General features: G+C 40.2%; 1 protein-coding gene and 1 pseudogene across 3 annotated transcripts; one reads left to right on the top strand and one right to left on the bottom strand.

Annotated features, from left to right (window-relative positions):
- The first annotated feature begins 46,474 nt into the window (after positions 1–46,474).
- LDAH (lipid droplet associated hydrolase) lies at positions 46,475–139,011 on the top strand. 3 transcript variants are annotated; one of them, XM_065928629.1, is made up of 7 exons: positions 46,475–46,545; positions 50,326–50,481; positions 61,734–61,877; positions 78,891–79,060; positions 112,649–112,883; positions 121,797–121,879; positions 135,327–139,010. In XM_065928629.1, exons 2-7 carry the CDS (start codon positions 50,328–50,330, stop codon positions 135,516–135,518), a joined length of 978 nt encoding a protein of 325 aa, XP_065784701.1. In that variant the 5' UTR covers positions 46,475–46,545; positions 50,326–50,327; the 3' UTR covers positions 135,519–139,010. The 3 variants fall into 3 exon arrangements, with proteins under 3 accessions (XP_065784701.1, XP_065784702.1, XP_065784703.1); XM_065928630.1 differs by lacking the exon at positions 135,327–139,010 and adding an exon at positions 125,813–129,277; XM_065928631.1 differs by lacking the exons at positions 46,475–46,545; positions 50,326–50,481 and adding an exon at positions 52,263–52,281 and having other exon boundaries at positions 135,327–139,011.
- Positions 65,272–66,388, bottom strand: LOC136162740 (L-lactate dehydrogenase B chain pseudogene; annotated as a pseudogene).
- Positions 139,012–144,179: the final 5,168 nt, after the last annotated feature.

Here is a 144,179-nt window from a genome sequence, read left to right as displayed (position 1 = left end):
TCTTCACTGATATTAAACAATGTTTAGGTTATTGTTTTAGCACACTGTTCCTTGATGTGTAACTCTGGACTTGTAAATTGTATGCTTCATCATAGTATAAGGGAATCCTGGTTTGTCTCTCAAGTGCGTGTGGTAAATGATTGAGATATGGCATATTACCCTTCCTTAGCAGCATCACTTTCATTTAAACTCCATAGTCAGAACTATCTCAGTGGCACAGTGTTGAAGTATGGGTTTTGGTTAAATGTGCAAAAAGTATGAGATAAGCTCTTCATTCAATAGGCTTATAAGGATGGAGGTGAAGTGTTCTAAAATACAGATGTTAGAATGAGGGTTTTTTTTTTTTTACTATTCTTCGTATTTCCTATCAGGGAAAATGATTTTCCCAGTGGATTACGCTCTTAAATGGTCATGGACATTAGAAGGGAAAGACGTTTACTTTATATTCAATTTTGCATAACAAATCTAAACAAAATAAAGTCAATATATGTGAGATGTGCAAACACTACATATATCCAAAATACTGTATTATATACATAAAGGGCTTTGTGTATATAAATTATAATACACTTCTATATAAAATATTATGAAAATCATGTAGTAACTGTGGCAGGGTCAGTAACGATCACCACGAGGTCCATTTGCTCTCCTTCTAGCCTACTTCTGCCCAATGGACTCTGGTCAAAAATGATCTTGTCACTTTCAGACCCAATCGTAGAAGAGCAGATGTGATTCTCTATGCTTCTCTCTTCTTTTGCACTGATGAACGAGGAATATTCCAAACGATGTAGCAACAAGATGGTGACGGAGTGTCCATCAGCTGGATCCCAGAAGCAGAGTCCTCTCCCACCTCCTCCTTTTACTGACTCACAGTGGACAGGTAACACAAGGGGTAAACCTTTGCCATGTTAAGGCATTGCAACGCTGCAGTTAATTTGCTGTCATGTTAAAACCTACCCTATCCTGGCTACTTTGCTTGCTTAGTCACTCAGTCATGTTCAGTTCTTTGCAACCCTTTGGACTGTAGCCCACAAGGCTTCTCTGTCCATGGGATTTTTCAAGCAACACTACTGGAGTGGGTTGCCATTTCCTTTTCCGGGAGATTATCGCAACCCAGGGATGGAACTTGCATCTCCTGTGTCTCCTGCATTGCAGGTGGCTTCTTTTCTTGCTGAGTCACCAAGGAAGCCCTGGCTAAGTCCAAGATTATTCTTCATAATTCTCTAAGCCAAGCCTCAACTATAGCTTTAAACTCAGAGTAAAGGGCAGCAGGCTTTATGCAATGATTGCCTTCTATTATCCTTTTCTCAAATTGATGGTAAAATGCAGATTATAGCCCAATTTTACTAAAAGTATTGACATATTTTCCCCTTAAATCTGGACCGATTTGTTCAAACTACAAAACACTTTAATCTGGATGAGGTTTAAATGCTTTTAAACCTTCAAAGTTCCTCTTCTAGCTAGACTAACTTTCAATCAAAGGGACTTTCCATAATAACTAATATGGACAGTCTCAAATCTTACGTTCTTGAACTAGAAGGCAGGGACCTTGGAGTTGTTCCACTTGTCTTATAGAAGGTACTCACCAGATATTTTTGTGACATTAAGATAATTGAGCTAGTATTTATGATGTAAAAAGAAACAGAAATAAAAACAGAGCAGCTCTCTACCAGCTTCAGGGTTTATGTGAGACAAAATGAAGTGATGAAGGAGACATTTCTCACAGTTCATCCAACTTAGCTGGAGCCAAGTGATATAGGAGGAGGCAAATATGCTTCAGTGGTTTGAGTTTGAGGCTATGAGGTGAAAATAATATACTGTTTGCTGACTTCTTCACTTCACAGGGGTTTTATGAGAAATAAATAGTTAAAACACTTCGAAGATGACAAATGCTCAAGTGCTAAGCATTATTATCTGAAACTATTATTACATCAATTCTTCGTGTAATCAAGTATTATTATTGGAAGCTCTGCAAGAAAATCTAACCTTTGGAGATTTTCAGCTCTATTTGCAGAACAAAGAGGCCTGGGTATCATTCATCCTAAGTACTTTAGACATGTGAATCAAGAGTATTTAGACAGTGAGTGAGCATTTCTTGTTTGCCCATATTTCAACTAATAAGAACTTTGTATTTATTGGCATGACCCAAAAAGCAATATGGTACTTTGGGAAGGAAAAAACCCCACAAGATTTAGATTCTAGAATAAAGTGAAACTAAAATGGAACCCACCCAAATATTATTAGCTGAGATTAAACTCCTCCTGGCTATTTGAATAAACTGCTCTTTAAGTAATTAAAACTGTAGCCTATGGTCTTTAGTAAATTCTGATAAATTCTGGTTTCAAGTATTTTTTAGCTGGCTTCTTTCCAAAGAGTACACCTGTGTGTTACTTGAACAATGTCTTACTGAAAGATGAAATTAACTAATTTTGTTTGATTTGGATCTTGGTTAAAATTCTGAAGTTAGATATTTATATGCAGAGCCACATAAAGAATACTAGCTTCAATTATTCCACCAGGAACTATAATAAGATTTCCATTTAGCTAATAGAACATTAGAATATGCTGAGCTAATGAAAATGATTCATCTCTGTTTTTCTATCAAATACAAGAGTTGGAGGAGTGGCAAAGAACTATTATTTTAACTACAGAACTTCTAATACACTATCTTTCTTCTCTCCTGTGCTACATCCTCTTCCTAAATTTATTCACTTTTGTTTCTGAACTTTGAAAGGAACTTTATTTATTTTAATTCATGAAAACCCAATAAAACATTGTTTTGACTTTAAATAACGGGTCTTTAATGTCTTTGATCCCCCTTGTCCATGTAAAATAAAAGTCTAATGATTCCTATTAAATGGGGGGAATAAAGTTTATTCCAATAACTATTTTCATTTTATGAGTGCAATTTAAGTTTTCACTTTTGTCCATTAATTATATGAGATGTCACAAATGTTGGAAAATGAGATTTGTTTATGTTTCTGATTTTTATCTCAATTACAGTTTTTGTTTTGTACAGGATTAACGTGGAACTGAGTAAGGATGCCACCAAACATCCCTCCACCGCCTTAAGAGTGCAGGTGTGTGCAGTAAGAATCTGGCAGCATTCATAGTTGCACTACAGTTTCTGAGTAATCATACTTTCCAGTGATGCTGGGCCAGAATGGCCTCAGAATGGACTCCAAAAGCTTCCATCTTGCTGTCAGAAAATGCAAACTCGATAGGCGGCTCAAGGGATGTCTTACGTATGCTCTTAACTCTGTTTCAGCCTTTCCTTAGAACATCAGTGTCTCTACTTCAAGAATTTCACTGCTCCAACCTTCTGTGTCATCCTCTTCACACAGATTCAAAAACAGCAAAAGGCTACAATTGTCATAAAGGAAAATTCTGCCATTGGCCCTACTAAGGAAATTCAGTTGACCAGGAATGCAAAGGATCTCATCTAGAAGTGGCATGACCATGGCATGAGCTGCAGGGAAAGTACTGGGGTCTATGCCTCTCCAGACCACCTTCGTTTCCTTCTTAATTCTTTTTCTACCTTGTTTACACTTTACAGCCTTGATGCTCAAAGGGGATCCAGCAGTGTCGCATCGCCTGGGAGTCTGTTAGGAATCCAGAACCTCAGTCCCAACCCAGCCCAGTTTCATCAGACTATGAGTTTTACCAAGATCCTTAGGTTACTCTGAAACATGGTAAAGTGGGAGAATTACAGGTTTTAGCACAGAATTTCTGGATCCCCAGCTCCAGTTATTCACACCACGTGCATTCTAAGCTGGGTGTCTCTAGAAAGAAAAACTCTACCCCTCCTCTTTCCTTCTGGCTCATCAGACTCCGCCTTGCACAAAGCCGTCATTGGGCACTTATACTCCTGTGCCTACCCTATCCGGTTATCTGTTACCCTTTCTTGTGACCTTGACCTTCCCTTCCTGCTGATAAATGGCTGGGCAGGCTCCTTGGCTCCATTTACCCTCGGGAGCGGCTGGAAATGCACCCAGAGGATCAGCTGTGGTTGGTTTGAAGGGCCCCACCCTGCCTCTTCTCACGCCAGATGTAATCATTCCCAGAGTTCAGAGGTTTATGACTTGTTTCTTGTACTTCCAAATGTGCGGTCAAGATGCCCTAGTGATGAATTGGCTGGACTAATGGCTTATTTAAATATTTTCCAAGCCTGCTCTTTCAGACCACTTCTTCCACGTGGATATCTCTTGTGTGAGACTAAGAGTGTAATGAAACCATGAGATGCATGTCCAGTTTGTCTCAAACTTCTATACCAGTGTCATTATACTGTCAGTTTCCACAAATTAAATCTACTCTGAAAGAAAGCATATCTGGAATTGGCCCCCAAAATATTTCCTTAGGTTCTTGGATGTACTTTGCAAGTGTGTTTTTGTCTCCTAGATGTGGCAAGAAATTACATCTGAAGTTCAGAAAGGGCAAAGATGGCTTTCTGTATTTCTGGTATACCTGGAGAATCCACATGCTTACACAGATAAGGCATTTATCTGAATACACACACAGGCACACAACGGTCATACTTTATTGTCTATACTCATTGTCCACTTTAGAAACTGAAAAATGAAACAGACACAAAAGTTATCTTTGGGAAGAAAAATCAACCATAAAACTAATGATGTTATGCCTTTTACAGGCATTAGAATAAATGAAGACAATTCAGTTGAAAAGACATCACTGGTTGCACAACTCAGGTGATGCCCTCTGGATGATACAGAAAATAGTTTTAATTTGAACTGATAGGATCCTTAGAAGATTCAATTTAGCTGGTGAAGAATTAAAAACAAACTAGCTACTGTTTATTCTCTATGTGTTCATGTATCTCTAAGAAGGTAAGTTCTAGATAAGAGGGACTTTCAAAGAGGATTTAAAACAGACTGGAGATAATTTCCCCTCGTCGTTGGGTCAGCCACTTAGACAAACAAAGGCCATTTGGGACTCATTGAAAGAATACTGGTCCCAAAGAGCATTCCTTGATGAGACAAAAGTGACATCTGGTCTGTCCAGCCTGCTCAGCTGTGCAGAGTGAATGTGCTGTGGGTCCATAAATAGCTTCATAAACAAGTTTTTCAGTCTAGTCTAGTCATGATCAAAGATCTAAATGTTCAGCAAAACCCACTCTGCTTACCTAACATCAACAAATAGTCATTATAAAGATCAAAATCAACATGCACACAGGCAACAAAAGAAAAAAATGAACTGGACTTCATTAAAATCAAGAAGTTTTATGCATCAAAGGACACTATCACCAAAATGAAAAGCCAGCTGACAGGATGGGAGAAAACATTTGCAAATCACATATCTGATAAGGGTTTAATATCCAGAATATATAAATAATTCCCATAATTCATTAACCAAAAGACAACTCAATTTAAAATGAGCATAAGACTTTAAATAGTTCTGCAAAGAAGGCTTACAAATGGACTATGAGCACATGAAAAGATGCTTAACATCCCTAGTCATTAAGGAAATGAAAATCAAAATCGCAATGCGATACCACCTCACACCTATTAGGATTGCTGTAATTAAAACAAAACACAGAAACATATTGGTGAGAACTTGGAGAAACTGGAAACTTTGTGCCTGGCTGGTGAGAATGTAAAATGGTGTAGACACTCTGGATAAGAGTTTGGTGGTTCCTCAAAAAAATTAGACATATTATTACCACATTGACCCAGCAATTCCACTCGTAGGCATATACCTAAAATAACAGATTCAGGGAAGAAAGTCATGTAGAGATGGAGGCAGAGACTAGAACTGTGAAAAAGCGATGGGATGCCAGGTCCACCAGAAGCTGGAAGAGGCAAGGAAGGATTCCCCTCCCTGGAGATTTCAGAGAGAATGTGGCCCCAACAACACCTGGATTTGACACTTCTGGCCTCCAGAACTGTGATAGAATGAATTTCTGTTATCTTAAGTCCCCAAGATGGTAGCAATTTGTAACAGCCAGCACTGGGAAACAGACACAACTCCAAAGGAATAAAGAGTTGTGGGTGTCAGTTTTTAGCTCCTATTGTTTCCTGGCCAATAGAGATTTGGGGATGCTGCTTGCAGGACAGCATCTCTCTACTCCACTCCTCTCACAGTTTGCCAGTGTCCTGGTATACAGCCCTGTCATCCCTGACTATGCCTGTGAGTGTGTGCATGTTAAGTCACTCAGCCGTGTCCAACTCCCTGCGACACTATGGACTATAGCTTGCCAGGCTCCTCTGTCCGTGGGATTCTCCAGGCAAGCATACTGGAGTGGGTTGCCATGCCCTCCTCCAGGGGATCTTCCTAACCCAAGGATCGAACCCATGTCTTTTTTGTCTCCTGCATTGGCAGCTGGGTTCTCTACCACAAGTACTGCCTGGAAAGCCTAGGGCTTCCCTGATGGCTCAAATGGTAAAGAATCTGCCTGCAATGCAAGAGACCCAGGTTCAATCCCTGGGGGAAAATCCCCTGGAGTAGGAAATGGCACCCCACTCCAGTATACTTGCCTGGAGAATTTCATGGACAGAAGAGCCTGGTGGGCTACAGTCCACAGGTTGCAGAGTCAGACACGACTGAGCAACTAACATCCCTGACTATCTGGTGTCAAACCAGGTTCAAGAGTGGCCCTGCCCTCACTCTAGTTATGTTAGTGTCATTGTTCCAGGTAAGGAATTTCTGACTTTTTGCTCTTCATGATGGCCCATCCACTTTGAAGAACTGTGTTCTTCCATCTTTCTCTGTGACATCCAAGGCACAAGTATAATCTCTTGGTTTCCTTTGGCCCTGTTTGATCTCCACTGCATTTCCTCATAGTTTGTGGTTCAAGGCTATAGATGTTTCCTTTTTTGTTAAAGATGGAGTGTATATGTTCTCTTTGTTGCTTTGAGGATACTTCCAAGGCAAGAAGGTACCATCATCTTAACTTTACCCTGATGCTTAAAAACTAGGAGTCCACACCACATCATCCGAAGTCTTACTATTCTACAACCAGGGTCTGCAAACTTTTTCTGTCTAGGGCTGGACAGTAAATATTTTAGGTTTTGCCTCATAGCTACTCCACTCTGCCACTGTAGTACAAAAGGAGCCATAGCAGTATATAAACAAATGAGCATAGCTATGTATCAACAAAACTTTATGGACAACCATAGAATATAGCAGAAGAGACGTGATGTGACTTTCAGGGCTAGGTTATGAAAGGTATTCAGTTTCTAACCTGTTTTCTGGAACACTGAGCCACTGAGTAAGCTTGTGAGCTGCCATGGTGGAGAGGCTCCAAACACCTTAATGAGATATTATACACAGAGACTCACAAAGAGCTGCCACCAGCCCTAAATGTTTCTCTATTGATGTACTCCCTATTACTGTCCTCTATGGAAATGTGACTGGAACAACTGAGGAACTGAATTTTAAATTTTAGTTTATTTTAATTAAACATAACAAAATATGTCATTACTAGTTTTTATACTGATTGCATGTTGAAATGATAATAGTTTGGATATATTGAGTTAAGTAAAATATATGATTAAGATTAATTTTAGCTGTTTATTTTTCCTTTTTTAATGTAGTTACTAGAAATTTCTTAATTAATTATGGCTCACATTGTATATCCAGCATTATCTCCTAAACCAGAACTGGGGAACTTGAGCAGTTGTCTTCCACCTTGTCTAAGTCAGTCATGGGAACCAGGGGACCTTCCATGGGCCTTCCAGGGCTCTGTTCTGCACCCAAGCATGGAATAGACCTAAAGATCCCCAGGGGATGCTTCTGGAAGTTGAAAGACATATTAGAACAGGAAGAAATCCAGGGAGTTCCCTGGTGGTCCAGTGGTTAAGAATCCTCCTGTCACTGCAGGGTACACAGGTTCAATCCCTGTTCTGGGAAGATCCCACATGCCTCCAGGCAACTAAGCACCTATGCCACAGCTCTGAGGCTGCATTCTAGAACTTTTGCTCCGCAACAAGAGAAGCCACTGAAATGAGAAGCCCACACACAGAAGCAGAGTAGTCCCTGCTTGCCACAGCTAGAGAAAGCCCAAGTGCAGCAACGAAGACGCAGCCCAGCCCCCAAAATTAGTTATTTAATTAAAGAAAAGAAGTTCAGGACTTCTTTGGCTGGTGTCCATTGCTCCTTTGGGGCACAATGGCATTTTATAAAGATTTTAGTTATTCAACCTTGCTTTAAATAGCAGTGAGGCTCATTCTTAGCTGTGTGATCTTAGGTGTGCTTCTGAGCCTCTCTGAACATCAGATTCTTCACATTAAAAAAAAAACAAAAAAGATTTATTGTGAATGTACTTAACCCATTCTACTAAATCTGTGAGGTTTGTTTTTTTTTCCCCATTCAGAGCATATTTATTAAGAATCTACCATGCCTTGAGTGGGGCTTCCCTGGTAGCTCAGTGGTAAAGAACCCACCAACCAATGAAGAAGATGCAAGAGATACAGGTTCAATCCCTGGGTCAGGATGAACCCCTGGAGAAAGAAATGGCAACCCACTCCAGTATTCTTGCCTGGGAAACCCCATGGACAGAGGAGCCTGGCAGGCTACAGTCCATGGGATAGTAACGGGTCAGACATAAATGAGAAACTGATTAAAATCTGTGAGTTTTCTGAAGACGCAATGTGGTCCCTGCCTGGTAGAGCTGTTTCGAGGATCAGGGACCAGGGCGTAAGTGGTCCACGATCTGATGCTAAGTAAACAAATAAACCATCCTCAGCACCTAAGAGTTCTGAGGAGGTCAGAAGGACAAGCCCTGGAGAAGTCAGTAGTCACTAAAGAGTTTGTATCTGTGTGTGTGTGTGTGTGTGTGTGTGTGTGTGTGTGTGTGTGTGTGTTGCTTGGGGGGTAAAGATGCAAAAGACAATCAATAAGTAAATAAACAAATAAGTACTAACTCAGGATGGGATGAGAGCCTCGAGGAAATAGAAATTCGGGCCAGTAGCCCAGCTGGCTGGGGAAGGCTTCTGCTGAGGGTCACCACAGCCACATTTCCTCTCTATCACGTACTCGGCCTCCAGGAATATAACCTTTGGACAAAAACCTGGCCTTTGACGCTGCCTCATTTTACTTTTGCTGTATCTACTGGCCTTTTTTTTTTTCTTTTTACTCCAAAACCTGACCATCTAACCAGAATCACCAGAGTAGCACAGAAACCAGTTTAACTTACGACCATTGTCCTAAAATCAATCCTTCTAAATCAATTTTCACAGAGGCAACTTGTTCAGGTGTCTATGTACCATATGATAACACTCACTTGCTTTTTAAAACTTTTTTAATTAACTAATTAATTTTTGGCTGTGCTGGGTCTTTGTTACTGCACATCGGCTTTCTAGTTGTGGCAAGTGGGGCTTCCCACTGAGGGGGCTTCTCTGGTGGTGCACAGACTCTAGGCACTCAGGCTTCAGTAGTTGTAACTGGCAGGCTCAGTAAATGCAATTAATGCGGGGTTACTGTTGAGACTGAGAAAAACTATTCCATAGAAAGCTTCCTAAAAGAAATTTTTTATAAAGTGCTAGCACATAATAAAAGTTGCAAAACAAAATGACGACACCTGGTAGGTGTGCTACACAAGTTCACATCATACCCATTTGGCTTTAACACTTTGGAGGGTTGAACTGGCAGAACCCACACGTGTGAGCATAGACCAGATTACAGGTTTTCTGACTCCAAGCTCAGTGCTTCAATTAAGCACTCCAGATTGTTCCTGGACTTCCCTGGTGGCTCAGATGGAAAAGAATCTGCCTGCAATGCAGGAGACGTGGGTTCAATTCTTGGGTTGAGAAGATCCCCTGGAGAAGGGAACGGCTACCCCCTCCAGACTGTTCCTATCAATAAACTTGAAAAGGTGCTAATTACGCTGCTAATTAGTTAAATAAGATATGGTCAATCTACCACTTGCTGAAACACAATCTTACTTGAGCTTCCAAAATGTCTTTTCTTACTAACATTAGAACTTTAAGGAGGAGGAAACTCGGTCGAAGAGATGAGCAGATTATGTAAAGCAGGGTGTATAAACTTAGCCCAGTGACGGAAAAAAAGAAAAGCTGACATCAAGAAATAGCTGAACAAAGTAACAAAGAACATTTAAGCCAGTGTCTCAGACAGGGGAGGATTTTACCCTTGCAGCATTTCTACAAACATCCAGAATCATGTTTTATTGTCCCTCTGAGGAGAGGGTGCTACTGGGTAGAGACCACGGGTGCTGCTAAATAGCCTACAATGCATAAGACAGTCCCTCACAACACAAGAAAGAGCTATCTGGCCCCAAATGTCCACAATTGCTAAGGCCAAGAAACCCTGTTTTAAGGGCCACTTGTTTAGGGAGGTAAAAATGGATGTACTCTGAAGACTAACAACACACATCTTTTTCTTTTTTTTTTTAATGGAGGCTAATTACTTTCCAATATTGTAGTGGTTTTTGCCATATATTGACATTTATCAGCCATGGGTGTACATGTGTTCCCCATCCTAAACCCCCCTCTCACCTCCCTCTCCACCCCATCCCTCAGGGTCATCCCAGTGCACCAACCCTGAGCGCCCTGTCTCATGCATCTAACCTGGACTGGCAATTTATTTCACATATGTACATATGATAATGTACATGTTTCAGTGCTATTCTCCCAAATCATCCCACCCTCGCTTTCCCCCACAGAGTCCAAAAATCTGTTCATTACATCTGTGTCTCTTTTGCTGTCTCACATATAGGGTCATCATTACCATCTTTCTAAATTCCATATATTTAGAATACATGGAATATATTATACTGTATATAATATACAGTTAATATACTGTATTGGTGTTTTTCTTTCTGACTTACTTCACTCTGTATAATAGGCTCCAGTTTCATCCACCTCATTAGAGCTGATTCAAATGTATTCTTTTTAATGGCTGAGTAATATTCCATGGTGTATATGTACCATAGCTTTCTTAATCCATTCGACTGCTGATGGACATCTAGGTTGCTTCCATGTCCTGGCTATTGTAAAGAGTGCTGTGATGAACATTGGGGTACACATGTCTCTTTCAGTTCTGGTTTCCTCAGTGTGTATGCCCATCAGAGGGATTGCTGGGTCATATGGCAGTTCTATTTCCAGTTTTTTAAGGAATCTCCACACTGTTCTCCATAGTGGCTATACTAGTTTGCATTCCCACCAACACTGTAAGAGGGTTCCCTTTTCTCCACACCCTCTCCAGCATTTACTGCTTGTAGACTTTTGGATAGCAGCCATCCTGACCGGCGTGAGATGGTACCTCATTGTGGTTTTGATTTGCATTTCTCTGATAATGAGTGATGTTGAGCATCTCTTCATGTGTTTGTTAGCCATCTGTATGTCTTTGGAGAAATGTCTGTTTAGTTCTTTGGCCCATTTTTAACAACACACATCTTGAAGGGAACGGTTTCCTCTGTGCAATCTTTTTCCCTTCACATGTTTAGCTGTTTATAGCTCAGCTCCTATTTCAGAAAGAATCCACGTTCTTATATTCACTCTGTCAGCCTGCAGTCTTGGGTGAAGTTCTGTTTTGCTTGCCTGTTTTCTCTGGCACGATCCCCTCTCCACCAACTCTCTTTATGAGCTTGACTCTCGCTCTCAGTAAAGAGATAGGCCATTATTGCCTTAAGTTTTGTCCCTGCTCCCAGCGCATTGCCTGGGCGAGGCTCCCAGGTCAGGCAGAGCAGCAGGGGTCTCTGGCTCAATCTACTCCCTTCCAGGCCAAGGTCAGCCCAGGAACCATCCCAGGCAAGGGAGGGTTTTCTGTTCCTTCCTGTCCTTCTCTCCAGCACCGTACTCCCCAACGTCTCTTCTGTCTTTACTCACTCCTCTTTCAGACAGCGAGTGGAACCCTTATCCTGGCTACCTGACGAGCCTGTCCCACCTAGCATTCCTACCAAAGAGCGCATTCTTTCAATCTTCTCCTTGAATCCCATTCTCAGATAAGGTCACTCAGGGAAGAGTCAGAAGTTACTGCTTGTGTGTGCTCAGTCATGTTCCACTCTTTGTGACCCCATGGACTGTAGCCCACCAGGCTCCTCTGTCCACAGAATTCTTCAGGCAAGAATACTGGAGTGAGTTGCCATTCCCTTCTACAGTGGATCTTCCCAACCCAGGGATTGAACCTGCATCTCTTGCATTGGCAGGCAAATTCTTAATCACTGACCCACCTGGGAAGCAGCAAGAAGTGGTTACTGACTGATGATTAATATCTGACCCCTTCCATGCAAAGCTGCCTTTTCACAAAGGGCTTTGCTTTGGTTCAGGGGATAAAGGGGGTTATCAGACATGCTCGTACAAAGTGATTTCCCATCCTTCATCTCACTGGCTCTCAGATCTCTTCTCTCACACTGAGAGAGCGAGGCATTTCTAATGCTCAGCAAGGAGATAGGGGAAAGTGTTTAGAGCTCCAGGTGACCCACTTGACTGCTGGTGGTACCTGCTTGAACAAGGGCTGCAGACCCCAAGCCTGGTCTCTTCAGCAGAGAGACACCTGTGTGGAGGGATCAGGGAGGGGTGGGAGAGTAGAACCTGTGCAGAACCCACCCAGGCTCCTCCTTACAAGCACAGTCCCTCTTATATAAGCAGACACCAAAAGGCAGCCAGCCCAGCAAGCCAGAGGAGGAATCCAGGCTCCGCTTTATGGGGCGGGGTGGTGGCAGGCGGTGGGTGCTGCTCCTGTTTCCTGGCCCTCAGAGCTGCACTGTTGTTCAGTCGTTAAGTCATGTCCAACTCTTTGTGACCCCATGGACTACAGCACACCAGGCTTCCCTACCCTTCATGTCTCCCAGAGTTTGCTCAAACTCATGTCCATTGAGTTGATGATGCCACCCAACCGTCTCATCCTCTGTCATCCACTTCTCCTCCTGCCTTCAATCTTTCCCAGCATCAGGGTCTTTTCCAATGAGTCGGCTCTTTGCATCAGGAGGCCAAAGTACTGGAGCTTCAGCACCAGTCCTGTCAATGAATATTCAGGACTGATCTCCTTTAGGATTGACTGGTTTGATCTCCTGGCAGTTCAAGGAACTCTCAAGAGTCTTCTCCAGAGCTGCATGTTTTGGTGCAATTCAGGGTCTGGAATGTCTCTTCCTTGTTAGATGTGACGGATTCGTGCAGTTAGCATCCTTCTTCCTCATGAGGAACAATTCTCAGCCGATGCTCACCCCTTCAAAAAGACCCAGCGAGCTTTCAGGTATTTGATGCCTGAATTTCCTCTCACTCTGTCCTGGCCAGGGAGGAGGACCCCAGATGAAATGGTTCACATTCTTCTTCTGAATTCTCACTCAGTTTTCTTGCCTCCCTAAAGTAAGCATAATTATAAAAAAGGCAAAACAAAGAATTTCATTGTTGGGCAAAACACAAATCATTTAAGAAATCCCCTGGAGATCCCTTAGGAGCCCTCATACTAGAAGGGAAACAAAAAACACAATTATTTAAGTAAGGCCTGAAAAATGTTACAATTAATATATGCCTGCAAGGTGGTGGGAGCCCAGAGGAGGGAGAGAATGCCTAGGCAGGGTGGCAGGGACGTAGGGACACCTTCCCAGAACAGTGTCGCTTGCTATCCTTATCAAGAATACAGCATCCTCGGGTGAGAAACTTTGGCCTGTTTCAATGGCACCACTACTTCAGTAGGTGGTTTTATTTTTCCCAATATATAAACTCCAAATGTCGGTATCCTTGGCACGCTGCATTGCTTTACTAGAAAAATCAAAGTTTTGGAATGATTTCCCATGTAATTCAAAAGGTAAAATATAATCAAGAAAAATGTAAAGGTTTTTTGTTGTTGTTGTTGTTTTGGTCCAAATTATGCTCCGTCTATGCTTTTCCAGCCTATTGAATTTTACCCTGGATTGAACTTCATCTGATTCATGATAAAGATCCTGGCCACAACTACCTGCATGCCATCGTGTTTCTCCACAACAATCATAAGCAAGTTACCTTATCTCACAGCTGCAGCAAAATAGGACAGCAGTTACCTAACGCACCCTGACAAATAATGTGACAAGTATTAACGGCCTTGCCTTGATGTTATCACTGCTGTGCTGATCTCATTTTATTAGTCTCTCTGGCTAAACAGCCTTAACCTAGTTGTCTACTCCCTGCCTTTGTCTTGAAACTCCCCCAGGGATCTGACCATACTTAGTCCAGATTTTTTGCTTTGTTTTGTTTTCATAGGACATTTATGTGTTACAAACAACTTTTCCCTTTTTAACTAAATCAAGTGGCAAAGCTCCTGAAGGTGCACTGGTTTGGTATGTTCTCCATCCAGATGCATCCATGATGCATCTCCATTGAGGGCATCATGCAGATTATGATCAATGATGCATTATTGTCCTATTTCAAATTAGAAGTGGAACCAGACACACCAACTCTAGATAGAGCCTGCTCCCTCTAGCACTCCACACTAACCTCTCCTGAGGTAGCTGCGACCACCAGAATACAAAGCAATCTCTCTGGAAGTGCAGGGGAAGCAGAGCCTACTATAATCTAAGGAAATGCCAGAAAACTGGAAAGAGAGACAGGAAGCCTGGCGCACTGCAGTCCATGGGGTCGCGAAGAATAGGACACAGCTTGGCGACTGAACAGCAACCACAACAGAGGATCTTTAAGCTTGGGTAGAATTTCAAAAAGTCTAGAACAGGAAAGAAGCCATTCAAGGAGATGGAACGACCTCTGGCAAGATGCCGTGGTAAAGAAGGACCTATTTAAAACAGAGTCATTCAGTGTGGCTGGAGATCAAATCTCTGGGAAAGGGCAGAAATGGAGGTAAGGCTATGTAGTTGGGTCTGAGTCAGGTCATGCAGGACATTAGATAACAATCTGGGCAAAGACTTTATTCTCAATGGATTACGGCGATAAAAGTGAGAGGTTTTGAAACTTTAATTAAGACACCACCTTCAGAGAGGAAGAGGAGGGAGAAAGAAACTTTGTAGTCATCAAACTGATTAGACTAAATTCAGGTTGGATATGGCAGACAAGGGATGAAAGGCTGGTAAGAAGAAGAAGAAAGCCAAAGATTAGACCATGTATATCAAAATATCTTCCCTGTGCAAGGTTCAAAGGAGGCAACCCAACAAATATTCATTGAAGTTTATGGTTCCAGAATTTGGAGTATGAAGAGCCAGTGATGATACTCACTGGGATCAGGAAGAGAAAACTAGGCATTGGGAAGGAAATGATGGGTTAAGCCATTGGCAGGTTGCACGTGAGGTGCTTAAAAGACCTCTAGGTGAGAATGGCTAACTGGCATTGGACATACAAATCTGGAGCTCAGGAGGGAGATTTGGGATAAAGATGAAATCATCAATGTTGAAAGCACAGGTGAACGAACAATATAAATTATATCTTCCGAGAAGCATGTGTAGAAGGAAACAGAGGGCAGGAGGGATCTTTGGGGAACATCAATGTTTGTGGGATGGCATGCTTTGCGAAGGCATAATTAGACCCACCATTTTCCCATGGTATCTCCAGAGCCTGGGGTGGTCCTGGCAAAGGAGCAGAGGCTCAATAAACATTTGTCGAGTAGCAGAATGACTGAATTCGACGAGCACGTAGTCTGCACTTCATCAGAGGAATGGAGAGGGATGGGACAGAAATGAGACCTTACCTTTGCTGAGCATCAGCTCTCTACCAAGATACTGGCTTTACTTGTGGTTTCTCCTTTAAGAGAATGAAGTGATGTCATGTAAAGCTTTACAAAGCTTCAGAGTCAAGCTTTGTAGTGACCGCAGGTATCTCAGTGTCTACAGCTCCCATGGAGTTTTCCCTATCTGCAACATTTTTGTGGTTAGTACTCACTTAAAGAGTTAGGGTGGGGTTGGGGGCTTCCCTGGTGGCTCAGATGGTAAAGAATCTGCCTGCAATGTGGGGTTATTCTGTCATTCTGCTACTCGAACCTGAGTTCAATCCCTGGGTTAGGAAGATTCCATGGAGGAGGGCATGGCAACCCACTCCAGTATTCTTGCCTGGGAAACCTCATGGACAGAGGAGCCTGGTGGGCTACAGTCCATGGAGTCTCAAAGAGTCGGACACGACTGAGTGACTAAACACAGCACAGCAAGGAGTCAAGACAAAATGAAAGTCCTTTGAGCTTGGGACATTCTTTTCTTAGGAGTAATTTTTTATTAAGGTATAATCAGTATAACTATATTAGTTTCAGGTGTACATTAGGGTCTTTTCCAATGAGTCGGCTCTTCATATCAGGTTCCCAAAGTGTTGGAGCTTCAGCTTCAGCATCAGTCCTTCCTGGGAATATTCAGGACTGATTTCCCTTAGGATTGACTGGTTGGATCTCCTTGCAGTCCAAGGAACTCTCAAGAGTCTTCTCCAATACCACAGTTCAAAAGCATGAATTCTTTGACACTCGGCCTTCTTTATGGTCCACCTCTCACATCCATATGTGACTACTGGAAAAACCATAGCTTTGACTAGACAGACCTTCGTCAACAAAGTAATGCCTTTGCTTTTCAATATGCTGTCTAGGTTTGTCATAGTTTTCCTTCCAAGGAGCAAACAAGTATCTTTTAATTTTCATAGCTGCAGTCACCATCCACAATGATTGTGGAGCCCAAGAAAATAAAGTCTTTCACTGTTTCCATTGTTTCCCCATCTATATGCTTTGAAGTTATGGGATAAGATACCATGATTTTAGTATTTTGAGTGTTGAGTTTTAAGTCAGCTCTTTCACTCTTCTCTTTCACCTTCATCAAGAGACCCTTTTAAGGCCTCTTTGCTTTCTGCCATAAGGGTGGTGTCATCTGCATATCTGAGGTTATTGATATTTCACCAAGCAATCTTGATTCCAGCTTGTGCTTCATCCAGCCTGGCATTTTGTATGATGTACTCTGCATATAAGCTAAATAAACAGGGTGATAATATTCAGCCTTGATGTACTCCTTTCACAATTCTGAACCAGTCTTTTATTCCATTTTCGATGATAACTGTTGCTTCTTGACCTGTATACAGGTTTTGCAGGAGGCAGGTAAGGTGGTCTGGTATTCCCATCTCCTTAAAAATTTTCCAGTTTGTTGTGAGCCACACGGTCAAAGGCTTTAGCATAGTCAATGAAGCAGAAGTAGATGGTTCTCTGGAATTCTCTTGCTTTCTCTATGATCCAACGGATGTTGGCAATTTGAACTCTGATTCCTCTGCCTTTTCTAATCCAGCTTGAACATCTGGAAGTTCTCAGTTCACATACTGTTGAAGCCTAGCTTGGTGGATTTTGAGCATGACCTTGCTAGCATGTGAAATGAGTACAACTGTGTGGTAGTTTGAACATTCTTTGGCATTGCCTTTCTTTGGGATTGGAATGAAAACTGACCTTTTCCAGTCCTGTGGCCACTGCTGAGTTTTCCAAATTTGCTGGCGTATTGAGTGCAGCACTTTCACAGCATCATCTTTTAGGATTTGAAATATCTCAGCTGGAATTTCATCATCTCCACTAGTCCATTGTTCTTCAGGCACTATGTCTATCAGAACTAATCCCTTGAATCTGTTTGTCACTTCCACTGTATAAGTGGAAGGGATTTGATTTAGGTCATATCTGAATGGCCTAGTGGTTTCCCCTACTTTCTTCAATTTAAGTCTGAAACTGGCAATAAGGAGTTCATGATCTGAGCCATAGTCAGCTTGAACAAGACTCCCTCCTTGTTTTTGCTGATTGCATAGAGCTTCTGCATCTTCAACTGATAAGAACATAATCAACCTGATTTTGGTATCGACCATCTGGTGATGTCCATGTGTAGAGTTGTTTCTTGTGTTGTTGGAAAAGAATGTTTACAATGACCAGTGTGTTCTCTTGGCAAAACTCTGTTAGCCTTTGCCTTGCTTCATTTTGTACTCCAAGGTCAAATTTGCCTGTTACTCCAGGTATCTCTTGACTTCCTACTTTTGCATTCGATTCCCTGATGATGAAAAGGACATCTTTTTTGGGTGCTAGTTCTAGAAGGTCTTGTGAGTCTTCACAGAACCTTTGAACTTCAGCTTCTTCAGCACTACTGCTTGGGGCATACACTTGGATTACCGTGATATTGAATGGTTTGCCTTGGAAGTCGAACAGTGATCATTTTGTTGTTTTTTAGATTGCACCCAAGTACTGCATTTTGGGCTGTTTCGTTAATTCCATTTCTTCTAAGGGATTCTTGCCCACGTTAGTAGATATAAGGTCATCTGAATTAAATTTGCCCATTCCCGTACATTTTAGTTCACTGATTCCTAAAATGTCGATGTTCACTCTTGCCATTGGAAGTCTGACCACTTCCAATTTTCCTTGATTCGTGGACCTAACATTCCAGGTTCCTATGCAATATTGTTCTCCATACAATACAGCATCAGACTTTACTTTCACCACCGGACACATCCATAACTGGGCTCTGTTTCCACTTTGGCTTAGCCTTTTCATTCCTTCTGGAGCTATTTCTCTGCCTTCTCCACTAGCATATTGGGCATCTGCCAACCTGGGGAGTACAACACAATGATTGATATTTGTATTTATTGCAAAATAATCACCAGGGAAAGTCCAGTTAACATCCAAGTGAACTTGGGACATTCTTAACATTCTCTTCTGTAAAGACAACTCTCATATAACCAGAAACCTTGTGGTTCTTCTGGGACTGTTGCGAGTGTTCCTCTAATTGACCAATTAATCATTTTCTAAGAGCTAGCACTATACAGTATGTATATACGATGTATATTGTATATACAATACAATACATATGAGACAATATGGCTCAGTCCTCAACAAACTCAACATTCATACAGTTCAAATGTATGCATACTCATTCATATGCATATATGGGCATGAATATTCATCCATAATATAATCTTTAAGTAAGTACAGAATCTGTATTCTGTGGGCACACAGAGAACAGTGAACAGCATAGTTGTGTCTTAAAAGCAGAGATAGAGGTGATAGATCATATAAGTCTTCACAAAAGAAAAGGAGAAAAATAGATCCTTGAGAACTAAATGGATCTTGGAGGGTTTTTGGTTATTGTTTTTTTCCAGGCAGAAGGGGCCACATAAGCAAAGATGATGAGGCGTGAGAGGGCCTGAGTGTGAACTGCTTGAAAAAGGTGGGCAAGGAAGCTGATGCAGTATCCCAGAAAGGTTTTAAATGAGTGTAACAAGACTGGATTTGTGTTTGGGGAAGACCCCTCTGGCAGCTAGTGTAGACACTGGACTAGAGCCTGGAAAGATGCCTGAACAGAGAACTTTATCCCAAGGTGCCTTCCTTTCCATCCTCTCGTCTGCCACATAAGGGCCTCGGGAGGGTTGGATTTTGAGGACTGACATTTGCATATGGGTTTTGAACCATTAGAATAGGTTTCAGACCTACATGTGTACATGAATGTGTTAGCAGTGAGCAGAAGGCATAGAAGGTTCAGACTCATCATTGTGGGGGATAAAAATGAGGCTGCTCAAGAAAATAGCTCGATGGTTTGATCTAATTTGTACTTACAAGTCTTAATTCTTCATGAATAATCCTGAATCATGAATTTCCTCTAATTATTATTAGGTTTGCACTTAACTTCCTAAAGCCCCTTCTGTATTCTAAGAAGAGTTTGCCTGATGTGTTAACACTGGTCCCAGCTGAACTCCAGCCCTAGTCTCAGCCGCAGCTACAGGGAAAATATCAAAGCTCTCTTAACCTCAACTTGGCATAGCTCCTTTCATCAGGATTTACTCTAGTGATTTACATTTTAACAACTCTGTTAACACAGATAGACCATCATGCTATGAAATTCAAGTGGGATTTGCAAAGAACTCTTAGACCTAATACAGTCCTTTAGATTGTATCTTGAAATATGGCTTAACCACCTCATCAGATTCAAGAGTTCTAACTATCCAAAACCATTTTTTAAGTGCTGACTTAATTGTTATTGCATTTAACTGCCTTTTCACACACGTGTTAGGCATTTTGCACGTATGTCACCAAATGAACTAGAGATTGAATTTCTACAGTAATTTCTTAAGAGCCAAGAAATAACAATGGGGAGATTTTATTCCACAGTTTAAGATGCACAAGCCCTAGCATGTCTGGCAACAAACAGAAGTCATGAGAAGGGCTGTTGCCTGCAGCCCTGGGAATCTTCTTCTACCTGTTGATTTACTCTTAGAGAATAAAAATGTGTTGCTTAATCTGGCCCTTAATCTATGTCGCAGTGGGTGGCACAACATCTATGCCACATAGGTGTTAGGCGAGGCTCCACATCAGGAAATTTTCAAACAATGATGACACTCAGGCACGTGCCTTCTGGATGCCATCTGTGCCTTCCTTTACTCTCAGCATCTTCTTTCCCCTGCTCCACAACTAAAGTCCATTCGTTTCTGGGACTTTTTGGTGAATGGATGGCTACCCAGAGCATGGCTATCAATCCCGTTGGTGCAGTGTGAGGATGGGACATGCCTTCTCTCGGAAAATTCCCACAAAGTCTGACAGGATGGGCAATTTCATGGCATATGGGCAGGTAGGCTAAGGATCTCCGGTAAGAGATGAAAACTGACCCACCTAACCTGTAGAGTCAATGGCGTCATTTACTCCTCCTAAGAGCTTTATTATTCCACAAATCTTTTTTTTACCTTACATCTGATTTTTTTTTTTTAATCAAGACATTCCCCCCTCACCTACACCCCAGGCAGGGAGTCCATTCCAAGTTTCACTAAATTAACTACATTTAAAAATATTGTTAACATGAACCTACTATTTCTAACAACCTATGAAATTGAACTTATTTTCCTTTCCCTTTCTTTTTCTGCTTCAAGTTTTATTTTCTCTTGATGTCATAATAGAAACAGGACTTCCCTGGTGGCTCAGATGATAAAGCATCTGCCTACAGTGAGGGAGACCCAGGTTCAATCCCTGAGTAAGGATCTCCTGGAGAAGGAAATGGCAACCCACTCCAGTATTCTTGCCTGGAAAATCCCATGGACAGAAGAGCCTGGAAGGCTATAGTCTATGGGGTCACAAAGAGTCAGACATGACTGAGCGACTTCACTTCACTATAATAGGAACAGCTCACAATGAAGAGTCCAGAGGTCTATATTTCGGCCTGGATGCTGCCAATACTACTGCAGACTATAGAAAGTCACTTAACTCTTCTAATTGTCATATTTCTTTTTCCTCAAAGGAGACAGAGATTTCTGGACCATGTGCCCCACAAGACGGTTGTGAGCCTCAGACAAGAACCAGGTCCGTGAATGTAGTTTAAAACCCACCATGAGCCAGAGCAAAGAAAAGGAGTCTCATATTTTCCAGATATTTCACATCAAGCATCATGTAGCTTTGATGTATTTAGTTTCCTTTGATAGCAACCATAACTCTGGCTCTCAAATATTTCACTTTCTTATAATTAATTTAATAATAATTTGCTGCATGTGCTTCCTGCAATATTTATAACCAAGCCTGAAAACAGTAACTTTCTCACCTGGGAACTAAAGATTTTAGTGGATATGATTCCATATTAAAATTGATTTAAATTATATAACATCAGACCATCCATCATTCAAACCATTTCCCATCTAAGGGATCTGCCAACATGTCTTCCTATACTGTCCACTAGGGCTGGATTGTTCTTTCAGTCCACAAATTCTGGTGAGGCAAACTCTCTGAAGAGTGCTGGCTGCAAAGCCCACGCAGCCGCTGGAAACTAGGAAGTGAGTGAAAGAGGAAATTAAGGAGAAGCATGCATTATAGATTGTGAACTTTTGGAAGATTTTACGGAGAAATTTTTCCATTTTTTAAAACAAAGCTTCTTTTCAGATTTCCACACTTCATCATAAAATTTACAATGATTTTCAAAATGTGTCTTTGGCAGTGGAGATTATGTTTGGTCTGGTAAAAGTCCTAGCAGCTTTCTTTTTTAACCAACAGCTCATCTAAAACCGTTTACCAAATCCAGAACATAAGAGAATTTACAGTGAGGTTTGGAGGGTAGTAGACCCCAAATCAGCTGATAGAAAGCTAATCCTTACTTGGATGGAGCCTGTGTAAAATATTTTTCACTTATGTATAGAACTGCTCAGAGTAATGTCTGTGGAGTTGAATTCAGAAGCTCTGAGTGCCAGAAACAACAACTGCATTAGATCAGGTCCAGGAACATGTAATAGGACCAGAAAGAGGGATTTTCAAAAAAATCTGTGTTTCCTTTTTATCTGTAATATTGCTAATAAATGGAATGGCTACTATGTGAAATACTGGCACTTTTTTGGCTATAAAAGAGCCACATATACAGTAAATATGGGCTATTATGCCTTGTCAACTCTAGTTCACAGAGAAAGCAGTATGGACATCTCCTAATGGCTAGTGATCTACTGAAATGCATTTGTGTATTGATAAGGAGAATTTAAATATTTCTAACTTATTAAAATGTTATTTGAATTTAAATATCTCTAACACTGAATAATATGCTCCTGCTTGGGCTTACATATTGAGGAAAATTTGAATTGTATTAGTATTTGCTGATCATGTACAGAATTCAAGCACCATATTTTCAAATTGTTTGCTTTTGTTTAAGGTATTTCCTTTTAAAATAGAGTCAATAAAGTAATATATATTTTATCGTATTTAAGCATATACACCTAGAAACCTTTAGAAAAAGTTAACATGCAGCATGTTAACAAAAAAAACCAACAGTACCTATAAAAGAAAGAAATAAATACCTATAAAAGAAAATAGTATGATTAGCCAAAAGCAAATTACCAAAAGGATTGCATGTTGTAAGACTATGGGTTTAGGAACTGTGTAGGAAAACCATGCTGTCTTCCTTAAGGGCTGCAGAGCAGAAATTGGCTGACTTCCACATCTGGCAGCAAGATAGGCACAGGTCCTACCTTGCTGAAAGATCCTCCTGATACATACCACGAAAATCACTGGATAAAATACTTAAAGCACTTTTTAAAAATGAATAACTGATCTGGAAAAAAAAGGTCAGGAATCTTCAGAAGAAGAAAAAAACTGGAATTAAATGAATACCAAAGTCAGCTACTGAAACCACGCCACTACCGGAAGAAATATGGGTGAGTTCTGCTTTAACTTCAACATCAGTTCAGTTCAGTTCAGTCACTCAGTCGTGTCTAATTCTTTGTGACGCCATGGACTGCAGCACACCAGGCCTTCCTGTCCATCACCAACTCCTGGAGTTTACTCAAACTCATGTCCATTGAGTCGGTGATGCTGTCCAACCATCTTACCCTCTGTCATCCCCTTCTTCTCCCTCCTTCAATCTTTCCCAGCATTATGGTCTTTTCAAATGAGTCAGCTCTTCACATCAGGTTGCCAAAGTATTGGAGTTTCAGCTGCAGCATAGAAACAGATTTTCTAAGTGTAATTCAAAATCCAGAGGCAATAAAACTGGAAGAAAATATTCATGACAGTTATCACAGATAAAAAGTTAACATATCTAATTTTAAAGAACTCTTTAAAGTTGGGAGAAAAAAGACGAAAAATCCTTAGAAAAAGGGGCTGCTGCTGCTAAGTCGCTTCAGTCGTGTCTGACTCTGTGCAACCCTGTAGATGGCAGCCCACCAGGCTCCCACATCCCTGGGATTCCCCAGGCAAGAACACTGGAGTGGGTTGCCATTTCCTTCTCCAATGCATGAAAGTGAAAAGTGAAAGTGAAGTCGCTCAACCTTGTCTAACTCTCAGCGACCCAATGCTGTGTAGCCTACCAGGCTCCTCCGCCCGTGGGATTTTCCAGGCAAGAGTACTGGAGTGGGGTGTCATTGCCTTCTCCAAGAAAAAAGGGCAAACACAGACAGTTCACAAAAAGTGATTCAAATGGCCCTAATGCGTATGGGAAGAAGTTTATCCTTACTCAGAATAAGAAAATGCAAGTTAAAACTGCACTGAAATGCTGTCTCTTATCCAACAGGTTTGCAACAGAGGAGCTTGGCAGGCTACAGTCCAAAGAGTCGCAAAAAGTAGACACAATTATGACAGCATGCACCCATACACTCTGTCAGTAAGGCTGTTAGAAATAGTAACAGTCTTACACATTGCTGGTGGAACTGTAAAGCAGGAATAAGTGCTATATAGAGAGGGGAATTTGGCAATAACAAAATGATACATGTACTTATCCTTCAACCCAGAAATCCCATCGCTAAAAATTTACATCTGCAACAATACAAAAATTCATATGCAAAAAGCTATTCATAGTCGCATCATTTGTAATTACAAAGTCTTGAAAACTACCTAAGTATCTAAACTTAGAAGATTGGTTGAATAAACTATGGTGCATACACCCAATGTAAAAAAAAAAAGAGTAAGGGTGATCTCTCTGAACTGCTGTGGATTTATTTCTAGGAGATATTATTAAGGTGGAAAGGCAAAGTGCTAAAGAGTATATGTGTTATTACATCTTTTGTTAAAGGATGAAAGGAACATCTACTTATCGTTATAAGAAGGAAATACAGGATGGATTAACCAGAATACAACAAACTCTTAACAGTTAGAAGTAGGAGGGATGGAGTGGAAAGTATATGAGAAATGAAACTTCTTTCCCTTTGAAAGCATATTATTATCCTAAGAATGCAAAAAGGAAATTAAATCAATGAGAATGGGAATTGGAAGGAGGGGAATGCCTAAAATGGGGCTTCCCAGGTGATGCTAATGGTAAAGGATCTATCTGCCAATGCAGGAGACATAAGAGATGTGGGTTCGATCCCTGGGTCTGGAAGATCCCCTGGAGAAGGAAATGGCAACCCACTCCAGTATTCTTGCCTGGGAAATCCCATGGACAGAGCAGCCTGGTAGGCTACAGTCCATGGGGTTGCAAAGAGTCAGACAGAACTGAGCTGACCGAACAACAACAAAGAGCAGTAAAAGGGTCATTGTGTGTGAAAGGTAATGATCCAAGGAAAAACTATTACATATACAGAGTGAATGAAAAGGGAGAGGGAGAAAGAAGATGAGGGAGGAGAATGAGAGTACAAATGGTACCTAATGGGATGAAGTGTTAACAACAGATGGACTGGGTTGGTAGCATGCCCCACCAAATTCGTGCCCTTCCCAGAACCACAGAACTTTATAAACAGGGTTCTTGCAGATATAATTAAATTAAGAGGAGGTCACACTAGAGTAGGGTGGGCTGTTAATCCTATATGACCAGTGTTCTTAAAAGAAGAGAATTAACACAGAGACAGACCCACACAGGGAGAAGTCTATGTAATGAAGTAGGGAGACATCGGAGTGATGCTTCTATAAGCCAAGGAATGCCAGTGTTGCTTCTGGCAATACCAGAAGCTGAGAGAACATGAAACAGATTCTCCCCTAGAGCTTTCAGAAAGAATATGATCCTGTCAACACTTTGATTTTGGACACTGAGCCTCCAGAACTATAAGAGAATAAAGTCCTATTGTTTAAAGTCACCCAGTTTGTGGAAATTTGTTACAACAATCACAGGAAGCTAATGCAATAAGCAAATCTGGGTAACGGGTATACAAGATACGCCTTGTACTGTTTTGTTTTTTGTAACTTTTTGTAAGTTTGAAAGTATTTCCAAATAAAAACCTTCTTAAAGGATGTGAAGACAAACAAAAGGAAGAAAAACAGAAGAATAGGGCTTCTAAGAATCTTAAGGGTCTTGTCCCATTGCAGTCTCCCAGGAAGATTCATCAGTGTAACTTTGGTCTAATGGAAAGGATTATAAACTGATGCACAAAAAAGCTTACAACAACATTTTCAAAGGAGTTTTATTGACTCAGACTGAAAACAACAGGGTTAACACAAAATGAAAAGAGGTCCTTTCATTTCCAAACTTCAATGGACAGGAAAGTGCCTTAGAGTACTTCTCAGCTTCAGCCACACATCATTTTTTAAGGAGAAGGAAAGGGGACTCATGGGCAGAACAAAGGGTCCAGAGAGTCAAGAGCCGTGGAAAGCAATCCCTAGGAGAAGGACTGAGCCCTAAGCAAGGAACCTGCAACATCCCCTAGCTGAATTTCAGAAGAGCCCTGGGCAAGCAACTGCTGTGTACTCTCAAGTTTCCTGTTTTTGAATGGGAAGGTTTCATTTCTGTATGTTGATCATGTAAGGAATAGAAAATTTATCTCTTCTTGTTCTTATTCGGTCACCAACTTCTCTTCATAGTCTTCAGGTTAAAAGGAGTGAGATGGACTTAGAGATTATCATACTAAGTGAAGTAAATCAGACAGAGAAAGACAACTATCATACAGTATCACTTATATGTGGAATCTTTCAAAAATGATACAAACGAACTTAACAGAAATCGAATCACAGACATAGAAAAAAATTTATGGTTACCAAAGGGGGAAAGAGGGGAGATGGTCAAATTAGGAGTTTGAAATTAACAGATACACACTACTATACATAGAATAGATAAACAACAAGGCCCTATTGCATAACAGAGAAATATATTCAATGTCTCTTAATAACCTGTAATAGAAAAGAATCTGAAAATGAATATATATATATATAAATATATATTTTATACATTTCATGGGGTTTTTGAGGCAAGAATACTGAAATGGTTTACCATCCCCTTCTGCAGTGGAGCACATTTTGTCAAAATTGGGAAAGGAGTACATCAAGGCTATATATTGTCACCCTACTTATTTAACTTATATGCAGAGTACATATTGCGAAATGCTGGGCTGGATGACTAACAAGCTGTAATCAAGATTGCCAGGAGAAATACCAACAACCTCAGATAGTCAGATGATACCGCTTTAAAGGTAGAAAGTGAAGAGGAGCTAAAGAGCCTCTTGATAAAGGTAAAAGAAGAGAGTGAAAAAGCTGGCTTAAAACTCAGCATTCAAACAATGAAAATTATGGCTTCTGGTCCCATCATTTCATGGCAAACAGTGATGGGAAAAAGTGGGAACAATGAGAAATGTTCTTTTCTTGGGTTCCAAAATCACTACAGATGGTGACTGCTATTGCGAAATTAAAAGATACTTGCTCCTTGGAAGAATAACTATGATATACCTCAGTTCAGTTCAGTTCAGTCGCTCAGTCTTGTCTGACTCTTTGCGACCCCATGAATCACAGCACGCCGGGCCTCCCTGTCCATCACCAACTCCCAGAGTTCACCGAAACCCATGACCATCGAGTCGGTGATGCCATCCAGCCATCTCATCCTCTGTCGTCCCCTTCTCCTCCTGCCCCCAACCCCTCCCAGCATCAGGGTCTTTTCCAATGAGTCAACTCTTTGCATGAGGTGGCCAAAGTATTGGAGTTTCAGCTTCAGCATCAGTCCTTCCAATGAACACCCAGGACTGATCTCCTTTAGGATGGACTGGTTGGATCTCCCTGAAGGCCAAGGGACTGTCAAGAGTCTTATCCAACACCACAGTTCAAAAGCATCAATTTTTCGGCATTCAGCTTTCTTCACAGTCCAACTCTCACATTCATACATGACCACCGAAGAAACCATAGCCTTGACCAGATGGACCTTTGTTGTCAAAGTAATGTCTCTGCTTTTTAATATGCTATCTAGGTTGGTCATAACTTTCCTTCCAAGGAGTAAGCATCTTTTCATTTCATGGCTGCAATCACCATCTGCAGTAATTTTGGAGCCCAAAAAAATGAAGTCTGACACTGTTTCCACTGTCTCCCCATCTATTTCCCATGAAGTGATGGGACCAGATGCTACGATCTTAGTTTTCTGAATGTTAAGCTTTAAGCCAACTTTTTCACTCTCCTCTTTCACTTTCATCAAGAGGCTTTTTAGTTCCTCTTCACTTTCTGCCATAAGGGTGATGTCTTCTGCATATCTGAGGTTCTTGATATTTCTCCCAGCAATCTTGATTCCAGGTTGTGCTTCTTCCAGCCCAGCGTTTCTCATGATGTACTCCACATATAAGTTAAATAAGCAGGGTGCCAATATACAGCCTTGACATACTCGTTTTCCTATGATAAACCTAGACAGCACATTAAAAAGCAGAGACATCACTCTGCTGACAACATTCCGTATAGTCAAAGCTATGGTGTTTCCATTAGTCATGTGCAGATGTGAGAGCTGGACCATAAAAAAAGGCTGAGCACTAAAGAACTGATGCTTCCTAACTATAGTGCTGGAGAAGACTCTTGAGTGTCCCTTGGACAGCAAGGAGATCCAACCAGTCAATCCTAAAGGAAATCAACCCTGAATATTCATTGGAAGGATTGATGCTAAAGCTGAATGTCCGACACTTTGGCCACCTGATGCAAAGAACCAACTCATTGGGAAAGATCCTGATGCCAGGAAAGATTTGAGGGGAAGAGGAGAAGGGGATGACAGAGGATGAAATAGTAGGATAGTATCACCAACTCAAAGGACATGAATTTGAGCAAACTCTGGGAGATACTGAAGGACAGGGAAGCCTGGCATGCTTTAGTTCATGGGATAGCGAAGAGTTAGATACGACTGAGCAACTGAACAACAACTATATATATATATATATATATATAAAAAGATATATCATATATAGCATACATATTCAAATATATTCAACTGTATTATATATATATATGTATATGTGTATATATATATATATGTGTATATATATATATATATATCACTTAGGAAAAAGAAGAAAGGAAGAAAAAGAAAAAAAGGAATGAGACTCAAGGAGTTGTACCTAAGGAATGTTACCCCACCAAGGAGCCACATCTGCACTTGGACCTGATCAAGATAATAAGATCCTGGGCTTCAAGTTGATTCTTAAATGCATGCGACTTGGTGGTCTTGAGGATAAGGAATGAGTGTATTTTGTACATGTGCAGGATGGAAGCTGCTGCAGTCAAAAGGCAGGTGCGGCAGGGGATATTTTCCAAATGTGGTACAACAATACGGTCTTTCCACATGCTCTTACGTCAATGTGACTTGACTCTTCTCCTGTTAACAGAGAAGGTCTATAACAAGGCTACTGGACTTAAGAAAGAAAAATATAGGAATTACAAATAATTTTCAGTCTATGACCCAAATACTGCATGTGACATACTTAATACTAAAAAAATATGATTTATTTGAAACTCAAAGTTAACTGCACATCTCATATTTTATCTGGCAACCATAGAAATCCCCCCCTTTAACTCTGAGTTGCTTTGTGATTGTGGTAGATGTGATGCTATGTGATTTCCAAGACTAGGTTGTAAAAGGAGGCACAGATGCCTGGTTCCTCTCTTGGGTCATTTGCACTTAGAACATGCTCTGTTCTAAGTCACCATGCTCTGAGCAAATCCAAGCAGTCTGTAGAGGGGCCCACATGGAGAGGAACAGGGCCTGCTGGCCGATAGCACTGGCTAAGCTCCCAGACAATAGCTGGTACCAACTTACTAATCATGCAGTTGTGTGAGAGCTACTTTAAAAGTGGATCTTTACTCCAGCCCACAGTTGATCCATCCCAGTTGTGCCACTGGGCTTCATGGTTGTATGCTATGTAATATTAAGATAACTAGAAAACCAGGGGGAAAATAGAGAGAGATTGAGATTTTAAGGAACTGACTCATACAATTTTTGAAGCTTGGCAAGTTCAAAATCTGCAGGGTAGGCCAGCAGTCTGGAGGCCCAGAGAAAAGCTGCTTGGACAAACATCTATCAGAGTTCCTTCTTGCTTGGGAGAGGTTAGTCTTATTAAGGCTTTCAACTAACTGGATGGGGCCCACCTATGTTATGGAAGGTAATTTGCTTTACTCAAAATCTACCAAGTCAAACATGAATCTCATCCAAAAAACACCTTCACAAAAATATCCACAATATTGTTTGACCAAATATGTGGGCACCATGACTCAGTCAAGTTGACATAAAATTAGCATCACACACATCAAAGACACATAGCTCAGGATTCCAGCGCTTTTCTTCTGGGCCCTAGAGAGGCCTTGACACTCTATTATGTACAGCTTCATTGGAAATAACAGAAATGTACACTCTTTGCTGCCAAAATTCACCACTGATTGGCACTGATGCTAAGTACCTAGATGGCAACACTGGGGGTGTAACATTCATTTGATGATAAAACAGATTTGAAAAAATCCCTTCAATGCATAGAGAAACTAACCTGAGCTGCAGGATTCCTTATCAGAACCCCATGAAGTATGAGATAAAGACAAGTATAGCCTTAATGAGAGATACACATGCTCTAAGGCTTTGACACTAATGACCAGTACCCAGAGATGAAAATGCTTGTGAGGGTTAATTAGTACTTCACTGCCCTTGGTACTTTCACTTACCCCTGACGAATAGAAAACAGGGAGATGAGAACATGCACTGCTGCTCCAGACATGTTTCTGGAACCTACCTGAAAATGCATGGTCATGACAAGAGCTTCTCTTCCCACCTTGCAAAAATCCTATGGTGAGTGGAGGGGTGTCTGCTCCAGGGAGGCCTGTGCACAACTCTCTCTTATCTCTCCACCTCTAAGTCGTATGCTGACCCCATCCTTCTACTTGTTTAGTTAAGTCAATTTATCCTCCTTGAAGGAAAAGGAGGAATACTCTTTATACCACACACCAGAATATTTCCAAAAATTTGGGTAGAGAGCGATTAATATGTTGTATCTTGCAATATGTCTGTTTTTACTAGGTAAGACTCTACTTCAAATTTAGATTAACACTACAGAGTCAAGTTCCAGATCCTTGGACCCTTACTTTCCAACTATTTCATGTCCATGATACCCATAGCTCACATCACGAAGAGAGTATCTATTAGCGCAATGTCTTCTCTAACTGGATGCTCACCCATTAGCCCGAACTCTTATGATGCTTGTACATGATCTTACTCACTTCTTTGATCAAAAGAACAATCAGTCTAAGTTGAGCCACCTCCTTGAAGTTTCAATAAACCATTTCTTTGAGCTTCAGCGTCTTCTGTAAGAGTAATACTTGCAACATGGCAATTATTATGTCTGCCTTACAGACTGTTGTGACTATCAGATGAGACAAATTAGGGGGAAATGCTTCAAAATTTAAAAAGCAAAGAAAAATCATAAAATATAAATTATTATATTGTCAGATGCTTTATGCTGAAAAAAATTGGAAAACAGAAATTCTGTTTGCCCTCCCTTTCAATGGTATCATCCATCCCAAGTTTCAAAATTTTGAAGTCATTTTCAACATCATAGTTTTCCATTTTCTATTATGAAGGTCATTAAACATTTGAAAAATCCCCTACATTCCATCTAGGAGGTTCTCAAGGCTATCTTTAATTCTCCCCCACCTACCTCAGTCAGCCACCTCCAAATCTAATCCTCACGACACATAACTGCTGTACTAGTCTTCTTAAACCATCTCTGTTTAGAATTCCATTCCCCTACTCAAGAATTATGAGAATCTCCTCACTTTCCTGTAGGATAAAGGCCTTCATTTATCTCATCTTTCACTGCTCTGCTTTATAAGTTGCCCAATCAGTAAAATTTCCTCATGTTTTTGTCATTCCACTGCTCATAATCTCCAGCACTTTGCTTATACTGTTATTCTATACTGGATGATCCTTGCTTTATCCCATTCTTATTAAAAAAAAAAAGTCTAATGGGGTTTATAGTGCTCAGCTCAGCCATAAATCATTAGAAGAAGGAAATGTTGATTTTTGTCTGCTCTCATAATAACACCAGTTCCATCAACATTGCTAATATCTAACCTCTTTGTACATATGAATCCGAACAAGATGCTTGATCAGGTTTATAAGTACATCTTGTCCTACAAGACTAAGACAACTAGGGTAAAAATACTTTATTGAATAAAAATGTCCCATAATTAAGAAAAATTAGTACTTGAAGCAATCAACCACATTCCTCTCTGTTTACATCTAAAGTTATGAGCACTTAGAGCAATGGAAAAGATTTTGTGTTCTAGAACAGAAAGCAATATTTTAAAAGTAGCATAAAGTAAACAAGAAGGAAAAAAATCTCAGAAGATCATCTCAAGAAGCCTGCATCTTCTTTGGAAGTAATCCTCTTAAAGTATAATGTTGAGAAATTAAAATGACTCATGCAAATACAAAGTGAATATAAGTCAAAGATCTTATTCACTATTTTATCTTACTCGTTATTAATTAGTAAGGGAAACATTAAGATATTAAGATCAGCTAAAGGAGAATTTGAATATATATACATATGTTCATATATATGTATAAATATATATGGAGTTTATATTTTTGAAATATCTTTGGAATGCTGAAATCAGTTAGCTACTAGATATAAAACTAATTAACATTCTTAAGCTTATAAAATGTTAATGTTTACACTTCTCTATTTCACAAACAGAAATCAATTTTATCTCTACCAAAGTCATTCACATTATATAGATAATAATCATATGTACTACAATCAATTTTTTATAAATTACCTTCTACCCCTATAGAAGGCCCACAGAAAACCTGTGAAAGAAACACAGCTGTTTACAAATAGACAAGCCTCAAATGCACACTAGATGACATCTAGCACTACACTGAAAGGACAGCCATCAATCTCTTTTGCCCATTTCCGTGTCTGGGAAGTTTTCTGATGACCTCCATGGAGGCAACACTCCACAGACAAGTGTAATGGGGGAAAGAGAGAAGAGATGGTCTCTGGTTGGATGGGCCAAGGCCACAGAATGGAAAAAGAGAAGGGCCAAATTAAAGCTTATGCCTCACTACAGTGCTCTGGGTGGACCGAGGTGACAGGTTGGTTGTCAGTCCTCTACTTCCAGGACCTTTCTTACTGTCACCAAGACCTTGCAAACAACCTAGACTCCCTTTTGTAACTTTCTAAAAACTTTCCAGCTCATCCAGACTATAGAGATGTGCTTTACCACAGGCCCAGATGTGGGGGCGATCCTGAGCTGACTCTGCTCGATTCAGGCTGCACCTCAGTCACAAGTCTCCTACTCTCAGCCACCACAAACTTTCCAGACCAGGGTGCTGCCTTCCTTCAGAAGGATTATGGATGTCCTAGGACACCAAGGAAGAGGCAGTCCCACACAGGGAGGTTGGGTACATTCCAAACCGAAGCTCATAACTCCTCCTGACGAGGGGCCATGAGTGGCAAGTTGATCACAGCTAGGGAGTTTCTCATTAGGAAGCTAAACCCAAGGGCAAATAGCAAAGCACCTCAGTTCAGGATATGCTCATCAAAAGGAGGCTTGTCTTCCTGTGGGCACTGGCCCAAATCCTTAATGGCTCATGGGTAGAGAATACTTCGGTTGCTTGCTTAAGTGGGATATGAGGTGATCTTCGGATGCCATTTTTCTTCCTTCCTCTATGGTCCATCCCAGTTCCACCAAGCTCTCCTCTAATTAGCTGTCTTCCCCTTCCTCTCACAACCCTTCCAGCCTAAAGAATGTCCTCAGATTTTTTCTCATCAAAAAGTCTTCCAACCTACAGTCTAGTCATTTGAGTTTCTCCCCTCTCACCGGGGCTTAGAGTTGTAAAACACAAAAGCAAGCATTGCTCTGTTTCTGTTTTCTGCTGTGTCTTTCTTACCCTGAGGCAGGGAATATGAAACGCCCACTTGACCGGGTGAGGAAAAGGCCAGAGGAACACAACAGGAGCCACACTATACCCCAAGCATTGTTTCAAAAGCATGGAGTAGATTTGAGACACCAGTGACCCAGCCAAGATGACATACGCAGCCAAGATGTCAAGGCAACAGAGCTTACTCTATCCACAGTTGCACTCAGGGTCAGTGCTTCTCTTTCAAAACAGAAGTTGTTTGTTTATTCACTCAACATGTTAACATTTTGCAATTTTATTTTGTTGACTCCTTAGTCTGAGTAAAGGAAGCATTACGCATAAAATATCAAATAAAAAATTAGAAAAAAAATCACTTGGTAAATGAATACAATGTTCAGAGTCAACAAAGGTCAGAAATTATAGTGGATGAGAGAACTTCAGAGTTCAAATTGTCACTTTTAACTGAGAAAACACTTGTGAAGAACAAGAAAAAATATAAGAAGTGACTGAAGTTCACTGGACCTTTCAATACAATCAATGGTGATAGAAGAAAATTTCCATCTCTATGCAGGTAGAGTCAGATACTGAAAATCCATCTGCCTCTGAGTTGAGCACCTACTGTAGGAAAGGTATTTTCCTGTTAAAGTCTTAAGTACAAGTAAGGTGAGACATTAAAGGAAAAAGATTTCTATAGAATAAAGGCTACTTTTTTTCAGGAAAAAATCAGTTGGTAGATAGAGTTGGGGGTAGGGGTAAGAGGGACTTACTTGTTGGAATCTCATTCATAGAAGTTTGGAAAACTGGTGAAGAAATTGTGCTGAAAATTGTTGGGAATTTCCTGGCAGTCTGCATTCTCACTGTCAAGGGCCCAGGTTTGATCCTTGGTCAGGGAACTAAAATCCAATAAGTCACATGGCATGGCCAAAAAAAGGAAAAAGAAAGAAAACTATAATCTTCCCAACATTTATTATTTATGCTATTATTGCTTATGGATATGCTACTGCTCACTGATTTTTTTTTAAACTGTGAATTTCTTCTCTATAAAAATCATAAACAAATTTCAAATTTTTTTATTTCATTGAAAATTGATTTGTTTGATAACCTGGTATCGATATTGCATACTGGAAAGAATATTGAATTGGCTCTGCCACTGATAGAGGTGAGTTCATGTAACAAATGGGACTATATCAAACTAAAAAGATTTTTCACAGCAAAGGAAACTATCAACAAAATGAAAAAGCCTGCCTATGGAATGGGAGAAGATATTTGCAAATGATATATCTGATAAAGGCTTAGTAGCAAAAATATACAAAGAACTCATACACTCAACATAAAAAAAAAAACTATTTAAAAATAAACAGGATTTGGATACACTTTTTTCCAAAGGAAAGGTGCAAACAGCCAATGAGCACATGAAAAATGCTCAAAATCCCTAATCATCAAGGAAATGCAAATCAAAACCACAATGAGGCATCACGTCAGAATGGCTGTTATCAAAAAGACAACAATTAAGACCAAGTTTTGGTGAGTATTGGAAAAAAGGCAGCCTTAATGCACTATCTGTGGGAGGGTAAATGGTTCAGCCACTATGGAAAACAGAATGGAAATTCTTCAAAAAATTAAAATAGAACTACCATACTACCCAGGAATTCTCCTTCTGGTTATTAATCCAAAGAAAACAAAATACTAATTTGAAAAGCTATATGCACCTCTATGTCCACTGTAGCTCTGCTTACAATAGCCAGGATATGGAAGCAATCTAAATGCCCATAAATAAACGAATGGATAGCAAAGATTGACCACATGCTTTCTATGGAATACTACTCAGTTATAAAGAAAGAATTAAATCTTGCTATGTGAAACAATATGGATGAACCTAGAGGGTATTACACTAAGTGAAATAAGTCAGAGAGAGAAAGACAAATACTTGATGATTTCACTTATATGTGGAATCAAGAAAACAAAACAAATGAATAAGTATAACTAAATAGAAACATAGTCATAGATACAAAGTAAAACTGGTGGTTGCCAGAAGGGGAGGTGTAAGGGAAAAGAGAAAGAGGTAAACATTTTTAGTTACAAATAAGTCACAGTATATAATGTACAGTGTAGGGGAATATAGTCAATAATTATATAATATCTTTGCATAGTGACAGATGGTTTAAAAAAAGGAAGAAAAGAAATGAATGATCTTTTGGTCATTCACTTGGTCACCCTCACTCCCACCACCAATTCAAGAGTCATGCCTTGGCAGGAATCCATATGATACTTATATTATTTTAAAACATACAGTAACCCAGCTCTCCTACTAGGAAATAACAGAGTAAGAAAGATATATATGAAAATAGTCCAATATTATACTCTTTGGTAACTGCTGTAAGGCAGGTGTATTAGTAAAGACTAAAGTTGGAGTTGACGATGCACAGGGAGGCCTGGCGTGCTGCAGTCCGTGGGGTTGCAAAGAGTCAGGTATGACTGAGTGACTGAGCTGAACTGAACTGAGAGTTGGTGCACATAACAGAAAACCTAAATTGGGCCAAGTTAAAACACAATAAATAATGGGGGACCGGGATGGGGAATACGTGTAACTCTATGGCTGATTCATATCAATGTATGACAAAACCCACTGAAAAAAAAAAAAAAACACAATAAATAAATTTCTATCTCTCATGTAAAGAGTTCAGAGGTACATAGTCCAAGGCTGTTAAGGCCTTGTCACAATGTTAATCTTAGATTTCTCCTTCTTTCTGCTCCACCATCTCTAACATGTGGTGTATTCTCAAGGGAACCTTGTAGTACAAGATGAATGCTGGAGCTCCAGCCAATACACCCACATTTAGGCAATATGTAGAGATAAAAAGGGCCAGTTCCAGTTTTCTCCTTTTGAGATCTCCTATAGGTCCCACTCAGCATCTACCTGTATTTCATTGGCCAGAGATTGACCACTTGACCACAAGAAATTTGGGAATTGGGCACACTGCCACTTCAAATAATGTCAAGAATCTTTTATGAGTGGAAGGAAGGAGAAAGGATATTGAATTGGCTGTAAATTAGCTGTCTTTGCTTCAGCAGGTGTGTACAAAATACAGTGGGAACTCTATAGGATGCCTGAGGCAGTGAAAGTGTTCACTGAAAAGATTCAGAATGAGTTAAAACAAAAGGAATTAATTAGCTTCCCCACTTGGTAAAGAACATCCCAGACCACACAAATAGTATGTGCAGAGACAGACGGATTAGAACATAGCTTGCAGAGGAACTAGATAGTTTAGACTCCTAGAAGCAGGAGATAAGGCCAGAATGGAACATTAGGACCAGATTATGAAGACCTTATAATGCTAGATAGAGTGTGGGTTTCATATTTTAGGCAAGAGGGAGCCAAGAAGCAATATTAAGCATGAGAGTGACACAGTCTAATGTTTATGACTGAAAGATCATTCAGCACTCACATTAGGATATGTCCATTAACGAATGATGCAAGGGGAATTCTCTCACATCTTAAATGGTTCTCACCCCAAAAGAGTTGCTAAGAGATGCTAAGAACAATCTCTAGTGCTGGGAGAAAAAGAGAGGAGCAAGGCAAACAGTTGGGCTAAAAATACTTTACAAGGCTTCCCTCTAAATGCACACACACACAGACACAAACAAATGCAACACACTACAGACAAACCTAGTACAAACACATTCCAAATATGCAGAAGTTTACAGAGAATCCTGGGGCTCAGATGAACATAAAGGAGGGGGAAATTAAGAGATGGAGTTAAAAAGTAACATTTAATTATAATCTATTCTTTTGTTCTGTCTTTTATAGATCAATCTCCCCCACCACTTAAATCCTATCTCACTCTTAACATAATGGAGAACCAATTTTTTAATCAAAAGTCATTTTTAGGATCAAAGAGAAACATATTTCTAGGTGGATAGTATGTTAGTTGTATCTTGTAACATCGTATGGTGAGGGGTATTCAACTAAAATTAGAGATGATATTCACTGAAATTCTCAAAAAAATCAAATGCCTCCAAATCCAGCGAGGAAAATTGAATCTTTTTTTCTTCCAGGATATTTTTCTCAAGTACCAGCGGAAGTGCTAATGAGACACAGGCCTCCTTGCCATTCAGTGACAAATGTAATAGGCTACATGAAACCACAGAAAATGAGTCTATTTAAAAATGTCAGATACAACACTAAAGGAAAACTAGGTCTTGTATTTTTTCCTCTTGATCATGGTCTAATAGAGACAATTCAGAAATGATTTCTTCTGAACTTGGTGATATTCATGATTGAAATAGTGTTGCTAATGATAACAATGTGTAGAATTATTACATGGAAAGTACTAATAATGCAAATCATATGGTCTGTAGCTACAGTTCCCCTGCAGATTATTTTTTCCTAGGCATATTTGATTACTCAGAGATTAGCATTCTAAAACTCAGATTTGTACTAACATACAGAGAATTGGGGTATAAAAGAACAAAATTAGACAACTAACTAAATTTTCACTTAAGCCAGCTTTGCCATGTAAAATAATGACAGTACAAGGCAGAGGGCACTGAACCAAAAACATTGTTTTCAAATACTTTTAGCATCTTACACTGTTGCTCAGATCTATCAATAAATATTAATGTTCTATAAAATATTACATAATTTAAAAATATATAAGAAATTGCTAAATCAAAGGCATAACTCAATTTATTGTGTTAAAAATAAGACACATATTTTGGAATCTTTAAATATTGCCTGACTTCTTAACTATGCTTTGAAGAAGAAAATAGTGTATTTTCTTTTCTCTGTTTAGAATTTTCTAGACTATCTTCATATATCATACTGTTTACATATCTGATGGCTATAGAAGAACATTTTTTCTCTTTTGTAAGAGACAACATCTATAAAGATATATTAGGTCACTATAATTATAGATCATTTTCGCTGGTTTTAAAGGAGTAATAAAAAAGAATTTAAAAATTGCAAACAAGTTGAAGCAGTTTCCTTTTTTTCATATTAATGAATTTCTATAACTGTGTCCCAAAACTAATGGGTATTGAGCAGTGGGATTTTCTTGAGAGTTCTTTTTGAGAAAAAACTCTTTAGAACCAAAGGCTTGGCATCAAACAAATTATGACTATGACCATGAATGTCTCATAAAAGCAAAGACACAGTGATAAATTTTTATAAAAGTTAATTAGCAAAATTATATCTTAAGTTCCATAAAATATACTTATCCATTATTTGTTCAAAAGATGCTATTGGTTGGCCAAAAGTTTGTTTGAGTTTTCCATAGATGCTTATGGAAAAACCTCAACAAACTTTGTGGTCAACCCAATACTATGTCATATTTGAGAATGCATGATGTATTATATGTATATATAATACAGTATATAAAAGCACATATAAAGAAATATATACATAAGTATATTCAATATATGCTGTACCAGACAGTTTTGTTAGTTGATCATGCAATGATAACCCATAAATCTCAGTAGTTTACAACAACAGAGATCTATTTCTTGCTCTTATTACAGGTTGTTCACTTGTTGCTTCCACCTCTATTCCATGTCTTCCTCATTCTGGGACCCTAGATAAACAATCAACCCTCATCTGGGATATATTGATCTTAGGGCAGAGAGATAAGAGGAATGACAGAATTCCACAAAGCTGCTGCTGCTGCTGCTAAGTCGCTTCAGTCATGTCCGACTCTGTGCGACCCCATAGATGGCAGACCACCAGGCTCTGCCGTCCCTAGGATTCTCTAGGCAAGGACACTGGAGTGGGTTGCCATTTCCTTCTCCACAAAGCTAGCAACCTGCAATGGACCATCTGTTAACATTTCATTGTCCAAAACAAGCCACATGTCCTAATTTGATACCAATGGGACACAAAATATAACTTCTCAGTGGAAAGGGCAGAAAATTATTGGGAACAACTTTATTGCTTAAGAGACTTCCTGGAAACATGTTTATCCAAACAACAGACTGTCCATTTCTCTTCTTCACAAGACAATAGATCTCTCAACTAGGCAAATCTGCTTATCAAATGCTTGTTTTAGCCATCAGTACTTCAGAAATGTGGAACAGAAGCAAAGCAAAGCTCAGAAGAAGATTCATAGCTGCAAAGTTTATATTTACAAATGAATCTCAAGGTAGGAAAAAGTGTCTAGGAAAGCAGAAGGAAAGATCATAAATTAAAAAGTATTCAATAATGAATTTGAAAAGAAAAAAAAACATGTAAAACTATTGCATAAATCCAAGAACTGCTTCTTCCAAAAAATAACGTCTTGGCTAAAAGAAGTCTTAGTCTACCTGGCTAATAGTATTCACTTGTTTACAATACAGAATGTCTAAGCCTTTATTTAGTTGGTATATTAGTTTCCTATGGCTGCTGAAATGAATTACCACAAATATATTGGCTTAAAATAACACAAATGTACTATCTTACAGTTCTGGAGGGAAGAACTTGAAAATCAACTTCATTGGGCTAAAATCAAGGTGATGGCAGGTCTGCATTCCTGCTGGAAGACCTGGAGGGAATCCATTTCCTTGATTTTTCCAGCTATTGACTGCCTGCATTCCTTTGGTTGTGGCCCCTTCCTCCATTCTCAAGACAGCAGTATAGCATCTTTCAATCTCTGTTTCTCAGACTATGACTATTGCTTCCACCATCCCATTTTCTTCTTTCTTTCAGCTTCCATCATCCCATATCTTCTCTGACTCTGATGTACTTATTTCCCTCTTCTGTGACACTTTGTGATTACATTGGGCCCACCTGCACAAACCAGGCTTCTCTCCCCATCTCAAGATCCATAAAACACATTTCAATCACATCTGCAAAACCCTTTTTTTCACATAATGGAGAATACTCACAGGCTTCATGGATTAAGACAAGGACATCTTCAAAGGGCCATTACTTAGTCTATGACAGTTGAACAGTTGGACAATACAGATAGACATTTTGGTTTATGACAAACTCCATTCTTATTTTCAGTTCAGTTCAGCTCAGTCACTCAGTCCTGTCCGACTCTTTGGGACCCCATGGACTGCAGCACTCCAGGCCTCCCTGTCCAGCTCCAACTCCCAGAGCGTGCTCAAACTCATGTCCATCAAGTCAGTGACGCCATACAACCATCTTGTCCTCTGTCTCCCCCTTCTCCTCCTGCCTTCAATCTTTCCCAGCATCAGGGTCTTTTCCAATGAGTCAGTTCTTTGCATTAGGTGGCCAAAGTATTGGAGTTCCAGCTTCAGCATCAGTCCTTCCAATGAATATTCAGGACTAGTTTCCTTTAGGATTGACAGGTTTGATCTTCTTGAAGCTAGTTCCAATCTCTACTTATTTCTTAATTTATAGAGGTAGTTGAGCTACATTTCCCATATTTTTCTTATCCTTACGATACCCTGCTCTACCACTAAAAGCATCTTTATGGTATAGCTTCATTGAGGGGGATTAATGAATCACATCAGTGGATTACAACAAAACATTTGGAGTTGCAGTTACATAGCATATGGTGAATGACCTTGAGAGTCCTAAAATAAAAATACTATTCTAGTCTCTCTCTCATATATATATATGTATGTATGTGTATGTATGTGTATATGTATATGTATTTTTTGATGGCCTGAACATCTAAATGTTGTTTGTCAGATATTTTTTAGTTCTTTTCTTTTTTTTTTACAAGTCAAGTGCCTCCATGAAGGCAGTGCTATCAGTGAACAGTCCCATAGTGAGACATTCCAAGTCTCAAAGTTTAAGTATGCTAGCTTTTAGGACTATCCATCTCTTTGGGTTTCTGTGTAATTAAATGCCAAGAGGAACAATATAACTGTAATATGGGAGTTAAATGTGACTTCATCAACTTCTAGCTACTGGTTTCTAATTTATGTTTAAGATGAATCATTATGTGGATCTATTTTCTTGACCTTAAATGTTTGAAAAAAGATATTTACAAGGATCTCTGGATACACCAGAGCCATCTTAAGGAAGCTGCATGAAGCAATGGTATGTTTACATGCATTTAGAATTATTTACACTTAAAGGTTTACAAATGAGAAAATTCACTTATTAGAATTAGTGAAAAAACACAATTCAAAATTCACTGATTTTTTGACTAGTAGTGCTATCTTCAGAATATATATTGAAGACAAATCTTAGTTGTCTTCAACACTTAGAAATAAATCTTTATATTTGCTATTTCCTTGTTCTTTTTTCTCTTTATCTTGTTCCTTTTTATATAATATTTAATGTACATATCTCAACTCAAAGTCTAAATTAAGAGTTTCAACTTTCTGTGTAGTGGAATAATCAGAAAGATGGGAACATATTTTACTAATAAATGAAGTTCCTTCTAACAATCTCACAACATCCACCAGAAATAGTCTTTTCTATCATAAATATCTAAGTGTTACCCACTTCTCTGTCTCACTCTCAGGAACCACTGTAACAGAGTACCTGTTGAGCAGAGACGTCTCCGTGCAGTGTCCCATGGACACAGAATGATTTAAGGAGACTGTCAACCATATACAGAACTGACAGGGAGGAAGTTGCAGTGGAGATAGAATCTCAGCTTCCTGCCATTTCATAGGCAATATCATTAAAGAGGAAGAGAAAAAAAAAAAAAAAAAGCTTGTATTTCTGATACGGTTCAAATCAGGTATGCAGAGATCTTTAAAAGCAACACTTAGAAATGGCAACAGTTGTTGGGGACACTTTGCAGAAGTAATGGAGGACCCACAATAGCGATGAGTAGTCATGAAGTCAAACAATCAGAAGACCCTGAACTGCATCTTTTTTTGTGGACACTGCTGGATTAATGAAATGTGGAGTCAACCCTGAATGCTTTTATAATGAGTTCCCAGGTGTCGCTGGAGGAGGTCACCTTCTGGCCAACAGCCAGTGAGGGACAATAGCTGGCCAGCAATCACGTGGTTGAGCTTAGAGGTGGATTTCCCAGCCTCAGTGGAGCTTGAGATGTCTTTAGCCCTGACCAGCCAGCTTGGCTGAAATCTGATAAAAGACTTTGAGCTCCAGGTAGGCTCTCTGGTTTTCCTGACCCTCAGAAACTGTCCAATATAATAAATGTTTGCTTTAGGCTGCTATGTTTTGGAGTAATTTGTTAAGCAGCAGTAGGTAATAAATGCACTCCTCAGTCTGTGTTACCCCACCTTTTAGTTCTCCTTCCACTGTCCTTATTATATTACTATATTTAAATTTGCTTATTTTCCATGCAGTGGGAGCAAGTGTTTTTCTCTCTAGGTTGTCTTTGTGTCCTCAGTGCCCGGAAGAATGTTTGGAATGTAACAGGTACTCAGTAAACACTGAATGAGTAATAGCAGTCTAAATTTTTTATGTAAAAAGTGAAAGTTTTTCAATTTTATTTATTGTTTTTTAAATCAGTATACAATGGTCTAATTTTATAGCCAAGTGTGCTTGTAGTGGACACCTTTGTGGAACGTTTGCCTGCTCACTAAATCCCTTAACTGTAGCAGAGGGTCCTTGTCTACAAGGTACAGTATGACCTCTAATGCTTGTCACTGATGATTGAACAACTGCTGACAACCAGACCCAAGTCCAGTCAATCAGAAAGTCTGCCCTGAGTATTTGGAATTTAAATCAAGAGAGTGAGAAAAAAGAGCCTCTCTGTGTAGGCTGTCCCTCTGTGTCAATGCAGACAGGCTACACTGTAACAGAACCAAAAATAGCAACAGAGGTTTCTTTCTCCAATAGTCATCAAGGATGGTCAATAGGTTTTATGTAGCAGCAGCTACGGAAGGACACAGGCTGTTGGGACAGACATCATTGAAATTTTGCCATCATTTCACCAAAGGATACAGTGACATTTTGGAGGATTTCACACAAGAAATATCAACTACTCAGCCTGGAAGTGACACAGTATTTCTCCTCACAGTTCATTGGCCAAAAATACTCACATCCCCTTGGCTGCTCCCTTCCTAGGATTCCCCCACCCCTAGCCTATAAGAGAAGTGCAATCTTAACAAATGCCTTGAAGGTTAAAAGTAGAAACTATTTGAACAGCAAATAATATGGGGATAACATAGACTGGCCAAAGATTTGGAAAGATATATTTTTTTAAAAAAAGAAAGATGGAACCCCTGTGGTTACTTTTTCTGGCACAGACTTATTTAATGAAACTGCAGACAAAAATCACTTCAGCAATGCACCACAAATGCATATGCAAGAATTGAAAGAACTGCTGCATTTTAACCACACTCACTGGAATTCTGCACACATAGAGCTGTGCATTAGTAACAAGGGACAACAACACCTTGAACAAGTTATGTAGTGCCATGCATGTGTGCTAAGTTGCTACAGTCATGTCTGACTCTGTGCAACCCTATGGACTATAGTCCTTCAGAGTCCTCTGTCCATGGGATTCTTCAGGCAAGAATACTGTTGTAGGTTGCCATGCCTTCCTCCAGGGGATCTTCAGACCCAGGGATCGAACCCACATCTCTTAAATCTCCTGCACTGGCAGACAGGTTTTATACCACCAGCGCCACCTGGAAAGCCCCCATGTAGCGTGACTGCATTGTAATTATTCACTTATTTTGTGCATTTGTCGGTTTCCAGACTCTACAGTCATGTGTTAATACTGACCTCATTGGGGTTGTGTGAGGATTCAAAATGTTGATCCATGAGAAGCTCTAAGCACAGTTCAGTTCAGTCAGTCATGTCCAACTCTTTGTGACCCCATGAACTGCAGCATGCCAGGCTTCTGTGTCCATCACCAACTCCCGGAGTCCACCCAAACCCATGTCCATCAAGTCGGTGATGCCATCCAACCATCTCATCTTCTGTCGTCCCCTTTTCCTCCTGCCCTCTATCTTTCCCAGCATCAGGGTCTTTTCAAATGAGTCAGCTCTTCGCATCAGGTGGCCAAAGTATTGGAGTTATGGCTTCCACATCAGTCCTTCCAATGACCACAGGACTGATCTCCTTTAGGATGGACTGGTTGGATCTCCTTGCAGTCCAAGGGACTTTCAAGAGTCTTATCCAACACCACAGTTCAAAGGCATCAATTCGTCTGCACTCAGCTTTCTTCACAGTCCAACTCTCTCATCCATACATGACCACTGGAAAAACCATAGCCTTGACCAGATAGATCTTTGTTGGCAAAGTAATGTCTCTGCTTTTTAATATGCTGTCTAGGTTGATCATAACTTTTCTTCCAAGGAGTAAGCATCTTTTAATTTCATGGCTGCAATCACCATCTGCAGTGATTTTGGAGCCCCCAGAAATAAAGTGTGTCACTGTTTCCACTGTTTCCCCATCTATTTGCCATTAAGTGATGGGACTGGATGCCATGATCTTAGTTTTCTGAATGTTGAGGTTTAAGCCAACTTTTTCACTCTCCTCTTTCATCAAGAGGCTCTTTAGTTCTTCTTCACTTTCTGCCATAAGGGTGGTGTCATCTGCATATCTGAGGTTCTTGATACTTCTCCTGGCAATCTTGATTCCAGCTTGTGCTTCCTCCAGCCCGGGAGTGGCCTTTTCTAAACTCATTGGGTTAACCATTATATTTAGAAGTAAACCAAAAGCAGAGAAGGTAATAAAGAGGTACCAACTTCCAACTACCAGCTAGAAGATGGTGCCTCCACTGAGATATTAAATACAAAAGGATCAAGTCTTCTTTTCTATGTGTGGGGTAGATTACTGATTTGCCAGTCTACTTGTCTGCTTCTCCCTGGTGCCAGAAAACTATTTTATTTTCTCTACTGCATTTTTTGACAGTAATATGCCACTCACCTATGTGCCAGGTGCTGAGGGTATCAACAGTTCACAAAATGAATGACTTTTGTCTTCATGGAGTTTAGGTATGTAAGCTCTGTCAGCTGCAAATTGGCACTTGCCAAGAGCATTTGCCAAGAACTGAACAACAATAAGGGAATTAGCCATCTGCCTCTGTGGAGATTGAACCTTGTGCTGTTGCAGCTGTTGACCTTCAACCACCCAAAGGAGTTCAGGGTGGAGTGAGGCACTCTGTGCTCCAGGAAATCTGGTGGGACAGGTCTTTAGATGGTTGGATGTTTTTAGAAACAGATTTTATGATCTCAATCCTTGCATCTCCTCATATCTAGAAAAGCACTAAATCCCTTCATGGTGACATCAGAGCCTTGTGACAACAGAAGTGAAAGTGAAAGTCGCTCAGTCATGTCTGACTCTTTGCAAACCCATGGACTGTATAGTCCATGGAATTCTCCAGGCCAGAATACTGGAGTGGGTAGCCTTTCCCTTCTCCAGGGGATCTTCCCAACCCAGGGATTGAACCCAGGTCTCCCGCATTGCAGGCAGACTATTTACTACCTGAGCCACAAGAGAAGTCCAAGGATACTGGAGTGGGCAGCCTATCCCTTCTCCAGCAGATCTTCCTGACCCAGGAATCAAACCAGGATCTCCTGCATTGCAGGTGGATTCTTTACCAACTGAGCTATCAGGTAAGCCCTTTAAAAAGCACTGAGTCCCTTCATGGTGACGTCAGAGGCTCGTGACAAGCAGAAAACCTTTTGTAAAAAGGAATGCCTAATTGTATTGAACTCTCCCCCTTCACCAAAATCTTATATATCCACCTTCCACTATGGGCTCTTTGGAGCAATCTCTCAGAGGTAGCTGAGGCCTCTGCCTCCCAGGCTGCAGTTCTCATTTTGCCCCCAAATAAACATAACAGGCAACTCTCAAGTCGTGCATCCTTTTTTTTTTTAGTCCACATCTTAAAATATCTCTGAAATAGGGATCTTCATCATTTTGCTACAGGGCCGACTAGCTGAGGCTGGGTATATTAATGCTAAGAAACTGGTCAGCTGAGACCCAACTTTCCCGTGAATGTGGGCAAACTAAAGAAAGAGATGCAACCAGTAAGGGAGGAAAAGGAAACAAGGGCGGGGGAAAGACTTGGAGAAAGGGAAGCTTGAAGTGTATCAAGAATGTTTAAAATAAAAGGAGGGTGAAATTCAAAGGAAGGAGGAAAGAAAGTTCCAGCACAGATAAAGCTTTCCAGCGCTCTCGCTGGTTCCGGGACACCGGGTCCAAGCCAGGGTCAAGAATCTCGCAAACCTCGCCACACCCAGTCACCCGGAAGGCCCCCGCTCCCCAGCGCAGCGCGCGGCGCGGCGCTATGACATCAGAGGGGGCGGGACTTCTGGTCCCAGTGACGCCTAACTCAGGTTTTGGCAGAAGGTGGTGCCTTCCGGGTGGACAGGTGAGGAGCTTCCTCCCACGTTCCGGGGGTGACTTCGTAGGAGGAAGGACGGCGGGACAGGCACGAGGGAGATGGAGCCCTTTCTCTTAATGGCTCTCGCAGAGCCCGTGCCGCCCTTAGCCAGACGGCCGGTAGGAGCGTGAATAACAGTGCTGCGACCTCTTGGGGGCCCGGAGCCTTTTGGGCTGCCGGCCCAGCGGGAACGTAGCATATGGACCGCTAAGGGCAGCCTGCCTGAAGGGAGTCTTATGACGGCCCCTTTGGGGGAGTAGGGGGCCCGGACTTCGGGCGGCTGATAGGGAACAAGTGACTAGAAGTGGCCAAAGTCTGGGCTAGGGAGTCCAAAGGTCTGAGTTTTTGAACTAACTACGCCTCTAGCCCTGAGCGAGTCAACTCTGTGGCCGCCCTGGGTGTCAGTTTCCCACCTTGTCCATTGATGGTCTCTTTTGGTTTGAAATCAAGTTTCTCCTCAGGATCAACCGCCTTCCCGCTGCCTCTCTCAAATTTGTTACACCAGGTATCCTTGAGAACTGACTGTTGCACCTGTCCCTGATCTTGGCCCTCCTCTGAGCCTGGCGTACTGCGGTCTATGGGGACGCAGCGTCGGACACGACTTAGAGACTTAACAACCACCACCACCATTTGTTTGAGGTTCACTCTAGTTGGTCTGATAGTTCTCCATGACGCCAAGGTCAAAATGGCACTTGCTGCCTTGAACTTAAAGAGTGCAGCATTTTGGGAAAACAGTTGTGACTTTTGTTGCCTCTACCGCGTGTGATGCATCATGGTATTTTTTGGAAATAGTCCATGTCTCATTTTGTCTTATGTATAAAATGGGGTACATTAGTAGCCACTTGATAAGATTGTTTTCTTAACTGAGATACTTCGTGTAACACTTGGAACAGTACTTTGCACGTAATAAGCACTCAGTAAATGTCAACTCTTAAAGCATGACCTGCCCACACCCCTGCACCGATTTCATAGTTCTCTTGAAGTTCTTTTCTGCAGGCTACTGGGAGTTTACTGTAATCTCTCACCTTTGAGGTTTTTTTTATTTTTGCACACCAGACAGGATGTGTAATTCCTTTGAGATCCATACAAACTGTTGAGTGAGTCAATAGTTTGTTCCTTTTTCTTGCTGAGTAGTATTCTATGGTATGGCTTATCATAGTTGGTTTAGCCATTCACTTTTTTGTAATGTCCAGTCATAGACTGTTACAAATAGAACTGTCGTGAATCTTTGCTTGAATGTTTTTGCATGAATATGTTTTTATACCTCTAGGACAAATACCCAGTAATACAATTGTTGGGTAACAGGATGTGCATTTAGTTAACTCATGTGATTATGTGTTTTTTTTTTCTTTAGTATCTTAATAGGTGAACTACATTGATTGATTTTTGAGTGTTAAATATACCTGGAATAGATCCCACATAACTCATCTTCTATGTTGCTAGATTCTGTTTATTAATATTTTGTTAAGGTATAGATATGAGAGGTGTTAGTGTGTAGTTTTCTTTTTCTTTCTTTTGACCTAGATAAAGTTAGAATTCAATTAATATAAGCAGATAAACACCTATGCTTAGCTGAGTAAAGCTTACCTAAGTTGTGCAGATTGTAGCTACACTGCGTACCTGGTTTTTAATCCAGCGTAAGTCTTGCTGCTTGTCAAAACTGACCATTAAAGATTGCTTGTAGGTGATGCCTGAGGGCGGGGCCATCAACCTTTAATAATATATATTAGAACACAGTGTCTCCTGTTAATCTGCCCATTGTTTGCAGCATTGAATTACCGCGGTTCTTAGGTAAGGAAGAACGTAAAATTTTTCTTTACTCTTTTTTATTTGGCTGTGTAAGATTCAGAAACATAAGAGTGAAATAAAATAAAAAAGATGCTTTACAATATGTACATTAACTGCAGGTTTCTCAGTGGTATTTTACTTGAAGTGTTTAGAGTTATTGTTAATTTTTTGCTTGTTTTCCAATTTTCATAGACTGTTTGACTTTCATATCTGCTTGCATTCTTGTTAATTCTGTGGCTAAACTCCTAAGTTGTCATTTTCTTTGAAGTTAAGTGTTTATGAGTTGAATATAGCTAATAACTTTGAATTCTCTTTCTGGGGCAAATCTTAAATTTAGCCAGTGTCCTGTCTGTCAGCACTCTAGTTTAGTACTGTGTATAACAGTTAAATCTAATTGTTTCTAACACTTTATAAATGTCATAAGACCTTTATAAATATATTGTATCTTGTGATAGTTTTAGAGATTGGGCTACAGTGACATTTATTAGTGAACTAAAAATCAATTGAAAAGGTGAGACGATACTTTTATTTACTTAGTCAATGTATGTTAATATAATTTTGAAAGGAGTCCCCACTTCATAAGTGAAAATTTTTCATTCCAGATAGTTTTCCACTATTGACCTTTTGGGCTAGTGATTCTTTGTTGTGGGGGCCTGTCCTGTGCAGTGTAGGGTGTTAAGCAGTATCCCTGGCCTCTACTCACTAGATGCTGGTAGTAATACCGCCCCTGATACCAAGTGACAATAAAAACTTTTTATTTTTTGCCATATGTCTTCTGGGGGACAAAATTGTCACTGCTCTAGACAGACCTCACAGCCTAAGCATGGAAGTTTGGGGGACAAGTCCTTGAGAAATCTTCTGAGAGAGTATATTGAAACCAGGGGGAACAATTCTTTCTTCTGCAGTGTCTCTCTTCCAGCCCATTCTTCAAGGTTAACATCGTGTCAGTTGGGCAGAGGGAAAATATTTGAAAGACCCAGATCCATTTGTCCAGAGAAGGCAATGAAGGGTGAATTTGGAGGCAGTACGTTGATAACTGGCACAAGGAGGAAAGCATTTCAAAAGTGGTGGGGGAGTAAAACATTGGCAAAGCTCTAGGAGCAGAAAAGCATGAAGATAACTGAGGAACTGCAGGGACAAGACAGACCAGAGTGCAAGGTTAATGGTAAAGCTGTAAGAGGAGAAAAAGCTTGAGGGGAACTTATAATCTAGACTCTGGAGGGCTTTGAGTGAAAGGAGGATAGTTGAAGAGGAGGATAGAAAGACCAATGAAAGTCTGGGACATGGTCCTATTGATAGAGGCAGAGGCAGAGATGGAGGGCTGATAGAAGTAATTTGGGACTGCATTTTTGTACATATCTTGATTATTCAGAAAATTGTTTTATGGTTATTCAGAAAATTGTTCGTGATGTTATCTGATATTCTATTTTTTTCTACCTACCCATTTCATAATTAATAATATAATGCTTTAGTATCATAAAAATATAAAATAAAGGGAAAAACTCAGAGCTCATCAAGGAGTTCACTGTCCTTCTTTACCTTCTTATCTGGGAGAGTACAAGTGCAGTGAGAGCCTCTATTTCTTCACCAGACTTCACCAGGTCTCACTGTTCAAGTATATAGCTGTAGGAGAATTCCAGCAGAGGGGAAATAAAAGTTAGCCATGGATATTGTCAGTTTAGACTGGAGAGGAAAGTGGTGGGGTTTTTGTTTTTTTGGGGGGGTTTGTTTTTGAGTCACACTCCTCTATCATCTTTAATTTCACCAGACATGTCTCTCTATCTCCCTACTCTAGTGGTTTATTATTTTTTTTTAATCCAAAAATCTAGGGTAGCTAAATAATCATATTTTTCCCATAACTCTTTATGACATTTCCTTCTAGTAATGTTGAATTTTGTCTTCTTTATTCTCGAATATTGCCTTTGGCTCAAGGTTTTATATTTTAGTGACTCTTCATATTGTTCCTCTCCCCTTACTTAGAAATGGACTCGGAAATCAAGGAAGAAATTCCTGTGCATGAGGAATTCATTTTATGTTGTGGAGTTGAAACCCAGGTTCTAAAGTGTGGGCCCTGGACTGACCTCATTAATAATCAAAGAGGCACGAGGCCTAAGCTGCTTATTTTCATTATTCCTGGTAAGTTTAAAAATCTGGATAAGATGACTGTATACAGATACATGTGACTATTTCTGATTTTTAAAGAGAATTTGATAAATATAAAAATCCTTGTGGAAGGAAATAGAATCATTCAAACCATTGATAATAATCACCCTTAATACGTTAGTGGCTGAACTTTTTGTTTATCTTCTGTGCATTAACAGTATATATAATATACACATTTAAAAAATCCTGATGTATACCATACGTAATGTTTTATAACCTGCTTTTAAAATTTTTTAGCAATTCTTAAAATAATTAGAACTTAGTCAAGTATTTCTAAATAATTTTTATTGTCTCATTTCAAGATGATTATAAGGTGGAACATTTATTCTGGAATTTGTCAACTGGATGATATGTGAATTTTGCTGAATCAGTGTCAGTAGAATGTTAGGGAAAGATACTTTATTACACTTTTTAAAATTATGAGCTTGAAAAAGATATATATATATAGCAGCCTTAAAGATTAAAAATGAAATTGTAGGTATGTATCATTTTATAGCCCACTATATCATGTACACAGCTAGGCCTATGGACTATTGTTACATTTCTTTTCTTGTACATTTTTGTTTGTTTTACTTATTTTAATGTTTGTCTCTTTTATTTGCTTAGTTTTCTATGTTTCAATCAGTAATTTATCCTAAAATTATTCTCTAGAAGTGAAAAAAATCTTCTCATATTCTGAGTAATCAGTTTTCTGTTTTGTTTTAGTTCATTTTTGGCACTACTGTGCCCAGAATTCTGTGTTCTTCCACTCCAGTCTAGACTAGTTGCTCTATGGGCCTCCTACACAAGGCCATCCTGAGGACTCCTTTTCACTTTTCTTTTGGGTTGGATTCCTTGTTTCCCAATCCCATATTTTTCTTGGTTTATTTCTCTATTTTTGGTGAACCATACCTGCTAGAAACTTCCTGAGAAGAGGTACATGGGAATTCATCTTTTAAAGGTCTAGCATGTCAGAAAATGTCTTAGAGTTCTAGGTTAGAGATGGTAGTTTCCTTAGAACTTGGAGTAAATTTTCATTCTTTTCCAGGGTTTGGACTGTTTTTGAGAAGTTTTCATATTTTTCTGATTTTTTATCTTTTATGTGTGAAGTTCTCCCCCTCTGCTGGGAAAAAAACAGATCTTTTTTTTAGATCTTTTCTTTGTTCTAAGATTCTGAAATTTTACAGTCAAGCCCAGAGGTGTGGGTGTTTTTCATGTATAGTATTTGGATTTTGGTGGACCTTTTTAAACCAGAAATTTTACTCCAATTCCCAAAGCTCTGTGTTCTTTTTTTAATAGTCTTCTGTTTCATGTTTTGTCGGTGCATAACCTTTTTTTTTTTTTTTTTTTTGGCTTCTTGCATTATTAGTTGTTACTGTGTTCTGTTTTCTGTTTCCATTAGTGTTTGTTTTTTCTCAAATGTTTGATAATCCTTGACTACCCTGTCATTTTTAAGAGGAAGACATAAACAGTCGATTGGAAGTTTGTATTCAGGGGTGGGACTTGTCCACAGGTGGCCAACCATCCTAGTCTGAGGGGTTTTCTAGGACACACGACTTTGAATACTAAAACCATAACAACAGGATGGGCAAAATAGAATGGTTAGTCACCCTACGTTATCCTCACCTTAAGGTAATTGGGTAGGGACCTAGCATTCACTGCAGGATTTCTAGCTTTCAGTATCTGTACCTGTTTTTTGAATTGTTCATTTTTCCCAGGAAGGACTCTTCCTAGCATCCCATTTGAGGGATGGATGCCCGACTGCTGGTGTTAGAGCTGAACAAGGGAAAAGAGGTTGGAATTTCAGTGTTTCTTCTTAGTATAGTGCTTTTGTTCTCAGCTGGGCTTTGATTTCTGATCCAGAATCTCTCGTTGGTTTAACCTCTTCTGAAAATAAACTTCCAGTGTTCTGCCACAATGTAACAGTGTTTTTGAAAAGCAATCTGTCAGCTTTCTATTAAAATTAAAAATACATGTACTCTGCCAGTAGTAAGGGAGAGTTTGAAATTATAGGCATGTGTTCTTTTGATGAAGCAGAGATTTGGAGGCTGTGGTAGAGTGTAGGATTGAGAAAACAATTAGAAATATTATACTGGACTTTAGAAGGGATATCTTTCTGAGGCTAGAATGAAGGAGGTGAAGTTGGTTACTGAAATGGAGAAGTGTGAAGGCATGTTCACAGGAAATAAAGTAGTTCCTGCCTTTTAACCTCTGTTTTCTCTGTTAAGAGTTGAGGTGATCTGTGGGGAGTAAGGATGGCAGAGGGTGATTGTGGCCTTGAGGAAATTGGCCAGTATTAAAAATAGCAAATATTCAGGATGAAAGAAATTATTGACCAAAAACAAGTAGGTAGATTTTGAGTAGGGCTGTGATCAAATACAGGTTTATTGGGAGTGAAGTCTAAAAGGGCCGAAGGTTGAGCTGGAAAAGGGCTATCAGAGTTGGGATGCTTTGAATGTAAACCATTTCTGGGTAATGAAGAGACACAGACCTGTGATTCTTTAAGTTGTCAGAAACAACAGTATCATCTAAGCACTTGTTACAAATGCAAATTTGGGGGCCCTGTCCTAAACCTAATGAACCAGAAACTGGGGGTGGGGCAATCCTTAAGAAGTCCTCTAGTGGATTTTTTTTAATTTAATTTTTTGTTGGAGGATAATTGCTTTACAGTATTGCGATGGCTTCTGCCATACGTCAGCATGAATCAGCTATAGGTATACATATGTCTTCTCCCTCTTAAACCTCCCTCTCACCTCCCTCCCCATCCCACCCCTCTAGGTTGTCACAGAGCATCAACTTTTAGTTTATGCACACCACCAGTCTAGGCTGTGGCTACTTGAATTGGTTGCTTAAGTTGGATATAGGTGAAGTTCTTTGGATATGATCAGGATAATGAATTATGGGACAAAGGTGTTGACTCAATCAGTCCACCCAGATTTTGAAATCACCTAAGTCTGTGGAATGACAAGTGAAACTGACATCTCTTTTAAGGGTCAGGGTTTTCAGAGAATGTGTAAGAGTGACTAAAAAGTTGATGGATGGAAGTAGATGGCTTCAACCTTAGAGAAAGAGAGGTTGTTCCAGTAGGATGAACTAGTAATGGAGAAACAGCTTACTCTACATATACCCACTCAGAGATGTTCATTCACCCACTCACTGGTATAAGGTACCAGGAATAGTGTGTTGCAAAAGCCTTTGCTGTCATTGAGGTGTAGGAAGTGTTAGAGAATAGTGAGGTCTCTACTACACATGGACGTCACCAGATGGTCAGTACCAAAATCAGATTGATTATACTCTTTGCAGCCAAAGATAGAGAAACTCTATATAGTCAGCAAAAACAAGACTGAGAGCTGACTGTGGCTCAGATCATGAACTCCTTGTTGCCAAATTCAGACTTAAATTGAAGAAAGTAGGGAAAACCACATGACCATTCAGATGTGACCTAAATCAAATCCCTTACGATTATACAGTGGGAGTGAGAAATTGATTCAAGGGATTAGATCTGATAGACAGAGTGCCTGATGAACTATGGACGGAGGTTCGTGACGTTGTATAGGAGACAAAGATCAAAACCATCCCCAAGAAAAAGAAATGCAAAAAAGCAACATGGCTGTCTGAGGAGGCCTTACAAATAGCTGTGAAAAGAAGAGAAGAGAAAAGCAAAAGAGAAAAGGAAAGATATACCCATTTGAACACAGAGTTCCAAAGAATAACAAGGAGAGATAAGAAAGCCTTCCTCAGTGATCAATGCAAAGAAATAGAGGAAAACAATAGAATGGGAAAGACTAGAGATCTCTTCAAGAAAATTAGCGATATCAAGGGAGCATTTCATGCAAAGATGGGCTCAATAAAGGACAGAAATGGTATGAACCTAACAGAAGCAGAAGATATTAAGAAGAGGTGGCAGGAATACACAGAAGAACTATACCGAAAAGATCTTTATGACCCAGATAATCACAATGGTGTGATCACTCACCTAGAGCCAGACATCCAGAAATGTGAAGTCAAGTGGGCCTTAGGAAGCATCACTACGAACAAAGCTAGTGGAGGTGATGGAATTCCAGTTGAGCTATTTCAAATCCTAAAAGATAATGCTGTGAAAGTGCTGCAGTCAATATGCCAGTAAATTTGAAAAACTTAGCAGTGGCCACAGGACTGGAAAAGGTCCATTTTCATTCCAATCCCAAAGAAAGGCAATGCCAAAGAATGTTCAAACTACTGTACAATTGCACTCATCTCACACGGTAGTAAAGTAATGCTCAAAATTCTCCAAGCTAGGCTTCAACAGTATGTGAACCGTGAACTTCCAGATGTTCAAGCTGGGTTTAGAAAAGGCAGAGGAACCAGAGAGCAAATTGCCAACATCCACTGAATCTTCAAAAAAACAAGAGAGTTCCAGAAAAGCATCTATTTCTGCTTTATTGACTATGCCAAACCCTTTGACTGTGTGGATCACAATAAGTTGTGGAAAATTCTGAAAGAGTTGGGAATACCAGACCACCTGACCTGCCTTTTGAGAAATCTGTATGCAGGTCAGGAAGCAACAATTAGAACTGGACATGCAACAACAGTCTGGTTCCAAATAGGAAGAGGAGTACGTCAAGGCTGTGTATTGTCACCGTCCTTATTTAACTTATAAGCAGAGTACATTATGAGAAACACTGGGCTGGATAAAACACAAGCTGGAATCAAGATTGCCAGGAGAAATATCAAGAACCTCAGATATGCAGATGACACCACCCTCATGGCAGAAAGTGAAGAGGAACTAAAGAGCATCTTGATGAAAGTGAAAGAGGAGAGTGAAAATTTAGCTTAAAACTCAACATTCAGAAAACTAGTATCATGGCATCTAATCCCATCACTTTTCATGGCAAATATATGGGGAAACAGTGGAAACAGTGACAGACTATTTCTGGGGGCTCCAAAATCACTGCATATGGTGATTGCAGCCATGAAATTAAAAGACGCTTACTCCTTGGAAGAAAATTTATGACAAACCTAGACAGCATATTAAAAAGCAGAGACATTACTTTGCCAACAAAGGTCCGTCTAGTCAAGGCTATGGTTTTTCCAGTGGTCGTGTATGGATATGAGTGTTGGACTATAAAGAAAGCTGAGCACTTAAGAATTGATGCCTTTGAACTGTGGTGTTGGAGAAGACTCTTGAGAGTCCCTTGGACTGCAAGGAGATCCAACCAGTCCATCCTAAAGGAGATCAGTCCTGGGTGTTCATTGGAACGACTGATGCTAAAGCTGAAACTCCAATACTTTGGCCACCTGATGGGAAGAACTGACTCATTGGAAAAGACCCTGATGCTGGGAGGGATTGGGGGCAGGAGGAGAATGGGACGACAGAGGGTGAGATGGCTGGATGGCATCACCGACTCGATGGACATGAGTTTGAGTAAACTCCGGGAGTCGGTGATGGACAGAGAGGCCTGGCGTGCTGCAGTCCATGGGGTTGCAAAGAGTTGGACACAACTGAGCGACTGAACTGAACTGAAAGGAAGAGAGTCCGTTCTGAGAGAGCCAGCTTTAAGATAAGGTGAAAAGATAGAAGGAGCATTCATTGAAGACACTGTGGAGAAAGGGAAGCTTAAAACATTTGTTTCTTAATTGTCTCATTGTTTTCTAGTGCTTTGGTCATTTTCAAATCATTTCATTTCCTGGTGTTCTTTTATATTTTCCCTGCTATTCTCCTTGCCACCCTTGGCCCTTTTCCTTGGATTTTGTGCAGGCTGTAGATTGGTGCTGCTCTTTAGTTTGTGGAATTCAGAATTGTATTTTGTCTGGGGCTAAGTCTATTTGTACTGTGGGAAGAATTAGGATGACAGTATTTCAAAGATTGTTAAGCCACTATAGACCTCATGTTTAGTCCATCTCAGATAGACTGACATAAACCTTTTATTTTAAATCACTTTGCTTACACACATAGCAAAATTTGTCCATCACTTTTAAGTTAGTAATGATGATCATGAGGAATTTTTTATTGGAATCCACAGACTGAGAAGCTTTTAATTTAGTTTCATCTTTTCCAATGAACTTTCATTGTAGAATTTCTGCTATTAACATACTCGGACTTTAAGTAGTGAAATAACCAAAGGAGACTGTGTGGGTTTTCACATAGAACATATTGAATCATTATAGTTCTCAAGTGGTCATATGGGGATAGTGGAATCATGTGGCATGTCCTGCGTTGTGAGTACACAGGTTGGAGTTGGAGAAGACAAGACTCTGTGGAAAACTCAAAGCCCAAAGTTCTGTCCATGTGACAATGTTCTCTAGATGCTATGCCACTTTAACCTGATATATGGTGGTTTTTGTCCCCTGCAAGGTTAACTATTAAAAGAAGGCAAAGTCTACAATTGCAGTGTTAAGTAGCTAAGGGTTTATTGGCAATTGGAGTCTAGAGATAATCACTACAGCCTCTGTTATATGTTGCTCAGGCATTTTACTATGTGTATGTTCAAGCTGGTATTTATAACACATTGTGATATCCTTTGATAAAATGTACGACTTGCATTTCTGTACTGGAATGTTTTTGAGCATTCTTACACCTGGACATGGAGATATATATATATATTTGTACACACACACATATATATCTGATTTTAGTTGTATAAACAAGACCCTTTTAATTTTCTCTGTGGTTTCCTAACAAGGAAGTTTAGTTCATGGTTCATAAAGTGTAACAAAAGCCATAACATTTAAGTGGTGAAGTATGCAATGACATTTAAACATTTTGCATTATATTCTCTGCTGCTGTCTCTAAGTTGGATCTTTGTGTTACTGGCCATTGTGTACTCTTTAGGAACCAAGTTCTTTATTGCTTAAGGGCCTTTGCACCTATTCCTACATCCTAGCTTTCTTTTCCTCAAATCTTTACATGGTGGATTTCTTCTCATACTTTGAGTTTTAGCTAAATGCCACCTCCTTGGACATTTTTCTCAGACCATCCTAATCTCCTCTGTCATATGATCCCATTTATTTCCTTCATAGAAGTTATCATACTCATGAGCTGTCTTATCTACCTGCTTAGTTATGTGAATATATTTGCCTACTAGAATATAAATTACAAAAAATAACTATAAAAGAATATACAGAAAATAAGCTATGTGCTGAATGGAATGAATGGACATGGAGTGGCTGGCATTATAACTTACTTGCTGGAGATAAAATAGTAAATCAGAAAGATTAAGAGGATTTGATTAAGATCTTACAGTCATTAAGGGAAGGAACTCAGACAAACCTGGAGATAGGGAGAAAAAATTGTTTTCTAGCAGTTCCATTATTAGTACTCATTCATTCTGGTATTATCTATCCCATCATTTCGACTATTGGGTCTAAATCATGTAGTTATCATCTTTGGACTTTCCCTAAAGTTAAACCAGTTTAACATCCTCTACATACTAAAGTTACAGAATTCTGCCTGTTAATCTATTTCACTTAAAAAATTTAAAATGTAGTAATAATAGTAGTAGTAGTAATTAAAAAAAAAAAATGACTGTCCATTCATTACCCTTAATGATAATGTCAGCTGCTTTATAGAGCTGTTGTGAGATTAACTAAAACAAGGTATGCAGAAGATCCTAGACTAGGTAATTTTATGTTCTTTTTAAGATTCAGTATTATTATTTTTTTCTGTATGCCCTTTCAATTTTCATATATTTATTTATCTGAGCATTTATCATCTGTGTGATAGATAACACCAGTAACACCTTGGGCAAGCTACTTAACCTCTCAACCTCAGTTGCCTAATTCCATAACATTGAAACAATAATAGTACTAAACGAGTTAATGTATGTAAAACACTTAAATACTGTCTGCCATGTAAAAAGTTATAATCTAGATGCCCATCAGCAGACAAATGGATAAGAAAGCTATGGTACATATACACAATGGAATATTACTCAGCCATTAAGAAGAATACATTTAAATCAGTTCTAATGAGATGGATGAAACTGGAGCCCATTATATAGAGTGAAGTAAGCCAGAAAGATAAACACCAATACAGTATACTAATGCATATATATGGAATTTAGAAAGATGGTAATGATAACCCTATATGCAAGACAGAAAAAGAGACACAGATTTATAGAACAGACTTTTGGACTCTATGGGAGAAGGCGAGGGTGGGATGATCTGAGAGAATAGCATTGAAACATGTATATTATCAAGTGTGAAACAGATCGCCAGTCCAAGTTGGATGCATGAGACAAGTGCTCAGGGCTGGTGCACTGGGATGACCCAGAGAGATGGGATGGGGAGGGAGGCGGGAGGGGGGTTTAGGATGGGGAACACGTGTAAATCCATGATTGATCCATGTCAATGTATGGCAAAAGCCACCACAGTATTGTAAAGTAGTTAGCCTCCAACTAATAAAAATAAATGGAAAAAAAAAAGGTTGATTATTATTATTGTCTTGCCCTGTGAAGAAACCTATAAAGCTTTGCTTTGCTTTGTTTGTTTGTTTTAAGACTTTTTTGATGCAGACCAATTTTGAAAGTCTTTATTGAATTTGTTACAATACTACTTCTGTTTTATATTTTGGTTTTCTTGGCTACAAGACATATGGGATCTTAGCTCCCTGACCAGGGATTGAATTTGCACCGTCTGTATTAAACGGTTAAGTCTTAACTACTGGCCCATCAGGGAAGTTCAAAACTTTGCTTTCTGAAAGACATAAAATTTGAATATTATACTTGACACTTCTAGAAGGTTATACTCAGTAATGTAGAAAATATAAAATATTTCTGTTTGTATAGAAATGAGATAAAATTCAATCAGAATTCCAAGAAGAGTTTTAAAAATTTAAACTGGTGAAAATAATTCTAAGGATCTACTAGTTACTGAAACATTAAAAAATAAAAATAAAAAAAACCCAATGTGGTAATCAAGACAGTATGGTGCTGGCAGAGAAGAAAATGAAAAAATATTTGAAATTAGAATTAGCTAACAAATGTAATATTAAAATGCAGAAATATCACTTTGCTGACCAAGGACTTTCTAGTCAAAGCCATGGTTTTTCCAGTAGTCATGTGCGGATGTGAATTGGACCATACAGAAAGCTGAGCACCGAAGAGTTGATGCTTTTGAACTGTGGTGTTGGAGAAGACTCTAGAGAGTCCCTGGGACTGCAAGGAGGTCCAAGCAGTCCATCCTAAAGGAAATCAGTCCTGAATATTCATTGGAAGGACTGATGCTGAAGCTGGAACTCCAATATTTTGGCCACCTGATGCGAAGAACTGACTCATTGGAAAAGACCCTGATGCTGGGAAAGACTGAAGGCAAGAGAAGGGGACGACAGAGGATGAGATGGTTGGATGGCATCACTGACTCTATGGGCAAGTTTGAGCAAGCTTCGGGAGTTGGTGATGTACAGGGAAGACTGGTGTGCTGCAGTCCATGGGGTCGCAAAGAGTCGGACACAACTGAGCAACTGTACTGACTCACTGAATGAATGTAAGAATTCAGTATTGGATCAGAAGACATTTCAAATCTATGTAGAAGGAATAAGTTATGTAATAAATGCACTTGGGACACTGCTATTCACTTGGAAAGAAGTTGGATTGCTACTTTGTACTTTACACTCAAAAATATTCCAACCTTACTGAAGATATAAACATAAAACAAGGATAAAACATGAGACAGTGTCATCACATCCACCACTGATGTTACAATAACTCTGTTCGGATACACCCCTCTTCCCTTCTTTCTCCTCTTGCTTCACAGCAGACAGTTAATCAGCTGACCAAAGAACACAAAGATGACATTAGCACCATCACAAAAAGGAATTTGGAACTTGAGTCACTAGGTCAGAATGCAACAGTAGCCATGATAAGGCCATCATATGTTACCATCATGGCTGGACACTGATGGCGAATTTTAATACCTAACATTTATACAGTGAAGAATGTACTGAGCAGTGTTTAAGTACTTTACATATTTTAGTTCGTTTAGTTCTCACATGAGGTAACATGCTTCTTATCCTGACTATCCTGACTTTATGGACGAGGACACCAAGGCCCAGAGAGGTTAAATAACTGGCCAAAGGTTACACAGTTGGCCAGTGGCAAAGCCAGGATACCATTGCAGGTAATTTGGCTCCAGAGTCTATACCTTTAACCACTTTGCTACACTGTTTATGTAGGAAACTAAAACATAGATAATGAAGAATAAATCAGTAAAATTTGACAAGGGTGACAGAGGTTACATCAGTGCAGCAAAACCCTGTCATGTAATCGCAAAGAGGAGAAAACCTAGTAGCATGAAGAAATAGATACATTGAGTGGACAAACAGATATTGATGGAAATGGTCTAGTATTTACAAAGGCATCGTACAGATGATGACTGTAGGATGAAAACCCCATTTCACTCTTTTGCCCCTAAAGATGTATCAGATCGACTGTTTTTTTTAAATTACTTATTCTGTTTCTTTGTAGCAAACCCATGTCAAAAATAGTTCTGTACATACACAAGAAAAATCTATGTATATTAGTTGGTGTTCTTTTCCTCCAGAGATCAAATCATACGTTTCTTTACAATATACGTACTTGTGATAAAAGACCAGAAAACTCTTAGTAGACCCTTTAACATTCTCTTTGTGAATGATTCTGACACTGATTGGTTTTTATGCAGCTTGGTAACTGCTCACAAGCAAATGTGGAAGGGGCTTACAGGCAGTATTAATGATTTTAGGTGATGCAAAGACACTCAAGGGTGTTTAAGTAGAGTGCTGCTCTGATTTGATTTGAGGTTTGGAGAAATCTCTCCAAGTACCCTGATGCATAGATTCCAGGGGGACAAGAGTAGATAGAAGAGCCTTTAGGAGACTGTTGTGGAAACACATTGGGAAGTGGTAAAACTAACAAATTGGACAAAGATGAGGCGTATTTTGGAAGCAGAGTCAACAAGACCTCTTGGTGAATTGGATGTAAAGAGCAGGGAGGAACCAAGAAAGACTTGTGCTGTTAGGACTTGGTTTATGATTGGTGGTTCCACTTATTAAGTAGAGGAACATGGAGGATGAATTTGAAGCCACTGGTGAACAGAGCAGTAGGAGAAATTTTCTAAATGATAATTCCCAGGCTTAAGGTATAAAGGATATGAAAATTGAGTTGTACAGGTAATTGTTACTAAATTTGTATAGGAAAGTGTAAGGAGATACCTTTCTTTTTCAGTCTGTACTTTTTCTTGTGTAAGTTTATTGTTTTGGTTAATCTAAAAGTCTGTGTTTCTTTTCCTAGGTAACCCAGGTTTTTCTGCCTTTTATGTGCCATTTGCAAAGGCTTTGTATTCTGCAACAAAAAGACGCTTTCCAATTTGGATTATCAGTCATGCTGGGCATGTCTTAGCCCCCAGAGGCAAGAAGATTCTTACAACCTCAGAAGGTATGTCTTCGTTAACATTTGCTTTCTTTTACGGTGAATGGGTATTCTTCTTCCTAGAAAGCCTGCTAAGGTTAAGAGTTACACCAGTGGAAACTTCTGCTTGTGACATTACACCCATGATGCCACATTCCAGTAATTTTAGGATTTGGGAGGTCATTTTAATCATTATGCAGGTAATTTTTTTAAAGTTTGGGCAAATTAAACAGTTTGTCTAGGACTTACCATCTCTGTTTACCAACTAGTAATCAAGTATATATTTATCAATCATGTACTGTAGTTGCAGGATTGTATTAAGAGGAATGGGGAAGTGTTACAAGACATGGTCCTTAGCCATGGTTCTTATTCTAGAGAAGCTCTCATTCCCACATTTGGAGAGTGACTAAGTGATATTCCCTGGCCTGTGATCATGTGGATACTTAAAGGGTAAACAAAAGAGAGAGTACAGGAGTTTTAATAGCTGAGTAGAATTTGAATTTGAGGGGTGGAGGTGGGTGTAGAGGTGTAACAGGCAGAAGGATTAACATGGGGGCAGGAGGAGAGATTCAGTAGGTACTTGAGTGCTGGGCAGGGCCAGATTCAGAGGAGCCTTGAAAGCTGAGGGTAGAACTGTGTGGTAGATTGCTGGAAGCCTTAAATGGAGGGAAGTAGATCAGAGAGCTACAAATTACCTGCTTTTAATTCATGAGTATTCTAGCTTGTTCACTCTTCTAAAAAAAAAAAAAATGAGTAGAAACAAGATAAACAATTTCTCTGTGGGCATTCCCTAAGGGTGTGTGTGTACTCTGTCATTGCGAACCCATGGACTGTATATAGCAAGCCAGGCCTCTCTGTCCATGGAAATTTTCAGTCAAGAATACTGGAGTAGATAACCATTTCCTCCTCCAGGAAATCTTCCCCACCCAGGGATTGAACCCACATCTCCTGCGTTGGCAGGCAGATTCTTTACCACTGAGCTACCTGGGAAGCCCATTCCTAAGGGTTCAGTTCAGTTCAGTTCAGTCACTCAGTTATGTCCGACCCTTGTGATCCCATGAATCACAGCACGCCAGGCCCCCCTGTCCATCACCAACTCCCGGAGTCTACTCAAACTCATGCTCATCGAGTAGGTGATGCCATCCAGCCATCTCATCCTCTGTCGTCCCCTTCTCCTCCTGCCCCCAACCCCTCCCAGCATCAGGGTCTTTTCCAATGAGTCAGCTCTTCACATCAGGTGGCCAAAGTACTGGAGTTTCAGCTTCAGCATCAGTCCTTTCAATGAACACCCAGGACTGATCTCCTTTAGGATGGACTGGTTGGATCTCCTTGCAGTCCAAGGGACTCTCAAGAGTCTTCTCCAACACCACAGTTCAAAAGCATCAATTTTTCGGCATTCAGCTTTCTTCATAGTCCAACTCTCACATCCATACATGACTACTGGAAAAACCATAGCCTTGACCAGATGGACCTTTGTTGGCAAAGTAATGTCTCTGCTTTTTAAATGCTATCCAGGTTGTTCATAACTTTCCTTCCAAGGAGTAAGCGTCTTTTAATTTCATGGCTGCAGTCACCATCTGCAGTGATTTTGGAGCCCAAAAAAATGAAGTCTGACACTGTTTCCACTGTCTCCCCATCTATTTCCCATGTGGTGATGGGACCAGATGCCATGATCTTAGTTTTCTGAATGTTAAGCTTTAAGCCAACTTTTTCACTCTCCTCTTTCACTTTCATCAAGAGGTTTTTTAGTTCCTCTTCACTCTTTGCCATAAGGGTGGTGTCATCTGCATATCTGAGGTTCTAGGTATTTCTCCTGGCAATCTTGATTCCAGCTTGTGCTTCTTCCAGCCCAGTGTTTCTCATGATGTACTCTGCATATAAGTTAAATAAACAGGGTGACAATGTACAGCCTTGACATACTCCTTTTCCTGTTTGAAACCAAGGGTTCCGCTTTGTTAATCTGAACTAGCAAAGAGGTGGCTCTGGCTTCTTTGCCTAGTTTGCCCCTGTTTCTGGTATGCTTCTTCTATGGTGTGAGCATCTTCTTGTACTTAATCAAGCATCTAATGATAGAGGAAATCATGTGTGGTAGGGGAGGTATGAAGGGATAGGTGATATGGGAACTCTCTGGGCTAATCTGCTTAAATTTTCTACAACTCTAAAACCATTCAAAAAATAAAATCTCAAAAAATAAAATAAAAAAATAAATACTAGAGTTTTTTTTTATTATTTTAATATTTGCATTATACTTTTTTCATTGTATTAGTTTAGACTCCCATAACAAAACCCATCAACTTAGGTAGCTTAAATAGCAGGAGTTTATTTTCTCGTAGTCTGGAGACTGTAAGTCCAAAATTAGAGTTTCAGCATAGCTGCAGTCTGATGAGAGCCCTCTCCCTGGCTTTCAGGTGACCATCTTCTCTTTTTGTCCTCACTTGACAGAGAGGCAGGGAGGGAGGGAGAAAGAGTGAGAGGAAGGATGAGAAAGCAAGAGTGAGAGCAAACCAACAATCTCTCTGGTATCTCTTCTAATAAGGGCACCAATCCCTTCATGAGGGCCCCACCCTCATAACCTCCTCTAATCCTAGTTACCTCCCAAAGTACCCGTTTCCAAATACCATCACACTGAGGGCATACAGTTGTTCAGCACAAAAATTTTAGGAGACACAAATATTCAGTCTACACAGTCATGAATGGAAATGTTATGTATCCATGTATTATTCGATCACAAGTATTGGTCAGAGTATATATATAACATTATACCAGAGCAATAGTAGAACATAGAAATTATCTCTTAAAACATTTTTACTAAATATTTGTTCAAGTTTTAGTAGCTGCCCTTCAGTCCATCCTCAGAAGTATTACCTTATAGGTGTTAGAAGCGGGCCATTTGAAGTCTCAATCCTGTTGAGTAGCAAAGGATAGGTTTCTCTTATAAGTGGAAATTCTTTCCACATTCATGAATATCTGCAGGCATGCTAAATTGTTTTTATTTGAAGAAGTGGGTGACAGTTAAGAGGTCATTTCTATTTTTATCCATGTCCTATTTTTGGCTTTTAACTGATACATATGGTCAAGACACAAGGTAGTTATTGCAGAATTTGAGAAACAAAATTACCCTTGTGCATACAGAGTAGATACTCTGGTTCTGTAGTTAGTATGGGACTTGGTTCTCTTTTCTTTAGTCATAGATCAAACTGTTCATGGATCATCTCACTGTGAACATCACAACTCCCTGACTCTTGACCTCTCCTCTGAATTCCTACATTTTGTAGTATAGATCAGCTTCCTGAAGTGCTAGTATTCCAGAATACTGTGTTTTAAATTGACTTTAGTGTCAGATGCCAACTCTTTTTTTCCCCCACACTACACTAGTTTCTTTTATTTGTTCAAGAACTCGTCTTGCAAGCATAGGCTTTGATTCTGGGAGTCCAGATTCACATACTTAAGAAGATAAAAGCAAACTGTGCTCCATGTACATGGATGAAAACTAAAGGCTCATGGTTAGTCACACTGTAATTTTAAGTTTCTGTAGCCTAGCAGCCAGAAGCCACAGGTCCTTTAGGTCCTTCTGGATGCCCCAGAGGGTATCTGCACTTTTCCTGAGTTAGGCAACCTCTTCATCCTTCAGCTTCTGTTTGATAACACTGGTTAACTCCCGAGCATTCAGGATACATGGAAGACTCAGGAACACTTCATTCTCAAAGCCATACATCCTCTGCACCGTTGTTGACACTGGGTGAATCCTGGAGAGAGTTTTCATCATGGATTCAATAAGATCATCCACACTTAATCGAATAGCCCAGATGGTGTCGCCTTTGAGCTTGATGACTTATAGGCACTTTCAACCACCATCTTATGCACTTCCTTCCAATTTTCGCTGTGATTATCTGTTCCCATTTCTGGATTCAGTTCCTGGAGAGAAATGTCTGCCACATTCACATCACTCCACACAGCCACACTTGAGTCATCATGTTCTCTAGAATCCATCCGTGGCAACTGCTGGGATGAATGCCAAGTTTTTCAGCCATAAAATAGCGAAGTCTAGCAGAATCCAGATTACATCCACTGCCAACCACACGGTGCTTGGGTAATCCACTTAGTTTCCAGGTAACATACATGAGACTATCCACTGGGTTGGAACCACCAGTCAGGACTGTACTTGATGACCTGAGGAATGATGAACTTAGAGACATTGATGTTCCTTTGCAGCAGATTCAGACGACTCTCTCCCTCTTGCTGGCAAACTCCTGCAGTTACGCTGCAATCTTGAAATTGGCAGTGACAGAGTAATCTTTGTCTGCCACAGTTTTTGGTGTCTGAAGGAATAAGCTTCTGTGCTTCAGGTGCAGCATTTCTTCTTTGAGTTTGTCTTCCAAAACACCCACAAGAGCAAGTTTATTAGTCAGAGACTTTCCCAGAATGCTGATGCCACATGCAATACTGACTTGTCCAACACCCACTATAGTAATTTATTGTTTGGGACTGTTGCCTCTTCTGCAACTGGTGGCAATCAGTTTTTCTTTAAGGGTTGACATTGTGCCCTGGGGAAAGATAGTTCTCCAGATGGCTGTCAGGGTCACAGAAGAAGATTAAGTCAGAAGCCTACATCTCCTAGGGCGCAGGATCTGCAAGGAAGGAGGAGGAGGCAGCCTTGGCTGCCTTTGAGCTTCCTCTACTGTGATTCCAACTCTTGTTTAAAAATAATTGTATTTACTTATTTTGGCTGTGCTGGGCCTTCTTCATCGCTGCGCAGGCTTTTCCCTAGTTGCGGTGCGCGGGCTTCTTGTTGTGACAGTTTCTCTTATCACGGACCACAGGCTGTAGGACACAGGGCTCAGTAGTTGTAGCTCCTGGCTCTAGAGCACAGGTTCAGTAGTTGTGGCGCACCGACTTAGTTGCTCTGCATCATGTGGGATCTTCTCGGATCAGGGATCAAACTGTATCTCGTGCACTTGCAGATGGATTCTTTACCACTGAGGCACCACAGAGCCAGATGCCAACTCTTTTTTTTTTTCTTTTTCCAGATGCCAACTCTTGAGAGTGCAATCTGAGATTTCTTTTTTCCTAATTCCATTTACTCACTAAATCTTTGAGTACCTGCCCTTGAGTATCTTTGAGCCTGCCTCTTTGCTAGCACTTACAGAAAAATACCTCTGTGCTTAATGTACTTTACATTATTTAGTATTAGTATTAGTATTATCTCACCACCCAGACTCCCTTTTTAAAGCATTACATGTAAGATTACCCTTATCTTGGCTAACCTTCTCTCTTCAAAAACAGTTTCCACACTGAGTAGTGATCAGGTCCTTGATATGCAAGAACATCCAGACTGTTTCAGCTCTTCAGTTGCTCAGATTTCTTCTATTACCATTTTCAGTTACTTTGTATTTTTTTTTTCCCTAATCATGTTCTGTTTAGAATGATAAATTCATAGATTAAGTTCAGTCCCTCTATAAATTCCTTCAAAAATTCTAATTTCATTTTTTTCATAGGAACAGAAAAAATCCTAAAATTTGTATGGAGCCACAAAAGATACCAAATAGGCAAAATAATCTGGAGGAAGAGAATTGAAGTTCAGGTTCAAAGTTAAAGTATCACACTTCCTGATTTTAAGCTATATTACAAAGCTAGTGATCAAAACAGTGTGGCGGTGTCATAAGAACAGACCAGTGGATCCGAACAGAGAGCCCAGGAAAAAAACCATGAATAAAGGCTCAACTAATCTTTGACATGAGTTTGGGTAAACTCCGGGAGTTGGTGATGGACAGGGGGGCCTGGCATGCTGCGATTCATGGGGTCACAAAGAGTCAGACACGACTGAGCAACTGAACTGAGTCTTTGACAGGGTCAACAGGAACACACAATGGGAAAAGGATGGTATCTTCAATAAATGGTATTGGGAAAATGGGATATCCACATGCAAAAGAATGAAAGAGATCACATATCTTATACCATACACAAAAATGAACTCAAATGGATTAAGTTTAAGACCTGAAACCATTAAACTCCTGTAAGAAAACATAGGAGAAAAACTCCTTGACGTTGGTCCTGGCAGTAATTTTTTTGATTATGACTCCAAAAACATCAGTAACAAAGGCAAAAGTAAACATTTGGGACGTATCAAAGTGAAAAGCTTCTGTACAGCACAGGGAAGAGTCAACCAAATGGAAAGGCACCTGTAAAATGGAAGAAAATACTTGCAAACGATATATCTGGTAAGGAGATAATTTCTACAGTATATAAGAAACTAATACAACTCAATAGCAAAAGCACTGATAGCTTTGTTTTTAAAATGGGCAAATTTTCCCAGGGAAGACATACAGATAGCCAACAGGTTTATGAAAAATGCTCAACATCATCAATCATCAGGGAGATGCAAACCAAGGCCACAATGATATATCACATCACACCTGTTAGGATGTCATTTTTCAGAAAGACTAAAGTTAACAAGTGTTGGAGTATGTGGAGAAAAGGTCACTCAAGCAGTTATCTAGGTTATGCAAGGCTTCGTGGGTAGAGGTGATAGTTCTTGCCTGGTTGTTTTGCTAGTAGCTGGGTCACTGCAGCTAGCAATATGTTTATTCAAAGTGGATGTCTCATCAGTCAAAAACTTAATGGCAGGCACGTATACTCACTGTGCGAGATGATGGATGTATTACTTGGTCTGGTTGTGATCATTTCACAGTCTATATGCATATTAAGTCATCACCTTGTACACTTTTAAAAATAGTAAAGTTGTACAACCTAACTATATGCAAATTTTGTCAGTCATACTTCAGTAAAGCTAGAAAGAAAAAAAATAATTGTTGAAGCTGGACCATGAATACATAGAGATCTATTATACTATTATCTGGACTTGTGCATGTTTGGAAACTTTCACTCTTAAAAAAAGAGTTTAAAGAAAGAAAAAGAATTACAGAGTCTTAAAGCTGAAAGTGGGTGCTCATACTCAGTCGCTCAGGCATGTGGACTCTGCGACCCCATGGACTATAACCCTAGAGGCTCCTCTGTTCGTGGAATTTTCTAGGCGGAGTGGGTTGTCATTTATACCTCTGGAGGATCTTCCTGATCCAGGGGTCAAATCCACATCTCTTGAGTCTCCCGCACTGGCAGGCAGATTCTTTACCATTGCACCATGTGGGAAGCCCCTAAAGCTAAAAGTATCTTCATTAAATTCCATCTTAAACCCTTATTTTTCAAGGAAGGAAAGTAAGGCCTGACAGGGCTAAATGACCTTTTGTTGGTGAATGGTAGAATCCAGACAGGAAGCCAGCACTTCTGATCCCGAGGTTAGTGCTTTAGTCCTGTGGTAGGTAGCTCATCCCAGGTGGCTGGTACAGTGAATAGCCCTCCCGTGGTCACAGATTGTATCCTGGTCTGCCATCCTTTTCCTGCTGTGACTTGGAAGGAGGACTGGGTAAATGGAGTATTGATGAGATTATGCAACTTGGCAAATGCTTGCCTAAATCCCCCAAAATGCTTTTTTCATAGTGTCTTTCTCTTTTTACGTGTATGTGTGTATATATTTTTCTGTGAATGCAATTTACTTGCGAGCCTTTTACACTTTGCTTAAGTACTAGGGTATGCTTTGAAAGGCAAGTAACTATGGATTACCTAGCAATGAGAGATTTTGTGAAGTGAAATTGAATATATAGATTTCATTGCCTTGATTAAAAATATCTATTTCCACAACTATCACCTTTAAGTGTTACTGAAAATGAATCAAATGTGTGGTATACACTTGCTTTACCTTGAAATAGTTTAAAAGATAGATTTCATTGTTCTAAGTTATTTCTTCATATATAGTCAAAGAAAGTTGGGGGTTTATTACAGCAGTTTTTCCTGTCAGGAAATTTATATGTCTGCTTAGAATGTGCTTTGGCTATCTTTGTGTTGTGTTGCAACACAGAGGTGTTAAAAGAATTCTTAGGAAACAGGCTTGCTTTACATACTAAATCTCAAAAAGCTGCCAGCTGGCCTGTTCTCTTAAGTCTGGAACGAGAAGAGATAACCACGGATAGGAGGAGATAGGAAGTAGTGAAAATACCTCATAGTACTCTTCTTTTGTGGTGTTGAAACTTAGTGATGATTAGCTAGTGTGTTATATTCCTACGTTCTGACCTCAATGAGAAATACCATCATAATAGAAACTCCATATTGAATTACATATTGAGAAGAGTACCCAGCTCAGCTATCACAGTAAGCCCTTAAGTCATACTTGAAGACAAAAACGTTGAACAGAATGTGAGTAGCAACTTTGAAAGCTGAAAATAGACTCAAAGAGTAACCCTCCATCAGTGGTTCTCAATTTTTGGCAGTTGTCAGAATCACTTGGAGGTTTTATTGGAACACAAATTATTGGGTGCCACCTCCGGAGCTGTTGATTCAGTATATGTGTGGTGGGACCTGAGAATCTTCCTCATTTCTAACAAACTCCTAAGTACTGTCTATCCTGGTACCACATTTTCAGAAGTCCTGCCACAGATCTTCACCAATAAAGATCTCCTGGTGGGGAAAACCAGTAGAAAGTATCTGTTGTTATGTTTGAATTTCCAGGAAATGTCTTTAATTCTTTATTTTAAATGACATCTGATTATTTACAACTTTATTTTGAGTATACTTATTGCTTAGCTTATGCTGCTTGTGTGTTCTTGGAGTTAATGACTTAGTAATTAGAGCCTGGGTCCTTTGCTACTAATGAGAACAGTGCCATCTAGAGGCATTAGCCCACAGGGCCACCACAGGGCAAAAAGAAACTGGTTTCTAGAGGAGGGTGAAAGGGCAAATTCATCCAACCTCAAGGATTTATCATCAGCCTACTAGATTATTGTGTGTGGTGCTACAGAGGTATACGAAGAAACGAGAATGCCACCTTTTAGTGACTTTCCACCCGTGTTGTGAGTAACCCATAAGTTCTATAAGGAGCAGATGGGGGTCTAAGCTTCACCAGTCGCCCCCAACCCCCCCCCCCCATTCAACCAAAGCAGCTGTGCTTTCATCTGTTTTACATACTGGAGGCTGTGTTTGTAAATGCACACTACAGTCAATTGATTTGGATAGGTAGGACAGATATATTATTCATCATCCAAGATTATTGTTCTAAGGTACAGGTTTTCTGACATGCAAAATATGTTGTGAAAAATACATAACCGCTGAGAGAAAAGACATAAGCTTTGACCACACATCAAATGTTAAAAGTATGTTTTGCCTCATATTAGCACATGTTAAAATTATGAACAGTTGGAAATAATATTCTAGTTGCGCCACATTATCACAGTCATAAATTGAGTGTAATTGGGAGAACAGATGTTCACCAATGTCAGAAGGAGGTGATTCAAGGGGGAAAAAAGTGTGAAAAGAAAATTTGAGGAATTAAGAGTATAAACTCTTTCTGGCTTTGATTTAGTATGGAGTCAACTTACTTGATGGCAGATTCATTATCAACTATTTTAAGTCATTTGTTCAAAACGTGTAACATAAAAGCTAGAAATCGGGGTTTAGTTTCACCTGATAAAACATGAACTAAAAAAATTGCACAGTCTTTCAACTAATGATGAATTAGGGTGATGTTTATCCAGAGAATCATTAAACCACTCCCATTCCAGTACCCAAAACTGAAAGAAACAGAAAAACCAGTAGGACTTTCTCTTGCCAGGACTGATTGGCAGAGGAACATGGAGGTTACAGGGAACAACTACATGCTCTCAAGGCAAGGACAGTCAGTCAAGTCTCAGGACTCACAAGAAATAAACAAGTGAGTCAGTGGTAGAAAGAAGCAGAAAACCAAAAGATAGAGCAAGAAGAAATGTTGAGAATCAAGCAAATTATTAGATTCTTATGAAGACAGAAGAAAGCAGCAGACAGGAGCAGGGAGCCATGCTTTGTAGCTGAGGTCCTATAACAGATGGAATTGTTGTCCTTCCCTCTGAGATCCCTGGGTATCTTCTCACTGCTTATGCAGTGGAGTCCAGACTCCTGGGTGATGTCCAGGGTCCTACTTGATCTAGTCTCAACCTTCCTTTCTAACCTTATACGTTCTACCTTTCCCATAACCACAAATAGGCACAGAACTCATCACAGTGTCCAAAATTATACCTCACACTTTTATGCCTTTGTGTTATGCTATCATGAATTTAGAGTAAATTTCATTTCTCTTTTTAGTTATGTATAGATAATGCTAATAAGCAACACATGATATTGTTTTGTGTGTTTTTTAAAGCTTGATCTAGAGAGCAAGCTGTACATTCATCTTGCTTAAAGTATTCTTTAAAATATGAAGTGCTGTTTTTAGCCCTTAATCTCCATGTGTAAACTGTTTAATTAAAGTTATTACTAAGGTATAGATTTGGAGTAATGATGGGGGCAGGATAGGAGATTTCACTAGTAGAGAAAATGCTGGTGTAAGATTTAGAGAGTTTAGGTCTGCAGGCTCAGTCCTAGCAGCAGGCTCGTGTAGCACTAATCTTTGGTCTTGTTAGTTCTGTGGTCATTGGTGACTTGTAAATACTGTTTGTGTGACAATATATAGTAAAACTTAGGCATTTAGATTCAGTGCATATCAAGATAAATGTGTATGTGGATGTGTTGTTAAAATATGTGTTGTTAAATTTAGACCATTGTGATAGTGTTCAAATGTGTAGTTAAAATTACAGTTATAGTAGTATGAATGTAATAAATGTATTTTCCAGGTATCTCTCTTGGTTTACGTGGAAAAAAGCACAGTAAATTTTATGAATTCAGGGGGGTGTTACTTTCCTATTGTGATCCAATAAAACTCTATTTTCTTAAGGAAATGATTGAGCTATACTTACTTCAGTATTTTGTAATAGTATTTTTATCTACTTCTGTTTCCTCTTATTAGATTTGAAAAAAAGGGAATGTATTGTATTTACATCTGTGTTTTCAGTATTTTCATGGGCCAGTTAGTCACTGTTTTCTGTCATAATAGTCAAGTTAGTTCATGTGAAATGAAACAAAATAATAGTTACCAGTGTACCTGAAGATATACAGGATGCATAGTATTTTGATCCAAAATGGACAGAATTTTAATAACTGGATCGGTCAGTTTTAACAAATAGATGAAAAGTAAACATGAAGTATTGATGTTACTTAATTCCTCAAAGAACAGATTATACATACCTTTTGAAATAAACTCTATAATCAGTAAATGAGCTATGAGTTGGATTTCATTGACATGGGTCTAAGAAACAGGCTCAGATTCTAAAAGGGAGTTGTCAATATCCTATTCAGGGCCATATATTGATAAAGAATTGGTGAATTGGATTCAGTTCAGTTCAGTCGCTCAGTCATGTCCAACTCTTTGCGACCCCATGGACTGCAGCACACCAGGCCTCTCTGTCCATCACCAACTCCTGGAGTTTACTCAAACTCATGCCCATTGAGTTGGTGATGCCATCCAACCATCTCATCCTCAGTCGTCCCCTTCTCCTCCCGCCTTCAATCTTTCCCATCATCAGGGTCTTTCCCAATGAGTCACTTTTTTGCATCAGGTGGCCAAAGTATTGGAGTTTCAGCTTCAGCGTCAGTCGTTTCAATGAATATTTAGGACTGATTTCCCTTAAGATGGACTGGTTGGATCTCCTTGCAGTCCAAGGGCCTCTCAGGAGTCTTCTCCAACACCACAGTTCAAAAGCATCAGTTCCTTGGTGCTCAGCTTTCTTTATAGTCCAACTCTCACATCCACACATGACTACTGGAAAAACCATAGCTTTGACTAGACAGACCTTTGTTGGCAAAGTAATGTCTCTGCATTTTAATATGCTGTCTAGGTTGGTCATAGCTTTTCTTCCAAGGAGTAAAGCATCTTTTAATATCATGGCTGCAGTCACCATTTGTAGTGATTCTGGAGCCCCCAAAAATAGTCTGTCACTGTTTCCATGGTTTCCCCATCTGTTTGCCATGAAGTGATGGGACTAGATGCCATGATGTTAGTTTTCTGAATGTTGAGTTTTAAGCCAACTTTTTCACTCTCCTCTTTCACTTTCATCAAGAGGCTCTTTAGTTCTTCACTTTCTGCCATAAGGGTGGTGTCATCTGCATGTCTGAGGTTATTGATATTTCTCCTGGCAACCATGATTCCAGCTTGTGCTTCTTCCAGCCCAGCATTTCTCATTATGTACTCTGCTTATAAGTTAAATAAGCAGGGTGACAATATACAGCCTTGATGTACTCCTTTTCCTATTTGGAACCAGTCTGTTTTTCCATGTCCAGTTCAAACTGTTGCTTCCTAACCTGCATACAGATTTCTCAGGCGGTAGGTCAGGTGGTCTGGTATTCCCATCTCTTTCAAAATTGTCCACAGTTTGTTGTGATCCACACAGTCAAAAGCTTTAGCATAGTCAATAAAGCAGAAATAGATGCTTTTCTGGAACTGTCTTGCTTTTTCGATGATCCAGCAGATGTTGGCAATTTGCTCTCTGGTTCCTCTGCCTTTTCCAAACCCAGCTTGAATATCTGGAAGTTCATGGTTCACGTACTGTTGAAGCCTGCCTTAGAGAATTTTGAGCATTAGTTTGCTAGCGTATGAGATCAGTGCAGTTGTGCGGTAGTTTGAGCATTCTTTGGCATTGCCTTTCTTTGGGATTGGAATGAAAACTGACATTTCCCAGTTCTGTGGCCACTGCTGAGTTTTCCAAATTTGCTGACATATTGAATGCAGCACTTTCACAGCATCATCTTTTAAGATTTGAAATAGTTCAACTGGAATTCCATCACCTCCAGTTGCTTTGTTTATAGTGATGCTTCCTAAAGCCTGCTTGACTTTGCATTCCAGGATGTCTGGCTCTAGGTGAGTGATCCCATCTATTAATTCAGGCAGTCTTTAATTTAGAAACAGTTCGTTCCAAATATACTTAGTTGACTATAACTTGGAGTACATTTTCCCTATAATAAGAATGCTATAAATCATTTCCATGTTATTCTGATTTTGATACAATTGAATATGATTTTTTTGCAATGTTTTATGGAGAGTAAGCTAATGATTCCTGGAATTTTTTCAGAGTATATTAATAATAGGAGAGAAAGTATACAGTCAAGTATATAAATATTCTTTTAGCTTTTAGTTTTTGCTAGTAAAGTAATATCCAGAGAGCACTTTGAAATTTTTTATTATTGATTGTTTATTTATACAAAGTACTTTCCCCGTTAGTCTCATTACTTCAGAAAACACTAAGTCGTGTGTTTATCTTGGCAATCTACTGAGCAATTCCCAGAGTTAAAGACAGACTTACCTCTGAAATATTCATTTCAGTAATGAGTTGAATTATAATCATCCTTAAATACAGAGAAGGCAATGGCAACCCACTTCAGTACTCTTGCCTGGAAAATTCCATGGATGGAGGGCCTAATAGGCTGTAGTCCATGGGGTCGCTAAGAGTCAGACATGACTGAGCGACTTCACTTTCACTTTTCACTTTCATGCATTGGAGAAGGAAATGGCAACCCACTCCAGTGTTTTTGCCTGGAGAATCCCAGGGAAGGGGGAGCCTGGTGGGCTGCCATCTCTGGGATCACACAGAGTTGGACACAACTGAAGCAACTTAGCAGCAGCAGCATCTTTAAATATGTTATAGGGTCTTATTTCTAGGATCAATGACGTTTTTTAATGTTTATTGTATTTAGCTCATTTTCTTTCTCTTTGCTCTAACCATGTAAATGTTTTTGGTGTCTATTTGAGGGAGTCCTTAAACGACAGGAATTGGAATGATAGCAATCGTAAGTTTCATTTCTGAAATAGTTTATGCCAGACCCTTCCTCTGTGCTTTAAAGTGTTATGCAAGCAACATTCTTCAGAGGCTAAAACTGCTATCTCCTGTTTATATGTAAAGAGACTTCAGCCAGAGGTTGAAGGATTTGCATGAGTCACTTAGTGAGGGGCTTAGCTGGAATTTAGAACCAGATTTATCTTGTCTCCGGTGCTCCTGATCTTTGTACTGTACCATACTGTCACAATGAAAGGATGACGTCAACATTTTCAAAAGTTGTCTATTTTGAAAAATAAAGAACTTGGGTTGCACATGTAGGTGTTTGTTTAGGGGTATCAGAACAATGTGATCACTCCTGGGTAGAGTGATCAGAGAAAATTTATGAGCATAGTGAGTATAAAGAACTCAAATAGAATATTAACTAAATCAAAATTTGAATTTGGAGACATCAGAGGCCCTATGAAAATCAAATTCTGTCTTTTCCCAATTCTGTTTTATGTTGAACTTCCTTGTTAAATGGAGAAGAATTCTAGACTGACCTGGAAAGAAGGATCAGAGCAGAACATGGGTTACCGGGGAAATCGCCTGTTTCCGTAGTACCGCTGAAATAGGGAACTAAGCCTCCCTGATTCAGCAAAAGGCTTTTCAGTTACTGTATGCCGGGCATTGGAGAAAAAGATAAGCAAGACATGAATACTACAGCAGTAGTAAATTAGGAATCATGTGGTGAGACAGACATGGATGTTGCGGAAACTGAAAGAGAGAAGGCTACTTTACTCCTCATCGACTGAATCATAAAAAGGTTTCCCAGAGGAGGCAACACTGGTTGAGTTTGAAAGATAAAAAGGAGTTAACTAGATTCAGAGGGCACTGAACACTGCAGGAAGAAAAACCAGCGTGTACAGATGAAACTGAAGAGCAGTTCTTCAAAGTGAGCTTTAGATACTTTTATTAGAGTTTGCATCAGTACCTTATAGGAATCATGAAGGCAAGAACTTTAGGATTCCAATTATTCAAATTTTAGAAAGCAATTGACTACCCTGTGAAATTTTGAAATATACTACACCCTGTCATTGAGGTTAAAACCCCGATACATGTTCATTCAGTTCAGTTCAGTTCAGTCGCTCAGTCGTGTCCAACTCTTTGTGACTCCATAGACTGCAGCACGCCAGGCCTCCCTGTCCATTACCAACTCCCGGAGTTTACCCAAACTCATGTCCATTGAGTCGCTGATGCCACCCAACCATCTCATCCTCTGTCGCCCCCTTCTCCTCCTGCCCTCAATTACATGTTCATAGGGAAAACCTATTGAAGTTTTCTCTGCTCATAGAGTATCAGAGCTGGCAGCATGCTCTGAGATTGTCTAGTCAGTTCATATTTTCATTCAACAATGGTATTTACTGGGTGCTATTCACAGAGGACACAGAAATGAAAGATGGACCTTGCCTTCAAGGAGCTCACAGTCTAAAGGAGGAAATGAAAAGACAGTTATACAAGTATAATAAAATGCTAAATAAGAATGGGATATGAGTTAAACACAAAGGAAGACTCATTCACTTTTCCTAAAAATTAGCTAGATAAAATTTTGGTGAGATCTTGAAGAATCTAGAAGACAGCTCTTCCTTGTGAAAGGAAGAAAGAATGTTTTGGGTCAGGACTATGCTGGTTAAAAGAAACAGTTTGAAACATTTTTACTTAAATGTTTCAGTCTTGATTTCTCTAAACAAGCAAAGATTATCTGAAAGCAGTGTCATGGATTTTCTTGGCTGTCTGATAGTCATATAACTGAGCCTAACCAGTGGTTTTCAATGTGTGGTCCTGGGACCAGCAGTATCAGCATTTTCTGGAAATGTAGAAATGCAAATTTTCAGGCTCCAGCCCAGACCCACTGAATCAGAGACTCTGGTGATGGGGCCTAGCAATCTGTGTTTTAACAAGTCTTCCAGAGGATCCTGATGCATGCTAAAATTTGAAAACCATTGATCTAAACTACAGTATCTGGTCCCATCACTTCATGGGAAATAGATGGGGAAACAGTGGAAACAGTGTCAACTTTATTTTTTTGGACTCCAAAATTACTGCAGATGGTGATTGCAGCCATGAAATTAAAAGACGCTTATTCCTTGAAAGGAAAGTTATGACCAACCTAGATAGCATATTAAAAAGCAGAAACATTACTTTGCCAACAAAGGTCTGTCTAGTCAAAGCTATGGTTTTTCCAGTAGTCATGTGTGGATGTGAGAGTTGGACTATAAAGAAAGTTGAGCACCAAAGAACTGATGCTTTTGAACTGTGGTGTTGGAGAAGACTCTTGAGAGGCCCTTGGACTGCAAAGAGATCCAACCAGTCCATCTTAAGGGAAATCAGTCCTAAATATTCACTGAAACGACTGATGCTGAAGCTGAAACTCCAATACTTTGACCACCTGATGCGAAGAGTTGACTCATTGAAAAAGACATTGATGCTGGGAGGGATTGGGGGCAGGAGGAGAAGGGGATGACAGAGGATGAGATTGTTGGATGGCATCACCGACTCGATGGACATGAGTTTGAGTAAACTCCAGGAGTTGGTGATGGACAGGGAGGCCTGGCGTGCTGCGATTCATGGGGTCGCAAAGAGTTGGACATGAAGGAGATCAGTCCTGGGTGTTCATTGGAAAGACTGATGCTGAAGCTAAAACTCCAGTACTTTGGCCACCTTATGCGAAGAGTTGACTCATTGGAAAAGACCCTGATGCTGGGACAGATTGGGGGCAGGAGGAGAAGGGGACGACAGAGGATCAGATGGCTGGATGGCATCACCGACTCGATGGACGTGGGTTTGAGTAAATTCCAGGAGTTGGTGATGGACAGGGAGGCCTAGCGAGCTGCGATTCATGGGGTCGCAAAGAGTCGGACATGACTGAGTGACTGAACTGAACTGAACTGAACTGAGCTACTGAATTGAACTGAACTGAAACTGCAGTAGTTCAGGGAATAATTGAGAGTCATGGGCTTCAAGGACAGAGACCTGGGTTTGAATCTCACTGGTCCCATTTCATAGCTATGTAACTGCCAATCTATTTCCTAACATCTGAGCCTTGGTATTTTCTTATATAAAATGAAGATAAGAATATTCCTTTCCAGGGTTGTTGTGAAGATTGATAGGTATAATTTAAGTGAAACACCAACATTGTGGCTTGCACATGGTAGGCTTTTAATAAATGATAGCTATTACTATTGTTACTGTTTTTTCTTTTTTGTTAAGATATTTCCCCTGGTGAAATGATTGCTTTTACTTACTGAATGAAAAGTACTTATATATTTCCTTTCAGATCCAAATGCTGAAGAAGTTAAGGACATCTATGGACTCCGTGGTCAAGTAGAACACAAATTAGCTTTCCTGAGAACTCAAGTGCCAAAGGAAATGAAGCTTGTGATCATTGGCCATTCCATAGGCTCCTATTTTTCCCTTGAGATTCTGAAGCACGCACCCGAGCTCCCAGTAAGTATGCCTCCAGAGGTGACTGTCGGTACTTGATTGTGCACTTGCACAAGTCCTCTCAGATGTCCTTTGCTCTTTTGTCTCTTCTTTAATCGATAAGTAGAACATGGAGAGGGATCCTTGGTGGCTACCTTTACCCTATCTCTGTAGTACTGTGAGCCTGTGTTGAAAGTATATTCATACCTTTCCCACAGTGTTTCAAAAATAATGCTGAAGGAGATTGGAATTTTCTGAATAAATGCCTGTGTTTTAAAAAATTAAAGCATAGTAAATTCAAAAAAATAAGATCATGGCATCTGGTCCCATCACTCTGTGGCAAGTAGAAGGGGGAAAAGTGGAAACTGACAGATTTTATTTCCTTGGGCTCCAGAATCGCTGAAGATGGTGACTGCAGCCATGAAATTAAAAGACACTTGCTCCTTGGAAGGTAAACTATGACAGACCTAGACAGCATATCAAAAGGCAGAGCCATAACTTCGCTGATAAAGGTTCATATAGTCAAAGCTATGGTTTTTCCAGTAGTCATGTGCAAATGTGAGTTGGACCATAAAGAAGGCTGAATGCCGAAGTATTGATGGTTTCAAATTGTGGTGCTGAGGGACTTGAGAGACCCATGGACTGCAAAGAGATCAAATCAGTCAGTCCTAAAGTAAATCGACCTGAATATTCATTGAAAAGACTGAAGCTGAAGCTCAATACTTTGACAACCTGATGCAAAGAGCCGACTCTTTGGAAAAGACGCTGATGTTGGGAAAGATTGAGGGCAGGAGGAAAAGGGGGTGAGGATGAGATGAGTTGGATAAGGATGAGATGGTTGAGATGGGATCACTGACTCAGTGGACATGAGTTTCAGTAAATTCTAGGAAATAGTGAAGGACAGGGAAGCCTGGTGTGCTGTAGCCCATGGGGTTGCAAAGAGTCGGACACGACTGAACGACTGAACAACAACAGCAGATAGTTAATTTATAATATTTTACTTGAGCAAATGCCTTTTAATCTAGGGTGATCTGGAGTTTTTAAGTTACATCTAACTTGCTGTCATTCATTAAGGAATATTTAAAAGCAGTCACCAACTAAGACTGAGGCAAGAATCTTGTCTAAGAAGAGAACTGTATAAATATTCATTTTTGCTCTTGTTTAGTCACTAAGTCATGTAGCGACCTAACATAAACTTAAATTTTACCTGTTTAAAGTGCCAGGAAAGCTAGCGAACTATACAACACTTCAAAACAAAACAAAATCTCATACCTTTACTGACATATACCATTGAAATGATGCATTAAATGCAATTCACAACATAAATTATTTCCTCATTCAACAAACTTACATATTTATATTTAGCACTTGCCATGAAACAGGCCTCATGCTGTGTTTTGACGACATCCCAATGAATAAAATAGTCTGTGAGGCCAGTCTGTGAAGCTTCAGAACCTGAAGCCTAATGGAAAACCCAGACTAACCCATAGGTATGGTACCTACTGTCTTATGTGAATAGAGAGTGTGTGGAAGCATGAAGGAGTGCTACTTAACCTGGTAATCTGAAGGCAAGACAGGAAGTGATTCTTTCCTGGAATCTCCCTAGCCTGGGAGATTTTCACTCCATGTGATAAAACATCCTCAGTGGCATCTCAGTTTCAGTCGCTCAGTCATGTCCAACTCTTTGCGATCCCATGAATCGTAGCATGCCAGGCCTCCCTGTCCATCACCAACTCCCGGAGTCCACCCAAACCCATGTCCATTTAGTCGGTGATGCCATCCAACCATCTCATGCCCTGTCATCCCCTTCTTCTCCTGCCCTCAATCTTTCCCAGCATCAGGGTCTTTTCAAATGAGTCAGCTCTTTGCATCAGGTGGCCAAAGTATTGGAGTTTCAGCTTCAACATCAATCCTTCCAATGAACACCCAGGACTGATCTCCTTTAGTCTCAGAGCTCACTAGAAATTTGCTCCTTTTCCCACTGGCTTAACACACTTAACTTCTTACTTATAATTGCCATTGGGAAAAGTACAACTGTAGCCTCTTGGGTTGTGGTGTTTCATACACCACACCACATTCATACAAATGGGGGCTGTTAATTTCTCGAATTGGGTATAAGAAAGTATATATTTCATTTTAAGTGTGAATTCAGTCAATTCTAGATCACATTCCATTCACTGTATTATTGCTTCTATTCTATTCCTCCCCCCACCCCCCCCAGATAAGGCATTTCAGTCAGAAAGCAGGCTTCCCTTTTGTTTTTAGCATTTAGCATGGCTTCTAATCTCTGTTATGCCTCTGAAGCTCCTCTGGTACCATGTTATGAGGTTACTGTTTTCATAATATCCAGTCCGAGCCCTTAGCAGTTCTCTTTGCACGATTGCTACGACTCCTTGCTCTGGAAACAAGACACCTAGGTTCAGACAGTTGCTGTCATACTTTGCTTGTGTGACCTTGGGCAAGTTACTGAGTCTCCCTGCACCTTTGTTTCCTCATCTGTAAAAGGGGGGTAGTAATATGTTCTTCAAAGGACTTTTGTGAGAAATTATATAAAGAATGGTGGTTCAGACGGTAAAAGCGTCTGCCTACAATGCAGGAGACCTGGGTTAGATCCCTGGGTCAGGAAGATCCCCTGGAGAAGGAAATGGCAACCCATTCCAATACTCTTGCCTGGAAAATCCCATGGACGGAGGAGCCTAGTAGGCTACAGTCCATGGAGTAGCAAAGAGTCAGACACGACTGAGCGACTTCACTTTCACTTTGTTTCATATAAAGAATGATACCTAGAACTTAAAAGTTTTATATAAGTATTAGCTATTATTATCATAGTGGAAATGACTGGAAGCACTGGCTCAGTCATTAGGTTAACTACTGTGTTAGTAATCTCAGCTCAAAACTTAACACTATAAAGCACTACACATTTATTCTCTCCCAGTTTCTGTGGATCTGGTCACAACTTGGCTGGGTCCTCTGGTTCAGGGTCTCTCATGAGACTGTAATCAAAGTGTCTTCCAGGGCCATGGTCTCATGTGAAGCACTGAATTGAGGAGAATCTGCCTCAGTTCACTCCTTCAAGTTTGTTGGACTGAGAGGGCCTCGGTTCACCACTGGCAGTTGGGTAGAGGCCACCCTCAGTTCCTTAGAATGTGGGCCTCTCTAACTTGCCCCATCAGAGCAAGTCTGGGAGAAGAGCCAAAGAAAGAGTCTGCTGGCAAGATGGAAGTCACAGACCGTAACTTAATTGCAGAAATGATATCTCACCACTTTTACAGTATTCTCTTTGTTAGAAACAAATTACTAAATCCAGCCCAAACTCAAGGGGAGTGGAGTATACTAAAGCATGAATATTAAAAGGCAAGGATCACTGGGGGCCAAGTCAGAGGCTGCCCACCCCACCACTACCCCAGTTAGGATTTCACTTGTGTGATGTATTGTCAAGCATGTGGATATATAGGCAGATATATAAATTAAAATACCGAATACATTTCCTGGTGTAGGAAGTAACTTGGTCCTGTCAAATAAAATGTAGCAAACTGAGATGAAGTATAATTTTTGGTTATTAGTTGTTCCAAGTGTTTCAAAAGCTTTAAAATCATTTTTTAAAGTATACTTGCATGTTTGAAATAATAATAGCATTATTATTTGTGATGGTTAGTTTTACATGTCAGCCTTATTGGTCTAAGGGACACTCAGATAGTTAGTAAAACATTTCTGAGTATGTCTGTGAGGACCAGAGAAAATCAGCATTTGAACTGGACTGAGTAAAAAAGATCTGCCCTGACCATGGTGGGCAGGCATCATCCAGTCTGTTGAGGGCACAAATAGAGCAAAAACTCCAGGAAGGACAGATTCTTTCTTTCTCTCTCCTCGAGTTGAAACAGCCATCTTTTCCTGCCCTGTGACATTGTAGTTCCAGGTCTCAAGCCTTCGGCCTCAGCTATTCCCCTGGTTCTCAGGTTTTTGAACTCGGACTGAATTACACAACTCACTTTCCTGGTTTCCAGCTTGCAGGTAGCATGTGGTGTAGGACCTCTTAGCCTTTTAGAGTGTGTGAGCCAATCCCTATAATGAATGTTTGGAGTCTGTTTCTCTGGGGAACCCTGACAAATACACTATTCTGTAAACATAGGAAAGAAAAGATCCACTTCTGAGTTCTTCGATTTGTTCACTTAGAGATCTTTCCTTTCAGTTTTTGCTGGTTTGCTCCACATCCATTCTGCATGTAATGTTTAATTTTTCCTGTGCATATCTGAAAATAGCTGTTGAGCACATTTGTTTTGAACTTCTCTCTCTCTTTTGGCTTGTGTTCACATGTCTGTTGGGAAAGTAGTAGTACCACGCATCTCAGTTAATGTAGCTTCTTGCAGCTTCCTCAGCTCTATCACTTTCTCATGAAGAATCTGCTTTCAGGTGTTCCTGCCCTTGCAGGAATAGTGGTGAAAAGAGAAAAGGCAGATGAAACATGAGCTTAACCTAGTCTAATTGTGGAGACATAATTCATGCTGTGATTATAGAGTTTCCAGAGAAACCCAAGAGGCTGTGTTTTCCTATAAAGGGTGTACTCTAGAAAATAGTGCATGCAATAAATTGTCCATAAAGGTTACCCAGGGAGGAGGGTGAACATCTGTATGATTTTTTTTTAAATTATTATTCAAAAGCTTTATCTGGTTTCAATTAACTGCACTGTTGAAGTCCTCCCCCCAATACACACCCCTCTTTAAACACCTGGCCCAGCTAATATTGGTGGTGTGATCCCTGCTGAAGTGTTGAAATTTCAGTGTCTCTGGCCTAATCTTAGACGGCACAGTGCCTGCATGCCTGAAGTTAGCATGATACGCTCCATTTAAGATGTATTTGACAATCAAATAAGTTTGTATTAGCCAGAGTGTTGCAATCCCTAATCATTTTGCCAAAAATAAGTTAGCTGTTATGTTTTACAACATATGAAGTGTGATAATGAGAAACTTGTGTTTCCATCTCTTATGTTATTTTTACTGGAATATTTGACTCCCATAAGATTTTTGAGGACATATGTGTAGTTTAGTAGCTGGTTTATTTGGTTTTATTTTGGTTCAGTTCTTTATAATATTTTTGTAACTAATGATAGGAAACTATGGTCATAAAATCATTTTAAGAGACTTACTGTATATTTTACACGTAATGTCTGACCTGTTTATTAATATACTGAAGGAAATAATTGACTCATTCTTAAAAATATCATATTAAAAATTGTGTTTGTTTCTTTAAGCAAATTTGGTAGAATTATAGAAAGTCTTAATATATTTTGACGTGAATGTCCAGAATAAAGAATTTTTAAAAGAAACTTGAGAAAGTAGATAATTGGAAGATTGTTCAATACCACTGTCACAACTCAAAATAATAAACATAATTTCAGATTAGTAGGCTCTTTAGAGACAGTCTAGTCCCATCTTTAATTTTGTAGGGAGAAATGGAGGGAAAAGCACCTTGCCAGGATTCAGCCTTGGCTCTATCTTAACCTAGGGGTAGGATATGATTACAATAACTGTGGATATATTGTTATTGTTTAGTCTCTAAGTCATGTCCAACTCTTTTGTGACCCCGTGGGCTGTAGCCCGCCAGGCTCCTCTTGTCCATGGGATTTCCCAGGCAAGAAGACTGGAGTAGATTACCATTTCCTTCTCCAGGGGATCTTTCTGATCCAAGGATTGAACCCATGTCTCTTATATTGGCAGGCAGATTCTTAGTACTTAGCCACCAGGGAAGCCCAGCTGTGGGTATAAAGTCTAAAGAAGATACCTGATAGTTCTCTAAATTTTTGGATAGTGACAGAGCCTCCAGATAGTATAGAATGTTCCTGGAGTGTACACAACTAGCTCAGTGCAACTCATTACATTGTAGCTCATGGAGTAGTAGATGCCATGAATGAAAAAGAAAAAAGTATTAGTCACTCAGTCGTGTCTGACTGTTTGTAACCCCATGGACTGTAGCTCACCAGGCTTCTCTGTCCATTAAATTCTCCAGGCAAGAATACTGGAGTGGAGTGCCATGCCTTCCTCTAGGGGATCTCAAACCCAGGGATCAAACCCCAGTCTCCTGCATTGCAGGCAGATTCTTTACCATCTGAACCACATGAATACTGCTCTAGCAATGTGGAGCAGAAGGAGTGACATGGGAATAAAATGTAATCATCTCACTGTCTAGAACTTTCCTTTAAATCAGTCCTCTGTATGTTTAAAATGTGCCATCTGCTTCTTCAAAAAAGTTGTATAAAGTTCAAGGTTAGGAGTTGAAAGCCCCCAATTCTTAACTGGGCACTAAGTCATGAAGTGAAATTCAAGTAATTTAACTTTTATTTTCCTCTAACAATTTATATGGCATTTAATGATAATACTTCCTCCCTTTCCAAGGGTACCAGATCCTTCAAAACTTAATTTTTTATATTACTTCCTTGGGGAAAATGCACAATACCATTGAGCTTCCTTTGTCTATCTGGTTGGCAAAAATACCTTCTCTCTAAATGAAATTTCCAGATTACTTAAACTTACTCTTTAAAGCCTAGACTATTTTATCCATTTGGGTAAAAACTTCTCTAAAACATATTTTTAACTTATCTGCCTTCTTCAACAATGTATGTTGATTATGGAAGAACTTTTCCCTAATGATTCAAGGACATCATTTTAATACTATTATACAATAAAATACAGTTAAAGGGATTTTGCCCATGTCCTGAAATTTCTTAGATGACAGTGCTTTTTTAGGAAAGAATTCTCTTGTCTGTTTATTTTATAGTTATTGCATCTCCTCTGTCAGTGTTAGGTACCATTTCTCCTCCCTACTTAATACTTTGTTGCTACTGATTTGCTGCAAATAGAGAAAACAGATAATCATAGAATTTTTTTTCAAGTAAAAAATGAACACATCTTAAATGCAGATACAAGAGTAAAACTGGCAAAATTAAGTAAATGGATTTTGACATTTCTTAGAGAAATAATGAAATAGCTGACTTTCTTTGGTCTATTATAAGTACCCCAGTGATGTATGTAGATAATCAAAATTTTAGTATTTTAGTGGGATACTCAAAACACACTACAAGTACAGCTAAGAGGCTTGAAAAACTTTACCAAGAGTTAAAACAGCATGTTGGATCATCTCATCTGTGTGTTGAATCAGAAGTACATTTCATCTAAGTTAGGAAAAAAATAAATTCAAATACTCTGAAAGAAATGAGATCATTGAACTTATGGTATACTTACACTATTCTGGTGACCCTTGCTTGTCTGCAGTTAGACATGCTCATGAGAAACATTTATATGATTACACTAAGTTGTGTTCAACAGTCAAGATAATCCAGAGGTGGGGAAAGAGTAGGAGATAATTCCTTTCTCAAAGTAACTGTTGTCAAGAGTCCTGTCCCTAGATTAATTGATAAGCAGAAGGCAAAATGAAGTATCATGAGGCTATGAGTGTTTTGAAAAGAGAGGTGACTTCTAACTGAGAAGATCAAACAAAAGCATCATTGAAGAACAGGTATTTGTGCAGAGGAAGGATGAGTCAGTATTTAGAAATAGAATCTGATGGGGTTTTCTGGGCAAGGTGGGAGTTGCTATCCATTCTAAGCAGTAGGAAATGTATGGGGGGTGGGGGGGTGGTAAGAGACAGAGAGAGAGAAACGGTTTTTATCCCTGGGCGCTGTAGGTGGTCAAGTTTGGATGCAGCTCAGTGTGCATGAAGGGAGCAGTGGGGCAGGAGAACCTAGGCTGATAGAGTGCAAGTCCAAGAGAGTTTGGACTCTATTTTCTGGACAGCATGGAGCCACTGAAGGACCTGTGATAATAATAGTCATGCATTGGGTAAATTAACTTCTCAGTGAAAAGAAAATGAAATGGAGAGAGAGTATAGAATCAAAAGTGAACAACCAAGTGAATAGGCAAGTTGGCTAGTTCAGATGAGAAATAATGAAAACAATAGACAGGTTTCACCCAGGGACATTGTTAAAGAGAGAAGAGAAACAGGTCATAGATGTATATTAGGAAAGTGATTTCATTTGGTGGAAAGGAGGATGGAGAGGAGGAAGCAGAGAAAAAGGCAAAATTTATAATAATTTTCCAGACAATTGGCTGCAATCCATTAGTGGATCTTGAATTCACTTCAGTGGTTGGAGCCTGTGGATTAGTCAAGATCCAGTATACTATGCCTTGGTAACACAGTGTCAGTGGCTTTTAACAATAAAGATTTGTTTACCACTCTTTGAGGATAGGCTGCCCTCTTGTCATTCTCTCCATGCACTCTTATTCCAGAAAGCAGGTTGATGAGATAGCTTCTCATGGCAGAGAATAAAGAGGAAATAGTGAGCCACACTTTGCATTTTAAAATCCCTGCCTGGAAGTGACATTTGTCACTCCTCATACTACACTGGACAGAGAAAGTCACATGAACAGGTCTGCCAGCAGGGAGGCCATGGACTACAGTCCTCTTCAGAGAAGGGAAGCATATGTTTGTAAACAATAAAACGGCATTTAAAAATAATAAAAGTAAAATAAAGTAAAATAGAATAGAAAATACTAATTTTATTGTTATAAAGGTATGTATTGTGGAATGTTTATTTCACTTTTTATGAGTATGTGTTGAAATCCTAGGTTACAATATAGAATGTATATCTTATTGTGGGTCAAGGTAAGAAACTTGAAGGTCATTAACCTCGATAGGGTATGCCACAGAAGTGAAGAAAAGAGAAAGGAGAATGTCTGGAAAGGCATAGGTATGTGGTAGATTAAAGATGATCATAGATTCTTTGCCATTCCTTTTTCAGGAGGTGAGTCTCCTTCCCTTCCCCTTTGAATTTGGGCTGGATATGTGTGATCTGGCTTCACCAATGGGATACAGAGGAGATGATGTTCTGGTACTTCCAAGCCCAGGCTTTAAGGGGACTGGGAGCTTCCATTTTCTCCCTCTTGGAAGCCAAATGCCAAATTAGAAGTTTAGCAACCCTGAGACCACCAAATTATGAGGAAGCCCAGGCTGGCCACACAGAAGGGGATCATGAGGCCCCAGAAGTGAGTGAAACCTTCTTAAACTTTCCATCTGCTATGGGAAGCAGCCAAGTAAGTGACCCAAGTCTATGCCATGTGGAGCCAAAGTCTAGCTGAGCCCTGTTTGAATTCCTGACCCACAGAATCAGAAACAACACATTTGAGGATGGTGTGTTAGGTAGGAGTAGATAACTGGGATAAGGTAAAGCAGTTGAGTGTAACTACAGTTGAAGAGAAGGAAAAATTAAAGCTTCTGGAATTGGTAATTGGAAGGTCATTGGTAACCTAGAAGAGAACATTTTTAATGAAATATGGGGGAAGGAGGTTGAAGAAAGTTAGGTGATCCAGGAATTGGCCGGTAAAGTGGAGAAGATAAGATGATAAGGAATAAGTTGGTCAAGGAAACATCTTTTCCCTGTAAGTGGGAGAGAATCTGCTGGTGGGAATAGTCCATGCAGAGAGAGAGATGCTGAAGATGGAATAGAAATGTTTATTTGAACAGAGTTCCTCCTCTTTGTCCTTGAAGCCTACACACTTGAATACTTGGATTTTTCTCAATCTTCATATCCTTGCAAAAGGGGTTTTGTGCCTTGGACTTGGTTCTTCATTTGAGCCCAGAAACTTCAAACAGTTAAAAATTGAACTTACTTTCATTACTAATACAGCTTATCCAACATTCATTTGAAATTTACAAAACATGTTCACATATAACAAAGTTATTAACAGCCCAGTCTTTTCCCATTTTACAGGTAAGAAAAACAAAGTTCCAAGCAGTTATGTCTTATCCATGTGTTAGTTAGCTAGTAAATGGCAAAACTAGGACTTTATATTCTGTTCTCTAGCTTTCCTATCATTGGCCTTCAGGTGAGTTAGTTAGGAAAGTTACGATTATAAATAATTAGAGCAAGTTACTTTGACAAACCATCAAAACCTATTTGACCTAAACTTAAGGTTTCAACTGTTATTTATTTAAGACTTGAGCTCTTCAAATACTTGAGGGTTTTAGTGGGAGGTGGATGAATGCTTTTGAGGGAAGTAAGAATTGGGAGAAGCAAGGATATGGCTGAATGTCTGCATCGTGGAAGATCAAGGGAGTTGGTACTAAGGCACAGGCAAGGGCAGAAATTAAACTCTAAAGACAGTGAAGCAGAAACCTAGAATTGAGCTGGGGCAAAAGGAAGGGAATGTGAAGGGAATTGGAAGATTCTGCAAATACAGTGCACAGTAGTTCTACAGTTGTGCCTCCATGACCCATTAGTGAACCCCGGTGCAAGAAAACCTCAGGAGTCAGGCAGCCAACAACTACTCTGGCTTGTGAAAGACTCTCACAAACCCCCTATTCCGGGGAAGGTTTGTGCAGAGTGTGATGAAATGCTATTTTTCTAATCACGTATGTATATTTTAAATACATATTTGTTGTCTGTTTATGTGTTCTCACACACATGTTGTCTTTTCTGAATTACCCACAGACTGCCTTGTTGAAAACTAGACATTTGGAAAGTTTCAGCTTCAGCCATTTTTCAGTTATCTGCATATTAAAAGAAAAGATCCTGAAATTGCTTTCAAAGTGGAAAAATTGTGTGGGCTTTTTTCATCTTTTCATAACTCAAAAACTATTTAATATATTTTTCTCAAACTTTGCAAAAAAAAAAAATCACCTTTGGGCTGAAACCAAGCATGGAAAATTTCACCACAAAGGGCTAATTTTTTGGAAAGCTGCAAGAAAGTGAAAACAGGAGTTTATAATAGAACATTCTTCATGCATGTTAATACTTAGTACTTTATCTAATGCATTTCATCTGAGAGTTTCTGAACACTTTTCAGATTTAAAAGTTGAGTCATTTTAGTATTTGTGGTTCATGATAGACTATCAGATATGGAAAATTCTCCGCATCCTCTTCAAAGTTCGGTATATATTAGGAGTTAGTGAGCTATGTTTACTGTCTTACTACAGATAGAGCAGAGAAAGTGAAGTGGATACTAGCCAGAGAAAGCCTTACATTTGCTGCTTAAACACATTTTATCACCACCTCTTCCTGGGGCTTCCCAGGTGGCTCAGTGGTAAAAAATTGGCCTGCCAATGCAGGAGAGTCAGGAGATAAAGTTTTGATCCCTGGGTTGGGAAGATCCCCTGAAGGAGAAAATGGCAGCACACTGCAGTATTCTTGCCTGGAAAATTCCATGGAGAGAGGAGCCTGGCTGCTACAGTCCATAGACTTGCAAAGAGACGCTCCTGAGCAACTAAGCACTCTTCTTGGTCTAGGAGTAGTTGTGAGTAGAATATATTTGATGACATAAGGCTTTAGATTCATCTCTCTGAGCCAGCAGTTCTCAAAGCAGTATCAGCATCATCAGGGATTGGATAGAAATCCAAATTATTCGGCACCACTTAAGAATCTTAAACTCTAGGCCTGGAACCACCAATCGGTGTTTTTAACAAGTACTGTAGGTGATTCTGGGGTTTCCCTAGTAGCTCAGATGGTAAAGAATCTGCCTGCAATGCAGGAGACCTGGCTTCGATCCTTGGGTCAGGAAGATCCTGTGGAGAAGGAAATGGCTACCACTCCAGTATTCTTGCCTGGACAATCCCATGGACAGAGGAACCTGGCGGGCTACAGTCCTTGGGTCACAAAGAGTTGGACATGACTAAGCCCACATGCATGCAGGTGATTCTGGTGCATGCTCTAGTTTGAGAACTAGAACTTTCTTCAAAAGCTTGGAATGTAGAATGTTCAAGATGTTATGGACAATTAAAGCTGTACTTGGTCTTTTCATGACATGCCATCTCTGTCTTCTCATATCATTCCTTGGAAGCAGGAGGAATATTTATCAAGTTCTCTAAAAGAAACATCTTCTTTTCTGTATTTCATGTGTTCTAGTTCTTTGCACCTAGGATCTTTTCCACAAGTACAGCTAGTCCCCTTGAGTAAAGGTGTCGATACAGGGAAACAGCATTACCACGACAGATTTTCTCATTTCAATGATTCAGGCCTGGAATGGGACTGTATTTCATTCTCATTTCTTTGAAGTCTTAAGTTCCAAGATTTAAGCAGCAAGGTGACAGAGGTCTGTCAGTGGATGCTGATTTAAGCCCTGCTTCTCTGTGTAAGTTCTCAGTCATATGTTTCACAGAGACTCTCTGCATTCCAGCAAACTCTACTGTCTGTATTTTTATATGTTTAGGCAATAAAGTAATTATATATGTGGCATTGTAACAAATTTTGAGAATATTCTTCTGGTGACAGAAGAGGACCTTTATCTAATCACTGGTGCCCCAGCTTGTAAGGTTGAAACTTAGGCATAGCCTGGGAGGGATGTTTAAGCAGTTTAAGGTGTATTCTTCAGTTGCAGTCCATTTTGGTAGAAGTGTGAATATTTTCATCTAAACTAATATTAATGGAAAGGAAAAAGAGATGTCTTTTAAAATTGATCACTTAAAAGTTTTATTATGAAAAATTTCTAATGAAAAAAAAAATGTATAATAAATATCCAGATAGCCATTATCTGAATTAACATAGCTACTAATATATTCTCTTTACCTATTTTTTTTCTTCAGATATTTTCAGATAAATTAAAGCCCTCATATTTCACCCTTAAAAACTTCACTGTGCATCTTTTAAGAAGGATTTTTTTCTTATATAACTACCATGTCATCATACCTAACAAAATTAATGGTATTATCATATTCAGATTTTCTTAGTCCCCAGAATGCTGTTTTACAGTTGGTTTGTGAGTCCTTTCTTTGAATTAAAGGCTTTTCTTTCCAACCATAAAAGTTAGTATATTTGTAAATTTCAGGAAGGTAAGGAAAAAAAAAAATTTTTAAGTGTACTGTTATTTATTAGGATATATTTAAGATATCTAATTCCCTTGTAGATATTTAGTATAATTAAAGATTAAATTCTTACTAGCCATTTTACTATAATTATTTAATATATTACTGTAATTATAATTTAAGAACCTTACTTAATTCTTTCAACAACTCTTGAAGGAGGCTATTCTTTTCCCATTTTATACATGAGAAAACTGAGACTTAGAAGTACAGAAGTAACTTGTTCAAAGTTAGACAGCTTATCGGGGATGTGCTAGAATTTGAACCCACATTTGTTTGACTCCAGAATCCATGTTCTCAGCCACTAACTGGTCTTATTATTAAAAAAGAATTTGTGGACATCAGGAAAAAGAACAGCAGCTTCTCAGATAAAGGTACAAAGGACATGTACAGATAATTCACTAAGGAAGAGTTAGAATAAAGTCTACCCAGAAATGTGTACTTAGCACAATGTATGACACAGTGCTTAATAAACTAGTGTATGGTAGTAGTTAATAGTGACCCTATTGACTATGGTAGTACTTGATGTTTGATGAATGTACCTCAACAGTTATCAAAATGAGTTGCTGCTATTACAGTATTTTAAAGAAAAAGTTCAGTGTTGTGTATGTCTACCACTGTATGCATTTTTAGAAAGTCTGAACAGGTAAATACCATGTGGCTTACAGTGGTTGTCTCTGGGGGGCGGTAGAAGTAAGGGTGTATAGGAAGTGGAGATTATATTGTTTCTACTTTTTACAATGATCATGTATTACCAGAAAAAAAAAATTCCTATGAAAAGTGTTCATAGCCTTTGAGCCTACTAATTCTTTTCTTTGGAATCTATATTAAGAAACTAATCTCAAAAGTAAAGAACACACTCATGTACAAATATTATTTATTGTATCAAAAATTGTAAACATCCTAATGTCCAACTATGAGGGAAAGTTTGAATATGGAATGTGCAATTTTTAAAAGTATATTTTCAAAAGACATTCTAAGACATGAAAGATAATTGTAGAATATTAAGGATGCTATAACAAGAAAGAGAATGTAGAGCACAACTATATATCAAGAGATAACATGCATTTAAAAGCTTGAAAACATACAGAGGTTGTGTTTGAGTGTTGTGTTTTGGAGTGATTTTCACCCTTAAAATTTTCTTTTAATGGCACATATTTTTGTAATAATTTAGTAGTTATATATTTTCTTTCCTTTTTTAAAAAGCAGTTTGATTTTATGACTTCATAACATAAAGTTGGTTAAGAGAGGTAAAGTTTTTGGTAACTTGTTCCACAGCAAGAGATAACAATCACAGGGGGAAAGAAAGGGTAGCATCAACTTCATGGTTTCTCTGCAGGAAAACCCACCCCTGAAACCAATAGCGGCTCTCAGTCAGCAGTGGCAGCCATCCTAGCTTTTTAACTCATCCTACTCCATTCAGTTTGAGCATGCTCGGGGAGTTGGTGATGGACAGGGAAGCCTGGTGTGCTGCAGTCCTTGGAGTCGTAAAGAGTCAGACACGACTGAGCGACTGAACTGAGCTGAACTGAACTCCACTCAATCAGTTAGGCTTTTTCCATTCCTTGCAATTCTTTTTTTTTTTTTAAAATAAACCCTGCCTTCTCCCCCTTCACAAAATAACTTGGGTTGTTGGCTTGCCTCATGATTGTTATTAATTTTTCAATGTGATAACAAAATCGCAGGTTGGGATCAGTGTCATTGTTCAATCCTACTGCTGGGGTGAAGCAGACCTATTTCAAATCTCATCAGACTGTAAGTTTCATAATGGCTAGGACTTTAAGAGGCCCTGGGCTGTGAGCGAGCAAGTGGCACATACTAAGTCAAAGTTGTTGTCTTTGTGAATAACCTGGCAGTTGGATGGATACAGGTCTGAAAAGCATAGCTCATGCCTTGCTACGTTCAGACCTTATTATGCCAATGAACTGGATGTTCACAGAAGAACAGATTCTGAGCCCCAGTGGATGGAGCTTAGCAGTCAGTGAAGAGATAACATAGAAGAAAGTGGAAACAGATGAGCAAAATTCTGTGAAATTGGTTTTTTGTGGCTATTGTTTATTCCAGTCAGAAGATTCTTTGCAGGTCTGTCAGTTTGTGGAGATGAGAACTATGAATGTGATGGTTAAGAAAGGAAAAGACTCTTTAATATGGTTTCCCTGTGTGCATGAGGCTGGTCTACCCTCCCTTCTTGCTATTATGGAAAATCTGTGAACAATATGCAATGTAGGTCTCAAAAAATTCCCTGAAGTGGAAAAAGCCTAGCAGGCACTAAATGAAAGATGCTTCACAAGAACGAAATGTGGTTGTTTTGAGATCTGACGATCTGAGCCAGTTCAGACCAATTGTGTTTGGTTGGAAAGAAGCTAGATTTTATCAGGTATTGGGGAGATATACTGACAAATGGATAAAAACTGAAGGCCAGCATCGTTTCTGAAAACCTGTTCCTCGGAAACCAGACAGTAAATAATTTCCCATTGTCAGTCACACAGAGACCAGAGGAAACAACACACAAATGAAGTCTGTAGACAGTCCAGAAACTCCACTGCAACCAATAATTGTATCTCCTCACCCGCATAGTTGTGGGCGCTTCTGTGTAAGTCAAGCTGAGTGTTAGAGAATCAACCTTTTCCTCTTTCATAACTTGCTACCCTCAGAAAAGTGCTGAGAAGCTTCTTGTGCCTACTGCAGAGGGCCTTCAGTCATGTCGTATGAATGCTGAGTGACATGGATTTCAGAAGTGATTTCATAAAATCTTGGGGCTGATTCTGATCATCAGGGTGCCGGGGGAATTCTCAAGGTCCTCTGAGGGAGGTGGCCTCAACTTGTCCCCTTTGGTCATAGTCCCTACGCCTGCCCTGTGCATACTTAGTACTCCCTCCTAACTATTATTATCTCGTATTAATAACTCATATGTCCACTTCCTATTTTTCCTACCACACCTAACAGATGGCTTCTATCCACCATTTCAAGTCATCTCAATGCACACTTCTTTGTGAACTCTTTCGTGGTTCTTCCCAGTCATTTTTACTGTCCTTCCTTTATAACCCTTTTTCTCAAAATTCTTGTGTATTCCAACTTGCATTATAGGTATTGCACATTTACATGATTCTCCCTATTAGATTTTTTTAGTTTATTTTTTAAATTGAGGTATTACTTTCACGTAGTAACTTTTTTTCTCTCACTGCTTCAATCTGGCTGTTCTTTCCTATTTTCTAGTTCAGTAACCCTCTCTTCAGCTATGAATATACTTCTTTTAAATCCATCTGTTGAATTCTCAGTTTCATTCATTCTATTTTTTGCTTATAGAATTTCCATTTTATTGTTTTCATAGTTACTGTTTCCTAAAATTCTACATCTTGTCACTTAATTTTGTGATCATGTTAATCACAGTTATTTTGAAGTTCATGTCTGACTTTCTCCTTTGAACTGTCAACAGTGTTTTAAAGTACAATTTTATTCTTAAAAAGTAAGAATTCAGAGATGACATATTTGAAATAAAAATAAATGAAAACTGTATCTGATAATTCCATTGTTGAAGTGTCTTATAAGTTTCTTTTCTACTTTCTCCTTCTTTGTTTTCAGTTATGTTGTCTTGTTCCTCAGTATGTTTGTATATTAGAGTTCTCCAGAGATACAGAACCAATAGAAAGTGACTAACTATAAGGAATTGGCTAACACAGTTATGGAGGCTGACAAGTCCTAAAAACTGGAGTCAGTAAACTGGAGACCCAGGAGAGCTGATGGTGTAAGTTTTGAGTCCAAACACAGGCCAACTCAAGACCGAGGAATAGCCAGTATTTCGGTTGGAGTCCAAAGATAGGGAAAAGCCAATGTCCCAGCTCAAAGACAGTCAGCAAGCCAAAGGAATTCTCTCTTACTCAACCTCTCTGTTTTCCTCAGACCTTCAACTGATGGGGTGAGGCTCACTAACATTGAGGAGGACAGTCTGCTTTACTAGGTCTTACTGACACAAATGTTATCTCATCCAAAACACCCTAGACACACCCAGAATAATGTTTGACCAAATATCTGCCAACCCCATGACCCAGACAAGTTGACAGTGAAAATAAACCATCTCTGCTTGTTAAGTTTTTCTTCAGTTGAATACCTGACATTATATTGATATATGAAAAATTATTAAGACAATATGAGACTTCTGTCTTCCTCCAGAGAGGATTTACTTTTGCTTTTAACTAGCAGTTATAGTCAGGAGAAGGCAATGGCAACCCACTCCAGTACTCTTGCCTGGAAAATCTCATGGACGGAGGAGCCTGGTAGGCTGCAGTCCATGGGGTCTCGAAGAGTCGGACACAACTGAGCGACTTCACTTTCACTTTTCATTTTCATGCATTGGAGAAGGAAATGGCAACCCACTTCAGTGTTCTTGCCTGGAGAACCCAGGGACAGCGGAGCCTGATGGGCTTCTGTCTGTGGGGTCGCACAGAGTCAGACAAGACTGAAGTGACTTAGCAGCAGCAGCAGCAGCAGCAGTTATAGTCAGGCTTCCCAGGTGGCGCTAGCAGTAAAGAAACCGCTTGCCAATGCAGGAGACTTAAGAGGGTTCAATCGCGGATTTGATCCCTGACTCAGGATGATCTCCTGGAGGAGGGCATAGCACCCCACTCCAGCGTTCTTGCCTGGAGAATCCCATAGATAGAGGAGCCTGGCGGGCTGTGGCCCATAGAGTCACAAAGAGACCGAAGTGACTTAGCACAGCAGTTATAATGAGGATCACTTTAATGCGGTGAGGAATGGGGCTGAATCAGGGCTATCTTTGTGAGGCCTGGTACACCACTGCTTGTAAGGGGTAGCCAATTAGTAGTTCCTACTGAGAGCCCTTTTCATACTGTTCATGGGGTTCTCAAGGCAACAATACTGAAGTGGTTTGCCATTCCCTTCTCCAGTGGACCACATTCTGTCAGACCTCTCCACCATGACCAGTCCATCTTGGGTGGCCCCACATGGCATGGTTTAGCTTTACTGAGTTAGACAAGGTTGTGGTCTGTGTGATCAGATTGACTAGTTTTCTGTGATTATGGTTTCAGCGTTTCTGTTCTTTGATGCTCTCTTGCAACACCTACCATCTTACTTGGGTTTCATACCTTGGACGTGGGGTATCTCTTTATGGCTGCTCCAGCAAAGTGCAGCTGCCGCTCCTTACCTTGGACTAGGGTATCTCCTCACGGCCACCCCTCCTGACCTTGAACATGAAATAGCTCCTCTTGGTCCTCTGCGCCCACGTAGCCACTGCTCCTTGGTCGTGGGGTTGCTCCTCTCGGCCGCCGCCCCTGACCTCGGGCATGGGGTAGCTCCTCTCGGCCGCTGCCCCTCACCTTGGGTGAGGGGTAGTTCCTCACAGTCACGTTTCTGCGCGGTTCGTCACAGCCAGCGCAACATCTATTTCTGCTTTATTGACTATGCCAAAGCCTTTGACTGTGTGGATCACAATAAACTGTGGAAAATTCTGAAAGAGATGGGAATACCAGACCACCTGACCTGCCTCTTGAGAAACCTATTTGCAGGTCAGGAAGCAACAGTTAGAACTGGACATGGAACAACAAACTGGTTCCAAATAGGAAAAGGAGTACCTCAAGGCTGTATATTGTCACCCTGCTTATTTGACTTTTATGTAGAGTACGTCATGGAAATGCTGGGCTGGAAGAAGCACAAGCTGGAATCAAGATTGCCAGGAGAAATATCAATAACTTCAGATATGCAGATGATACCACCCTTATGGCAGAAAGCAAAGAACTAAAAAGCCTCTTGATAAAAGGGAAAGAGGAGAGTGAAAAAGTGGGCTTAAAGCTCAACATTCAGAAAACTAAGATCATGGCATCTGGTCCCATGACTTCATGGGATATAGATGGGGAAACAGTGGAAACAGTGTCAGACTTCATTTTTTTGGACTCCAAAATTACTGCAGATGGTGATTGCAGCCATGAAATTAAAAGACACTTACTCCTTGGAAAGAAAGTTATGACCAACCTAGATAGCATATTAAAAAGCAGAAACATTACTTTGACAGCAAAGGTCCGTCTAGTCAAGGCTGTGGTTTTTCCAGTGGTCATGTATGAGAGTTGGACTGTGAAGAAAGCTGAGCGCCACAAAATTGATACTTTTGAACTGTGGTGATGGAGAAGACTCTTGAGAGTCCCTTGAACTGCAGGGAGATCCAACCAGTTCATCCTAAAGGAGATCAGTCCTGGGTGTTAATTGGAAGGATTGATCTTGAAGCTGAAACTCCAATACTTTGGCCACCTCATGCGAAGAATTGACTCATTGGAAAAGACCCTGATGCTGGGAAAGATTGAGGACAGGAGGAGAAGGGGATGACAGAGGATGAGATGGTTGGATGGCATCACCGACTTGATGGACATGAGTTTGAGTAAACTCCGGGAGTTGGTGATGGACAGGGAGGCCTAGCGTGCTGCGATTCATGGGGTCGCTAAGAGTTGGACACAACTGAGCGACTGAACTGAACTGAACTGAGAGCTCAGCATGCCTTCTCTTTAATGGGCACCAAACGCCCAGATTTTGACCCTGAGCCACAGAAGATTTCCAGAAACTCTTCAATTTCTTGGCCGTATAGCCATTGCCTGCAAATTGGTAAATGACTAAGAACTGTTTCAGCATACTTCTCAGAATTTCCTTTGTCTCTAGAATTTTGGCTCTCCAGGTCTCTTCTGCCTTTGATACTTGCAAAGACACTTAAAAACCGAAAAAACTTTTTCCAGGTTTTCTAATTGTTCTTGGCAGGCAGATGGCTCTGCAGTAGGCTAGTTTGCCATCCCCACACCCCATCACCACCATTACTGCTTCTGCCTAGCTTCCCATTCTTCAAGCTTTCCCTTGAGAAGTATGCCATTTTGAGTTCTTTGTTTTTCGTGTGACCTGTTTTTTCTCTGGACAGTTTTGGAATCTTCACTTTATCCACATTATTATGTTTTGTGATGATATTCCTTGGGCTGTTTATCCTTTTTAATCCGGAAACTGGCATTCTTACATCCTGAAAACTTTTCTTGTATTTTTTTCCTACTTGTTTTCTGATTGTTCACATGTTAAACCTTAAGAAAAGATTCTGTTGATGGATTTCATTTTCCATTGTTCACCTTTCACTCTTTTAAAGTTCTGTATGATGAGAAATGGATAATTTCCCAACCTTATCTTGGAATCCATCTAATTAAACTTTTGATTTCAGCCTTCATACAGATAATTTCTTGTTCCTTGTTCCCTTTTTGTGGAGTCTTTTTTGACTTTGTGGGTGTTTCTCTCTCTCTGGGGAAAGCAAATTTGCGGGGTTTTGCTGTATCATGCATTGTCTCTATTCATTCTAAATTTTCTTTATCACTTTTTGCTTATGTTGATCTATAATAGAAGCTTCCTCAAATGTCTGACATTCCTTTGTTATCTGTTCACATTTAGGAATGAAGCACCGGAAATCCTAGGAGGTTTGTGTGGGTGTGGGCCTTGTCAACTAGGCAGCTTCACAGCAGCGTGATGGGATAGGTGTCCTGACTTTTTTTTTTTTTTTTTTTGGTGTTATTTCCCAGTGTCACTATCAGTGCATTCTTTCTCTAGAGCCCTTCAGTTTCTCCCCTAAAATCTTCAAATCTCCTGCCCGAAAGCATCATCATTGAAGTGAGACCATGTGAGAGGCTGGTGGAAGTGTCAGCATGCATGTTGGGCTTTCCCTCAGATCTCCTTTCCATGAACAGCCCTTTCCCCTGCTTTTCCCTATGCCTGGAAAGCTCTCTCCTTCAACTTGCGTACAGAATAAACCTCCAGCCCTGAACTGTGGCTGGGGAGGGGAGTTGCTTGCGGGTATTTGGATGAGGCAGTGGGCCTGGGGGCACTGCCCCTCAGCCTTTCATTTGTTCAGTGTGCTGTGTCCTTGCACTGTCATGGAGTACCTGGTGGGGACTTGAGGCACCCATGAACCAGGAAAGAAGCCCTGCCCTCTTAGAGGTCATAGTCTGCCAGGGGGAGATGATAATGAACTTAGAAATTATTATGTTCAAAGGTGAGAGAGACAACCTTGATAAAAACAGTGGAGCAAGATAAAGGAATTAGGCTGGGGGATAGAGGGCAGTGGTGGACTTTACTTCATTTTTTATAACCTTGTATGGAAATAATTTTAAACTTACCAAAGAGTTACAAGAATAAGAATAGTACATAGAACACTATGTACACTTTATCCTGACTTACCGTTATTATTTTACCTCATTTTCTTTGTTATTTGCTCTCCCTCTCCTGCCCCCCTACACACTCACACACACACACGTATATGAGGGAAAGGGGAGAGTCAGTGTGTGTGTGTTGTGTGTGCACGTGTATACGTATATATAATGTATATATCTCTGAACTAGTTGAAAGTGAAAGTGAAGTCGCTCAGTCATGTCTGACTCTTTGCGACCCCATGGATTGTAGCCTACCAGGCTCCTCCATCCATGGGATTCTCCAGGCAAGAATACTGGAGTGGGTTGCGATTTCCTTCTCCAGGGGATCTTCCCGATCCAGAGATTGAACCCAGGTCTCCCGCATTGCAGGCAGACGCTTTAACCTCTGAACCACCAGGGAAGCCCCTGAACTAGTTGAGAGTTCGTTAAATATATTATGGCCCTTTGAAGTGAGCGATTTTTTTTTTTAAAGCTGGTGACTAAAATTTGAACTTGGTAACAGAGTATGTGATTCCCATTGTCATCATGCAGTATTTTCAGATACCATGGGGCATTTTTAATTGATAAGTTAGTGATATTTGGATGTCAGGTGCAGCATAATAAGAGCTGGCAGGAATGTGTAGAGGCTTAGGAACGCAGGCCTGTCCTGGTAGGTACGGTAAGGCCTTCCCAGAGGCACTTGGCCTCTCTCTGCACTCTGCAGGAGCGGAGGCCTCAGAAGAGCAGTGAGGCCGAGATGAGACTCAGGAGCCAGAGGGGGGGCGCGGCTAAGGCTAGGAGCTAGTGTGGCTACACAAGGAGGGCTGGTCCGCTCAGGGAGCTGGTGTGTCTGGGTGACAAGGGGAGCCGGAGCACCCCTTCAGAGACCTGTGAGGGAAACTGATAAGATAGGTCCATCTCTGATACATTGTTATTTTTTCCTGAATTGAAAGGAGAACAGATTCTTACCTATTTCATGATCAAAGCTGGTACTGGGGTTTATGGACTTCCTTCAGTTATTTGGACCTAACCTTTTGCTGCGAGTTAACTTGTTTTCCCAAATTTTAATCTCTATCTCATGGGGTCTTAGCTTCCCCAGCCGTTGGATCTGCCTGCCGCCAGATAAAATGGGACATGCTTTGCCATAATGCGTGCCTTTCCTTTGACTTCTGAGAAGCTCAGAGGGTTTCCTGGGACAACTTCGGTGGCAGAAGTCCCTTGTCTGGTGCTGTGCCCTGCCCCCAGCACGTGCCCTGCCGTGGGGCCTTCCCTAGTCTGAAACCCTGTGATGGAGACCATTGCCTTGTCTTCGTACAAGTATACAGTGGTATTTTAGTGTGTGGAACTGAAGTGTACATGTTTCACAGCATCTTTCATCAAAGTTAAACAGGGAAGAATCTTTTTTACTGATTTCCCTGGCTGACCCCGAGTTCTTGTCATCAGCACTTTGCTTATGCAGGTATTCAGTGAATGCTTGTCAAATAATTTCTCTTTCCATGGCCCTTTACAAAGGTTCCTAGGCCATGATGAAGAAGAGGCTTCTTGTGCCCATTTTATGTTTCTCTTGTACGTTTATTTCCGATAGCCTGGTGCCTATTGTGTGTTTGCCATAAATATCTCTCCCGTTAGACTTCAAGTTCTCTAAAAGCAGAGACTCTTTGTTTTGTTCACTGTTTTGTCTCCAGCTCTCACCACAGCATCTGGTGTATCGTAGGTGCCAATATGTCTTTAATGAATGAACAAATGAACAAGCCAGAAAACAATAAACCCAGTGAATGACTCCTGCCTCCCTCTCTAATGGTTCAAGCTTTTAAAGACTGGAGTTTCTAACTTAGAAAAGCCCCAACTCCATCATCAAGTAATTCAGGATTTTGCTTCCTGACCTGAATAGGGTATTCCAACTCCAACCTTAAGGAATTGCCAAGTAAGATTTTTGGTCAGCAAAGCCATTCTTTCAGATCCTATGTAGCTTTGTTGTTATTAACCAAGAGAAAACTGATATTGCCAGAGGCCACAGTGGTGTTGTGAGAATATCAGAGCTATAGATGTGAGGGTGGCTTTGCTGTTGTCACCAATCACTGAATTCTGGGGCTACCTGGAAAACACTGTTCAGTTCAAAATAACAGGGGCTCTGTGATAGATTGCTGGATTCCAAAGCAGCTTGAGCATCATTAGTTTTCTGTTTTAGGTCTTAGTGATTCTGAATCTGAAAGACTCAAAAGGAAGAGATTCCAAGAGATTTTAAGCAGAGGAGAAGAGCGTTTTACATTCAAAATAAATTAAATCTGAAGTGTATAAAATGACAGAAGCTTAAAAAGCATGGGTTGTAGGAAGATTTTGAAGCTATGTTTCAAATGTGTAAGTGTAATCATATGTAAATATCAATGCAGATATGCAAGTGTTCCTTGTAATTTGCAGCCCTGAAATGTAGATTAAAAGCATGAAATGACTTTTTTTGTTTTTTTTTATATTCAGGTAATTAAAATGTAGAGAGATCTGTCATAGAAGATTTGAATATAATTCACATAAATGAAAAATAGTAAAAGTGCTCAGTCTCATGAATGTCATCTGTCTTATGCAAAATATTGCAGTGGCATAATTTGTTTTCAGTATCAACTTTGAAGGGTCTTCCTTCTTAGGATTTAAGGTTATTTCTGAAGTTGAATGGTTTGGAACACTTGTAAATGTTGGCCTATCTCTAACAATAATGGTAGCAGTTGTTTCAACTACAAAGAGTTATATCACCAAACAATAATAATTATTAAGAAATTCTTTTGTCTGCAAGTATATGGTGTAATTAATGGATGCCATAGGCTTCCCAGGTGGCTCAGTGGACCAAAGCAGGGGACGCAGTTTCAATCCCTGGATCAGGAAGCTCTCCTGGAGGAGGAAATGATAACCTGCTCCAGTATTCTTGCCTGGAAAATTCCATGGACAGAGGAGCCTGGCAGTTTACAGTCCATGGGGTCGCAAAGAGTCAGACACGACTTAGCAACTAAACAATAACAACAATGTGCTCTGAAGTTACCCTGCTTGGATTCATCTTTATCACTTTGTAACTAAATCTCAGTTTTCTCATCTATGAAAAAAGAAACTTACTTGATAAGGTTACGTATTAAATGAGATTATGTATATAAAATACATTAGCATAGTTCCTAGAAGATAGTTAACTACCATTACTGCTGTTATTCTAAGCACTTTCCTGCTGTGGGGCATATTCCTGTCTTACTGATGTATGACATTGTTAAGACAGAATATAAGATCTCAAAGCAAGGTCTTGATCAGTAAAATAGAATGGAATTTTCAGCTTATCAACTGCATCATGCTCATGCTCAATCGCTCAGTCGTGTCCAACTCTTTGCGACCCCATTTTTTTTCAGGCAAGAATACTGGAGTGGGTTGCCATTTCCTCCTCCAGAGCATCTTCCTGACCCAGGGATCAAACCTGCGTCTCCTGTGTTGGCAAGTGGATTCTTTACCACTGAGCCACCCGAGAAGCCATAAACTGCAAACATATGATTCAGTAAGCTGAATACCCTTATCCTAAGGAGAGGAAAACATGGCCTTTGGGGAGAAGAGATAAACTAGGATTATTCCTAGGCCTATGTTTTGACTACTAGCAACTTTATCTTTGAATGCTGCCTGGTTCTTATTGTATGTTCTCTAATATGTCTTAACAGTGTTGGCAGTCATGTGAAAGGAAAAGCTGTGTGCTCTGTGTTCTTGTTTTCAACTTGTACGGTAGGAAGTACCCTGCCGTTATCACAGCAGGTGGGCTCCGCTGATAAGCAAATAGGGAAAGTAGCAGTGATGCCATTCTTCTTAAGATGTTGAAGTACCGTTCATCATGGCTTCCTTTAGTCATAAAAGATAGACATCATTGCTGCACTCCAGAAAAATGGGTACACCTGTCATAAGCTATCTGAACAGTGTAAGTGTATCGAATTTTTTTTTTTTTAGAGTTTACTCTGTTTAAAAATAAAATGCCTATTTTATGAAACAAATTGTATACAAACCACACCTGAACTTCATACTCCTTACCTTATGGCTATACTTCAAATCGTTTCCTAACTTCCTTTCTGGAAAATCATTAATAATAATAATAAATTCAGGAAAAATAAACATCAAAATACTGTCTCCAGTCCCCCAAACATACCCTGTATAAAAAGTCCCAGTGTGTATATTTACTTTCCTATACTAGTCAAGAAAACATGGTTGTGCTTCATTACCAAATGTTGACTCTGTTAGATTTCAAGTGTGAATGTGAAATATATGAAAATGTTTCCTTAGAGTAGAATGAATTGGCCAGCCTAGAAATTCTTTCTTTAATGAGACAGTGACATAAGAAAATGTTTTGTTATGTACACAAATTTGGAAACTTTCTCTGCCCAGCTGTGTTATAAAATCAGGTATATTTCCTTGACCTCAGTGATTTTCTTTTTTTTTTTTTTGCCAATAGTTTCTCCATGAATAAAAGAAATTTTTATTACTATGCCTTACCCTATCACATTTGGACTATAAATTTTATTGAAATTATCATCATGATATGTAGGAAAAATCTAAGTTTCACCCGACAGGTAATAACTGTTGCTCTCCAAAGGCAAGAGAGGAAAACCAGCCTAGTCAACTAAACATTAGTTGTGATAAACAATCTTTGGTCTTCTTATATTTTTAAGAGGTAATGATGCATTCAGAGTGCACATTAGAACTTCCTTATTGTTTCGGTACATTCCCATGATTTCATAGTGCACTTTAAATCTCAGCTTGTTATTGATACAGATCAACAAAATGTAAGCCTGTAGTTATTCGTGTATTTTTAGAGCTTTTCTTTGCATGTAGTTTTGTTTAACACGGGTCACAGTAATGGATCGTTTATACAAAGTAATGAATTGCTTCCCGTTTCTGCCAGCTGATTTGATCAGTCCGAAGTTCCTTAGGTGCTGTGGGTTACATAACTAGTATGGAATCTGTATGGTACATGTTTTAGTATGACAGTAACTGTATTAACCATTTATATTCTCTAAATCTTTGAGGACATTTTACTAAACACAAGGAAGCTGGTTATTTTGAAGTGAATAAACTTGAAACTAAAATAAACAATGAGTTACCTTACAGAGCACATTTACCAGACTTCTTGGAAAACAGATTATTTTCATTAGTTAATTGTTCTGGCTTACTATGGATTGGCCAGGAAAAAATTAAAAATTCTTTCTAACTTTCCCATTTTAAATGTTTGTCATGTGTTTTAGCGTATTTTCCTGCTTTTATGAGCAGAGTACAATAGAACACAATTTAGTTTTACTTTCCTGAAGAATTGTAGCACCTGAAAGGACTAGTTCTGAATATTTTCTCTTATCTCTGGTGCCATTGTAAATGTAGAAGTTTTAGAGGGTTAGGATTAAATGTACTAACCTCACATTATTCCCTAGAATTATTTTTTTAACCAAATCCCTGATAGTAGTTGGTTTGGTTATTTACTAACATGGTGAAAAGTTACTTGGAGGGAAAAATTAGATTGGAGTTGAATTGTTAAATTGTAGTTAGTGGGGATTGCATTATTCAGTGATGTCTAATTTTCAAATAAAATTACCTTTGTGATTTCAGGATAAAAAGTCCAGAGAACATATGAGCCCCAAGGCTTAGAATGTCTCCTTTGAAGCTTGCTAATTCCCTTTTACTCGCAATTCCAACCAGTTTATTTCAAGGAATAAACAGAATTAGAACACCCTCATTATTAGCACATGCAGATCTACTTAATGTTCATTATACCATAGTATTCCATTAGATAAATATATCATAGTTTATGTAACCAATCGTAGTTATGGACATTCATCTCCAGTCTTTTGCTATTCTAAATAATTCTGTTCTCCAGTTTTCCCAGCTACATTTCAGTTCAGTTCAGTCACTCAGTCGTGTCCGACTCTTTACGACCCCATGGACTGCAGCACGCCAGGCTTCCTTCTCCATCACCAACTCCCAGAATTTACTCAGACTCATGTCTCATTGAGTCAGCCATCCGGCCATTTCATCCCCTGTCGTCCCCTTCTCCTCTCAACTTCAGTCTTTCCCAGCATCAGTTCTTTGCATCAGGTGGCCAAAGTATTGGAGTTTCAGCTTCAGCATCAGTCCTTCCAATGAATATTCAGGACTGATTTCCTTTAGGATGGACTGCTTGGATCTCCTTGCAGTCCAAGGGACTCTCAAGAGACTTCTCCAACACCACAGTTCAAAAGCATCAATTCTTCAGTGCTCAGCTTTCTTTATAGTCCAGTTCTCATATCCATACATTGTTTCCCCATCTATTTGCCTGCATTTATGTATCAACTTTTTTTTTCCCTCCTCCACTGATACCTTTATCATAAATTTAATTCCTGTATATGTTCAGGTCTGTTTCTAGACTCATTTCTGTTCCTTTGAGTTGTGTGATCCTTTTCTGATCATACAGTTTTAACTATTGTGGCTTCATAACGTGTACTGTCAGTAAAGCTGATCTCCGCTCTTTCTCTTCTTTTTCAGAATTCCTAGGCTTAATATATTTCATTTTCCATATTAACATTAATATAATTTGTCAAATTTCAAAATAAGGATCATCTTATTTAGTATTTAATTGGGATTGACTGAATTGAATTGATCAGTTAACTTAGTGGGAGAATTTATATCGCCTTTGCCATGGAAAAACAAATGTCCCTTTGGATTTTAAAGTTCTCTTTAGATAAGTGTAGTACATTTCTTTTTATATTGGTGTTTAGCTATTATTTTCATACATGAGATTTTGTTAATGTTTTAAACATAAACCAAAAATAGTCATTTTACCTTACAATATTTCTGTTGTTCAACCACTGTCATGTCTGACTCTTTGCCACCAATATTTCTAACTCTTACTTTTTTTTAATCTTGAGAAATTTCATTGATACAGTACTTCTAGGATGCTAGTAAGGATGCAATAGCCAACGTAATCTTATTGAGATGGAAGTCAAACCCTTCAAAAGCTTTTCAGTGACTCAGAGTGGAAACCAAAGGCCTTTTAGACCATCCATCCGCTGCTGCCCCTGTGATTATGGCGGTCATAACTGAGCTGCTCTCCTCTCACACACTCTGCTCCAGCTGTCCTCCCTGCTTCTCTCTTTTTGTAAAATATTTATTTATTTATTTGGGTGCACTGGATCTTAGTTGCAGCACTCAATATCTTTAGTTGTGGCATGTGGGATTTAGTTCCCTGACCAGGCCCCCTGCATTGGGGGCACAGAGTCTCTGCCACTGGACCCCTAGAGAAGTCTCTCTCAAGCAGCAAAGTAGGTTCTGTCTTATGGCCTACGCACTTGCTCTTCCCTCTCCCAGAAAACCTCTTTTTCCAAATATCTTCTGCTCATTCCCTAACTGCCTTTGCATAAATGTCACCTTTCTCTGAAGCCTTCACTGAACACCTCGTTTAGAGCTACAGCTCCACTTCCAGCAGTTTCTAGTCTTTATTCATTATCTTCTGTCTTTCCTACTCCGCCATAGGACTTGAAACTTACTAGTATCATCTCTTAATTATGTAATAATTATATTTTTATAAATGAAACTCATATCTATATCCAATGCAGAGAGCCAAATATACTCAACGCATTTTTGAAGAACAAGAAAATGGGATTTAATTTACTCTACCAAATACCAAAATCTAAAGCTTTAGTAAATAAGACATTGTGCTCTGGGCACAGAGTTAGAAAAGTAGGTCAATAGAACTGCTTAGAGAGCCCAGGAAAGGACCTTTCACATACAGGATTTGCTACAGCAGTGTCACAGCAGAAAAGCAGGGGAGGACTGCCTTTGCAGGTAATAGTGCTGGAACAATTGAGTTTCCATATGGAAAAAAGTTGTTAGACCCATATTTCACACCACACGTAAAAATCAGTTTCAGGTTGATTATGGACTGAAAAAGTGAAAGACTAGGCCATCAAACTCATGAGATATTACTGAGGAATACTGGCTGCCAGGGAGCCTGCAGTGACTGTACTGTGGCCAACCTGGCTTACTTACCAGATCAGGTTCCTATAGCTCCAGGTGGGACTAACAAAGAGAGCCCAGCTGAAGCTCAGAAGTTGTCTTTGCTGCCACTGCAGCTGCTAAAGAAACCTGCTCTCCAGCCTCTAGGGAGAACTCTTCTGTGCAGTGGGGAAGGAGGTCCTTCTTAGCCCTTCAGCTGGGAGGACACTGCAGGGCAGTATGAAGCCCTTCCTCTCTCAGTACCAAAGATTGCTCCATATAAACCCACCCCTGTATGAAATCTCTCAAGTCCTAAGACCAGCAGAACATTTGTAGCTCTTATAGGAACTAAAGGACTCATGACACTAAAATTACCCAAAAGACAGGGGAAGAAATCTGAATTTGAAGGTATAAAGTCAGTGGTTAACTGTAGCACCTCTCCAGTTGCTAAAAGATTTTTTTTTATTGTTTTTCCCTCTCAGACTCTTAAAAAAGCATGCCGTTTGGTATCCAAGTGAAATGCTAGAGCCCTGAATCAAACTGCTAACATTAGACAACATGATGAAATTTACTTTCTGTGTGGAGCTCCACACACCCACCAAAGTGATTGTAGTTTCAAAAACTGAAGAGGAAAGGCTATCATTTATGCCATAATAAGTGTTCTTGTTGATCCACATTGGTAGTACTTGATATATTGTTAGATTTCTTAATTTTTGCCACTCTGAAGGATATATTCCACATGTCTAAGAGAGACAGCAGCCCTGTTTGAACCATTGGGAGCAGTCCTGAAGAATATCTCTGGACAGAAAGGTGAAGGTGAAGCAGTAGCTTGCCTACTATATGTGGACAATGAGAATAGGGAGACCTGTTTGGGAGCCCTAGAGATGTCAGAAAACTGTTAGGTTCTTTATTGATACTTCCTGAGACTGATGATAACCATCATCAGCTTGTGCTCTGTACTCTGCTTACCCTGTGTCCTCAATGCAGTCATCATCATGGGTGGGTCAATAATGCTGTATTCCTATGTGATGCTAGAAGAGGATGAACAAGGTGACCAAACACCTGTAAAGCCCTGGGATTCCAAAGCTGATCTCATTCCTCCTCTGTGTTCAAATGCATTGAATTGGAGTTCACTTTGGAAGTGGCATCCAGGGAGAATGATTCCTTTAACTGACTTTTCTTATCCAGTCAGACTTCACAGAGACTCTGTAACCTTTGTGTGACTCTATATATAACCTTTGTGTAAACTCACTGAAACGCAGGCAGCTGGCTCTGACTGTAGGACTCTGGATCATCCCTGATGTTCTGGAACCCACAATGATCTGCATCACAAGCACCCACGAATGCTCCATAAGGCCTTGATTCAATACAGTCTATCCAGCTTCTCCTCTGATTTGTACTTGAGAAGATGCCAAGGTCGCAGAAACTCAGTGTTCATTCAGAAAGCACATCATGAGCATTTTGCAACGTGTTGTTACCAATCCAGCATTTTAAAAATCATCTGAAAAGGCAGTGGTTCTCAGCTCCCAAAGAACGTCTTTTATTTAGTCATCACGAAGGCCTCAGGGAACAGTATATTCTTACTTACCTGACAGAGAAGGACATCTAGAAGAGATCAGATTATTGTGACTGAAAAAGAAACAACGAAAAGATCTCAGATATTGTTGAGAGAAAAGGAAAAGCCTGTAGGAAATAGCTAAGCCCTTAACTGCTAGATACGACCAAGGAAAAACAAGAAGATATGATTAGAAAGAAGGGTCCTCCACAGTTTTTACCCTCAAATCCCTGTTCTATCAGTGAGAAAGACATGAAGGCAGAGTGACAGGTGTTACCTGATCAATGTAAGGTTTGGTCAGTGCCATCAAATAGATTATTATGAAAAAAGACTGTCGATGGTAGAAGGTGAAAAAGAGACTGAGTCCACAAAACCCCACCTTTACTGTCACGTCCTACCAGGAGAAATACATCCAGTTCATCCAGAAGGAGGAATGTAAATACTTAAAAAACGGTAAATCACTGATGCCCAAAATCAAAGGAATAGACTCACAACTAAAGTTAAACCCAGCCCAAGGCTTAAATCCACATTGTAGAACAGATAAGAAGTAGCATTATCTAATTTCTGAAAAATCTAATTTCTAAAATATTTTTTGAACAAAAAAAAATAATATCTTCATGATTTGAGATTGTAGATGAATTTCTTAAACCAAGGACAGAGAACCATAACTGTAAAAGAAAAGACTATTAAATTCAATTGTATCAAACTTAAGAGTTTACCTCCATTAAAAAAAAAAATAAGAAAAGGAATGAACAGGCAAGTCAAGAACTACAACAGGACAAAGGACTGGTATCTAGATTAAAAAGTACCTTCTACAAATCAATAATTTAAGAAGACAGTCTAATAGAACAATGTGAGACTTAAATAAGACATTTTCAGAGGATATATAGAAAATGTTCCCAAAACATAAAAAGACATAAAAACCTTAAATCAGAGCCATAACGAGACACCTCCAAATACCAGGTTGGTCAGTTACAATTGTAATTACAAGGTTTGCCAGAACCAAATACATGGATATATAACACTATGAACCCTAATGTCTGATGGTATGTGTGTATACTTAGTCCCTCAGTTGTGTGTGACCCTTTGCTACCCTATGGACTATATCCTGACAGGTTCCTCTATCCATGGAATTCTTCAGGCAGGAACACTGGAGTGGGTTGCCATTCCCCTCTCCAGGGGATCTTACCAACCCAGGAATCCATCCCAGGTCTCCTGCCTTGCAGGCAGATTCTTTATCGTCTGAGCCACCAGGGAAGCCCATGTCTGATGGTAGGGGAGTGCACTGGTACAAGTACTTTGGAAAACTATTTGGAACTCCCTGCTAACCCTGCAACTAACATGTGCAACCATATGTCCTCATATGTCTACTTTGAGATGACATAGTCAACAGAAATACATGCACAAGAGACATGTGTAAAAATATCAAAATATTTTTTAGTAACAACCCAGATATCTATCTGTAAAATCAGATGTGTTGTGTTCTTACAATGGAAAACTAGGTAGCAAAGGTAATGAGCTACTTCTATATGCATCAACAAAGATGGATCTTATAAACAATGTTGATTGAAGGAAGTAAGATAAAAACACACTGCTTGATTACATTTGTATCAAGTTCACTAACAGACAAAAATTAACTGTGGTATTAAGGGATAGGTGTTAGTCTGCTCAAACTGCCCAACAAAATGTCATAGACTGGGTGGTCTAAACAACTGACATTTATTGTCTCAGTTCTAGTTTGGAAGCCCAATATCAGCATGCCAACATGGTCAGTTTCTGATGATACTTCTTCCTGGCCTACAGATGGCTATCTCCTCTCTGTGTGTTCTCCACACCTCTTTTCTGTATGCTTTTGGGAAGAGTGCAAGCTCTGGTGTATGTCCTTCTAAAGACACTAATCTTATCCATGGATTCAAAAGGGGCTCACTGGTAAAGAATTCGCCTGCCAGTGCAGGAGACAAACAGGTTCGATCCCTGGATCAGGAAGATCACCTTGAGAAGGAAATGGCAACCTGTTTCAGTATTCTTGCCTGGAAAATTCCATGGACAGAGGAGTGTGGCAGGCTACAGTCCATGGGGTCAGAAAGAGTTGAACATGACTGAGCAACTGAGCATGCATGCTTTATTGAGGTTGAATCAGTTGTTAAAAATATATTTTATCCTGAGCTTCCCTGGTGACTCAGTGGTAAAGAATCAACCTGCCAACGCAGGAGACACAGGTTCAGCCCCTGATCTGGGAAGATCCCACATGCTGTGGAGCATCTGAGTTCTTGTGCCGCAGCTACTGAGCCAGTGCTCTAGAGCCTGGGGAACCGCAGCTACTGAAGCCCTTGTGCCCTAGAGCCCGTGCTCCACAGCGAGAGAAGCCACCACAATGAGAAGCCTGCACATCACAACTAGAGAGTAGCCCCCACTTGCCCCAACTAGAGAAAACCATGCAACAAGAAGACTCAGCACAGCCTATGTAAATACACACACACACACACACACACACACACACACACACACACACACACACACACACACACACACACACACGAGCCTGACAGACTACAGTCCATGGGGTTGTGCAGAGTCGGACATGATTAAAGTGACTGAGCAGCAGCAGCATGTATACATATGGTCCTGTTGAAGATTATCGTTGGCTGGTAAGGTTACAGAATAGATGAGCTTTTCAAAAGTGAACTATCTCCAAATATGAATAAAAGAAATTCTGACTAGAGTATTTTTTGTAGTTTTAATCTCTTTGGGCATCATTAGTCAAATTGGTAAACCACTAAAATGGTAAATTCATTTCTACTTTCAGCAATCCTTCAAAGGGAGTGGGAGTTGCTGTCATACTCAAGAATTTATCTAGGTATTTGACTTCCTCTTCATCCTGAAAATTAACCCCTTCAACTTGAGGGACATCCTTACATCCTACCCAGATTGGTTGAGGGCTGAGAAGGCAGTAGATGGTACTTCTCAGTCTGAATAGATTGTTAGCCATGTTCTAAAACCTAGTCATTTGTGGATATTATATAGAAGAAATGAGAAAGCAGTAACTTATCCCTTAGGAAAACTTCTCATCAAAATATTTTTTTTTAATTATAGGTAATTCGCTCCATTCTGCTCTTTCCAACAATTGAGCGAATGTCTGAGTCACCCAAAGGCAGGTTTGCCACACCTCTTTTGTGCTGGCTTCGCTATGCTCTCTATGTTCCTTGCTACTTACTGCTTAAACCATGGCCTGAGAAAATCAAGTCCTTGGTGATCAGAATGGCCCTTCAAATGATGGACATACCGAGGGAATTTTCGTGTCTGAATACGTTGGAACCGTTCTGCCTTGGTAAGCACATTTTAAAATGTATATGTTTATTCTTATATCAGAAAGTGTTAAGAGAATAACCAGACAGTAGGTGAGTCTCAAACAAGGTATTATTTGTTATATTTTTCTCCCCAAAGTTTAAAACTAGAAACAAAATGAAAATAGTGAGGGATATTCTAAATGACAGAGAATTCTCATCAGGCTTTAGTTTTAAACCTTATCCTCTGATTCTCTACTGTAGCTTCAAGACAAGAAAGAATTCTTCTCTATCTACTATATATGGAGTCCCTACAGGAATCCACGGTGTTCCCTGTTAAGCTCAGTGTATAAACTACAAAAATCAGCACAAGGAAATGAGGCCTAATATCCCCATAGAGTGAATAGACTATGATTTTGCTTTGCTCTTTAGAAGTTTTTGGAGAGATTTAAGTTATAAAAGTAATAAATAGTAGTCATGGTAGTATAACATTGGAGGCTTTACTGATTATAGTTTCTGAATATGCCAGGGAATGTTTTTGGTATTTTACTGTTTAGCTTCAAATGTTATTTTTAAATGTAATTTATCTTTTTAGTTAGTACTAATTTATACTATATTTACAAATGATTTTAATAATAAAATTATGCTACCTCCATAGTCTACAAAATGGAGATAATAATATCCTGTACCTCAAAAGATTATTACAGGATTAAATGTGATAATGTATGCAAAGTGCCTATCTGATATTTTATTTATAATAAGCCTCCAATGAATGATACAGCAGCAATTGCAGCAGCAGCTAATAGGACTGTTCTAAGCTTTTACCTACAGTCCTCAGAAGAACTAATGAAGTTCAGGTATTCCTGTTCCCATTTTACAGATGAAGATACTGAGGTTCAGAGAAGTTACATGGTTTGCCTGAAGTCACACAACTAGTGGGTAGTGTTCAAGTTCCAGCAATATGCCACTGTGTTAAGCTTCCTTTTACTGTAGCTGCTGCTGCGGTCTCTTTGCTCCAGTCAAGCATGAAAGCAGGACCACTGTCTAAAGTTTATGGTGCTCACCTATACTGATCCCCACAATTTCATGTGCATAGTGAGTTCAGAAACAAGTCACACCCCTGCCTTTATAGTCATACACCCACAGATTATGCGGGATGTGTTTTCCTAAATAGCAAGAAGCAGTCATCACAAATACAAAGTTCAGTCTATTTTCTGTATTTATGGATTTGCCCCCCCAGCCATGTTCTACCAACACCTATTGTTTATTATAGGCTTAGCAAGGCAGAGGAAGATAAGATAGGGAGAAGGGAAGCCAGGCTTGGAACAGTCATAAAAATCACCAAAGATTGAAGTTGGAGATGTCCCTTGAGGACCTGCTGGCCTACCCCCTTATTTTTCCCTCATAGAAGAGAAAGAAATAGCCTAGTAAGTGAAAATGGCAATGACTGTAAGTCAGACACCCTCAGTGGAATACCTAGAATTACCACTTTAAAATCTACTTAAGGAGACATATTTTTAAAAAAAACAAAAACACTATAAGTATATCAACATATAATTCTAAAACATTCAGTAACACATAGACAGGCCAGAGAAAGAACATAGAGAAAGAGAAAACAGATAGCTATCAGAAAACAAATAATAAAATGGCAAACAAGCTCTAACATTACCAATAGTTACATTAAAGTAAATGGTCAAAATGCACCAATTAAAAGATAAAAATTGGCAACATGAATTTAAAAACATAACCTGAGTATATGCTATCTTCAGAAAATATAGTTAAAGCATAATCATATAGGTAGGTTGAAAGTAAAAGAATAGGAAGAGATATATCATGCAAACATTAATCAAATGAACCAGGAATGATTATATTAATATCAGATAAAGTGGTCTTCAGAGCAAAGAAAATTACCAGGAATGGAGAGGGACATTACATAATGATAATAGTAAAAGAGTTAGTCTACTAAGGAATCATAGTAATTCTAATATGTGTATGTACAAAACAAGTGTGCTGCAAGATACCTGAAGCAAAAACTGATGTAACTGAAAGGAGGACAGATCCACAATTATAACTGGATACGTAAATACCCCCTCAACAATCAGTAGAATGATAGAACAGAAAGTTAGCAAGGATATACATGAATTCAGCAACAGTATCAACCAACAGGATTTAATTTGTAGAAAATGGCAACTCACTCCAGGATTCTTGCCTGGAAAATCCCAGGGGCAGGGGAGTCTGGCGGGCCACAGTCCGTGAGGTCGCGACGAGGTGGACATGACTGACTCAACTGAGCTACTAAGCTCGCACGCACATACAACGCTTCACCCCAAACATCTGGGTTTCTGATAGACATTAGATAGCCCTGTGCTTCCCTTCTGCCTCTTTAGCGGTATTCTCTAAACCCAAGTCAAGACATGGGATGTTAAGGAAGTTTTCCTTGTTTTCCTATATATATTTAGTGATTATATAACACATTACATATGACATGTGATGTGTTTAATATTTTTCTATTAAAAAAGATACTTATGTAAAGATTTTTTTTCAGTTTTTCTACACCACAATTATAAATAGCCTCTTGAAGAAGTAGGCTCCATAAGTTGTGCTCAAGAGAAAGGAATCTTCCCTTTCAGCTGCAGTGATTGACTCCTCCTGAGTCTTCGGGAGCCCTGAGTGCAGGCATCAAGGAGCAAGACAGTTTGGGCATAGGACATGTTCCCCTCCGTGACTCAAGGCAACCAGAGGCTTCCATCTGCACTGTTGCTTGGGGGAACTGTGGAATTTCTTTCCCATAGTACAGTTACACGATGTGCAAAACAGACTGTAAACCAGACGAAACACTCAGCCACATTGCTTCATCTCTGTTCCAAACAACCAACTTGCAAACAAACTTTTGGAGCACAGCCCTTGTATTTCTGACATCCCTTCCTTCTCTGATTTTCTGTTCTCTTCCTTCTATTGATAGACCTGGCTTTCTAACATCCAAGTAACCAGTACTTTAGTAGTCTCTTTTTTCCCCTCATTACTCTCCCCATCTATAACAACTTAGGGTAAAGAGAAAAAAGGCAAGAATTACCTGTGTTCTTTCTACTTTGTGTTCTTGGTTTATTCTCTACAAAGATGCTTAGTTCAATCTTCTACTCATGACAGTAGGCTAATCCTTAACCAAGCATCTCCATCATCCTAGCCGGCATCTTTTTACCTCTCCCCTTTGGATACCAGTTCACCCTTGCCTCTTCCTGCAATAGCTACCACAGAATCTACCTTTACCCAGTCTTGCCCTGACCATCCCACTAGTGATTCCTGTTACCTTGCTTAGGACAAATGGAAGAAGGTCCCAGCTGAGAGAGACTGATACTCATAAATCCCTGACTCTTGAAGATGATTAGTGTATTCCTCCTGAGCTTTTATCCCATGAATGGTGAAGATTAATCAATATTTCAACCAACCACTTGAGTTGATGACATGATTTTCATTTTACACAGAGAGGGCTCATTGGGGGAAAGGAATACCAGATCTGAGATTGTTCACAGTGGTCAAATCTATACCCTCCAGACCTACTTCTCTGTAGTTTGACTATCATCCAGACAATGACCTCCAGTATACCAGTCTGACCAGTTTACCTCCTAAAAGGAGGACTTGCAGTGTTTGCACATTATGTAATGTCTGTGCTTCAGTAGAAATCTTACAGAAACAAATGGAGGAAGTTTGCCAGTCCAAGTGGTGGATAATAAATCCTGACCTATCTGGATAGAAACAGATTTTCTGTATCCTTTAGTTTATACACATATTTTTTTGTGGTAGCAAGGTCTGAAAAGTTCAAGGAACCAAACTGTTCAAATATTTCAAATGCTGTTGTCCTTTTGGCAAAAATGGTGGTTTTTATAGGCTGAGAGTCTGTGTATTAGCCCTCTTTACCAGATTGAGTAAAACCTCTTTTCCTATGCAGCATTCAAGATAGAGTGGCCCTAATTCAGTTAGTGTACTTTATAAACTTCACCATGTGTTCATCAGTTCAATTTATGTAACTCGATTGTTTTGCATATTACTTTTAAAGAAAATGTATGGGGTTTTTTTCCTTTAATTTTAATTCTGTAATAGTTGCTACTATGTATTTTCTTTATAATAGATGTTCTTCTGTTTCATGAGAAATAGACTTCTCACTGAGACAACTAAATTGGATTTTCTGATCAAAGCTAAAAGCAAATATATTTTAGCTTAGCAGTATCACAGGTCAAGATAATTAACGTTAAAAAATATTCTAGAGTCTTTTTGTTAGTTAGACCAAATTGATGTCTTAATTCCTTTCACTTATCTAATTAGAAAAACAGTGCAGACAAAGGGCATTCCTGGTAGATTACATTACCTTTGTTGCATGCATTCTTGTAAAAGAGACTTTGTAATCTTTCCTTTCCTTAATCAATATGTAAATAACTTTTAAAAGCATGTACAGTTACATGAATTGAAAACTATTCAATGATCTGCTGACACATAAGCTTCACTCAAGAATCACAAATTTCTTCTCAGAATATTTTTGACTTAATCACAGAATAATATTTTGAATAAGACAAAACCAGACTTGCATGTTACCTAGTCTCTCATTTTTGTGTGTAACTTAGGAAAATCCATTAAAAGCCAACTTAAACTTTAATTATTCATGGAAGTTTAGCCTTAAATTCAGCAGTGAAGGAAAAAAACTTTGTGTGTGTGGTCAGTATTAGGATTTAGGCAAAAGGTGATTAGATATGGTACTAGAATATCACCTCTGGTTTAGAATTAAATGACTCAGTGAAGGTTTTTAATATTTTTTTCAATAGATGTTTATGTGTATGTGTGTATATATCACATATATATATTTAAATTATCTACCCCTCTAAAAAGTTGTATTATTTTTAAAAAATCATACGCCTTGAGTTGTATGTTTACTTTGATGAACTCTGTCACATTGATAAGACTATCTGTTTATAAATCAGATCAACCAATACCTGCCAACTTGGCTTCCCCATGTCAGCATCTAGACTCTCTTGTGACATCAACTCTTGCTCTACCTCAAGGAAGGCAGCAGGTTTTTCCTCCTGACCCTCCCCCCAAACCTTCCCCTAAAAAGAAAACCACCAGCCCAGTTCCTACCCATTTATTTTATTTAACAACCCTTACTGACATTTGCCATGAACCAAGGACCTGGATAATCACTGGAGAGAAAAAATGAAATAGAGCTGTTGAGATAGATTTATATATATATACATATGTGTATATATATATATATATATATATATATATATATAATTACCCTAACATTATGTTTATATTTACATTTCTATTTATATAGCATGTTAGAGGAAATCAATGAGAGAAATTTTAATACATCACAGTTAGGACTGGTATGAACACAGATACAGGGCAGAAATGGTACCGAAAAAGGGAGAAACTAGTTCTACCCAGGTAAATAAGGGAGAAGACAAATGAATTTGGACTTGAAGATGACTTGGAAATTTTCCAGACGGACAAACTGGCATTAAGGTAGGTGATTAGGTTAATTAAACAGAAGGCAGCCTTCTGCTGCAGACTATGTTTACTTGGAGAATTTAGCGATAGCATTTAGCCTGTGACATGAATGTCCTATTGGCCTTCCGGTTTTAGCCCCCCTTTATTTCATTCCTTCGCCACTCCACTGTGAGTTGAAGTCCTGTAGTGATATTTAAACACTAAGCAGATTTCAGAAGATGATGGTAGCAAATAAAATAGAACATTAGACTCAGTGAGGTTTTTTACACCTGTATTTAGATTTGTTATGAAATGAAAGTAAATAAGTACCATTCTTCTAAATCATTCTCCTCCCTTCATGTTTTGTTTCCATTACTCCTACTACTAGATATTTCCTTCACTGTGGTGCTTGAAACTCTGATTTCTGCTGGGTTTCCAGGAATGCTGTTGACAGTATTGCCAGGAGAAATGTGTTTTCCCCTTAGGAAATTACACTTCTATCTGGTATTTTTGTTTCTGACCACTGTGTTGTGTTACGAGCATTTCTGAGGGAAGAAAAGGATGGCTTCCTTGGAGCAGTTACTGGAAAGGAAACTTGTATTCTACTTTCTAAAAGCAAACAACGAAAAAGTGTACTTAGATGGGAAATTACCAGGAGAAACAAAAAAAATGAGAATAAAGGTGAAATACATCCCCTGATGAAAATTTTGCTTTTTAGAAATATAACATTCCTTACACATTTTTTGAATTTTTATACATTTTACTAATTCAAGAATAACACTGCAGAAAAGTGCCTGAAACATAAAAATGTTTACCTCCACGAATGATCAGAAAGCAAACTCCTATGTAACTTCTACCTAGCTCAAGAATCACCATTGCCTGGATATCACAAGCCTCTTTTATGCCCCCTGCATATCCCAGGTCCGCTCCTGAGTTCATTCAGGTTGTCAGCAGGATCTCGTTCACTTGGCTTTTTGATTGTAGTCCCCATCTTCTTGCTGGTTGTCAGCAAGGGGTCCTCCCAGCTCCTCGAGGTTAGCTTCATATCCTTCTCACATGTGCTCCGTCTTCAAACCAACAGCAGTGCATTTCATCCTCTTAGGACTTTGAATCTGTGACTTTCTCTTCTGCCACTAGCCAGAGAGAACTCAGATTTTGAAGGACTCATATGATTAGATCAGGCCCACTGAGATTTTCTCCCTTAAAGACTCCACTTTATAACATAACCTAGTCATGGGAGCAATATGTCATCTTACTCACAGGTTTCACCCACACTCAGAGGGGATTGATTATAAAAGGGCAAGGATCGTTTGTGTCGTCTAAGAATTCTGCCTACCAGAGACCACCTGTTCTCTGCTGTTCTGAAATGCCACCTTTGTCGAGAATTAAATAACCATATATGTGTAGTCATATCTGGAAGAATTCATTTAGAATCAATATTATTTCTTCTTTGAATGTTTCATAGAATGGACCAATGAACTTATCTTGCCCTGGAGTTTTCTTTGTGGAGAGGCTTTTAAGTTACAAATTTAAGAACTATTGAAGTTACTTATTGTCATGCATGCTTAGTCACTCAGTCCTGTCTGACTCTTTGCAACCCCATGGACTATAGCCAGCCAGGCTCCTCTGTCCATGGGATTTTTTTGCAGGCAACAATACTGGAGTGGGTTGCCATTTCCTCCTCCAAGGGATCTTGCCAACCCAGGGATCGAGCCCACGTCTCCTGCATTGCAGGCAGATTCTTAACTGCTGAGCCATCAGGGAAGCCCCTATCTGTTGTCAAGTGAGCTTCGAATTTGTGTCTGTGTACAGACTGTTTCATCTGAGTTTTTAAATTTCATGGCAAAGTCCACAAAATTACCTGATTATTATTACTTTGCCAACTAAGGTCCGTTTAGTCAAGACTATGGTTTTTCCAGTAGTCATGTATGGATGTGAGAGTTGGACTATAAAGATAGCTGAGTACAGAATTGATGCTTTTGAGCTGTGGTGTTGGAGAAGACTCTTGAGAGTCCCTTGGACTGCAAGGAGATCCAACCAGTCCATCCTAAAGGAGATCAGTCCTGAATATTCATTGAAAGGAGTGATGCTGAAGCTGAAACTCCAATACTTTGGCCACCTGCTGCAAAGAGCTGACTCATTGAAAAGACCCTGATCCTGGGAAAGATTGAGGACAGGAGGAGAAGGGGATGACAGAGGATGAGATGGTTAGATGGCATCACCGACTGGATGGACATGAGTTTGAGTAAACTCGGGGAGTTGGTGATGGATAGGGAGGCCAGGCATGCTGTGGTCCATGGGGTCGCAAAGAGTTGGACATGACTGAGCAACTGAACTGAACTGATCCTTTTGATGTCTGTAGTATCTGAAGTGTTGTCATTTCTCATTCCTGATATTGGTAATGTTTTATGTATTCTCACATTTTTTTCCTGAACAGTCTGGCTATAGAGATTTATCAGTTTTCTTGAACCTGTTTTTAGTTTCATTTAGTTTCTCATTTGTTTTTCTGGTCTCAATTTGATAAATTTCTGCTGTGAACCTTATTATTACTTTATTCTGCCTCCTGACTGGAGTCAGACCAACTATCTTTTATATCAATATACACAAGTATGTTAAGTCCTTTATTTAAGAGAGAGACTTTAAACTGTGTTTTTAAAAAGATTCACTTATGATTTCAAGAGACATACTTAAAATGACAAAAGATTAAAGATAAAAGACAAATAGGAGGATGATGCCAAAAAGAAAGCAAACTAACAGTAATAACACCAACCAAAGTGGAATTAAAGGCACAGAGAATCAAATGAAAATTTGTGTAGTAGTACCAGAAAGTCTTTACCACTGAGCTTCCAGGGAAGCCCACAAATTTGGATTATCACTGACTTTCTTCCTTCTTTTCAAATATTTGTCATCTTGAAAATGGTGGTCACTGTACCTATTTTGCATATAGTAGGTATAGTATTTTGCATATAATAGGTATAGTAGGACTGACCGTCACTAACAACTAACTCTTAAAGATCATTTAAACCTATTTTAAAACAAACATTCTTTATAGTTGTGGCCTTTCTAAAAAAACGCTACCAAGATGTTTTAATGTTTGCAACTGTGTGTGGTTTCCCTGATATGCATGATTTATCTGTTAAAATGTGTGATTCTAATCCTTAAATCATAAAAATACCTTGATCAGGTACAGTGACACACATCTGCTGTGATATCTGACATTAGGTCAGCATACAGCTAAAGGTTGCTGCTGAGAAAGCCAGGTGAAGGTAAGAGAGAGCCTTCCATAGGGCATGCCCTTGTTTCCAGGGTCAGTGCATGTCACTGACTCACACGCCTCTCTTGGCCTCCCTGACATTTCACATCACGTAGCACTTGCCAAAAAAAAAGGGTGACACAGGAATTGACTACAATTAATTTGACATTTGTGTTTGTTCTATATATTCTAAATGTTTGTCTTTTTTTTTTTTTTAATGTAGTTAACGCTGCCTACCTTGGGAGCCAAGAAATGAGGGAGGTAGTGAAGAGAGACAACAAAACCATCAAAGAACATTTACCTAAGGTAATCACTTTAGTGCTGTAGTACTTACTGAGGATGAAAGGCTAGAGTTGGATAGAATTTGTAAGACCTCAAGGGTTTGTAAATTTGAGATCATGTTCTAGTTAGTGTTAATGTAGTCCTTGAAAGTTGCATAGAAAATAAGTAAAGCTGACTGCATAGTTATTTAAATATGTTTTACCACCTGTTTTTGTTGGGTTTATTTTTAGAATTAATACTTCTCTCTAGAGCTTTGTACTGAAAAGACTCACAATAATATTTATGGGGAAAAAAGTTATTTTAAAATATAAGTGAAACATTGGAAAAGAACTGACATTCCTGTGATCTGATGACTCAGTGAACCCGTCTTTCTTCTTCTCCAATGCACTAAAGCCCAGTTCTGACATCAAGACCAGTATTCTATACAAGCAGGTGCGGAAAGGGAACGATTGAAATAGCACTTTTAAGTTGCTGCTGTAAGTGATAAAACCTTAATACAAGCGTATTTGGAAGTACCAGTTTCTGAAACTGTGAGGGGCCGTGGTTTAGGATGTGTCGAAGCATCCTAGAATTTAGATGGCCCTGGTACTCCCCTGTCATTGTTTGCCTGTCTGTCCATTCTGAATAGGATAGAGTTGTGCCATCTAACGTGATAGCCACTAGCCACATGGGGTTTATTCATGGCTCCTCTGAATTGAGCTGTGCCGTAAGTATAAAATACACCCTGGATTTCAGAAACTTAGTACCAAAAAAAAAAGTAAAATATTTCATTAATATTTATATATTAATTACATGTTGAAAATGGTAATATTTTAGATACACTGGGTTAAATATATATTGGATTGGCCAAAAATTTTGTTCAGATTTTTCTGTGTGATGTCACAGAAAAAGCCGAATGAATGTTTTGGCTAATCCAGTATATTATTAAAAGTAATTTCATCCGTTCCTTTATATGACACTTTAAAAAATGTTGTTATTAGAAAATACACTAAACAGTTTTTGTAAAATATAGTTAACCAGAGTTTCTTTGGTAATTACCTGCGTGCCTTTGTATTTCTGTTGGACTGTGCTAATATGGAACTTTGTAGTCAGTGCTGAACTGTGACATCTGCTGGATGCAGTGAAATGAGCCCCACTGCGTGACCAGCTCTAACAGGGCCCAGGAACCTACAATCTGCAAGTAAAATCTTAAATACCCTGCTATGTTTAGAATCTCTCCATAAACTTTGAGACATTTGACTTAAACTTGCCTACAGTTAATTCATATTTCTATAACCTCCCAATAAAGTTATCTTAAAGCAAGAAATGTATATGTTCTTAAAAAAATATTTTTAGAATATTGATCTATCGTAGCTTCACCCAGAGAGGACTTTTGAAAGTGCCAGTCTGTTTGTCTTATGACCACAGTGGTCATCATATTTCTAAAATAGCAGTTGACTGAAGAGTGAAATTTTGAAGACAGAGGATACCCTCACTAGCTGAATGGGGGAGGTTGGGGCCTCATAGGGACCCTCTTTCCAGGGCTTGCAACTGTTTTCAGTCCCTAATGTCTGTGAAAATGCAAGAAAAACAGTATTTTATTTTTTATTTAAATTATAAGTGAATTTGTTTCAAAGCCTCGTTTAAGTTCACCAGGCTAGAAGTTCATGAAAACAACTCAATTCCCAGTTAAGAAGAAGACTGGCAGATGCTCATTTCCTAAATTGACACTTGCTGAATGACTCGACCCGTCATGTGTCATATTCTGTCTTACCACCTGTGGAAGCCAGCTGCTGCAAAGTACTCATCATTCCTGGATTCTGTTTGTATGTTGTGCTCAGAAAGAGGTCAAAGGAAGGTGCTAACTTATTCCCGTCCTAAGTTAAATCCATATGCAAGTGTAATCATTCCCAGATAGAGGGCCGCTCATGGTAACGGTGTTAGGACTGTACTTTGCAGAAACTGTGGGAGAAATATGGAGGTATAATGGTAGATGGCAGGCATTTCAAGGTTAATGTTAACACACAGTCACAGGGCTAAACCTTTCCAGCTAGAAGGAATGGTTTTATTTTGTTTTTAAGATAGCATTGAATGTATTCATGAAACTTGGGAAAGCAAGGCATGTTTAGTTTAATGATGCAAAACTACCTGCAGTTAATTGACTACCCTCTCTACCAGCCACATTTGAATTCTCCCCCAGAATAATACAGTTCCAATTGCTAAGTGAAATGAGGTATAAAAAGACAGGAAGTTTATTGCCATTTTTTTGTTTCTGTAATGAAAAAAAAAAAAAGGAAACATGCTGTAATTTAATATTGGTAACAAGTTGAGTCAACATATGTCCCAGTCTGCCTGAGAAAGTAAAGAAACGAAAGGGCACATGGTTCTAGCAAAATAGTGGGCATTTCCCCACACCCTCCAAACAATCCTGATAATTAGTCAGACTTGAAAGTCACTTCCCAAGATTAGACATATCCCTATTTTTTTTTAATGTTTATTTATCTATTTGGCTGCATCAGATCTTAGTTGCAACACTTGGCAGGATCTTTCATTGCAACATGTAGACTGTGTTAATTATGGCATATGGGCTTTAGCTGCTCCACAGCACGTGGGATCTTAGTTACCTGACCAAGGATCGAACCTGCATCCCCTGCATTGCAAGATGGATTCTTAAGTGCTGAACCATCAGGGAAGTCCCCATATCCCTGTTTTAGGTCATTGTAGTCACAGATACTCTGTCCCATCTCAGCCCAAACATAAGCATTCAGAAACGTCTTTCCGGTTCAGGACTGCCCATTTTGAGGATGTTTTGAGCCACACATTTTGTTGCAGAAATCATTCAATTTTTATCTGTTATTCAACTTTTAAAACAGTTCTGGAAAATCTGTCTTTGTGCCATCCAGGCAGGAAGCCACAGTAAAATTCGTCTAAAAACAGTCACTTTACTGCCTCATGTGGATGGCCTTTGGACTCTTTCTCCTCCTCTAGAGCACTGTCATAATCAGCAGGCTTTGGATCTAAATTCAAACTTTTTACCACTGCATTTCCATATGAGGAGATCTTTTTAATCTTCTTGAAGCTAATGGGTCTTTTTAACTCTGAAAAGTCTCCAGAGCTGACTGTCTTCCTTCTTTCCTAGGTCTGGAGACTTTCCACCCAGAGTCAGCTGTGCTTCAGCACTACATACGATTGTTTCCTTTTCCGGAAGCAAAGATATCAGACTCAGTTGTCTCCCAAAGAGTAGAGCAGGGCCTGTGGCATCACAGGTTGTGTTCTTCCCTCACCTGACTACATTCTACCTGTCCTTTAGGACTTGTCTCCATTGTCCTCTTTAAGAAGCCTTCTCCAGCCCCGGGTTTTGGTTAGAAGTCCCTCCCCTCAGCACTCCTGGCTCCATATGTAGAGTTATGATATCGCATTTCTCACATGGCATTTAAATAATCAGTTCCCACCCCCACCCTCTTTGAAGGTTTTTCTCATCTCGGTGTCCGTGTGGCCTAGCACAGTGCGTCATATTTGAACAATCAGTTAATGTACACTAGATGGATGGACAGGAAAGCTCTGAGAGTATAGATTCTAAGCCTTTTTTGTGCCATGGATCTTTCTGACTGTGTCATGGATGGACTCCTCAGAATATTTTTTTAAGTGCATGAAGTATATTTTTTACCACAAAAAGTTATATTGAAGTATCACTATCCAAATACATTAAAAGCATATTTGTGATGTATATTATGTGCATCTTTACTAACAAAATAAATGAGATATACTATCAGTCAGAATTACTATTGTAAATTTGTAGTGATGTGCATAAAAACTTTTAGTTTACCTACAACCAGTGTACTGTAATGTGAATATTTCAGTAATTTTATAGATGACACACAATAGATATTTCTAATCCTTCTGAAATCATGGTTAGAGGTTAGCAAAAAAGGATGCATTCTTTTTCCTATCCAAGTTCACATTACCCTCTCCCTACAGCTGCTACTGCATCCACCCATGAACGTGTGTGGACCTGTGGACCCCAGGTGAAGAAGCTTTGCCTATGAGGCCCTGGAGAAGCTTAGGCAACGTGGTATTAACTCTGGCTTGGGCGCTGGCCTGAGAAGAAGCCATGGTGTGCTACACTAAAGAGACTATTTTGAGTTGTTGGGAAGTTAAAGGGTTTAAGAAGGAGGGTAATAATCAAGGTGATGTTCAGGAGGTTTGACAACCATATCCCTTAACCACTGACCCATCAGAACATACGCCATCTGTGAACAGTCAGTCAGTTCAGAGGTACCAGTTCATATCAGTTAGCGCAAGGAATGTGGCTAGATTAACCAGTGAGGGAAATTATTTGGAAAAATGCGTATCAGAATGTTGGAAAAGAATGAAATTTGAGGTGGGAAAATTGTATAGAAAACTTTTCTAAGAACTAAGGCAAGGAAGTTGGGGGTAAAGATGGAGGTAGAATTTGGAAAGATCCAGGAAGTAGAATCAAAGACACTTAGCACTCATAGTTCATGAAAGCATGGCGATGGAGTAAGATTATTTCTCTGCATTTGGATTTTGTAACGCGGTAGGGAATATGGGAGGAGAAGTGCCAGCAAGTTGCAGGAGCTGGTTGAGAAAGTAGTTCCTTCTGGTCCTTTTGTTTGATATACCTGTGGGACACCCGGGGACACGTGTCTGGCAGGTAGTTGGATATATGTGGATAGGAAGCCTAGAAGAGGAATCTGGGCTGAACTTTGATTTGGGAATGATGAGGATATATTTGGAGTCATGAGCACGGGTAATAGTAACCCAAGGAAATATGTAGAATGAGGAGAAAAGACATATAAAGGCTGATCCTTGGGGAACACAGCTAAAAAACTGGGAGGAAAGAGAGGAGCTAATGACTAAGACGGGAGTGGGGGCGGGGGAGGTATGGGAATGAGAGCCAGGATGGAGTAAACCAAAGCAAGAGCATCAACTGTACGTTTTCGCCACCCCAGTCCCAATCCTTCTGGGAGCCCCCAGGGTATGCTCTGCATTATGAGGCACCTGGCGTGTCTGAGGCAAACAGGAGGTCAGCGTTCCCTCGCTCTGTCATTGTTCTCAACTACAAGGGGATGTATGTCTCTTCCACAGAAAAGTGAATTAGTGTTTGGTTTACAAACTTGAAGTTTTCATTTAAAACTCACTTAGGAGGGAAATTCTAAACTGCCGTGACCATCCTTGGCCTAGACTCATGGAAACAGCTGGTGTGTGCTACTGCCAGGCAGAATTCGAGCATCACTATCAGTCAATAGGGCTCTGAAATCGTTCCCAGTGAGAGCACACGAGATGCTGCTTTCTGACCTCAGTGGGCCGCGGTGAGAGGACTGCCTGCAAATGGTGCTGCCCCTGCCCCCAGAGGGCCAGCCTGGGGCCACGGTGTGGTTGGGAAAGGGGCCGAGGGTCCTCAGGAACAGGGACCCGCCTCCGCTACACTCGCCCCGTCCTGCTTAGCCCACCCGAGCCCAGAGGCGCATGTTGCCTTTGGGAACAGACAAACCTCGCGACCGTTCTCTGCAGACCTGGGCATGCAAATCCTTCAGACATGCCCATGTCCCGCTTAGCTGAGCATAGGACGCGCTCCCTGGACCCTGCTAACCAGGACTGCCTTTCCGCCAGCCTCGGCCTGAAACTGATTGTGTTAGTTCTGCCTATTCAATCTGAAGCCTGTTCAGAATACCATAATCATCCTGGAAATAGATAGTCTGTTTGGGTCTCAGTCATTTGGACCTGGAGCCCTCCATCTGAAGCACTTTTGTGTCAGCACACCCTGGAGCTTTTCTGGTGGAGTTTTCTAGAGGAGCGTGATCCAGAGGAGGATGAGCATATGGGAAGCAGAGTCCTGAGAGTCACCACCTGAGGTCCACGAACCAGTTCCACCGCTTGCTTACTTAGGTGACCTTGGTTAAGTTACTAGACTTCACTGTGTCCCTTTATTTTTTCATCAATAAAATGGTTTAATAATAGTATCTATTCTTATACAGTTGTTCCAAACCTATAATGCTACATATAATTCATATAAAGACCTTGCATATACTAAGCATTGAACAAAAGTTTATTATTATTATAAAGTTAGTCATATCCTAGGTATACCTCTGAGTACTTTAAAAAGACTTTACCTAACTTGTTCTCTCCATACCCACCCCCTTCAGGGCTTCCCTGATAGCTCAGTTGGTAAGGAATCCTCCTGCAATGCAGGAGACCCCTGTTCAATTCCTGGGTTGGGAAGGTCCACCAGAGAAGGGATAGGCTACCCACTCCAGTATTCTTGGGCTTCCCTTGTGGCTCAGCTGATAAGAATCCACCTGCAATGCAGGAGACCTGGGTTCAATTCCTGGGTTGGGAAGATCCCCTGGAGAAGGGAAAGGCTACCCACTCCAGTATTCTGGCCTGGAGAATTCCATGGACTGTGTATAGTCCATGGGGTCACAGAGAGTCAGACATGACTGAGCAACTTTCACTTTCACCCATCCCTTCAGATGTTTTCATTCTGTAATGAAAGATTTTTGTAATATTAAATACGTAGCCAGTCCCATTCTGACCACTTCTTCCTATAAGATGCCTAAGGGAGATGTTGTGTGGGAGCAGCAGTGAAGGAAAACACAGTATTACTTAATCCTTACCAGAACTTCCAGTCCCCTGGTGCCTAGAATTCAGGTAAACTGGCCTTGGTTGTTCCTCTAAGTTAGTTAAGCAAGACCCTTCTCATCTGCCGGTTTCCTGAGGCATAAAACCAGGGAGAAACAGACGCACAGGGAGATAAGTTTGCTGCCGGTGCCACATACTTTGTTGCTTCACCAGAGGAAGATAGACGCCTTGGGTCAGCTCCTCACTCCAGTCCCACGTAAGGAAGAGATGGAACTAGGTATCGATGCTCTAGTGACTTCCACTTGGGAACGAGCAGGCTCTGGCCCTTTACACGTGAGTCGTGCAGAGATAAGAGAGCCCCATTTTGCAGGGTTTTCGATGCATGATTTTTCCAGTTTCTTGGAGAGTGGCCCAGTCTGTAACCTGCTTGGACCTCCTCCAGTGCCTGCAGGGGGAGCAGGGCTCAGTGCTCCTGAAGGATCGTGTGTTCCCCTCTGTCCTCAGCCACATTTTTTAATCTTCAGGGATTTTAATTCTCATTTTTTTTTAAGAATGATAATTGATCCAGTTCTAGATGAAGGAAAGAAAGGAAGCAAGGTAAATTGGACAATGAATTTTCTAAACTCTCTCCCTTTCTTCAGCAATTGTTCGGGTTCTTAAAAATGGTTGCTCAGCCTCTTATACAGAGTGAAATGTCAGAAAGAGGAAAACAAGGATTGTGTATTAATGCATATGTATAGAATCTAAAAAAATGGTACTGATGAACCTAGTAGAGAATAGACTTATGGACACAGCAGGGAAAGGTGAGGGTGGGATGAATTGAGAAAGTCATTGACATATATACACTATCATATGCAAAATAGATGGTTGGTGGGAAGCTGCTATATGACACAGGGAGGCCAGCCTGCCACTCTGTGATGACCTAGAGGGATGATGTGGGGGGACTGGAGGGAGACTCAGGAGGGAGGGGATATGCATACATATATATTATTATATTATACATATTATGTTATATTATTATATACATATATATACGTATATATTATTATATACATATACATACATATTATATATATAATATATAAATAATTATGAGTGATTTGCATTGTTGTATGGCAGAAACCAACACAACATTTAAGCAATTTTCCACCAATTAAAAAAATTTTTTAAATGATTTCTCAGAAAGACTACAGTGAATTGGTTAAAGCTTTGTGATTGTTATTCTTCTGTTCCCAAGAGGGATGGGATTTTTAAGTAACTGAAAAGAGATGCTTATATTACAAAATAGGTTTCCTTTAACGTTGCAGGGTCAAGGCTTAGGTGTCTGATTTTGGGGGGAGGATAGAAAGAGGAGCCTGTTGTTCTTGTCCAGCAATTCCTATGACACCTGCAGTCCTAGTGAATTACTGCTTAGAAAGAAGGAATTTGGATAGATTTTTCCCCCTGATTTTATTGAGATAGAATTGACATATAACATTGTATTAAAGTGTACAACATAATGATTTAATATATGTATATATTGCACAATGATTATCACAGGTTTCATTAACATCCATTACCTTAATTACAATTTTTTTCCTTGGGATGAGAACTTTTAATATCTACTCTCTTACTGACTTTCAAATATACAGTATAGTGTGAACTGTAGTCACCATGCTATACATTACATTCCCACAACTTATTTATCTTATAACTGGAAGTTTATAGCTTTTGACAACCTTCACCCATGTCCTTCACCTCCTACCTAACCTTTTAAGACTCCACATATAAGTGAGATCATACAATATTTGTCTTTCTAAGTCTGATCTCACTTAGCATAATACTCTCAGGGTCCATCCATATTGTCACAAATGGCAGGAGTTCCTTCTTTATTTATAGCTGAATAACATTTATTATCACCAGACAGAGATTTGTGTGTATGGCTTTTCTTTGTGTTTAATATCTTAAGATGTTGATAAATCATTGAAAGTGATTTTTGTTGCTTAGTTAAATCAAACATATAAGCTTGTGTCATAAGGTGGGTTTTAGTACGTCTTCTGTTCTTACAACAAACCCTCTATTAGTAATGCATAAAAGCCAGCAACTCCACGTATACTAAAACGAAACTTCGCCGCGTCCCTCGGGTCAGAAGTCAGGCTTTCCTCCTACGGCACTTTGTTCATGCCTCTCTCTACCTGGTATGTTCAGGGGCAGCTTGTACCTGCCTGTGTTCTTGCCTGCTCTGGAGCTTCTCTAAGGCAGAGCTGTCTTACTTCCGAGTTTCAACCACTTAGCCAGTGCCAGGTGGGGTATAAATTTAGAGTCATTTTGGGTGGAAATGCTGTGAATCTGTCAGATTCAGCAGTAAAAAGCGAAAAGGAAAAAATACATGAGAAAAGACAACTGTGGCTCCTATATGGGGGCAAGCTTCAACAATTCACAGGGACATTTTAGCAGGGACATATCTCCTTAGGGGCAACAGAAGAGTTAAAAGAAAATATGTCTGAGAGTACAGAAATGTTAGTAACCATAATTCCACCTTATTGTGGAAGGTACCCAGAGAAAAGCAAAAGCACAGTCCTGGACAATCAGAATCTAGAATTGAGAAAATTAAACTTTCTATTTAATAGAGAAATGATTACTTAACATAAAAATTTAGAAATACAATAATTTCCATCTCTAATAATGTATACTCTTGAACAATTCCCATGCATATCAAAGCAAGTGCCAAGGAGAAATACTATAGGAAATGATGTGTTTTCTTGTAAACGTTTGATTTAAGCATCCTACTGATAGCCTGAGATTCTTAGTTAACAGTAAGTATTTTCATAGTATTATGACATGCAGCACCCTAGAAGAACTACATAGACTTAACCTGTCTGGACACTATCACATTCAGTTAGGTTTCATAACCAGTTTAAGTTTCTCAGTCTTCAGGTTTGTGTTTTCATACCATGGTTCTGTTTATTGTTAATCGTAAACAGTAATATAAGATTCTGACTAGTAATGCTGTCTCTGGATTTATAACTGAATTTTTCATTGGGTTATATTCACTAATTTTTTCAACTTAAGCACGTTGGCTCACTAAGCCTAAATTTCCTTGTCTGTAAAATAGGATTAAAATACCTTCTGTAGAATATGATTGTAAGAACTCAGTGAACACAAAACTTAACATAGAGTCTGGCAAATTATTCTGTTTTCTTCAGGACATCATTACTTGTTGCGATTCAATTTTCCATATCAGTGTATTAATAGTAATGGTATACACTCTTAACCACTATGCTTTGGTGTCTGCTTATTTCCTTCTTTTTACTTCACCTGTCCTTCCCCATCCCCCAGCACTACCTCCACACACCCCATACTTTTCCAGTTTCCTGTTTAGGGCTACAGGTGCAGAGTCCTCTGTTCAGATCTATTGCCTGTGACTTAAAATCCAGAGGGAACAGGAAGTATCTTGAGCCAATATATGTAAAGGCATTAGAAATAACCACGTGTTTGACTTATAAGCCAAGATTTTCTTACAGAGCCCTTCATTGAATATAGCCTGAAGAAGAACTTAAAAAACAAAACCACCTTGCCCCACTATCACTTAGATATGTAACCAGATACAGCCCCCCCTCAAAATAATTATAGTCATGGAGGACTGAGAGGTGAAATCAAATGAATGTATGAGGAATCTATGATCCTCATTGTTAACACTGTCTTCAACACTGACATCACTTTGTGTTGAGATTTCTAGTACATGCCTTGGGCAGTGCTTGCTCCATAACTACTTGGACAGGACTTGTCTCTTGATACCTGAAGGTAGGTGTATGTCCCTGTAATCCATATTTATTATTCCTGCTCAACTGTCTTGACACCTTCATGCGTGAGAAAAGAGATGGTGTTTCCCCAGTGTTGGACTTCTCAATGGAGACATTTCAAGTTATAATTGCCTCACTGAAAAGTAAATGCATCATAGAAATAGTCTTTGAAGAGGTAGGTGGAAAGCAAATTGCAGGTGCCACCATGATGCTGTCCTCCTTGTCAGAAACTTCATTGGGAGCGATCTTTTTTGCATTGCTTTCTTTTTCACTGACCTTTTGTATTAGGGTTTTTCACACAACCTCACCACCATAGCCTGTACTAGCATTAGGACTCCCAAGGCACTCTTGTTGGTGAGAGAAGAGAGCACTCTGGAGCAGAAGAACAGACAGACCTGATGACCACGAACCCAAGTCTGAATTTTGAATTTCCAGATTTTGTTGTTGTTGTTGTTGTTGTTTAATTTCCAGATTTTTAAACACAGTATGTTTAAACATACTCTGTTTAACAAAGTATGTTTCATACTCTGAGAAAGTGCTGAACAACTGTGCCTAATGACTGTTCCAGATGCTATTTCCTGGATATAATTTAAAGGATTCTTGGTGCTAAGAGTAGGGAGTGGTTTAGAGGGAACCTGAAGTTATTAGCCCTATTAGTAGGTCATTAATGCCTGCAGACAGCTTGTACTCCCAACAGTATTTCAAGGGAAAGCTGTGGTAGGGTGGTTGCTGAGAAATTTTGAGGAACTTATTTGTCCACAGCTGGCCAGAATCATCACCTACTGGTTGTGAAGTTGCAGCATTTTAGAGCCATAGAGAGACCAGCACCAGGGAAAAAGAACCTGGCAACTCTTGTTCTCTAGGAAACAAAAGCAACTTCATACTCTGCTAAGAATCCTGGCAAAATGAATTCTGGTTTTGGTACTTTGGCATGCCCAGAAATGGCTGTAGTGAGAAAAATAGGAGAATAAGAAGAGTAAGTTAAGTGAGAAATCTATGAGCCACAGATCCTTTGCAGCTTTCAAGACTAAATCCCAGGTGACAGCCAGAAAAATCTCTATGAAGTGATTCAGAATAAGTCTACAACTCACGGTTAGTAATTGACTCTCTGGAGTGCTACATTAAATATTCTCCCCCTTTAAAGTGTTTCTTAATTAACCATCTCTTTGAATGTTGGTTATGCCATAATGTTACTATACTAAAGGCTGGTATTTTTATAAGATTGACTTCACCTCTGCTTATTCCGATATGGATTTAATGATCCAAGGAGAAAATTAACCCAGTGGGCACTAACATTTATCTCCCGTATCCTCCTCCCTCCTCTACTGGATCCCCTCCAGAGGTCCCTCTTCGTCATCACAGCCAGAGTAAGTTTCCTGCCACACAGACTCAGTCATGTCACTTCAGTGTGTGAAGTCTTTTGTTAGCTCCCAACGGCCTTAGGGAGTGGTTTAGAGGGAACTTGGTTTAGAGTGGTTTAGTGGGGCTCAGAGGCTGTTCAGGACTTCATTTCTCTCCACCTCCTCTCCCACCACCCATATTCTAACCGGTTCTAATTACTTCCAATGTCCAAGTGTGCTGTGCTCCTTCGTACTTTTTATTTGCCGGTATGCTCTGCACAGGGCGCCCTCCCAGAGTGAAGACTCAGCTTGGCCTCAGTGCCCTGGGGAGCCTCTCCTGCCCACTGGTTCCCCCAGATGCCCCCATCCGGGCTACTTGCCTTGTGTGCGCGGCGCCTCCAATCCTTCCTCCCCCTTGTTACCTGTTTTCCAGGTTCCTAGTACAGAGAAGATGCTCAATAAGTATTTGCCCGACAGATTAATGATTAAGCATTTGAATGAGTGAGCAGATTTGGTGTGTTGTGGAAGTATAAGCGACTGTAACTAGCCACTTAATGGCTGGAGGCAGGCAGAACTCTTTTTTTCCAGTGATGACAGATGTCAGAGGGGCCAAAAAATTAGGGTGTGTGTGTGTGTGTGTGTGTGTGTGTGTAGAAATTAACCCGTATGTACCTTTCTGAATAATATTTCACTTTTGTTGCCTTTTTTTTTTTTTCAAAAATGCAGAAGTAGAATATAGTTTTTTGATGAAGAACAGCAGCTTAGGGCTAGATGTTGAGATTAAGATGTATGTGTATATATATACTTATAGATGTATATGTGAATATACATATACATACACACATATGTATTTATGTGTGTGTATATATGATTAAGTGCCCATAAACATGCACATATGTGTGCATATATACACATATGTATGTGTATATGCATATGTGTTGGAGAAGGAAATGGCAAGCCACTGCAATATTCTGGCCTAGAAAATTCCATGGACAGAGGAGCCTGGTGGACTACGGTCCATGGGATCGCAAAGAGTCGGCTGCGACTGCACACATGCATATGTGTGCATACATGGATGGGTTTGTGTTTGTGTATCAGAGGCTGGGGCAGATCCAATATTCAATAAGCATCCTAGGAATGCTTCCTCAAAGGAAGCTCTCTCTCCATCCCACCTGCTTGCTGTCATCTGAAGGATGATTATAACGCCTCCCCCCAAATCAGCATTCTCTCGCTGCTCCATGGAGCCTGTTTGTAGAAATGTCACAGACACCCTCAGGGTTCTGATCACAATTCATCTGCTACACTGAGAAACCTGAGTCCGTCTGATTCATCTTTGTGTCCATTCAACAAACATGTCCCATGTGCCTAGCATGTGGCTGTATGAAAACTGTTATTTGTAATGAATGGTTGTAAGTCATTCAGTGATCATGTATGTCTCAATAACTCTTCCTTGCCCCTCTCGGCACACTTTCCAGTGTCCATCCCAACCACAACATATACTACTTTGCTGGTGAATCCTTTCAGTGGATCATGGGTGATGTATCACACAGGACTCTCCCTACATGGGTTTCTTAACGTCAGATGCCGAGATTCACTCCCATAAACCATGAAGGCTCACTGCCTTGAGAGAACCGCTCTCCAAAGCAAATTTTGGGACTAGAGTACAGGGCCAGCTGCAGGGGCTGTTTTCAAAGTGTCGTAGGTTGCTTGTGTCACATCCATGCTGGGAGGGGAAATCTAATAAAGTGTTTTTGTCTTGTCTTCTAGCTTATATTTTACTATGGTACTGCAGACGGTTGGTGTCCAAGAGAGTACTATGACGACATAAAGAAAGATTTTCCAGAAGGAGATATTCGACTCTGTGAGAAAAAAATACCTCATGCGTTTATCCTCAGTTTTTTCCAGGAAGTGGCCAACATGGTAGCTGACTGGCTAAAGGATGATCTGTCCAAAATGTAAATACTGACACAAGGTGCAAACACCGATAGCTAGTACATAGAGGCGGTAGGTATACTGCCTCTTAGGAGTAAGTAGTATACTTAATGGGTAAATGTCTAATCTTAATATTTGATGTTAGAAGAGGAAAAAAAGTGAGACCCTCTTGGCTTAAAAAAGTCAGTTCCCAGCTCCCCGTGCTACAGACTACAACAAACACAGTTGACCAATATTCCCTAGAAATAACAACACATTCCCAAGACTCAGGGAGCACAGTGACCTAAACAAAGTCTTTCACATGTGCACGAAATGCCCAGTGGCAACATCAACTTAACTTTGATAGGCAAGATCATTGCACAAAAGGAAATCTAAATTTTTGATTTTAATTTACAATGTAGAATAGCACCTCCCCCCACCCCCGAGAAAATTGTGAAAGAACTGCTAGAAAATGTAAAGGACCAGTGAATGTCAAGTGCATAGTCAGACGTGTGAAGCACATGAAATTATGAGAAGATACGCTCATCTCGGAAGTGACAAGCAGTGGAGCTTGGCAGTGGACCCGGGTCTCTTTCAAGGACGGAAGCTGAAGGTCAGCCCAACGAACTTTGCCCAGATCTTGACTGAAATCACCAAAATCAGACTGGATACCAGGACAGCCTGCACACCCTGCCTCTTACTACCTTGCAGGGTGTCTCAGACCACCAAGTCAGCCTTCCGTCTGGCTGCTGGTGCACAAGCCCAGCAGAGCCAGTGGGGGGACACACTGCCCATCTCCTTCCCTGAGGCGAGTGACTTCCTGACGTGCCATAGTAATGAGTGAATAAAGCTCGTCAGACGTTCCTCTGGCCCACTAAGAGCTAATAAGCGTTACTGAAGGACCCCAACTATACCTTCCTCCACAGCCAACCAGTAAGTCCTGGATGGGAGCTCCCTGCAGGCTTCCGTTCTCCAGAGCCAGCATCGGGCGACTCTGAGCTGCCCCCATGAACCTCTTGCCTGCCACAGGCAGCTGCCCATTCTGTGATTTTTTCAGTCAAACTCCACTGCAGACCAGCAATGAGCCAAGTGCTATAAAGACCTTGAGGATAGACTGTTAGCTACATTAATGATTCTTTTCTTCTGAAAATCTTCCAGGAAGTAAATTTTGAAAGGGCATCTTTAAATTGCTGAATAGAGGATCATCATAAATGAGTTCTCCAGTTAGTTGGAAAGAAATTATTTTACTAATGAACCAAAAAAAAAACCCATTAAATTATGTGAATTCACCCTCTCCAGACACCTTGAGTTCCAATAAAGAAGAAGTTTGTTCTCTGATCTAGAGCTTGCTACCAATATTGCTTCCTTCCCTAAATTGATTCAATCCTGGGACCTTAGGATTTACTTAGCCAGTAAATCCCACTGACTGCGGAGATGGTTGATGATAGATAGAAACATTCCAGTTTTTCTCCTGGAGGAAATCCCTCATGGTGTTATCATTTCGTAAGGACAGGGGATGTTGTCCTTCTTCTCAAAACCTAAAGCCCTCTGATGAAAGATTCAGCTCTGATATGCTGCCAACCCATTGGTGAATGTTGAATGAGATATGATCCTTTGGCCTGGCTTCCACATCAGAGCAAATGACGTCTCAGATGGGAGGAGCCAAGCTCCAGGCAAACAGTGCTCTCAGCCCCAGAAAGGGGCCAGTAAATGTATAAGCCATTGGCAAAAGACTGCATACATAAAGTCCTTTTTGGCAGCTGTGTGGAGAGGCCTTCTAGAAATCTAATGTTAGGAGCCGGGTCTCAGGACTCTGAAGTACCTTGCATACAGGAGATGCTCTATAAGATACTGAAGCACTTAAGCAAGTACGAGGTAAATCATGCTACTAGAATCAAGAATAACACACCCAGTGTTTCTGTTAGCCTTATTTTACAATGTTACTTCATGTTTCAGAAGTCCACATGTATGAAATTATATCTGATAAACCAAAGTTTATCAGAGCTTAAAAAATAATAAGTAAAATGATAAAGTAAAATATACTGGCTTGTAATTCCTGTTAATCATCTAAGCACCAAATGAATTTTCAAAATAAATATTTTACCCACACTTTATGATCTTGCCTGGCCTGACCTCTGTGTGTTGGAGAGGAGGGGTACAGGCTTCACATTCTCCTGAGGTAGACTCAGGTCATGGCCTCTCAATTAAGGGCTTCCCAGGTGGCGCTAGTGGTAAAGAAGCCATCTGCCAATGCAGGAGACTTAAGAGATGGGGATTCAATTTCTGGAAAGATTCCCTGGAAGAGGAAAAGGCAGTCCACTCCAGTATTCTTGCCTGGTGAATCCCGTGGACAGACGAGCCTGCTGGGCTATAGTCCATGGGTCGCAAAGAGTCAGACACGACTGAAGTGACTTAGCACACGTGCACCCTCTCGGTTAAATTGAAAGCCACTTTTTCAGTGCTTCTTTTAGAGAGGGAAGGATCAGATTTTGGAAGATTGAAGCTCATTTTGTTTCATTAAGAATTAAACAAAAGTGTTCATGCATGTATATGAGGTGATAAGGTATGTGAACTCTGGAGGCCTTACCATTTGTATGATTTTGGACAACTTCATCTTATTTCTCCATGCCTCAGTGTCCTCATTCATAAGATAGGATTAATAATAATACATACCTTGTATTGTTGAAAGAATAGGATGATTAAATTAAAGCATTTAGCACAGTGCCTGACAAAGAGTATCTTCTCAATAAAGATCGGCTGTATTACTGATTATTAAATATCATCATAACATAAAATAAACAAAAGACTAAAGTTGGTAGGCAATGGATGAAATCCATTTTCCAGAAGCATTTCTGCCTGTGTATACCAGTCAGTCACTGGGATGGTCCTTGTTAAAAGGTTTAATAATCTGCTCTGGGGTTATCTAGTGCTGAGTAAAAGGCCTACACTGGAAATCATGACTGGTTGTCCCCAGTATGCTCTGGTCCACGAGAGAGAAGCTCCAGAGGCTGCCCCTGTGGGTTTTTGTGGCCAGACATTCAAGGCCACAGCCCACTTACCATAGGCCTCTCCACTCAACCCTTGAAGAGCCAGTGACCTCCAAAGGCTTGATTTTTCTTTATCCTACCTTATATTAAAATTAGGTTTAATTCCAGACTTGAGGGAACACAACAACTTAATGTAACACCTGATTCTGGATTAGATGTTATATTAAAAAAAAAAAACAACAGTGTTGGGACAGTTTGCAGAACTTCACTGAATGGGATCTAAAGTTTTTAAATGGGAATAAGAGATCAATGGTAATTTTCTGATGTCAGCAGTTTTATTTTAAATAGGAGAATGTCCTTATTTGCAGTGAAGACACACTAAAACGTGTCGTAGCCATAGGACATTGTGTCAGTTTACACTCAAATAGTTCAGAGGGAAAAAATGTTCTTTGTTCTTGCAGCATTTCTGTATGTTTGAGATGATTTTGAAATGTATACAAATAACGATTTGGAAAAAAAAAAAAATGCTCTTTCCTTCTGCATCTGTCTCTTGTTGCTTCTTTTCCAGAAAGTGAATTACTTCTTCTAGGAAGTAAATGAAGACATAAAGACTGTGTTTCAAATCGTGGGTCTTTCATTTATTAGGTGTGTGATGTTCCAAGGCTTCACCTCCCCTCCCCCACTGTCCTCACCCTTGAAAGCACTTGCATTAGCGTTAGGAGCTTGGAAGGGTTTTTGTTTGTCTTTAATGGGGTCAGGTGAGGTCTTGCATATAGTATTCAGCACCCTGTCTGGTAGATGTTCTATGAAATGGTACCCAAAGGACGACTGCACCTTGTTTGTCTTGCACTCTCTTCCCTGTGGGGCTGTGCAGGACTCTGCAGTTCCGCATTTCTGCGTCGTTTCACCCAGCTTGAGACCTTCTGTCTCAGCGTTTCTGATTCATATTGATAAAGGAGGGGTCCACTCCCCCACCTGACACCGCTTTCTGACCCCAGGCCACACAGGCCTCCCACACACAGCCCCAAGCACCCAAACATCCCCTGGAGCAACTTACAGTCCTTTAGAAAAGATGAAAGAGGCAAAATGTTTTTGTTTTTTTTAATTGTCTGGGATTTAGTTACTTTACAATGCTGTGTTTCTGCTATACAAGGAAGTGAATCAGCTGCAACTCCCCTCCCTCTTGGCTCACCCCACCCCTCATCCCCCACCCCAGATCATCAGAGAGCACAGAGCCGAGCTCCTTGTGCCACACAGCGCTTCCCCCTAGCTAGCTATCTTACACGCAGTAGTGTATGTATATGTCAATCCCAATTCATCCCCCGCCCCCGACAACATCTACATGTCTGTTCTCTCCATCTGCATCTCTATTCCTGCCCTGCAAATAGGTTCATCTGGACTGTTTTTCTAGATTCCATATGTATGCTTTAATATGACATTTATTTTTCTCTCATTGACTTACTTCACTCTGTATGACAAAGTGTTTCTTAAATGACAAGAGACATCATTTTATATCTGGCCGCCTCCTGCTGGAAAGAGGAGACATTCCCTGGGCTCTTCCCTCCCTTGGTGGGGTTGAGCTCGGGAAGCGGGCAGTGCCTGGGTCCACGTGCGCTCTGTGAACAAACACATCGCTGAGGCCTTGAGGCTCGAGCCCCTCCTGCAGGAGTGCCGAAGAAAGAAAAGACTTCCCTTTCCAAGGGCTGAGGTTCCTGTCTGCCTGCTGGAGACACTGCTGAGCCATCACACTGGCCCAGGTGGGGAGCCGCCGCTGTGGGACGTGGGCCTGTCCCCTTGCAGCAGACCGCAGGCCTCTCACAGGTGAGGCCACAGAGGGCTCCAGGCTGCCCCAACTCTGTAAAGAGAAACATCCTGTGGGGACGGTGGGTGCTGTTCCTGGTGCCAGAGGGACAGGTGGAAAGGTGGAACTTAGGTGGGTTTGGAACATGCTCCTCGCCCCGCACTTAGAGCATCTCACTCAGGCCTCATGACCACATGTGCCCATGCAGGTGCTAAGTAGGGGACTCGGCCACGACCTCAGAGCTGCTGAGTGACCCTCGGCCTGTGCCCCAGGGCCACGGCCTCACCCCTTCCTCCCCACAGCATCCTCCCCATTCACTTCCTTGCCTCCTGGAGGAAAAGAGCAGGCAGGCAGCCTGGCAAGAGTGGAGGGCTGGGAAAGGGAGTCCCGGAAGGGCATTCGAGGGCCAGGTTGTCAGCGGAAGTGAAGAGTAAGTGGTTGGTGATGACTGAGTAGCATTAAAAGTGTGGAAGATGAGACAGGGAGGGGTTTGGGGTGGGGTGTCTGAGGCACCAGGCAGTTGGGGGTGCAGGGGGTCAGAGCTGAGGCTCAGTTCCACGTTCTGGTCTCTGCAGCTTGGCCCAGGGCCACCCAGTGCTCCAGAGATGCTCCCTTCTATCTGCTCCTCAGAAGTGCCCTGTGCCCTGAACCTCTGGGATCCACTGCTCCAGCTTTGAGAGTGCGCAGGCCTCGACCCCACCCCCTGGAGGCTTGACCCAAAATACCAGCTGCTTCGGCCTCCCAGAGCCCTCTCTCCCTCTCTCCTTCCATCAGAGCCCTCTTGGCCCCCCTGGCCCCATCCCTAGTGAAGCACTTGCTGTTATTGCAGGAACTAAATTTTTATCCTCCCTGCCTATTAACACTCCTTCCTGCCCCTGAAAGGAGAGTCCTAGGAGATGGGCCTTGTACCTAGTCACTCTCTATGCTCAGGGCTTATATCGTAACGCCTGTCACACAGACGAGTCAATAACTTGTTTTCTAAATTAATAAAAAGTTGTTGCCATACTTAATATGCAAGCTCTCAAGAAATAATAGTTCCCTCAGTCAGTCAGACTTGTCAGAGGATCATGTCGCTGGGACTCCTTGTCCCTCAGAGCTGAGTGTGTAAATGGAATTGTGACAAGGACTTGTTTATCCCTTAAGCACTTCCCTAGCCTCACTGTGCACCGCTGAGTCAGATTCCAGGACACAGGCTGGCCACTCTCAGCAAGGCCACTGCATGCCGTGGCCCATTCTTCGGCTGTCCGGCTGCAACTGTTACTTCCATTCTTCTGTGATTAGAAAACCTCTGGACTTTGGGTATTAGCAACGACCAAATATGTGGTTATTATTTGTTGCGAGCTAACCCCATGCGGCACCCCAAGTGGGAATTACAAGCAACAATATACGCGCCCCAGCTCCGGGACAGCAGAGCATTTTCATTTTGCATCACATTCCTCAGACGTTCTGGCAGGGGGGCTGTGCTGACCTCCCCACACTGCGACAGACTCCCTTGCTGGGTGAGTCTATGGGAAAATTCCTCTTCCTGGGATGGGAATGTGACCCTGTGACTGGGCGGCCAGGACAGCCAGGCGTGCGGGTGCACCTGCAGAGCCTCCCCCCGCACCCACAGGGGGACCCCTCCCGCCTCTGCAAATCCACGCCGCGCGGGCTTCGCACCACAGCTGGGCTTCCTCCCGCTGGCCGCCGCTGCAGGGCCAAGCACCTGCATGTGATTAGGGCTCGGCAGACACCCCCAGCCTCACGGTCAGTGGCTGCACTCCGGTGACGCGTCACAACGGACGAGCTTCTCCCCAGATCACTGTTCCTTCTGAGCAGAAGAGAGCTTCCCCGGGATACAGGAGCATAAGGCATCCACAACCAGATCGGGCAGCTCTGCTCTGAGGGAGGCAGCAGGTGGTGGCATCTTGGTCTTGGCCTGCCTTGAGATGAGCAGGCTGTGGGCACACCAGGGCCAGGGGCCTGGGGGAGCGGAGAAGTCCGTCTTCGCCTCCTTTTAGCAGCGGTCGTTGCAGGGCCTTTAGACCATCTCTCATCAGTGTTTGGGAACTAGGATAAAATTTTAAATGTGGCTCCTGACTTTCCCTTCTCCCTGTAACTAGCCCTTCTCAACTGAAAATGTACTCCTCTAACCACAGAATTCCAGGATAGGTTAAGCGGAGAGTGAAAAATACGAAAATGAAGAACTGACTGAGGGTTATTATCATCGAACTAATGTAAGACTTTACCTTTTTCAATGGCAGAGTCATGAAGCCTATGCGTTTACAACAACCTGCCAAAGGAGTTAGTTACAAGGTGAACATTTTTTCTGCCAAAGAAACTCCTTGGAACTTACCTGGTGGTCCAGTTAAAACCCTGTGCTTCCAATGCAGGGGGCACAGGTTCGATCCCTGTTTGGGAACTATTAATAAGATCCCACGGTTCGATCCCTGTTTGGGGAACTATTAATAAGATCCCACACGCCCTGCAGTGTGGTCAAAATGTTTTTTTTTTTTTTTTAATTTTTTTAACTTAGAGGCCCCTTTATTTGGTAGTCATGAAAGTAAGAAACAAAAAGGGAGCTTTCTCAATTTACCTTTCACCAGAGAAAGACACATGACATGGGGACAGGCATTAAAATCCCATGAGAACACTGGATTACAGTGGACGTGTGCTCCATCACTGCAAAAAGGTGAGTCACACTGGCCCAATCCATGGCCCAGAGAAGGTGATCCTGGTCACAAGGCCAAGTCCTCATCCCACAACCGCTGCTCCGTCACTAACTCCCCAGAAATACTTAGAAACGGATGAAATCAACAGCTTTTTCATTCATCTATAGGAAACAGCTGGGAGAGGAAGGCTGTGTGGTCCATCCTCTCCTGCCCAGTCTAGGAGAGCTGCTGAAGCAGCTGAGACGACAACACCAAGCACAGATCTCTGTACTTGTCCAGGAGAGTACCGAGAAGCAGCGCCCCGTCAAACTCGCTGCAGGACTTTCTGGTTTTCCTGACACATGTTAACTGGCCTTGCAGAGGAAGCTGCAGCAGTTGGGCTTCTGCTGCTAGGATTCACAACTCTGCAGCTTCCAGGGTGGGAGTGCCTGGGTTTCTAGATCCAGCAGCAGCCCAATACATCTGTAAACAGAGAATCTGTCCACTCACTCTGTGCTTGGAATGACAATCATCAATTACCAACGCCAGCGCTCGTTTTCCAGAGAGAAGGTGTTTTCCTCTGTGTTTTGGTCCTTTCTCCCCTGAACCCAAGCCTAATTCTTCTCCCTTCCCCTGCAGCGGCTTCATACCATGTGTGGCTGCAGTGTCCTCTGCTGTGTCACGCCAGTCACAAAGACCCAGGGAGCAGCAGCCCCAAGGCTCGAGCCCCCACCTTCCTGGGCTCACAGCCGGCGGTGTTTCAAGGGGGAGCAGTCAGTCAGCTTAAAGACACATCGGCCCAGAACCTCCGGTTCCAGTGCATCTGCTCCTAAACTCTCAGAGGTTGACTGCTATTCTCAACACGGGAAAACACGGTAACAAGTCAAAAAAGTGGTTCTCTAAAGACCAGCCAGGAGCAGTTTTAACAATAAAATATTTAATCAACTTATCTGTACAAAATATTAAGACGGTTAATGAAGAGTACACAAGCACGTTTAACAAATATATACTGCTATATAACTGTCCAGAAAAATAGAGATTGCTGTTTTACAGTTCATTTACATTCCAATATGTACAGTCTATTTAAATTTGAGAATACATATACACAGTGGGTTTGTACCTGCCCTTGAAGAGTTCCCTGCTAGCCAGCCTGGGCACAGCGATGGCGTTCACAACGTCAGCTCGTGCCGCCCAGATGGCCAAGCCGGGCAGCAGGGAGATGAATGGCCCAAGCTCCAGCCCCCAAGCCTCAGGCCGAACCAGAGCTAGAAGACAGGTGACAAAGGAAATT

Source organism: Muntiacus reevesi, chromosome 3, assembly GCF_963930625.1.
Source record: "Muntiacus reevesi chromosome 3, mMunRee1.1, whole genome shotgun sequence".
Lineage (NCBI taxonomy): Eukaryota > Metazoa > Chordata > Mammalia > Artiodactyla > Cervidae > Muntiacus > Muntiacus reevesi.
Note: the sequence above shows the minus strand (reverse complement) of the source record. Positions and strands in the feature narration are given on the sequence as shown.

Coding starts and splice junctions, on each gene's coding strand:
- LDAH (XM_065928629.1), top strand. CDS start 50,328: ATGGACTCGGAAATCAAGGAAGAAATTCCTGTGCATGAGGAATTCATT. Junction 112,884..121,796: donor GTTGGAACCGTTCTGCCTTG/GTAAGCACATTT, acceptor TTTTTAATGTAG/TTAACGCTGCCTACCTTGGG. Junction 121,880..135,326: donor TCAAAGAACATTTACCTAAG/GTAATCACTTTA, acceptor CTTGTCTTCTAG/CTTATATTTTACTATGGTAC.